General features: G+C 40.3%; 1 protein-coding gene across 1 annotated transcript; it reads left to right on the top strand.

Annotated features, from left to right (window-relative positions):
* Nucleotides 1-2370: 2370 nt before the first annotated feature.
* On the top strand, nucleotides 2371-104905 carry LOC147361929 (ATP-binding cassette sub-family C member 4-like). Its single transcript, XM_086328426.1, has 19 exons — nucleotides 2371-2507; nucleotides 3709-3805; nucleotides 6554-6610; nucleotides 7789-7986; nucleotides 9346-9486; nucleotides 10378-10415; nucleotides 11108-11202; nucleotides 17404-17483; nucleotides 30523-30673; nucleotides 36770-36889; nucleotides 38037-38147; nucleotides 48697-48797; nucleotides 50402-50593; nucleotides 64286-64441; nucleotides 72282-72371; nucleotides 83819-83991; nucleotides 84432-84537; nucleotides 94123-94257; nucleotides 102894-104905. The coding sequence occupies exons 1-19, from the start codon at nucleotides 2371-2373 to the stop codon at nucleotides 102912-102914; spliced, it is 2199 nt and encodes a 732-aa protein (XP_086184552.1). The 3' UTR covers nucleotides 102915-104905.
* Nucleotides 104906-121896: the final 16991 nt, after the last annotated feature.

Here is a 121896-nt window from a genome sequence, read left to right as displayed (position 1 = left end):
TATATGCCCAGGAGTGGGATTACTGGATTATAAGGTAATTCTGTTTTTAGTTTTCTGAGGAACCTCCATAGTGTTTTCCATAATGCCTGCGACAACTGATGTTCCCACCAGCAGTGTAGGAGGGTTCCTTTTATCCCACTCTCCCTCAGCCACTGTTATTTTAATAATGACCTTTCTGACTGGCAGGAGGTGATATCTCATTGCAGTTTTGATTTGCATTCTTCTAATAATTCAAAATGGTGAGCTTCTTTTCATGTGCCTATTCGCCATCTGTATGTGTCCTTTGGCGAAATGTCCATTTAGTTCCTTTGCCCATTTTTTGATTGGATTTTGTTGTTGTTGTTGCTGTTAAGTTGTATGAACTGTTTGTATATTTTAGAAATTAAGCTCCTGTTGGTCACATCATTTGTAGTATTTTCTCCCATTTTGTAAGTTGTCTCTTCATTGTGTTTATGGTTTCCTTTGCTGTGAAAAGCTTGTAAGTTTGATTACATCCCATTTGTTTACTTTTTTTAATTAAAAATAATTATTTGTTTATGGCTGTGCTGGCTCTTTGTTGGTGGTGGTTTCTCTCTGTTGTGATGAGCAGGGGTTTCTGTCTAGTTGCAGTGTGTGGGCTTCTCATTTCAGTGGCTCCTCTTGAGCAGAACACTGGCTCTAGGATGTGTGGGCTCAGTAGCTGAGGCTCCTGGGCCCCAGGCACAGGCCCAGTAGTTGTGGTGCATGGACTTAGTTGCTCCGTGGCATGTGGGACCCTCCTGGACCAGGGATCGAAACCATGCCCCCTGCATTGGCACACGGGTTCTTTACCAGTGTGCCACCAGGGAGGCCCCCATTTGTATATTTTTACTTTTATTTCTATTGCCTTAGGAGACTGACCTAAGAAAACATTGGTATAATTTTGTCAGAGAAAGTTTACCTCTAATCTCTTCTGGAGTTTTATAGTGTCACATCTTGTGATTAAGTCTTTAATCCATTTTGAGTTTATTTTTGTGCATGGTGAGAGGGATGTGTTCTAACTTCACTGATTTACATGCTTGTGTCCATGTCCTTATGTCTTAGTCTCCTCTTCATCTAAGCACACCAGTCAGATTAAATTAGGTCCAGTATAATTAAGGGTAATTGTTACCTTTTAAAAGTCTCTGTCACTGAATTCTACAGTACTGATGGTTAAAGTGTCAAGTGAATTTGAGGGGACTTATTTATAGCAGGTCCAGAATATCAAAGTGAAGAAACTTCAGCAGAGTCCAGTGTGTGAGAGGGAGATGTGTGAGGAGCTCTGAGCTCTGGATATGAGGAGCTGGGATTCCACGTCCATTAAGCAGGGGTCGCTAGTCTTTGGTGGGACCTGCCCGTATGTAAAATGTGCTAGTGTTGAGGTGATGAAAGACTCGTGGAGATGGATGGTGGTGATGGCTACACAACTATGTGAATGTACTTAATGCCACTATCTTAATGTCTCCCCATCTAAGACAGCAGCCCCCCTTGCTTTTTCTTTAGAGCACACATTACGGCCCAATAGTGCATTTTCAGTGCGTCCCCTGTGCATGGTGCAGAGTGTTGTCTTCTATCTTGACTTCAGCGTATCCTCAGCACCTGAGACAGTGCCTGGCTCCTTAACAAACCTCTGTTGATTGAATGAATGGGGATGGGGCCTCTGTCTGTTTCATTTGTGTCCCCTCCACCACGGGATGTGTCCTCTCTTAAAGTGAAAAGTGAAAGTTGCTCAGTCGTGTCCAACACTTTGTGACCCCATGGACTATAGGAATTCTTCAGGCCAGAATGCTGGCGTGGGTAGCCTTTCCCTTCTTCAAGGGATCTTCCCAACACAGGGATCAAACCAAGGTCTCCCTCATTGCAGGCAGATTTTTTATCAACTGAGCTATCAGGGGCCAGCCCTTATATATGATTATATGTGGGGTTATAGGATTAACACAGTCTTTATATCGGAATAACAGCTAAACAACTGGTTGCTTACTCAATAATTTCTATGTCATGACTTGGAAATTTTTAATCTAAAAACTTGGAAAATAGTGTATCTTCTTAATGATTTAGATAAAAGCATTTTTTTAGGAAAAAATATAAAGCCATCAATTGATCATTTCATTATAATTATGTTACCTCATCTGGATGGACTGTTTAGAAAACATTTTAAAACTTTTGTGTTGCTCCATCTTGGACAAAGCAGCCCATTGGATTTGATTAACAAGTCCAATCTTCTAACAATTAATAAATCATCTGAGACTGCTGGCAGGTAATTATGAATTAAGGAGAAAAATTCTATATAAATGCTTTAGTACAATATCTGAAAAAAGTGTTAGTCAAGAAACTTAGTATGAATGCTGAACTAACACATGTTAAAGAGTAAAAATGAATCCTTTTGGACTTAATGAAGCAATGGTTTGTGTGTCTGAGTCCTTGGGTCCTGATTCTGATCATAGACCCAGTGTCCAGAGTGTCCCCTTAGGACTCTTCTGTACTGAGTCCAAAGCACGGGGCCACTTTTGGTTAGGGAAGAGCAGAGAAGGGGGCTGACGTTTACTGAGTGTGTTGGTGGTTTGATTTCTCAGAACGTGTGGATGATGTTGTCATTGACGTTCTGAGATGAAGAAACTGAGGTTTAGTCTCTTGTCTGATGTCATCAGGCTCCTGAGAGGGACTGAGCTGCAGTCTGCTGCCTCCAGACTCTCCATCTGACTCATTCACAGGCTGATCTCTGGCCCAGGTTCCTGAGATTTTCTCTGTGAGGGGCTGGGGCACTCAGACCTGCCTGTGATCACATGGGCCTGGACCTGGGCACTTGCTTCCCTAAAGGGGTTGTTGTGGACACTTTGGGGTTAAACTGGGCTGAGTTCCTAGGGGTCTGCATTTAAAATGTAGGAGGAAGTTGTTGTTGTTGTTGTTGTTGTTGTTGTTTTCCCTGTGAAAAAAATTTAAGGTTGAGTAGTGAGGGGGATCTTGACTATAGAGAACTGGCACGTGCTCTGAGACCTTGGGTGATTTCCACTGTGATTCAGGACATTTGGATTCTGTTCTTTTATGTTCATGTTTGGAAAGTATTCAGTCCTAATGGAAGAAGACTTGCTTCCTGGATGGAATATTCCTCTGGAATATTGCAGAGACTAATGGAGGCCATGCTGGCATTCATTTTTTATCTAACAATATTTGGGAACAAGTGTCTAGCAAATGCACTGTAACAAAGATTACCTAGAATCTATTAGTTTTTTTTTTTTGTTGTTGTTGTTAATATTTACATCATTAATTATAATCACCTAGAAAGCTAAGAATGTACACATTTTTATATGACATAGATCCCTCTCCTCCCATTCCTACATAGCAATAGAATAGTGTTTTAGTTCAGTAGAATTCGGAATCTCAGTATTACTCATTTGTTTTTCTTTATGAAACATGTATATAATTGTTAAGCTGAGTTTTATTAAAAAACCGTAGCTGTTTGTGCCTCCTTCAGTGGACTGCTTTTTAGAATTTTTTAAGCAGAGTTAGGTTCAAATTTCCTGCTGATAAATTTAAGATCCTAGTCGGATTAATTGATTTATGTTTACTTAATATTTATTATCGATTAGGTATTTAAACTGCAGATCTTTGACTGCTGTGTGGTCTTTGTCTTATTCTTTTCAAAATATAAGTTTCCAGTTTGAAGCACCCCCATTAACGTGCCTTTGCATACTGTTCCTTTTACATTTGTAGGTGTATTCGTCAGGCCTTGAAGGAGAAGATCACAATCTTAGTGACTCATCAGCTGCCGTACCTAAAAGATACAAGTCAGATTCTGATAATGAGAGATGTAAGTAGTTTATAGAAGTCTGTGGAATTGCTAGCACTCAGGTGTGTCCAAGGACAGACATCCCCGCAACTCACTTTCCTCGCATTCATGGTAAACACCCTCTTCTCCCTGAGTTTTATGCCCTCTTCTTTTCACAGCTGCTGTTCATGCCTTGAAGGATGAATCCAAAGACCTGTAGCCCACCTGGCTCTTCTGTTCATGGGATTTCCCTGGCGCGAATACTGGAAGGGGTTGCCATGCCCTCCTCCAGGGGATTTTCCCGACCCAGGAACTGAAACTTAGTCTCTTATCATCGAACACTGTCTCACTGGCAGGCAGGTTCTTTACCACTAGCGCCACCTGGAAAGCCTGGAAATATCACTACTACGCTGTAAGCCTACACTCTAGGGCTTCCCTTGTGGCTCAGTTGGTAAGGAATCCTCCTGCAATGTAGGAGACCTGGGTTTGATCCCTGGGTTGGGAAGGTCCCCTGGAGAAGGGAAAGGCTACCCACTCTAGTACTTTGGCCTGGAGAATTTCACGGACTGTATAGTCCATGGGGTCGCAAAGAGTCAGACACGACTGAACGACTTTCACTTTCTTTCACACTCTAAGCCACATAAACCCTAGGTTACTGAATCATTACCCTTCTAATGAAATCTGTTAAGTGTAATATTTATTTAGAATTTTTTATTTTCTTCTTCCATGACTTAAGTCAAAGTGTATTACTTAGAAATTAGAGATACTAATACTTGTTTGTATCTAGGTGATTATTATACCTAGTTTGCTTCAAGAGCATCTACCATTAACACGAGAAGCGAGCTTGGGCCCAGATCAGAGACGCCCACTCTGCTGGTGTCTCCAGTTGCTGGTCTCCCTGCCCAGATCTCTATGTGTCCGATACGTGTGGGAGTCTGTGCAGCAGGAGGACAAGGCCCTACCTTCACAAGGCTTATGGGGAGGATGTGACAGAGAGAGAGGTGGGTGGGCTGACATCCTGGCTGCCTCCCTGAGGAGCTGATGCTTCATGGGGTCTGAGTAACATGAAGGTAGGGGGACCATGCAGTCACCTGGGGGAGGGGGTCTGAGGCAGGGGGTCCCCAGGAAGGAGCAACTTGGCAGGTTGGAGGAACAACAGGAAGACCAGTGTGTCTGATGAGAGTGAGCTGAGAAGCGAAAGGGAGCTGGTCTCCAGGCAGGGGGCCAGGACCAGAAGTAGGATGGAAGCTTTGCACGGTCCAGAGCAGAAGAGGGATATGGTCTGATGTGGGAGTTAAGAGATTCCTCCGATGGTCACTGGAGGGGCGACAGAAGAAGCAGTTAGTAATCTTAGTAAAGCTGAGAAGACAGAACTGTGGGCTCAGGCTAGAGTATCAGTTTTTAGAACTACTGTAACCTAGTACTGCAAACTGAGTGACTTTTAACAGCAGAAGTTTATCGTCTCCCTGTTCTGGAGGCTACAGATCCCAAATCCAGGTGCTGGCAGGGCCGTGCTCTCCCTGAAGGCTCCAGGGGACAATCCTTCCTTCCAGCCTCTGGTGTTCACGGGCCTTGCTTGGTGTTCCTTGTCTTCCAGCTGCAGCACTGTGGTCTCTGCCTCTGATGTCACATGGCCATTGTCCCTGTGTCAGTCTGGGTCTCTTCTCATAAGAACATCAGTCATATTGGATGTAAGGTCACTCTGCTCCAGTGTGACCTTATCTTAACTTGATTACATCTGCAGAGACCCTGCTTCCAAATAAGGTCACATTCACAGGTGTCATGTCTGAACATATCCTTTTAAGGAGGGAGCACCATCCAACCCACAGCTCCTAGCATGGTTGAGAGTGGGGTGGAGATTAGTGAGAAATGTTCAGACTTAGTGGTCGTTTGATGTTTCACTCCTTGGCTTTTTTACTTCTAGGTCTCAGCACCTTTGTTGTTAATCCCTGAGTGCTCCACAGGCCCTTGGTCAGATCCCTGACTTTTGAAATGAATCTCTGCTCCAAGAAAGATTATTAAAATACAGAACCCCTGCCTCTCTGGAAGCAGTTCCATGTGTCAACTCTTTTGCCACTCCTCTAGAAGGGGCTAAGGTTTGCAAGGTTGAGAGCAGTTGATTTCATGTGCAGAGGGGTCGATTCTAGTGTGTAAACCCAGTGTTGACAGTGTTATAAGCATAGGATCAATGGGAAGGAGTATAACCTATTTAGCCTGTCCCTAGATGTTTTGGGGCCCCCTTATTGCTTCCTTTGAGGACACTACCACCCAATTTTATTACTAATAAAACAACTATTTGTCCACTGGTGAGCACTCCTGGACTGCAAGGAGATCCAACCTGTCCATTCTGAAGGAGATCAGCCCTGGGATTTCTTTGGAAGGAATGATGCTAAAGCTGAAACTCCAGTACTTTGGCCACCTCATGCGAAGAGTTGACTCATTGGAAAAGACTCTGATGCTGGGAGGGATTGGGGGCAGGAGGAGAAGGGGACAACAGAGGATGAGATGGCTGGATGGCATCACTGACTCGACAGACGTGAGTCTGAGTGAACTCTGGGAGTTGGTGATGGACAGGGAGGCCTGGCGTGCTGTGATTCATGGGGTCGCAAAGAGTCGGACACAACTGAGCAACTGATCTGATCTGATCTGAGCACTCCTGGATGAGCTGGGGACCATCCTCACTGTTTGTCAGGTCCCTCTCTCACAGCAGAGAGGGGATGGCTGCCCTCCTGTCCCTTGGAATTGTCAGCGCTTGACTGCTGAGTGAAATTGCTGTCTTTGTACTACCAGTCATTTAATTGTGCGTATTACAGATTTGATGTGGTGAATGGTGGTTTCATTAAAGAGGTATGTGAATTTTGCGTCCCAAGTGGAACAAGACACAATACATTCTGCATCATTTTCTAGTTCTCCAGTATCAGATGGTACTCAGATGCTTCCCTGCATTTCTCCCAGGGGACCCCTTTGGGGAGAGGGTGAGAGGGGTCCCAGTGAGAGTTCTGGGCCAGCTCCCTCCACCTGAGCTGCCTCAACCAGAGCTCCTCTCATTGATGAGTTTTGCATCCTGACATTTTTGTCCTCTGATGTTTTATTTGCTACTGAGTGAATCAGCTGAGTTTGGTTTCATGGGGTCAGAAAATAGCAAAAAATCTTCACATTATTTTATATGACTTTGGAAGGGAGGGAAACTGTGCAAGGATGTTTCACTTGTGTTTAAAGAAAGTGATTTGATTGGCTGTAGCTTAAGCAGTTGCCTGATTTAGGGAAGCCTAGTTGGCTGCTTGTGGTTGGTCGTTCCTAAGTTTTTTCTCAGATCTGAGTGCATTGATTCTGGCTTAGGTTTTGATTTGTGGGCACAGACTGCCAAGGCTTTAGAGCCACTCCAGCCCCATAGCCTCCTTGTTTAATTACTTTATCAGGTGGAATATTGACTTTTCAGTTGGGAACTTGCTGAGTGTGTGGAGGCAGTTGTGGAGACCATGGAGAGGCCTTTCATGGATTTTCTGTCCAGGTCTGTTTCCTATTATCCCAGCTGGGCACATGATAGTGTGACAGTGACAGTGGTCAGTGAAGATTTAATGAGTGACTCTTACCCATATGCAGATGTGCTTGTGCCCACCTCTAGATTAAGTTTAAGTTTCTTTCCTGGAATTGTCACATGAGGCTTCTCTCAATTCCCATGTTGTCTAAAAAGACTGTGCTGATCCTCCCATCAACCTCTGTACTTCTTGCTTCCCTAAGTGCCCAGGGTAGTCGTGTCAGTGGCCTCCATTTTAACACATGAGCACACCTTACTTTCACATCCCCCAGCACCTGACATAGGGACAGGGTTTGGCAGAGAACACAATGCTCAGTTCAGTACTGAGTTGACTGAACTAGATTTCTCAACAAGAATTTTAGACCCAGGCATCATTTTTTTTTCTTCAAAAATCATAATTTAAGACCAGATAACTTTTTTGATTAGTATTTAGGTTGGTTTAATATTATCAAATATAAATTAATTTCTCTCAATTTTTTTTTTTTAGGGAAAAATGGTGGAAAGAGGAACTTACTTTGAGTTCCTGAAATCTGGGGTAGATATTTTTTCCCTTTTTGAGAAGGGGAATGAGCAGTCTGAACCATCTCCAGTTCCAGGAGCTCCCACTGTGATCTCTAAGTCTTTGGTTGAGTCTTTCCAGTCTCCCAGACCCTCATTGAAAGATGTGGCTCCAGAGGACCAAGATGTGAGTTTCTCACCCTGCAGTGTGCTTGGGTCTGTGTGCTCTTGGTGGCCTCATGGACCTTCAGTCTGCTTGTGACATCTTCATTTGTCCCAAAGTAGATCCTAAGTTCCCAAAGTCTTGTTCCATGGAATTAGTAGAGTTAGAAGAGCATGAGGGGAGCAAGCCTGCTTGGGGTTCCCCTTTGGGTGTAGGATGGAGAATCTTATGGAGAATAGTAGCGGGTGCCTTGCCATGAATTTCGGAGTGCATTTGGCTCACACTGACTGTGAGCCACTTCAGTTTACCTTAGTTACATCCTAGTCATGCTGATGGCCCCTGGCTTCTCTTATGCATCCAGAGTCTTAATGTGAAGACCCCTTTAGACTGAGTCCTGCTGTTGCCATGTTAAATCAGCTACATTTCCTATATGTTGGAATGTTCTGGCACTGCAGGTGACTGATGGTAGTATTTTGCCTCAGTGTCAGATGGTTTGTGATAGGTCAGAGGTAATGTGGGCAAAGGACCTGGCACATGGTAGACACTTTGGTGTTAGTTCCTGTCCTCCTTTCTTACCCTTCATGACCAAGAACCACATCTTATCAACCTTGAACCCCAGTGATCAGGGCAGAGCCAAGCTCCTGTGATGCTACAATGCATTCTAAGTCCTCCAGACAGAAATGAGGAAATGCACTAGATCTCCCTTAAAAACATACATAGATATTCCCTTGATAGCTAAACCCTCAATATCCAAACCCAGGAGCCTGGAATGGGTCTGATAAGTATTCAAATTAGCCGTTCACTTTCTAAACTCAGGAATCACTCTCTGAAACTTAGGAACCAAATAGATTCAGATCATATGCTTACAATGTGCTATCCAAACTCGTATTACTCCAGCTCTCTCTGTGAACTCAGTTTACTGTATTTGGCTAGTATTTTGAGCCCCAAGAATGTTTTATGTTTCTATCATTGAATGACACAAGTCATCTAGAGGGGTACATTAGCTCCATATCATTTTGTGTGTTATCTTAGATCAAACTTCTGCATTTATATGTTAATTGATTTTGTTGTGTGTTAGTTGAGAGTCATGATGTATTTTAAGCAAAACTACCCAACGCTGAATGAATGAACTCATGCGAATGACATTTCCTTATTTCTAACGGATTCCTAGAAGTAGGATGGCTGAGTCCAAGTGTAGACACATACGTGGTTTGGCCAGCTATCCCCCCACCTTTCTCTGTAGGAGGTGGACCATCCTGCACTCCTACCAGTGTATGAGATGTGTGTTTCCCACAGCTTTGCAGTGGAGGACATTGCTGAGCTCTTGAAATTTGGGATTCATTTTTTAAAATTTCATCTCTCACTGCCATTTTTCCATTCTAGACTGAGAATATACAGGTTACACTACCTCTGCAGGACCATTTGGAAGGAAAAGTTGGTTTTAAGACATATGTGAATTACTTCACAGCTGGTGCCGACTGGCCTGTCATCATCTTCCTTATACTAGTCAACATCACAGCTCAGGTACGTAAGGGCATTTATTTTGGTTTGTGCACTCAACTTGATATTTATATACTATTTATACAGTGTTTTATAATTATTTATTTACATATGATGGGGAACACGTATACACCCGTGGTGGATGCATGTTGATGTATGGCAAAAACCAATACAATATTGTAAAGTAAAACATAATAATAATAATAAAAAATTAAAAAATATATATAATTATTTTTAAATATATATATTAAGAAATTTATCTCAAAGACTTTGCTCATGCAGTTGTGGGCCTATCTGGGTGAATGTGAAATCTGAAAGGCAGGCCTGCAGACTGAAACCTTAGACAGGAGCTGACCCTGATGTCTAGAGACATAATTTTTTCCTCCTCTAGGAAGCCTCAGGGTTTGCTCTTCAAGCCTTCATCTGACTGGACGAGGCCACCACAGTGTTGAGGGTGGTCTCCTCTCCTGAAGTTCTGATGATGGATGTGAACCACATCCACAAAATACCTTCACAGCAACATCTAGATGGGTGTTTGGTTGAATCACTGGAGACTGACCTAGCCAAGCTGACACCCAGAACTGACCATCACTGTACCTGTCAAGCTTCTTCTTTGAAAAAAAATCCAAACATATGTACTGTTATTACTGCCTTTTGCAGTCCACTTGGATTTGCATTGATGTACATTATATTTGGGGAGCAAAGTCTTCTAGGGAAAAGGGGATTTCTTTTAAAGATATTAACATGTAAGATGCCCTCCCCTGACCTGTGGTCATCTAGGGTATGGGGTTTGGTGCAGACCTGAGGCAGAAGGACCGTCTCCATGTTCTGGAGCCTTTCCATCCCCCATCCTAGTGAGTGGGGTGTGAGGCTCAGTGATGTCAGTGTGTGAGTGACTGCTGTTTCCTGCTCCAGGTTGCCTACGTCCTGCAGGACTGGTGGCTTGCATTCTGGTGAGTGATTCCTGGTCTGACCCAAAGTGCTGTGAAATCTACACAAAGCCCCCTTTCCCACAGAGTCAGGGGGAGAGATGGGGCAAGTTCAGCCTCCTCTTCTGACCCTCATGTAGTTTCCCTGAAGAAAGATGAAAGTTCCTGTGGGTGGTATGTGATCCCCTCATGGTCTCTCCCCATGTCCCTCCCTTTAGCAGCTTCTTCACAGACAATTCTTTTTCTTTTTCTAAACTTTTAATATTGTATTGGGATATGGCCAATCAACAATGTTATGATAGGTTCATATGAACAGTCAAGGGATGCAGCCATACATATATATGTACCCATTTTCCCCCAAACTTCCCTCCCATACAGGCTGCCGCATAACACTGGGCAGAGTTCCATGTGCTATACAATAAGCCCTTGTTGGTTACCTGTTTAAAACAGCAGTGTGTGCATGAGCATCCAAACATTCTATCTATCCTTCCCCTCGGCAACCATAAGTTCATTTTCTAAGTCTGTCTTCACAGATAATTTTGAAAACTGAAAGTCATGATTCAGATTTTTAAAAGGGAGACACACAGAGGGCCTTGTGAGCTGGGAAACACTTTCCAGCATAAAATACATTTCTTGAATTGAGGTAATTTTTTGTGATATTTGTATAAATTCTATGTACATCTATAGTGTAATATTTTTTATTTCCTCTTCCATAGGGTGAATCTACAAAGTGAGCTGTATTCTAGGGCGTTAGTAAAAGAAGATGAAGATGTAGTGTTTTTTCTGAACTGGTACTTAGGAGTTTATTCAGGTAAAGTTGAGTCATCTGCTCTATAATACCAGAGTGTAAGGTGCTTACAATGAGTCTGTGTGAACGAGAGGGCTTCTAGAGTAATTCAGTAATGTCTTAATAGATTAAGTATATGAATCATGTTTACTCTGTGAATTAATTAGAATAGCTATTTTAAAGATCTACTAGAAGAAAAGAGGTTGAATGGAGACTCTTAAGTTGGTCCATACTGGATTGTGGTAGTTAAACCAGGATTGAATATTGAGAAAATCAGCTACTGGAAATATGTAGCTACTGTGTATTCTAGTAGGTGCTTTAACTAAATCTTATATTGCTGTATGGATGGGTAAGGGGATTAGAAATGGATCCCCATCCCGTTATGCTGATTCAGTCTGAATAAAGCTTGGCTTTTATTGATGTTGGATGAAATCCTCTGGCAGCATGGACCCCAAATAAAAGCATTATTCCCTCCCAGGTATGCAAAGCTCCCATTTCCACACTGCTCATCTCCTGGGCTTCACTAATAACTTGAAAAGCTAAGCAGGGGAAGTCCAGTGTCGGGAATTAGGATTCCTTCTCTTTCTTACCCTGAGATCACAGTGTTATCTCCTCCCCAACTGTGTGATTAATTCAAAATTTGGCTTGCCAGACTAATATTATCATGGCTGTCTCTATTCACAAGAGTATTTAGAATATATATAGCATAGCATTAAATTCAGTTCAGTTGCTCAGTCATGTCTGACTCTTTATGACTCCATGAATCTCAGCACGCCAGGCCTCCCTGTCCATCACCAACTCCCGGAGTTCACTCAGACTCACGTCCATTGAGTTAGTGATGCCATCCAGCCATCTCATCCTCTGTCATCCCCTTCTCCTCCTGCCCCCAATCCCTCCCAGCATCAGAGTCTTTTCCAATGAGTCAACTCTTCTCATGAGGTGGCCAAAGTACTGGAGTTTCAGCTTTAACATCATTCCTTCCAAAGGACACCCAGGGCTGATCTCCTTTAGAATGGACTGGTTGGAGCTCCTTGCAGTCCAAGGGACTCGCAAGAGTCTTCTCCAACACCACAGTTCAAAAGCATCAATTCTTCAGCGCTCAGCTTTCTTCACAGTCCAACTCTCACATCCATACATGACCAAAGGAAAAACCATAGCCTTGATTAGATGGACCTTTGTTGGCAAAGTAATCTCTATGCTTTTGAATATGCTGTCTAGATTGGTCATAACTTTTCTTCCAAGGAATAAGTATCTTTTAATTTCATGGCTGAAGTCACCATCTGCAGTGATTTTGGAGCCCCAAAAAATGCAGTTTGACACTGTTTCCACTGTTTCCCCATCTATTTCCCATGAAGTGATGGGACCAGATGCCATGATCTTCGTTTTCTGAATATTGAGCTTTAAGCCAACTTTTTCACTCTCCTCTTTTACTTTCATCAAGAGGCTTTTGAGTTCCTCTTCACTTTCTGCCATAAGGGTGGTGTCATCTGCATATCTGAGGTTATTGATATTTCTCCTGGCAATCTTGGTTCCAGCTTGTGCTTCTTCCAGCCCAGCATTTCTCGTGATGTACTCTGCATAGAAGTTAAATAAGCAGGGTGACAATATACAGCCTTGACGTACTCCTTTTCCTATTTGGAACCAGTCTGTTGTTCCATGTCCAGTTCTAACTGTTGCTTCCTGACCTGCATATAGGTTGCTCAAGAGGCAGGTCAGGTGGTCTGGTATTCCCATCTCTTTCAGAATTTTCCACAGTTTATTGTGATCCACACAGTCAAAGGCTTTGGCATAGTCAATAAACAGAAATAGATGTTTTTATGGAACTCTCTTGCTTTTTCCATGATCCAGCAGATGTTGGCAATTTGATCTCTGCTTCCTCTGCCTTTTCTACAACCAGCTTGAACATCTGGAGTTCATGGTTCACATATTGCTGAAGCCTGGCTTGGTGAATTTTGAGCATTACTTAAATTAGCTACTTGTATAATTATCTGTCATAAGTTTTATTAGAACTTGTAATTGAACTAGGCAAGCCTAGAATGAAACTGTAGTTTACACTTATTTTTTTTCCCCTGTGTTATTTCTATTTAATGAGAGGAAAACAGTGATTTTTACACTTTTCTTTAGAAATGTAGTTTTTGAAAGCATTAAACTCTTAGAGAATATACTTTATATATATATATATATATATATATATATATATATATATAAGTTTTCTATTCTGTATTTTATATATGTAACCCTCTATACAAATTTGATTTATAGAATAAAATACACAGTATCTTTTTAAACTGCCTGTCATGCTTTAGCATGGTTTGGGATCAGACAGAGATCTTGTGCTGAGTGATGTTTCTTTATTTCAGGGTTAATTGTTTCTACTGTCCTTTTTGGCATCACATGGTCTCTGTTGATATTCTACATCCTTGTTTATTCTTCACAAACTTTGCACAACAAAATTTTGGAGACCATTTTAAGATCTCCAGTATTGTTCTTCAATAGAAATCCAATAGGTAAGTCAGACACCATATTTTTTAGTGAATGTATCTTGTTAACACATTAAGTGCCTGGTTACATTTTCATATTTGAAAATGGAAGATATGCTTTCAAGAAAATCACTGTGTATGTTTATTCATTTTCTACAAAAAGCTTCACTGATAATTTTTTCTGCCAGAGAAAATCTGAATATAGGAGCATATAAGCTTTTATTCCAATTTATACATGTCTATAAAAATACATGACTGTTTACCTTGCAGGATGATTTAGGAGTCCATTTTTTATGTGGCATATGAAACACCTAACGGATGATGTAAATGTGTTGAAATGTTTTTGACTAGTTGTTGAAACATTGGCTGTGTTACATAGTGTTAAGCTAACTAGGAAGGACTTTCTTCCAGAAAAATCTCTACTGAAGATAGGCTGTGTGTTTCTTTCTTTCATTGTCCATCCATTCTGGGACCTCAGAACTCTGACATGTGCCCTTATTTTGAGTTTTACTTAAATGGTAATGTAAGATTAATTAAAATACAAGATCAGTGAAATATAAACATCCTCTTCAATAAAATCAACCCTCTAGTTTTACAATGGACTTTTGGTTACATTTAGGAGGTCTTGTGGTTTATAGCAGGTGGATCCTCAGTGTTGAGTGTCCCTGAAGGTTTCACAGTGATTGCTTCCTCCTCCCTGAGGCCTTCGACCTGTCTTGCTTCTGAAAGTAGTCTCGTGACCTAGGTTCCTATGAAGAGTTAGTTCACCAGCCTACATGCCCACTCTGTTCATTTGGTTAGACTTGTGCTGAGGCACAGAGTGGCTTTGTTTTTGCAGGTGATAATTGAAAGGACCTGTTGAGGCAGGGATGTGACTGGAGAGAGGACAGCAGTAGCCTTGGCCTGGCCATCAACTAGCTGTGTGATCAAGGCCAGAGTAGGTGGATACTACTGGGCAGGCAAATCTCCAGGCAGAATGTTGTCATGGTTATAAGTATGGACCCTGGAGCCAACTTCCTGGGTTCAATCCTAGTGCTAGTTATTAATAGTGGTAGCCAGTTATAGTTATATTAATACTTATATGCTAGTTATTTAATTTTTCTGTGTTTCAATTTTCTTACCTATAAAATGATGATACTGTTCACACACTTAGCAATATCTTGACGTTGTGGGCATTAAGCAGGTTAATACATTCACAGCACTTAGCACAGGGTCAGTGCCTAATGAACCTCAGTGAGGATGATGGCATGGTGTCTGGGAACTTCTCTCCTGTGAAATGGGAATAACCGGTGCCCTTCCTGTTTCACAAGACTGTTGTGAGGATTAAATAAGAGTGTTTAGTGCAGCATCTTGTGCAGATTTATTCAACACATGTTCTTTAGTCCAGGCACTGTGAGGAGCACAGGATGGTAAACTGAAGAGGCCCACAGAATCTCATCTTATAATGAAGCTGGAGTGAGGAAGTGATTGGAAGAGTCTTTGCTATTACAGCTGTGAGGTCACTCTACTTTGCCTGTTAATGTGAAAACTACAGTCATAAATTTGGGAGCATCAAGTGGGGCTGAATTTCTGTTATCACAGTTTCTGAGTGGTTGTGACCACTGTTAACCAGGCTCTTTATGACCTGTAGGCTTCTCCAGATGCTGATTTATTATTCAAGGATTTGGAACCAAGTTTAAATCTTTAAGATCACTAATCCTAGAGCAGCAGGCATAACAGTGTGTGTCTTGTTTCCCCCTCCCGTGTCTATTGTCAGAAATTCATTCCTTCAAGAAAATAGAAGCCCAAATAAGTACTGCAAAGATAGGACCAAAGGTTTAGGGGCATTAGTTATTTACTCTTTTAGCGGTGTATTAAATTGAACTCTTCTCTGTGTTTATTTTCAAAAGTAGAATTTTTAACAAATGATTTATGGTGGTCTTTGTTTCTGGTATGTGATGGCATGAAGAGAAAAACCACATATAGTGGTATTACTTGTTACCAAGTTCAAGCTCGCTCTGCTTGTCTCACAATGCCAGTAAGTCTTACAGACGACATGTTAAGGCAAAGAATAATGACTTTATTTGGAAACCTGGCAGACTGAGAAGATGACAGACTGATATCTCAAAATAACCATCTTAGTGGAGTCTGGATGCCTGGTTCTTTTACAGAACATAGGGGAGAGGAAGCAAGGAAGTGAAGTCAAAAGGCCAGTTATCTTGCACAATAAGAGGGCGTTTTTTCTGCAGCCATTCACAGGTGGTGAGAGTCAGATTGTCTCCCTGTGAGCTGATAAAAGCCACTTTAGTTTAACATTCAGGCAGGAGGGCAGGGTTCCCTGACAAAAACAATGTATAGCAATGGTCAAAGAAACAGATCCAGCATGGAGTCAAAATTGGCTCCTCCCTGCTACATTTCCTTTGGTGTGCACCTCCTCTGTCTGGGACCAGCATCCTGTTCTTTCTTATCCTGAGTCTCCTCAGGGTGCATCACCCTTGCAGGGGTGGCTGCAGAGTCCTGATGGCTGCAGCATCCTTTGTTTAATGATGTAACAGGTGACATTTTTAGTTCACACCAGATATTTACCAGAAATTCTCATATTCTATCCTGTAGCCTTAAGGATATACTATTATTGTGGATTCTGAGAAGGGAAGTAAAATCAATGATAAGTGATTCTTGGTCATTTAGTAATATTTCACTTTTCCTGCCTACATCCCTCTGGTCTTCTTAGAAGCTTATTCATAAGTCTGTGCTTGTCACATCTGGTATACCTCTGAAAATAACGGCTTATTACTCAAGTAGTAAACTTAAAACTTGGAAATGGCCACAAGCCATAATTTCCCAAAATGTGAGCTGCTGTGAGCCATCTGGAGGGAAAAAAAATTGCAGAGAGGTTATAATTATGTTTATTTAAAAATTATCACTTGGCAAAATTAATCTTGATAATTAAAGCAAAATTGGTGTAACAATTAGGATTAACTTAGGTATTTTGCAACTATTTATTTACCAATTTAGCACTTGGAGTAAGTCTTAGATGGGATGGATCTAAAGGGAGGGAATATTCTCAAATCCACCAACCCTTCCTGTTACTGCCACAAGATTCCCCCATTATTGTAGAAATCAGGACTCAATTTCAATTTCCCACCCACTGCCATTTGGTGGTATTTTTGTTTCTCTTTAGGTATCATACTATTTTGTCTTTCTTTTTACCATTGACATTGGCTTATTTCATATGAATTTGTAATATATTTAATTTGTTGTTGTGTTACAACTAAGTCATGTCTGACTCTTTTGTAGTCCCATGGACTGTAGCCTGCCAGGCTCCTCTGTCCATGGGATTTCCCAGGTAAGAATACTGGAGGGGGTTGCCATTTCCAACTCCAGGGGATCTTCCTGACCCAGAAATTGAACCCCTGTCTCTTATGTCTTCTGCACTGGCAGGTGGACTTTTAAAAAAATAATTATTTATTTGTTTTTAGTTGCATGGGTCTTTGTTGCTGCACACTGTGGTCGCTTTTTCTGTTGCAGAGCTCAGGCTCTAGGCACATGGACTTCAGTAGTTGTGGTGCACAGGCTTAGTTGCTCTGTAGCATGTGGAATCTTCCTGCACCAGGGGTCAAACCCATGTCCCCTGCACTGGGGACACTGTATTACCAGAAAAGTAAATACATATACTTCAAAAATATTGTTTTGATTTGTTCATGAATTATTTTTCTTAAAGCTCCTATCTGAGGAAATGAGTAATTTTTGTATCCTATTCTTGCAGGAAGAATTTTAAATCATTTCTTCAAAGACATTGGGTATATGGATGACTTGCTGCCCCTGATATTTCAAGATTTCATCCAGGTAGTGTACCAGTCCTGCCAGAGTTCTCATAGGGAAGAGCAGAGTGCCTGTTTCTCAAGGATTTTTCACAGGGACTGGAGGTGGGCCTTTCACCCTGGTGATGTATCCTGTTATCTTCTGTAAGAGGCTGTGTTTTTTGAGAGACGTGTGGCTGTGACATGAGTAACCCCTGGGGCAGGAGTGGCTACACAATCATGTCAATGTTCCTCTGAAGCAGTGACATGCTGGGTAAATGGTTCTCCCTCTGCCTTCCAGGTGTCTGGTGTGGATTCCCTTTACTGTGAGCACATTTCATAACAGAGAGACAGTCACCTCTCATGGAAAGATAACCTAGATTAACTAACTTATGCACTGTATTGGGCTTCCCAAGTAGCTCAGTGGTAAAGGATTTACCTGCAAATGCAGGAGATGCAAGAGACATGGGTTCAATTCCTGGGTTGGGAAGATGTCCTGGAGAATGGAATGGCAACCCACTTCAGTATTATTGCCCAGAAAATTCCACAGACAGAGGAGCCTGGCAGGCTATAGTCCATGGGGCTGCAAAGAGTTGGACACAATTGAGCACGAGCATGATGTGTTGTAGTCCCACAGGGGACAAATATCTGCTGCACCATTTTATTTGGATAAAGCCAAATAAAAGATTGGTTAAAAATAAGGTGAAAATAATACTTTAACAAGGACAATGTTGTTTAGTTGCTAAATTGTGTCCAACTCTTCTGTGACACCATGGACTGCAGCCCACCAGGCTTCTCCATCCATGGGATTACTCAGGGAAGAATCCTGGAGTGGGTTGCCATTTCCTTGTCCAGGGAATATTCCTGACCCAGAGATCAGACTTGTGTCTCCTGAAGTGTAGGCAGATTCTTACCACTGAGCCACCTGAGAAGTCCAACAAGTTTAATAGAGAGAAGCTTTGAATATATGAAGGCTTTTAAGCCAGTAATTCGATTATGGGATCAAAGTCATCTCAGAAAATGTCTTTTATTTTGTAGACAGTTTTTCTTATCACAGGCTGATTGCTCTGTCCTAAGGTGTCTTATTGCCAAATTCAGACTTAAATTGAAGAAAGTAGGGAAAACCACTAGACCATTCATGTATGACCTAAATCAAATCCCTTATGATTATACAGTAGAAGTGAGAAATAGATTTAAGGGACTAGATCTGATGGACAGAGTGCCTGATGAACTATGGATGGAGGTTCGTGACATTGTACAGGAGACAGGGATAAAACCATCCCCAAGAAAAAGAAATGCAAAAAAGCAAAATGACTGTCAGAGGAGGCCTTACAAATAGCTGTGAAAAGAAGAGAAGCAGAAAGCAAAGGAGAAAAGGAAAGACATACCCATTTGAATGCAGAGTTCCAAAGAATAGCAAGGAGACATAAGATAGCCTTTCTCAGTGATCAGTACAAAGAAATACAGGAAAACAATAGAATGGGAAAGACTAGAGATCACTTCAAGAAAATTAGAGCTCTCAAGGGAATATTTCATGCAAAGATGGGCTCAATAAAGGACAGAAATGTTATGGACCTAACAGAAGCAGAAGACATTAAGAAGAGATGGCAAGAATAAACATAACTATACAAAAAAGATCTTCATGACCCAGATAATTACGATGGTGTGATCATTCACCTAGAGCCAGACATCCTGGAATGTGAAGTCAAGTGGGCCTTAGAAAGCACCACTACGAACAAAACTAGTGGAGGTGATGGAATTCCAGGTGAACTGTTTCAAATCCTAAAAGATGATGCTGTGAAAGTGCTGCACTGAATATGCCAGCAGTGGCCACAGGACTAGAAAAGGTCAGTTTTTATTTTAATCCCTAAGAAAGGCAATTCCAAAGAATGCACAAACTACCACACAAATGCACTCATCTCACATGCTAGTAAAGTAATGCTCAAAATTTTCTAAGCTAGGCTTCAACAGTACGTGAACTGTGAACCTCCTGATGTTCAAGCTGGTTTTAGAAAAGGCAGAGGAACCAGAGATCAAATTGCCAACATCCGATGGATCACTGAAAAGGCAAAAGAGTTCCAGAAAAACATCTATTTCTGCTTTATTGACTATGTCAAAGCCTTTGACTTTGTGGATCACAATAAACCGTGGAAAGTTCTGAAAGAGATGGGAATACCAGACCACCTGACCTGCCTCTTGAGAAATCTGTATGCAGGTCAGGAATCAACAGTTGGAACTGGACATGGAACAACAGACTGGTTGCAAATATAAAAGGTACTACGTCCAGGCTGTATATTGTCACCCTGCTTATTTAACTTATATGCAGAGTACATCATGAAAAATGCTGGGCTGGATGAAGCACAAGCTGGAATCAAGATTGCCAGGAGAAATATCAATAACCTCAGATATGCAGATGGCACCACCCTTATGGCAGAAAGTGAAGAAGAACTAAAGAGCCTGTTGATGAAAGTGAAAGAGGAGAGTGAAAAAGTTGGCTTAAAGCTCAACATTCAGAAAACTAAGATCATGGCATCTGGTCCCATAACTTCATGGGAAATAGATGGGGAAACAGTGGAAATGGTGTCAGACTTTGTTTTTTGGAGCTCCAAAATCACTGCAGATGGCGATTGCAGCCATGAAATTAAAAGATACTTACTCCTTGGAAGGAAAGTTATGACCAACCTAGACATCATATTAAAAAGCAGAGACATTACTTTGCCAACAAAGGTCTGTCTAGTCAAGGCTATGGTTTTTCCAGTAGTCATGTGTAGATGTGAGAGTTGGAGTATAAAGAAAGCTGAGTGCCGAAGAATTGATGCTTTTGAACTGTGGTGTTGGATAAGACTCTTGAGAGTCCCTTGGACTGCAAGGAGATCCAACCAGTCCATCCTAAAGGAAATCAGTCCTGAATGTTCATTGGAGGGACTGGTGTTGATGCTGAAACTCCAATATTTTGGCCACCTGATGCAAAGAGCTGACTCCTGGTCCAGGAGGTAGGAGAAGCTTCTAGGAGGTGACCTTTGATCCCGGATGAGAGGGAAAGGCCACTGTGAATGGTGGGGCAAAAGGTGCTGGTGGAAGCCAAATTCCTGTGTGGGACCCAGTCTTTCTCTCTATCACCAACTGAGGGGAAGGGGCTGGAAGGTCCTTTTTCAGCAATGTTAGCATACCTGTGTTCAAACTCATTTTTGATGATTTTGTTTATCCCTGTTGTATTTGATAAACCTTAGAAGATTCTTGATCATTTTTATTTTTATGAGATGGCTTGATTGCATCACCGACTCGTTGGACGTAAGAGTGAACTCCGAGAATTGGGATGGACACGGAGGCCTGGTGTGCTGCAGTTTATGGGGTTGCAAAGAGTCGGACATGACTGAGTGACTGAACTGAACTGAACTGAAAGTGTTTATTCCATATACTTTCCCTCATCTAATTCCTTCTCATTCCCTTAGATGAAATTTCAGATAATTTATTTAATATTTTGTGATAGTGATGCCAAGTGTGGCTAAGGAAAACCCTGGACTCTGAGTAGTGGTCTACACTGCAGGACAGTCCACCCCCTCAGGTGATTTCACTCAGAGACCACATTCCAACAGAGAGACGATCATGAGTTTGTGCACCATCCTGTACACTGACTCTTACAGCTACCAGCCTGTTCAGTCACATTATATAAGCGGTTGGGCAAATTGGATCTGTCCACCATTTCAAAGGATGAAGGAGAGCAGCATAAAAAAGTCAATTTATGTGGTGTGATGCACCTGATAATTATTCATGATGTCAACAGCTGTAAAGTGTGGCAGTGCAGAGCCCCACAGTCTCCCTTTCCAAGCCTCCATCTGAGCTCTCCCTTTTACCATCTCTGCCCCACAAAGCCACACTCTCCTTTCTGTAAAATGGAAAAAATAACATCCACTTCCTAAGTTTGTTGGAAAGATAAAAATGAAATTCATTTTAATATTATTTTTTGCATAACATCTAAATGCATGTTTAGCACTAAGTACCTATTTTTAAAATACCACATGTGTGTTTTAGGAAACAGGAATAGTCTGATGACAGTGGTATTTGTTGTAGTTCAGTTGCTAAGTCATGTTCAACTCTTTGTGATCCCATGAACTGCAGCACACCAGGTCTTCCTGTCCCTCACTATCTCTTGGAGTTTGCCCAAGTTCAATGTCATTGAATCAGTGATGTTATCCAACCATCTCATTCTCTGCTACCCTCTTCTCCTTTTGCCTTTGGCAAAGTGGCATTATGTTGCATTAAAGTTATTATCAGAGACAGTTTCAAGGCCCATAAATATCATCTCATGAATTTGTATCACAGAGATTCCAGGTTTGTAATCCTTGAAGATTTTGATGACTACTTTCTTATATAGACTCACAAAATAAAAATAAGTTGTTTTCAAGATAGACCATTGAGCATTAACTATTTCAGAGTAATGTAATTTTCAAACAATTTGCCGAAGTCCCAAATGACACTGAGTAAGAAGTCTAAATTATCTACAATTCTTGTCATTGAAATCGTCATCTCCAAGGAGTCTTCCTACTGCTAAAACAAGTGAAAATGAAGGTGAGATGTGGAAGTTAGGTTTAGGCATTGTAATTTTCCCAAAAAAAAGGTTTAGGACTGCTCTGAGCATGTGAACTTGCACACAGCTGATCTCAGCAAAATACTATAATTTATTGAGGAAAACTAAGTTGCAAAATGCTTATTCCCCACACATCCCTCATTCAGGGGAAAAAAAAAAACCAGCAGCTTGGCAGAGCTGAACTAGTCTTCACGTCCTTTCATGGACACAAAGCGCTAATCCTGAGGGCACTTGGGTGACCAATGGCGACCATGGTGGGACCACCAGGAACCGTGTCATTCCCTCCTCAGCACACACAGAATGCACTGACTGCAGTTTTATAAAATGAAGATGCCCAAGAAAAAGAAAATGTGAAGGAGGTGTCCTCAGTCATTTCTTTCCAGAGAGGGGAGTTCAAAACAACAGGCCACTGCATCTGGATATTGAGAATGAAGCCTGAGACTCAGTGTAATAGGTTATTATGGGTCACTTGCTTTTGCAGCCTTTACTTGTCTCAGCACCACTGACCCTTGCATTTCATTGTGTGCAGATGTCAGGGAAAGTGTGTACAGAGTATTCCAGCCTCTCCCACTGAACAATGACTTTGTCATTTTGAGATCTCTGTGGGTGTTGATCCCTTTCCCAACCCCTCCCTCAAATTCCCCTTGGGGATGTTTATTTTTAATATATATTTAATGCTAGTCCTTTGTGGATATTTTCTTCCTGTCAGTGGCTTGCCATTTATATCCTTAGTGGAGATCAAGGTTTAATTTTGATGAAGTCTAATGTTTACCTTTTTTTTTTTCTTTCGTAGTTGATGTTTTTGTATCCTAAGAAATCTTTGCATATCCTTAGGATTGTGAAGATACTTTTCTGTGTTCTAACTTTTTAGATATTTATGCATCTTGCACTAATCTTTATATGTGAAAGAGTAATTAGTCGTTGAGTTTTATTTTTTCCAATTATTCTGGACATGTTTGCTAAAGACTTTTATGCATTGGATTAAGGAAATCTGCATCTGTATAATTTATTTTGTTCCTCAGTAGTTGCTGGTTATGCCAATATTTTGATCCTTATACCAATACTGCATTCTTAGTTACTGTACATTTTAACAAGAGATGAAACCCATAGTTTAAATTGTCTAACTTTGTGCTTCTTTGTCAAGTTTGCTTTGATCATTCTGGATTCTTTACTTTTATATGTCAGTTTTAGAAATCTTTCAATTTGTTTTTAAATAAAAGCCTGAAAATTTTATTAATGTTTCCTTTATAGAATAGAATATTCTGTAGAATATTCACGAAGTCTGAGTCTTAACAATGTTGGATCTGCAATTACTAATATTTGTTTCTCTCTGCTTATTTAGATCTTCTTTAATTTTAGAAATATTTTGTAATTTTTAGTATAGACATATTACACTTCTCTGGTTAAATTTATTCATGCATATTTGTTTTTCATAGTATTATTGGATTTTTAAAAATTATTTATTAATTTATTTTGGATGCACTGGGCCTTCTTTGCTATGCATGGGCTTTCTCTAGTTGTGGTGAGTGGGGGTGACTAGTTGCTGTGGGTGAGCTTCTCATTTAGCTTTTCCTATTGCAGAGTATGGGCTCTAGGGCTCATGGGTTTCAGTAACTGTGGCACATGGGCTCGGTAGGTGCAGCTGTCTGGTTCTAGAGCCTGGGCTCAGTGACTGTGGCACATGGGCTTAGCTGCTCTGCACATGTGGATTTTTCCCAAACCAGGGATCGATCCCATGTTCCCTGCATTGGCAGGTGGATTCTTAACCAATTGGACCACTAGGGAAGTCTTGTTTCTGATACCATTATTCACTTGCTTGTTGCTAGTCTATAGAAATATAGTTGATTTATTTGTGAATTAACTTTGCATTGCCTGGAGTCAATAGTGGTATGTTTTTTATTTTTTTTAATTCTATAGGATTTTGTCCATATGCAATCATGTCAGCTGTAAATAATGGCAGTTTTGTATCTTCATTTCCAATATCTGTGACCTTTATTTCCTTTTCTTGACTTGTTGTGGCTAGAGTTTCCAGTTAGCATTAAAAAGAATAGGTTAAATAAGATAATCTTGTATTCTTAGGGCAAAATCTTTCAGTAATTTTTCATTACAAATAATATTAATTGCAATCTTTTAGGTAGGTATCTGTTATCAGATTGAAAATGTTTCTTTTAATTTCTCAATTGTCAAGAATTTTACTTTTTTTAAAAAATGAAGAATAGGTATTGAATTTTAACAAATATTTCTTCTACATCTCTTCAGCTGGTCATACAATTATTTATCTTTACTCTTTTAATGTGAATTATAGTGATTGGTATTTGAAAGTTAAACTTAACATTCCTGGAAAAGAGTTTACTTAGTCATAATGTAGCATCTTTTTCTGTATTGCTGTATGTAGTTTGTCAAGAATTTCTGGACCTGTTGTTCATGAAGGATATTGGTCTATAATTTGCTTTACTTAAAATATTTTCTCAGCTTTTGTTATCAAAAGTGTCAGTCAGTTCAGTCACTCAGTCATGTCCGGCTCTTTATGACCCCATGTACTGCAGCATGCCAGACTTCCCTGCCCATCACCAACTCCCAGAGCTTACTCACACCCATGTCAATCGAGTCAGTGATGCTATCCAACCATCTCATCCTCTGTCATCCCCTTCTCCTCCTGCCTTCAATCTTTCCCAGTATCAGAGTCTTCTCTAATGAGTTAGCGCTTTGCATCAGGTGGCCAAAGTATTGGAGTTTCAGCTTCAACATCAGTCCTTCCAATGAATATTCAGGACTGATTTCCTTTAGGATGGACTGGTTGGATCTCCTTGCAGTCCAAGGGACTCTCAAGAGTCTTCTCGAACACCACAGTTCAAAAGCATCAATTCTTATGTATCTTCATGAAAATACATGGGAAATATTTCCATTTTTAATGGTAAGTTTAATGTCAGCTTGACCAGACTACATTCCTCAGTTATTCAGTCAAAAGGTGATCTGTGTATTGCTCTGTAGGTATTTTGTAGATGTGATTGAAGTCCATAATTAGTTGATTTTAAGTAGGGACAAAGCCTCCCTGAAATAAAAAGAAATTCTACTTGTAGAGAACAGTATCAGCCCTGCCCAAGGGTTCCAGCCTGTCCTTTGTAGCAGGCGACCCTGCGTATTTTGGACTTGCCCAGTCAAGTTAGATTGTGGAATATTACCTTTTTATATTGCTAGGTTCAGTTCATTGGTATGTCGTTTAATATTCCAAGACAGTTTGGTTTGCAATTTTTCTTTCTTTTAATGTCTTTATCTGGTTTTTATATCATGATAATGCTGGACCCTGGAAAAGTACCGGGAAAAGTTTGGTAAAACTTTTCTGCGCAGTGTTTTTGTGAAGCCCTCTGGACTTACAGTCTTTTCTTTGAGAAATTTAAAAATTATGTATTCAGGGAATTCCATGGTAGTCCAGTGGTCACGACTTGGTGCTTTCACTGCTGCGGGCCTGAGTTCGATTGCTGGTAGGAAAACTAAGATCCCACAAGCTGCATGGAATGGCCAAAACAATAAAATAACGTAAAATTTAAAAAAAGAATTCAAATTCTTAATCAATATGCATTTATTATGATTTTCTATATTGTTATGTTTTATATGTCATTTTTAAAGACATTTGTCCTTTACATTAAAATTTAAAAGTTTATCTGCACAGTGTTTATTATAGTCTCTTTGTAATGCTTATGGTATCTTTTGTATTAAAATGAAAGCTGAAGTGTTAGTTCCTCAGTCATGTCCGACTCTTTGTAACCCCATGGACTGTAACCTGTCAGGCTCCTCTGTCCATGGGATTCTCCAGGCAAGAATACTGCTATAGGTTGCTATTCCTTTTCCAGGAGATCTTCCCAACCCAGGGATCAAATGTGGATCTCCCCTATTGCAAGCAGATTCTTTACCATCTGAGCCACCAGGGAAGCCCAATCTTTGGTGTTATCCTCTTTTAATTCGTGTGAATTGTAAATTTTCTCTCTCTCTCTCTTTTTTTTTTTTTTTTCCTTTTGCATTTTGTGGTGATTTCAAAGAACCACGCTTTGTGTTTGTTGATTTTTCTGCTTAGAAGTTAGTTTTCTTTTTCATTCAGGTCTTTTGTCATTTAGTTGCTTAGTTGTGTCTGATTTTTTGTGACCTCATGGACTGCAGCACGCAAGGCTTGCCTGTCCTTCACTATCTCCCAGAGTTTGTTCAAACTCGTGTCCATTGAGTTGATGATGCCATCCAACCATCTCATCCTCAGTCGCTCCCTTCTCTTCCTGCCCTCAGTCTTTCCCAGCATCAGTGTCTTTTCCAGTGAGTCAGCGCTTCACATCAGGTGGCCAAAGTATTGGAGCTTCAGCATCCAGTCTTTCCAGTGAATAATCACCATTGATTTCCTTTGAGATTGACTGGTTTGATCTCTTTGCTGTACCAGGGACTCTCAAGAGTCTATTTTTTTTTTTTCTATTTTCATTCTTCTACATACTTTAATATGCTGTTTTTTTCTTTTATTTATAAGATGGATTTCAAAACCCTTGATTTTAGCTTTTTTTAAAGACTTTTTTCTTTTTTAAAAGTTATTTTAATTTTATTGGAATATGGTTGATTTACAATGTTGTATTTGTTTCAGATGTACAGCAAAGTGATTTAGTTATACATGTACCTATATTCATTCTTTTTTAGGTTCTTTTCTCATATAGGTTATCACAGAATGTTAAATAGATTTCCCTGTGATATACTTTTATAGTGCTCTTCTTTTTAAGGTGTACCATGATAAATTATAAAATAAGAGGACTCCAGTCTTAAACTTTGTAATATCGTTGAACTCTGAAAAAAGTGGAAAGGAAACTATTGATCAGTGAGATACACTAAAATGAGGGAAGAGATACACCATGTTTCCCTAAAGCTTCCTATCGTGCTGGTTAGCAAACTGTGAACCAAACCCCACTATTCACTCTTCAGTGGAGTTAGCTATGACTCTAAGTTGGGAGTGAATTGAAGGATATCCAGGTCCCAGAGCTTATGTGGTTGTGAAAAGACCCAAGGCAGTCAAATAAGGGATGAAGAATGTGATTAATATATCCCAAGCAAAGGCCACGTTTAGAAAGGCTTAGTCTTAGGGTTTGTATGTGGGTGTGTACGCTTGTTAGTCACTCAGTTGTGTCCGATTCTTTGCAGTCTCATGGACTAAACTGCCAGCCTCCTCTGTCCATGGAATTCTCCAGGCAAGAATAATGGAGTGGTGTGCCATTCTTTTTTCTAGGGGATCTTCCCAGCCCAGGGATTTTCTGTGAATTTTTCTGAATTATGAAAAATTACCATTTTCTCTCAAGTGAAAGATTTCATCTAAGAATTTTTTATTTGATTATGTGGATTCATAGACTTTGGATAGAATTTCCCAAATGGTGTAGTCCAAATGGGAAATATATAAAAATATTGATTCTCCTTATCTGGGGAATATCAGGACTTGGGTCACTTGCTTCTGGGTCAATATACTTCTTTCTATATACCCATCACTGTCTCTGTTCCATAGTCTGACAGAGGTGCAGAAGCACGGGCCGTGGTGATGTGGTCCATCAGATAGGCCTGGAATCCAACCAGGTGGGAGTAACTGTGTGTGTAGCTTGAATTGGGCTTTTTGGCATTTCTGAGAATGTAGGAGAAAGAAATGAGCTTGGCTACAAGGAAGGGATTTATTGTATGTTTATTGTACACTAGGATCTTTTGTTTCCTTCTTCAGATGTTAACTTCTTGCTTAGATACTATTTTCATCTTCTACAAACTTCTATAAAGGGTTTAAGATGGCTGGCAATAAAAGATTCACAAGTGTACATAAATATAAAAGTAAAAGTTCTCAGTGATGTCCAACTCTTTGGGACCCCATGGACTGTAGCCTGCCAGGCTCCTCGGTCCATGGGATTTTCCAGGCAGGAATACTGGAGTGGGTTGCCCATCCCTTCTCCAGGGGATCTTCCAAACCCAGGGATCAAACCTGGGTCTTCTGCATTACAGGCAGATTCTTTACCATCTGAGCCACTTGGGAAGCCAATATGTTGTGTGTGTGTGTGTGTATGTATAATAAAGCTGTTAGAGGTACCCTGTTTGAATTGCTTTAGAATTTAGGGCCATGAAATCTGAACCTAACTCCAGAGTTTCTGAGAGCATTAGTAATGGGTCTTCAGTGGGTACCTAAGGAAAAAGCATTGGCACAGCTTCCATGGAGCCCTTCATTTTGATCTCACCTCTGCTTCCCAGGCTATGTGCCAGGCTGGGTTAGTCATAAAAGGCCCTCACCTGGAGTGGTTTAGTCACTCAGTCTTGTCTGACTCTTTTTGACCTAATGGACTCTAGCATGTCAGGTTCCTCTGTCCATGGGATGTTCCAGGCAAGAATACTGGAGTCAGTTGCCATTTCCTTCTCCAGGGGAACTTCCTGACCCAGGGACCAAACCTGGGTCTCCTGCATAGCAGTCAGATTCTTTAATGACTGATCCACTAGGGAAGCCACCTGGGGAGAGCCAGCTTATTGAAACGGATGAATGTTGTTCATCAAATGATGCAAGTCGGCTAAAAACCAGTAATTTGGTTTTTTTTCTTTTAATAATTAACACTTTAGGTGTAGTTTTTTGTTTTTGACAAAAAACAATGGCAAGCCAAGTGACCTAAAGGCTAGACATAGAAGGAGCTGGAAGGACCCCTCCCTATGAACATGAAGGTTGTAGCCTGGTAGGATGCACAGTCAAGCCAGTGGCTGAAAGAAATTGTTCTCTGTAGGTCTAATAGGAGGGCGGTCAGACAGCCCTACTTTTCTCCACTTACGATTAGCATTTATTCCTTCAGAACTCCATGCTCTTCACTCTGAGTTTTCTTTTGATACCACAGCAGAGGTGGGGAGAAACAGGAAAAGCACGTGGGTCTCCATTCAGATCATGCAGTTTGGTTCCCAAGGGCTCCTGGCCACAGAGTCACAGTTCTGGTTGTTTGTTCCTCCTGCCTGCAGCTGTGGCTCTGGGATTCTCTGAGTACAAACCGTTTCTCTCTTTCTCCAGGATAAGCAATACCTTCTTGGGAAACTTTAGGACAGCCACTTACCCTCCCAACTTCATCATTTCTTATCTTAAAGAATAGCCAGTGTTAACTCAGACAAGCATCTCAGCCTTCTCATCCCAGCTCCTTTTTTGTCAAAATTTCCATCAACTGTGATTACTGCCTGCAAGTCATTCATGCCATTCTTTATATTTGTTAAACAAGCCTATAAAATCAGTCATGAGTCTTAGAATTGTCTAAAAATATTCAGGTATTCTTCCCTGTGTTTCCCCATCCCCCTGTGCAGATCACCATGGATTTGTATCCACCTGAGATCATAAACTTCAGAGGCCTTGGCCAAGACTGGATGAATCTGCTAGTCCCTAGTACCTCACCCGACTTTCATAGCAGGCAGGCACTAAGTGTTGATTGCATTCTTATTGCCTGATACTGTCCTCCAGAGTATCATCATACTTTTCCTGATAAAGATGGATGCTTAAATCAGCATCAACCAATGATTTCATTTTCTGTTCTACCTGCTGTCTTTCTTAGACCTAGATCATTTCCTAAGAGAAAATCATCTCAGGGGATAATGTGATGATTAAGAGAATGTTCATGGAACTCAGCACAGGGCCTTACACACAGTACACACACTGTAAATGGAATCTGGTGGTGTTATAATAGTTAACCTTTGGAATGGGCATTTTAAATACTTAGTATAATGATAGAAAGATGGCTGTATGTTGGGGGCAAGCTTAAATATGACATAATGGCTCATGACATGGGGTTCCCAGCTCCGTGACTTAGGCTTTGCAGTTTCCAGTAAGTTGCTTTTCCTCTCCCTGTGCCTCACTGTCTCCATTTGTAAAATTAGATAATACTGTTACTAGATATGTTACGCTGAATTTGTAATTGCTGCTGCTGCTGCTGCTAAGTCGCTTCAGTCGTGTCTGACTCTGTGCAACCCCATAGACGGCAGCCCACCAGGCTCCCCCGTCCCTGGGATTCTCCAGGCAAGAACACTGGAGTGGGTTGCCATTCCCTTCTCCAATGCATGAAAGTGAAAAGTGAAAGTGATTAACTCCTTCTTTTTCCCTACATGGATAGCTGAAGCATCTGGATCCCTCATCTGTAATGCTTGCTCACTCCTCTCTCTAGTAACACCTGCTGACTCCTGATAGTTTGAGATGCAGCTCCTACTCTCTGAGCCTCAAATAGTCTCATCTGTTAAAAATAATAATTCCTGCCTCAAAGGGCTACTGAGTGTATCACAAGAGCTGATACCTAGAAAGTTCTTATCAGAGTGTTTGGTGCATGCAATAAACATCATGAGGACCACCTATACTTCTATTTCTTTGGAAGGGAAAGCATTCCCTGCTGTTTCAACAAGTTTCAAGGAAAGGAGTTTAATCCTAACAAATCAATAAAATTTATCTTTGAAAAGTATCCTTGACATGAAGGCCTCTGTATTTTCGCTATTTCAGACATTTCTACTTGTGATTGGTGTGGTGGGCGTGATGGTGGCTGCAATTCCTTGGACTGCTATACCTGTGATTCCCCTTGGCATCATTTTCTTTTTTCTTCGGCGATATTTCTTAGAGACATCACGAGATGTGAAACGCCTGGAATGTACAAGTGAGTACCAGGGCTCTCAGGTTGGGATGGCAGTGCAGTCTATCTTCCATTTATGCCTCAATTAACCAGACCCCTGAAACTCTGCAGACTGTTCTATGGGATTTCTCACTGTTAACATTAGGTGATTGAAAGTTATGGCCCCTGAGAGTAGGTTTGGCCCTTAAGGCAAATGGAGCTGGCGGCGGGTCAGCTGCCCTTTGCATTTTATCCCAAGGAGGATGGATGTGAGCACCATGAAGACAAGAACCATTTCTGTCTTGTTCATGACCTATGTCCTAACACAGAGTATCCACTCTGTTAATACTATTCTTGAAAGTATTTCATCATTTTGGAACTAATGTAGAAGGAAAATAGAGAATTGTTCTTCAAAAGAAAGCTGAGCACTGAAGAATTGATGCTTTTGAACCATGGCGTTGGAGAGAAGACTCTTGAGAGTCCCTTGGACTGCAAAGAAATCTAACCAGGCCATCCTAAAGGAGATCAGTCCTGAGTGTTCATTGGAAGGACTGATGTTGAAGCTGAAACTCCAATACTTTGGCCACCTGATATGAATAGCTGACTCATTTGAAAAGACCCTGATGCTGGGAAAGATTGAAGGCGGGGGGAGAAAAGGACAATAGTGGATGAGATGGTTGGATGGCATCACTGACTCAATGGACATGAGTTTGGGTAAACTCTGGGAACTGGTGATGGGCAGGGAGGCCTGGCGTGCTGCGGTTCATGGAGTCACAAAGAGTTGGACACGACTGAGTGAATGAACTGAACTGAACTGAAAGTTACCAGAAATGACAAGGAAAGGAAAAGATTAGGGAAAGGAAAGGAGACCTCAGGAAATATATGTCAAAAGTGATATATTTGAAAAAAATATTCTTTCACATGTTCTAGTAAGTTGCAGTTGTTAAAAGTATTGGAAAGATGTGTGTTAGTCGCTTAATCATGTCTGACTCTTTGAGACTGCATGGTTTGTAGCCCACCAGGCTCTTCTGTCCATGGAATTCCCCAGGCAAGAATACTGGAGTGGATAGCCATTCCCTTCTCCAGAGGATCTTCCTGACCCAGGGGTTGAACCCAGCTCTCCTGCATTGCTGGTGGACTCTGATATCTAAGCCACCAGGGGAGCCCTATTGAAAAGATAAGCCCTTTTATTTTCAGGTCTGCTCTTTGCCATTTTCAGTATTTGGGGTGATAACCACACTGTTTGAAAGCTGAGTGGGGAAGAATTGATGCTTTTGAACTATGGTGTTGGAGAAGACTCTTGAGAGTCCCTTGGACTGCATGGAGATCCAACCAGTCCATCCTAAAGGAGATCAGTCCTGGGTGTTCACTGGTAGGACTGATTTTGAAGCGTTTGAAACTCCAATACTTTGGCCACCTGATGTGGAGAGCTGACTCATTTGAAAAGACCTTGATGCTGGGAAAGATTGAGGGCAGGAGGAGAAGGGGACAACAGAGGATGAGATGGTTGGATGGCATCACCGACTCAATGGACATGTGTTTGGGTGGACTCCGCGAGTTGGTGATGGACAGGGAGGGCTGGCGTGCTGCAGTTCATGGGGTCACAAAGAGTCTGACATAACTGAGCGACTGAACTGAATTGAACCACACTGTTTGTGTTCCCCTTTCTCAAAGCTATTCATATAAATGATGCTGAAAATAATCCCCTAGGAGAACACAGGAGGGGGATCGGCTCAGTATGTATTTAGTTGATAATTCCATTCACCTTCCTAGTTTTAGAATAGTGGGGAACAAAGGCATGCCTGGTGGTCCTGTGATTAAGGCTCTGTGCTTCCACTGTGGGGGCCACCACTTTAGTCCTGGTTGGGAAACCAGATCCTGCAAGATACAGCAAAAAAAAAAAAAAAAAAAAGAATAATGGGGAACACATTTTATGATTTATTAGTCTATTCTACAGGTAATCACAGATGATGAAATAATCAAATTTTTCTCTTATTATTGCACACATTTCATCAGTATTAAAACAAAAATAAGGAAAATAGATTGTTATATATTTTTAAAAGTTATAAAAATAACCAAAAAGTAAGGAGAGAATATGTTTGCATCAGAGACCTCAACCCTGAATAATTATTGGAGATTAATACCAACTTAACCTTCTAGAAACCAAGCCAAGAACAGACTCATGTTGAGTGTCATGCTTCTCTGTATCTACTAAGTGGAAAAAAATCTCAGTTCATCCAGTCAGAGGAGTTGTTTTATGGTGGCATTTGTATGTTTTGTTTTTAATAATAAACACTTGAGGTACTTACCTTTATTTGCAAAAAGAATAGTGATCATCAGTTTCATAAAATCTGTAGAAGACATTTTCATTCATCAAGAGAAGCAGCTAACCTCCTGTGAGGTCGAGTTTGGCGAGGTGTTTGGATGGATGGGGAGCAGTAGAGTCCAGGTGTGTGTGCAGTTCTACCTATATGACTCAGTGGGATGGTAACACCTGGGGAGGCAGAAGAGGAAGTGATGAGCTCCATCCAGTCTTCTGTGTAGGCAGGGTTCAGACGTTTTATGGTTTGAGACCACTCATGAAATGAAGTCATTCAATAGTCTTGTTGCAAAGCAGGTCTCTGGCACATTGAGAGAGAGGTTGTTCCAGAAAGAATATTTGACAGAATTTTTGCTTGGGGCAAGAGCTATTTCCCATTCACATGGAAGTGGAGAAATGGGCTCCTTCTGAGGCTTTTGTCAAGAAGCAGTACAGGATTTTCTCAGTATTTGATCTGAAGAGTCTGAGAACTTTGGCACCATCATTGTGGATTATTTGGATTTTTTGCACCGAGTAGGCTGAAACAGGTTAAGTTCAGTTCATTTCAGTGGCTCAGACGTGTCCGACTCTGCGACCCCATAAATTGCAGCATGACAGGTGTCCCTGTCCATCACCAACTCCCAGAGTTCACTCAAACTCACGTCCATCAAGTTGGTGATGCCATCCAGCCATCTCATCCTCTGTCGTCCCCTTCTCCTTCTGCCCCCAATCCCTCCCAGCATCAGAGTATTTTCCAATGAGTCAAATCTTCTCATGAGGTGGCCAAAGTACTGGAGTTTCAGCTTTAGCATCATTCCTTCCAAAGAACACCCAGGGCTGATCTCCTTTAGAATGGACTGGCTGGATTTCTTTGCAGTCCAAGGGACTCTCAAGAGTCTTCTCCACCACAACAGTTGAAACACATCAATTCTTCGGCGCTCAGCTTTCTTCACAGTCCAACTCTCACATCCATACATGACTACTGGAAAAACCATAGTCTTGACTAGCAGACCTTTGTTGGCAAAGTAATGTCTCTGCTTTTTAATATGCTATCTAAGTTGGTCATAGCTTTCCTTCCAGGGAGTAAGTGTCTTTTAATTTCATGGCTGCAATCACCATCTGCAGTGATTTTGGAGCCCAGAAAAATAAAGTCTGACACTGTTTCCCCATCTATTTCCCATGAAGTGATGGGATCAGATGCCATGATCTTCGTTTTCTGAATATTGAGCTTTAAGCCAACTTTTTCACTCTCCTCTTTCACTTTCATCAACAGGCTTTTTAGTTCCTCTTCACTTTCTGCCATAAGGGTGGTGTCATCTGCATATCTGAGGTTATTGATATTTCTCCCGGCAATCTTGTCCAGTTTGTGCTTCATCCAGCCCAGCGTTTCTCATGATGTACTCTGCACAGAAGTTAAATAAGCAGGGTGACAATATACAGCCTTGACGTACTCCTTTTCCTATTTGGAACCAGTCTTTTAGTCCATGTCCAGTTCTAACTGTTGATTCCTGACCTGCATACAGATTTCTCAAGAGGCAGGTCAGGTGGTCTGGTATTCCCATCTCTTTCAGAATTTTCCACAGTTTATTGTGATCCACACAGTCAAAGGCTTTGGAATATATAGTCAATAAAACAAGTTAGACAATACATTTAATCCAGGTACCCCATCTTGCACACCTCAGATAACCATATGCGGTAGCCAGTTGATTAGAATGTTTATGTTCTCTATCTAGGTGGTGGTGGTGGTTGTGTTCAGTCCCTCAGTCGTGTCTGACTCTTTGACCCCATGGACTACATGTAGCATCCCAGGCTGCCCTGTCCTTCACCATCTCCCAGAGTTTGCTCAAAGTCATGTCCATTGAGTTGGTGATGCCATCCAACCATCTCATCCTAGGGCTGAGTGGATGGTCACCTGGTCCGCAGCCCAAGCTGTCCTCCCCCAGCTGAGGGCTTCCCATTCTCTCTGAGCCCCAGTGTCTCACAGAAGGAAGCCTTCTCCTTCCTTCCTTATAGAATTGGGAACACTAAACACAAGAGGAGGTTCTGTGTCTTTATCTATTTGTACCTCAACTCCTTTAAATGTGCAGTGCCCAGATGCATGTTGGTACTGACTGAACTGTCATCAGACAGGAATTCAGATACTGGACTAAAAAGTGAGGACCTGAAAACAGTTTGGAGTTTCCCCCTTGATTATTTCCCCATCATTTTATAAAATCTCTGTAGCCTCCTGTAAGATGCATTACTAACTTCCCATAAACAACCTAATTGTACTAACAGGTCTTCTCTAGGAGACACACAGGTAACAAAGTGATGTCAGTATTTCCTGCTGATACAGCACAAGTTATCACTCACCTCAGACAGAGGTCACAGACTCACTATGTGCCCCTGACAACAGCAAATTACAACCTCATTCATGGGAGGAATGAAAACCCCACCAGAAGTGTCCTCCCTGCTTGGCAGCCTTCAGCCCACCTGTTCCCTGATAGGCAGGAGCCTGACCTTGGTGCTTGTGGTCAGTGTGCTCTTAGAGAAGAAGGCAGGAAATGAATGGCCAGTCATGTGACACCAAGCCCAAATCCACATGAAGTCACTCAAAAGAGAATGGCCACTAAGGCCACTGTCAGATTCTAAAAGATTGATGTGTCACATGCCACAGTGACCTCAGAACACCAGGACAGGTATCTAGCAGACAGCTAATAAAATGTCCATCAGGTTCCTGGAATGGAAGTCAAGACTGTTCAAAGGCTCCTCGTCTGTCGGGTCCTGTGGGCACAAGGGCGGGGCAGTGCCAGGTGCTCTGTGACCCACACAGAGGCTCCTGGCACAGGTGCAGAGAGAGGCCCACGACGGGGGAGGCAGCAGACTGTCCACTGCCCTTATTTATCTCACCCTGTCCTGTGTCTGGCTCTGGTGCAGGATGGGGGATGTACTGACTCTATCCCAGCCCTTAGGTTACTCATCTAAGAAGGCGACGGCCACAAAATTCAGTGTGGTGAGGACTCTAATTAGGAATTAAATTTTAAAAGGCTACTGATTCAAAAATTAGTGAATGGTAATTCACTACCATTATTCTTCACTTCACTACCCAATAGTGAAGGGTAATTACTCACCCATGAAAAAGAATGGAATATTAGCATTTGCAGCAGCATCGATGGACTTGGGAATATTATTATTAGTAAAGTCAGTCAGAGGAAGATAAATACGATACCACTTATATATGGAATCTAAAAACAATACAAATGAATCTGTACCCAAAATAGAAATAGACTCAGAGACATAGAAAACAAACTTACAGTTGGCAAAGGGGATTGGGAGAGAGGGAAGAACAAGTTAGAAGTATGGGATTAATAGACATACTGCTATTAATGTGTCAGATAGACAACAACAATGAATTACTGCAAAGCACAGGGAATTTTATTCAGTATCTTGTATTAACCTGTAATGAAATAAAATCTGAAAAAAATAACTGAATGACTATACTATATACCTTAAACTAGAACATTATTGTAAATCAACTGTACTTCAATATATTTTTAAAAAATTGTCAACAATTTCCACCTGATGAGATGCCAGAAGAATTTGGAGGGAGGCGTGTGTGAGAGGATCTTGATGAAAGAACAATAATTTCTTTATCTAAATCTAGCTGTGGTTTGAACTTGATCAAAGATAGTTTCAAGGAGAAGCTTTCATTCCCAGGTCATTAAAGTGAAGCTTGGTGTGAGCAGGACTTTGAGGGTCACATGGAGGATTCTCTTTGGCGGGATGTGTGACCACAGAGCCCGGGAGGCAGTGGGTTTCCTTGCATCCAGCCTTCTTGACCTTCTCTGTCTCTGCTTCCCCAGCATGGAGCCCTGTATTTTCCCACTTAGCATCTTCTCTCCGGGGACTCTGGACCATCCGGGCATATAAAGCTGAACAGAAGTTTCAGGAACTGTTTGATACACACCAGGATTTGTACTCAGGTCTGTAAGTTTCTGGAGATGATTTCAAAGGATGGCATGTGCTCCCTTCTGAGGCTGACCTCCCTCTCAGGTGGCCTAGTAGGCCAGCACCTCTCTCTGTGTCACTCCTCATCCCCCTCTACACACCTGCCTCCCCCACCCCTTCCTCTCAGCATCTCCTCAGTGCTCCCTTCTTCCCTGTCATCCCCTGCTTTTCTCCCCTGACTGGCTCTCATTGTCCTTGCATCACTGTGCCCTGTAGACTTCTGTCTCTTTAGGGTAAGAGTGTCAGCTAACTTCTTTTTTGTGAAGATCCAGATAGAAAATATTGTAGGCTTGTGTGCTGTACCATGTCTGTTGCAACTACTCACCTTTGCTGTTGTAGCACAAAGACAGGCAAAGATAATACATCAGAAAATGGTGGTTTCTGTGTTCCAATAAAAGTTTATTTACAAAACCAGGTGGTGGCTGTTCTCACCCTCCAGACTGCGGTTTGCTGACTTTCCAGAGCGTGGAGGGTGGCAGATGTGATTGAGGAAATAATTTCCTGATTTGCCACCCACTTGATTATGTTTTTAATCAGTGAAATTTTTTCCCTAGGTAGAAAATTCAGAATTTCTTCTAAGTCTATAAAATCCAAGCCAAACTTTCCGATAATTATTGTATTTTGAAGATAAAAATGGCATTTTGAAAGTCACATGCAGATCCTGTTAGCTGATGGTCATATAGACACTGGATCCTAAGAATAAACACTGCAGGGCCATATAGTGAGGGCAGAAGGTGCTGGAAACAGTGTGAGCTGTGCTCTCTGCTGTGTGAGAGCTGGGAGCAGTCGACCCTGTGAGAGGATAATCTTCACGCTGAGGCCCAGCACTGCAGGAAATGCACAGATGAGACGATTTTCCATCTTCCTTCTTCTGATCTTATTTCTGTTGATAACCTGTGGGTTGAAGTTTTCAATTCATGCTTCCTGGACTGATTTCTGTGTGTCTCATACATTGTCTTGTGTTAGAACCTAGTTTTCTAGAATCTTCAGGTTCCTTGGGTATGTAACTTTGCTGTCCTACCTGTGTAAAATCTTCTGTAGCTCAACTGAGAAAATATTCTCCCTCATGAGAAGCAGCTAACATGGTTTTTGTATTACACTTATTACGGTTCACAAATCCAGAGGCTTGGTTCCTGCTTTTGACGACGTCCCGATGGCTCGCTGTGTATCTAGATGTCATCTGTGCCATCTTTGTCACTGCTGTTGCTTTTGGGGCCCTGATTCTGGTAGAAAGTAAGTACAGATGTGAATATTTGTGGTATGTTTACACTTTTTAGCTTTTTTTTTGTAGTTATTAAACTCTAATCATCATGTCTAATATATACTCTTTGGTTCTAATGAATTGTATTTAAGTGTCTGCAGTATGTGACTCCACAGTGTGGTCCATGAGAAGTTGTTTGTGTCTTAATGAAAACTTTTATCTTTTTTTTAATTTACTTATTTATTTACAGTAGGTCTTTTTGAGGCCATTAAAAAAAATGATTGGCATATGGTTGATTTACAATGTGTTAGCTTCAGGTGTATGGCCAAGTGACTCTGTTATACATATATCCACTTTTTAAAGATTCTTTTTCCATACCCCATGAACATTGGGGTGAATGTATATTTTTTTTTAGTAATTTGCATTTTGATTAATACTTCAAATGAACTGTCTTTTAGAAAAGAATTTCTATTTTTCACTTTCAGAGTCCTTAGGAGCAAAGTCCAGGTATGATGTGCCTGCTCCAGCAGACCTTTGGTGCCTTGGGCCCCTGCTTTGGCTTGCTCAGGACATTCTTTCATTTTTATTTTCAGTTTTACTGGGGTATAGTTCATTTACACTGTTGTCTTAGTTTCCGATGTACAGCAAAGTCAATCTGCTATACATATACATATATCCACTCTTTTTTAGGTTCTTTCTTATGTAGGCCATTACCAAGTTCTCTGTACTGTACAGTAGTTTCTTATTAGTTATCTATTTTAATATTTTATATATAGTTGTATGTGTCAATCCCAGTCTTCCAATTTATCCCTCCCCTCACTTATCCCCTGTTAACCATAAGTTTATTTTCTACATCTGTTACACTACTTCTGTTTTGTATATAAGTTCATTTGTAGCCTTTTGTTATATTCCATATATAAGCAATATCATATCCTCTGTTTCTCTGTCTGACTTACTTCACTCAGTATGAAAATCTCTAGGTCCAGCCATGTTGCTGCAAATGGTATTATTTCACTCTTTTTTATGGCTGAGTAATATTACACTATATGTATAATAGCGCATCTTCCTTATCCATTACTCTGTTGATGGACATTTAGGTTGCTTCTATGTTCTGGCTATTGTAAATAGTGCTACAGTGATCATAAGAGTGGATGTATCTTTTAGAAGTATGGTTTTCTCTGGATATATGCCCAGGAGTGGGATTGCTGGATCATATGGTAGCTCTCTTTTTAGTTTTTAAAGGAAACTCCATATTGTTCTCCATAGTGGCTTTACCAGTTTACATTCCCACCAACAGTGATGGAGGGTTCCCTTTTCTCCACATCCTCTCCAGTATTTATTGTTTTGATGATGGTCATTCTGACTGTGGTAAATTGAAACCTCACTGTAGTTTTTTGCTTTTTTTTTTTCATTTTTTTTCACTGTAGTTTTGATATACATTTTTCTAACGATTAGAGATATTGACCATCTTTTCATGCTTTTTTTTTTTTTTTTTTTTGCCATCTGTGTTTCCTCTTTGGAGACCATCTCTTTTAATCTTCTGCCCATTTTTTGGATTTTTTGTTTATTTATTTATTTATTTTTATATTGAACTGCATAAGCAGTTTGTATATTTTGGAGAGTCATCCCTTGTAAGTCACTTTGTTTGCAAATATTTCTCCCCATTCTGAAGACTGTCTTTGGTATTTTTTTATGGTTTTCTTTGCTATGCAAAAGCTTTTAAGATTAATTGGGTCCCATTTGTTTATGTTTTATTTTATTTTCATTACTCTAGGAGGTGCTGCAATTTATGTCAGAGAGAGTTCTCCCTATGTTTTCATCTAAAAGTTTTGTAGTGTCTGGTCTTACATTTACATCTGTAATCCATTTTGAGTTTATTTTTGTGTATGATGTTAGGGAAAGTTCTAATTTTATTCTTTTACATGTAGCTGTCCAGTTTTCCCAGCACCAATTATTGAAGAAACAGTCTTTTCTCCATTGTATATTCTTGCTTACTTTGTCATAAGTGATCATATGTGCCTGGGAGTTATTTCTGGACTTTCTGTCCTGTTCTGTTGATCTGTATTTCTGATTTTGGTGCCACATAGCATTTGGTGCCACTTTCTGTTACTGTAGCTTTGTAATATAGTCTAAAGACAGGGGGCATGATTCTTCCTAGCTTCATTTTTCTTCTTTCTCAAGATTACATTGGCTATTTATGGTATTTTGTGTTTCCATTCAAAATGTAAACTTTTTTGTTCTAATTCTGTGAAAAATGCCATTGGTAATTGAATAGGGATTGCATTGAATCTGTAGATTGCTTAAGTAGGCTGTTTGTTTGTTTGTTTACAGTAGGTCATCGAGGAGATCTTTTTTCTTTTTATCTTTCTTTGAATGGGTTGAGGTCTACATAACTGTAGCAGGATGACCTTCTGAACATCCCAGGTAGTGTCCTGTAGTTGGATACAGAGAACCAAGTTTACTATTAAGCTTTCTGTACAGCTTAGAAAAGGCTGAGGAACCAGAGATCAAATTGCCAACATCCGCTGGATCATGGAAAAAGGAAGAGAGTTCCAGAAAAACATCTATTGCTGCTTTATTGACTATGCCAAAGCCTTTGACTATGTGGATCACAATAAACTGTGGAAAATTCTTCAAGAGATGGGAATACCAGGCCACCTGACCTGCCTCTTGAGAAACCTATATGCAGGTCAGGAAGCAACAATTAGAACTGGACATGGAACAACAGACTGGCTCCAAATAGGAAAAGGAATACATCAAGGCTGTATATTGTCACCCTGCTTATTTAACTTAAATGCAGAGTACATCATGAGAAACGCTGGGCTGGAAGAAGCAGAAGCTGGAATCAAGATTTCTGGGAGAAATATCAATAACCTCAGATATGCAGATGACCCCACCCTTATGGCAGAAAGTGGAGAGGAACTAAAAACCTCTTGATGAAAGTGAAAGTGGAGAGTGAAAAAGTTGACTTAAAGCTCAACAGTCAGAAAACAAAGATCATGGCATCTGGTCCCATCACTTCATGGGAAATAGATGGGGAAACAGTGGAAACAGTGTCAGACTTTATTTTTTGGGGGGTCCAAAATCACTGCAGATGGTGATTGCAGACATGAAATTAAAAGACGCTTAATCCATGGAAGGAAAGTTATGACCAACCTAGATAGCATATTGAAAAGCAGAGACATTACTTTGCCAACAAAGGTCTGCTAGTCAAGGCTATGGTTTTTCCAGTGGTCATGTATGGATGTGAAAGTTGGACTGTGAAGAAAGCTGAGCGCTGAAGAATTGATGCGTTTGAACTGTGGTGTTGGGGAAGACTCTTGAGAGTCCCTTGGACTGCAAGGAGATTCAACCAGTCCATTCTAAAGGAGATCAGCCCTGGGTGTTCTTTGGAAGGAGTGATGCTAAAGCTGAAACTCCAGTACTTTGGCCACCTCATGTGAAGAGTTGACTCATTGGAAAAGACTCTGATGCTGGGAGGGATTGGAGGCAGGAGGAGAAGGGGATGACAGAGGAGGAGATCGCTGGATTGCATCACTGACTCAATGGACATGAGTTTGAGTGAACTCTGGGAGTTTGTGATGGACAGAGAGGCCTAGCATGCTGCAATTCATGGGGTCACAAAGAGTCAGACAGGACTGAGCAACTGAACTGAACTGACAGTTTAGGTTATAGGTTTTAGCTTTAGGGCTACTTGGATCTCTTGGTTGTAGGGGTCCAGTGTAATGGTGTTAGAAAGAGTCTCTGTAGCAAAAACAATATCCTCACTGCTGTGTGGATCACAGATGAGGGGTTGTTGGAATGTGTGTCATGAATTCACCATCCCTCTCTATTCCATAGCAAGAACCCTGAATCACAGTCTTTAACGCAAAAATGAGAGTAATTTTTTAGATTTAAAAGCATTGCCTTGTTTTGCAAAACCCATTGCCTTGTTTTTGTGATTTCAATTGCAGCTACACTGGACATAGAAAGTGAAATTACATAATGATAATTGAAGCATAAGGATAAAAATCTGAGCAATGACATCCTCACCTATATTATTCTGTCAAGTGTATCTCAATCCAGGTGGGATTAATATGATAAATAATGAAAATGGTAAGGATCTAAGAGAAGCAGAAGAGATTAGGAAGAGATTGCATAAATACACAGAAGAACTGTACAGAAAATATCTTAATGACCTGGATAACCATGATGATGTGGTCACTCACCTAAGCCAGACATCCTGGACTGTGAAGTCAAGTGGATCTTAACTTCAAAGCATTACTACAAACAAAGCTAGTGAAGGTAATGGAATTCCAGCTGAGCAATTTAAACTCCTAAAAGATGATTCTGTTGAAGTGCGGCACTTAATATACCAGCAAATTTGGAAAATTCAACAGTGGCCACAGGATTGGAAAAGGTCAGTTTACATTCCAATCCCAAAGAAAGGCAATCCCAGAGAATGTTCAAACTATCATACAATTGCACTTATTTTTTTTTTTAATTTATTTTTTTTTCTCTAATTTTACTTTATTTTTAAACTTTACATAATTGTATTAGTTTTGCCAAATATCAAAATGAATCCGACACAGGTATACATGTGTTCCCCATCCGGAACCCTCCTCCCTCCTCCCTCCCCATACCATCCCTCTGGGCCGTCCCAGTGCACCAGCCCCAAGCATCCAGCATCATGCATCGAACCTGGACTGGCAACTCGTTTCCTACATGATATTTTACATGTTTCATTGCCAATCTCCCAAATCTTCCCACCCTCTCCCTCTCCCACAGAGTCCATAAGACTGTTCTATACATCAGTGTCTCTTTTGCTGTCTCGTACACCGGGTTATTGTTACCATCTTTCTAAATTCCATATATATGCGTTAGTATACTGTATTTATGTTTTTCCTTCTGGCTTACTTCACTCTGTATAATAGGCTCCAGTTTCATCCACCTCATTAGAACTGATTCAAATGTATTATTTTTAATGGCTGAGTAATACTCCATTGTGTATATGTACCACAGCTTCCTTATCCATTCATCTGCTGATGGACATCTAGGTTGCTTCCATGTCTTGGCTATTATAAACAGTGCTGCGATGAACATTGGGGTACACGTGTCTCTTTCCCTTCTGGTTTCCTCAGTGTGTATGCCCAGCAGTGGGGTTGCTGGATCATAAGGCAGTTCTATTTCCAGTTTTTTAAGGAATCTCCACACTGTTCTCCATAGTGGCTGTACTAGTTTGCATTCCCACCAACAGTATAAGAGGGTTCCCTTTTCTCCACACCCTCTCCAGCATTTATTATTTGTAGACTTTTGGATTGCAGCCATTCTGACTGGTGTGAAATGGTACCTCATAGTGCTTTTGATTTGCATTTCTCTGATAATGAGTGATGTTGAGCATCTTTTCATGTGTTTGTTAGCCATCTAAATGTCTTTTTTGGAGAAATGTCTATTTAGTTCTTTGGCCCATTTTTTGATTGGGTCGTTTATTTTTCTGGAGTTGAGCTGTAGGAGTTGCTTGTATATTTTTGAGATTAGTTGTTTGTCGGTTGCTTCATTTGCTATTATTTTCTCCCATTCTGAAGGCTGTCTTTTCACCTTGCTAATAGTTTCCTTTGATGTGCAGAAGCTTTTAAGGTTAATTAGGTCCCATTTGTTTATTTTTGCTTTTATTTCCAATATTCTGGGAGGTGGGTCATAGAGGATCCTGCTGTGATGTATGTCGGAGAGTGTTTTGCCTATGTTCTCCTCTAGGAGTTTTATAGTTTCTGGTCTTACGTTTAGATCTTTAATCCATTTTGAGTTTATTTTTGCAATTGCACTTATTTTGCATGCTAGTAAGGTTATCACTGACTCAGTGGACATGAGTCTCAGTGAACTCCAGGAGTTGGTATGGACAGGGAGGCCTGGCGTGCTGCGATTCATGGGGTCGCAAAGGGTTGCACATGACTGAGTGACTGAACTGAACTGAATTCAAGGATATATTAAAATCCCTTCAAACAAGACTTCAGCAGTACATGAATCCGGAACTTCCAGCTATACATGCTGGATTTACAAAAGGCAGAGGAACCAGAGATCAAATTGCCAGTATTTACTGGATCATAGAGAAAGCAAGGGAATTCCAGAAAAACATCGGCTTCATTGACTATGTGAAAGGCTTTGACTGTGTAGATCCCAACAAACTGTGAAAAATTCTGAAAGAGATAGGAATACCAGACCATCTTATATGTCTCCTGTATGAAAGTCAAGAAGAAACAGTTAGAACTGGACGAGGAACAATGGACTGCTTCAAAACTGGAGAAGGAGAATGACAAGGCTGTATATTGTCACTATGTTTATTTAACTTATATGCAGAATACATCATGCAAAATGCTGGGCTGGATGAAGCACAAGCTGGAATCAAGATTTCTGGGAGAAATATCAATAACCACAGATATGCAGATGATATCACTCTAATGACAGAAAGTGAGGAGCCTCTTGATGAAAGTAACAGAGCAGAGTGAAAAAACTGGCTTAAAACTCAGCATTCAAAAAACTAAGATCATGATATCCGGTCCCATCTGGGGAAAAATTAAAAACAGTGACATATTTTATTTTCTTGGATTCCAAAAATCTCTTCAAACTGTGACTGCAGCCATGAATGAAAAGATGTTTGCTTCTTGGAAGGAAAGCTATGACAAATCTAGACAGAATATTACAAAGCAGAGATGTCACTTTGAGAACAAAGATCCACATAGTGAAGGTATATTTTTTCCAGTAGTCATGTAAGAGTTGTCAACAGATGTAAGAGTTGGGCCTTAAAAAAGGCTGAGGGCCAAAAAATTGATGCTTTCAAGCTGTGGTTTTGGAGAAGACTCATGAGAGTCCTTTGGACTGTAAAGAGATCAAACCAGTCAATCCTAAAGGAAATCAACCCTGAATATTCACCGGAAGGACTGATGCTGAAGCTGAAGCTCTGATACTTTGACCCCCTGATGAGAAGCGCTGACTCATTAGAGAAGACCCTGATACTGGGAAAGATTGAAGGCAGGAGAAGAAGGGAGTGGCAGAGGATGAGATGGTTGGATGGCATCGCCAACTCGATGGACATGAGTTTGAGCAAACTCCAGGAGATAATGAAGGACAGGAAGCCTGGTGTGCTGCAGTCCATGGAGACACAGAATCAGACATGACTTAGTGACTGAACAACTTTGTTCAGTTCAATTGCTCAGTCGTGTGTGACTCTTTGTGACCCCATGGACTGCAGCACGCCAGGCCTCCCTGTCCATTGCCAACTCCCTGAGTTTTCTCAAACTCATGTCCATTGAGTTGGTGATGCCATCTAACTATTTCATCCTCTGTCATCTAACAACTTTGTTAGTTGAGAGTTTATTTTTTTTTTAGTGCATCAATTATACTTTATTTTTGATGATATTTATATGATCTTCCTTTTATTTGTGGGATTTTAAGGAACATTTTTTTAATTTTTTAATTTTATTTTATTTTTAAACTTTACAATATTGTATTAGTTTTGCCAAATATCAAAATGAATCCACCACAGGTATACATGTGTTCCCCATCCTAAACCCTCCTCCCTCCTCCCTCCCCATACCATCCTTCTGGGTCATCCCAGTGCACTAGCCCCAAGCATCCAGTATTGTGCATCGAACCTGGACTGGCAACTCGTTTCTTACATGATATTTTACATGTTTCAATGTCATTCTCCCAAATCTTCCCACCCTCTCCCTCTCCCACAGAGTCCATAAGACTGTTCTATACATCAGTGTCTCTTTTGCTGTCTCATACACAGGGTTATTGTTACCATCTTTCTAAATTCCATATATATGCGTTAGTATACTGTATTTATGTTTTTCCTTCTGGCTTACTTCACTCTGTATAATAGGCTCCAGTTTCATCCACCTCATTAGAACTGATTCAAATGTATTATTTTTAATGGCTGAGTAATACTCCATTGTGTATATGTACCACAGCTTTCTTATCCATTCATCTGCTGATGGACAACTAGGTTGCTTCCATGTCCTGGCTATTATAAACAGTGCTGCGATGAACATTGGGGTACACGTGTCTCTTTCCCTTCTGGTTTCCTCAGTGTGTATGCCCAGCAGTGGGAAAATCCTTAACAAAATTCTAGCAATCAGAATCCAACAACACATTAAAAAGATCATACACCATGATCAAGTGGGCTTTATCCCAGGGATGCAAGGATTCTTCAATATCCACAAAACAATCAATGTAATACACCACATTAACAAATTGAAAAATAAAAACCATTTGATTATCTCAATAGATGCAGAGAAAGCCTTTGACAAAATTCAACATCCATTTATGATAAAAACTCTCCAGAAAGCAGGAATAGAAGGAACATACCTCAACATAATAAAAGCTATATATGACAAACCCACAGCAAACATTATCCTCAATGGTGAAAAATTGAAAGCATTTCCTCTAAAGTCAGGAACAAGACAAGGGTGCCCACTTTCACCACTACTATTCAACATAGTTCTGGAAGTTTTGGCCACAGCAATCAGAGCAGAAAAAGAAATAAAAGGAATCCAAATTGGAAAAGAAGAAGTAAAACTCTCACTATTTGCAGATGACATGATCCTCTACATAGAAAACCCTAAAGATTCCACCAGAAAATTACTAGAAATAATCAATGACTATAGTAAAGTTGCAGGATATAAAACCAACACACAGAAATCCCTTGCATTCCTATACACTGATAATGAGAAAACAGAAAGAGAAATTAAGGAAACAATTCCATTCACCATTGCAACGGAAATAATAAAACACTTAGGAATATATTTACCTAAAGAAACTGAAGACCTATATATAGAAAACTATAAAACACTGGTGAAAGAAATCAAAGAGGACACTAATAGATGGAGAAATATACCATGTTCATGGATTGGAAGAATCAATATAGTGAAAATGAGTATACTACCCAAAGCAATTTATAGATTCAATGCAATCCCTATCAAGCTACCAACAGTATTCTTCACAGAGCTAGAACAAATAACTTCACAATTTGTATGGAAATACAAAAAACCTCGAATAGTCAAAGTGATCTTGAGAAAGAAGAATGGAACTGGAGGAATCAACCTACCTGACTTCAGGCTCTACTACAAAGCCACAGTTATCAAGACAGTATGGTACTGGCACAAAGACAGAAATATTGATCAATGGAATAAAATAGAAAGCCCAGAGATAAATCCACGCACATATGGACACCTTATCTTTGACAAAGGAGGCAAGAATATACAATGGATTAAAGACAATCTCTTTAACAAGTGGTGCTGGGAAATCTGGTCAACCACTTGTAAAAGAATGAAACTAGACCACTTTCTAACACCATACACAAAAATAAACTCAAAATGGATTCAAGATCTAAACGTAAGACCAGAAACTATAAAACTCCTAGAGGAGAACATAGGCAAAACACTCTCTGACATACATCACAGCAGGATCCTCTATGACCCACCTCCCAGAATATTGGAAATAAAAGCAAAAATAAACAAATGGGACCTAATTAACCTTAAAAGCTTCTGCACATCAAAGGAAACTATTAGCAAGGTGGAAAGACAGCCTTCAGAATGGGAGAAAATAATAGCAAATGAAGCAACCGACAAACAACTAATCTCAAAAATATACAAGCAACTCCTACAGCTCAACTCCAGAAAAATAAACGACCCAATCAAAAAATGGGCCAAAGAACTAAATAGACATTTCTCCAAAGAAGACATACAGATGGCTAACAAACACATGAAAAGATGCTCAACATCACTCATTATCAGAGAAATGCAAATCAAAAGCACTATGAGGTACCATTTCACACCAGTCAGAATGGCTGCGATCCAAAAGTCTACAAATAATAAATGCTGGAGAGGGTGTGGAGAAAAGGGAACCCTCTTACACTGTTGGTGGGAATGCAAACTAGTACAACCACTATGGAGAACAGTGTGGAGATTCCTTCTAAATTCATAATATTTTTTAAAAATTACTTATTTATTTGGCTGTACCGGGTCTTAGTTGGGGCATGCAGGATCTTCAGTCTTAGTTGTAATAGGCAGGACTTTAGTTGCAGCATGTGAATTCTTAGTTGTGGCATATGTAGTCCATCTAGTTCCCTGACCAGGGATCGAACCTGGACCCCCTGCATTGGGAGCTCGGAGTCTTAGCTATTGGACCACCAGGAAAGTCCCTCATAGTGGTTTTTTTTTTTTAAACTATTATTGTCTCATACAACAGAAGTAATATTATGAGTAATACTATCATTACATACAAATGATTTAAATATTATAAAGGAGTCTTCTCACTACTATTTATAAAATAGCTAACTAAAAAAGACCTACTGTATAGCACAGGGAACTCTATTTAATACTCTGTAATGATGTATGTGGAAAAATAATTTTAAAAGAGCAGATTACATATATGTCTGGCTAATTCACTTTACTGTACACCTGAAACTAACACAACTTTGTAAATCAACTATACTCCAATGAAAATCATAAAAATAAAGGAGTCTTCTTTGTAGAGTGACAGAAGGACCTGTGTGAAGGGTTGAGAAGGAGACTGACTTTCTTCTTCTTCTTCCTCATTTAGCTTTGGATGCTGGGCATGTTGGCCTCGTCCTGTCACTAACCATCACACTTATCAGTATCTTCCAGTGGTGCGTCAGGCAAAGTGCGGAAGTTGAGAACATGGTGATGTTTATTTTTCTGTTCTTAGCCTTTTCAGGTCTCCTTGCTGTTATATGACATAAAAGCAATTCTTATGTAAAATAATGAAACTGTTATTTTTACATCATTTTACAAAGTTTTTTACATTCTCCTCCATCTTCTTAAGGGCTTCCCTGGTGGCTCAGATGGTAAAGAATCCTCCTGCAATGCAGGAGACACAGGAGACTCAGGTTCGATCCCTCGGTTGGGAAGATCCCATGGTAAAGGGAATGGCTACTCCAGTATTCTTGTCTGGAGAATCCCCATGGACAGAGGAGCCTGGCAGGCTACAGTTCATGGGGTTGCAAAGAGTTGGGCATGACTGAACAAGTTTCACTTTCACTTTCCATGTGCTTAAAGTTAATGTAAAATAAAATATACACATATTTTTCTGTCATGTGTATGCCATGTTAGAAGGTTTTGTATTCATCACAAACTGTCTTCAAATACAATAAATGTCTCTGAAGGAGGGAGGTTCTGAAATTCTGGAGACAATGTAAGCTAATTTCTTAGCAGCTTGTTTGTATTTGTTTCTTAATGGGTAATTCCTCATTTTTGGTAAAAGAAAATATTCCAATATTTTGAGGTTTATTTAATTACTATGTTCCTCCACCCATCTCCAATTTTATCATTTGTTTTTGTGTGTGTTGAACACCGAATTTGCTGGTGGCCCTTCTTCCTGGTAGGATAGGCTCCCTCTCAGAATATGCTCTCTAAGGTGTGGAGTCATGGTTGTTTAGAAGAAACATTATACACTTTTGAATATTTGTACATTTTCCTAAAGGGATAAAAATAATAAAAATGAAATTTTTCCATATCTTTCTTCTAACAGAGTAGAAGTAGTGAAAGTCACTCAGTTGCGACCCCATGGACTATACAGTCCATGGAATTCTCCAGGCCAGAATATTGGAGTGGGTAGCCTTTCCCTTGTCTAGGGGATCTTCCCAACCCAGGGATCAAACCCAGGTCACCTGCATTGTAGGAGGATTCTTAACCAGCTGAGCCACAAGGCAAGGCCAAGAATACTGCAGTGGTTAGCTTATCCCTTCTTCAAGGGGAACTTCCCAACCCAGAAATTGAACCAGGGTCTCCTGTATTGCAGACAAATTCTTTATGAACTGAGCTATCAGGAAAGCTCATAACAGAGTAGAAAATGACTGATTATTAAAATGAGGTTTGATGATCATCCAGTTCTGTTCATCTGTAACACGTGGCCCTTCTGTGGCCACACATTACTAATTGGTGTCCAAAAGTATTCTTTTCTTTGAAAATATTCTTTTTTTTTTAATTCAGATGTGAAAGGAGGATCAATAAAATTTTACTATGCATTTCTTTAATTTTTTAACTTTAATATAAAATTGAAGGAAATAGTCATATGTAAAAGTGTTGAAGATGATGAATAAGTTTTAAATCATCCAAGGCCTTATCAGACTCCTACTTCTGTCCTTTGTGGATGCTGAGATCTAAATCTAGATCTTTGTGGTTGTTGTTCTGAACTGTATAAAAGCAGAAGGTTTCATTTACAATGTCTGGACATCTATAAACAAGACTCTCTGATACTAACTCATGAGATGTCATACGTGTTTCAGATGATTTCAGTAGAAAGGGTGATTGAATACACAGACCTTGTGAAAGAAGCATCCTGGGAACTTGAGTATCGTCCACCACCATCCTGGCCCAACAAAGGAATGATTTCCCTTCACAATGTGTACTTCAGGCATACATCGGACGGGCCTCTGGTATTGTGGAACATGTATCCAAAATTTAACCCAGGACAAAAGGTTAGTTTAAGCCATTTGCCTTTTTAAAATCTGAAGATTTTAAAGATTTTAAAATCTAAAGATTTAGCACCACATCGGCTCTTGACTTCTTTGTCAGTGTGTCAGGGGGACTCTGTTTCTAATGGATGCAGATTAGATCAGTGACATTGTAGGCTAATCTTTCTTGGAAGCTGACCATGGAATGGGGATACCAAGAAATTTCTTCCCTGTGTCATGAGTTCCCTCATGATGGTTGATGGGCTCTGGGATCCAGGGCTGATTATTCATACAAAGTCTGGGACATCAGCCTTGTCTTCCTGGCCCTAACTCTCCAATATTTCATTCCTTGCCATATTTACTTGTTTGTATTTCTGAAATCTTCTCTTCCTCCCATGGTGCCCTCTGGTTGCAGCCTCCCTCTCTGTCTCTTAGCCCTTCCTGTAGCCTTGTCTTCCACTCACCCACACTGAGCTGCCATCCCCCTGCCCTCCCACCACAGACTGCTGCTTTCTTTAGCACAGATCTGATCCTTACTGGCCTGGTGAGCTGCTGCTGGAACCATAGCATAGCTTCAAGTCCACTCCAGCAGGGGCCATGGGGTGAGCTGTGTCCACCAGAGAAGAGCCTCAATAATAACCCAGTCAGCAGTGAGGAATCATGGTATCAGATGGAGGCAAGGTCTAGAGACTGGCTCAAAGTCAAAAGCAAATTGATTGGATCAGAGAAGATCTGTGTGGGAGACGGCAGAGAGGCTTTGACCTGGACCTGTCAGCATCCATGTCTGCTTGTGATGTTCCTTCTGCACTCAGATTGAGGCCCTCAGCTGGCATCAGGACAGAATCCTGAAGAAGAGACTGAACTGGACAAGGTGTTAGGAGCTCTTCCCCACCTCCCTCTGCAGCCAGTTTGTTTGACACACACACACCCCTGAACTCGGATTGTGTGTAGTTTCTCCCAAAGCACCACATCCTCCCTGTTCCCAGTGCACATGCTGCCCCTCAGCCTCAGAGACCCAGGTCCTCTGTCATCTGGATGGTGAAAATCTCCTCATTTTCTGAGTCAATCCTAGTGCATCTTTGAGATCCTCAGTTCTTCCTTAGTGTCTTATATATTCTTTCAAGATAGCATTTATGGTACAGCTATATTTATAGCAGCCAAAATTTGGAAGGAACTAAATCCTTACGTGAAGCATTATTCAGCCTTAAAAAGGAAGAAAATTCTGACCTGTGGATAAACCTTCATGACATCTTACTAAATGAAATAAGCCAGACACAAAAGGAATGAATACTCCAATTCCATTTGTGTGAGATTCCTAGAGAGTAAAATCCAAGAAGACAGGAAGTAGGATGGTGGTCTCCAGGGACTGGGGGAGGGTAAATGGGGAGCTGTTTATTTAATGGGTATGAATTTCAGTTTTACAAGGCAGAAAAAAATTCTCAAGCTTGGTTGCACAGCAATGTGAACGTACTGAACACCAAACTAACCACTTAAAAATGGTAAAATAGTTAAATTTTATGTTATGTGAATTTTATCATAAATAAAAGAAAAGATAGCACCTGTGGCGTGCTTTGTAATTTGGTATCTGTATCTCATAGTACCTTGAGGCTTTGTAAAATCAGGGAGCATCTTGTTTTCATATTTGTTCCCAGAAAGTAGCATTCTTCAGGGCACAGAGAGAGTACTGAGGGACTGCTGGTTGTGAGGGTGAGTGAGTTACACAGGTGTGAGCAAGCAGAAACCAGCACACACACACACACACACACACACACGACAACTCTGTAAATAACTGAAAGAACTGCTCTTTAAAACTTCTACCACCCCACAGACCCATCTAGTGGAAAATAGCTATAATTTAATGCATTATTGATTAATGCAAAGCCTTTGACTGTATGGATCACAATAAACTGTGGAAAATTCTGAAGGAGATGGGAATACCAGACCACCTGACCTGCCTCTTGAGAAACCTATATGCAGGTCAGGAAGCAACAGTTAGAACTGGACATGGAACAACAGACTGGTTCCAAATAGGAAAAGGAGTACATCAAGGCTGTATATTGTCACCCTGCTTATTTAAGTTATATGCAGAGTACATCATGAGAAACACTGGGCTGGAAGAAGCACACACTGAAATCAAGATTGCCGGGAGAAATATCAATAACCTCAGATATGCAGATGACACCACTTTATGGCAGAAAGTGAAGAGGAACTAAACAGCCTCTTGATGAAAGTGAAAGAGGAGAGTGAAAAAGTTGGCTTAAAGCTCAACGTTTAGAAAACAAAGATCATGGCATCTGATCCCATCACTTCATGGCAAATAGATGGGGAAACAGCAGACACAATGTCAGACTTTATTTTTGGGGGCTCCAAAATCACTGCAGATGGTGATTGCAGCCATGAAATTAAAAGACAATTACTCCTTGGAAGGAAAGTTATGACCAACCTCAGTTCAGTTCAGTTCAGTTGCTCAGTTGTGTCCAACTCTTTGCGACCCCATGAATTGCAGCACGCCAGGCCTCCCTGTCTGACCAACCTAGACAGCACATTAAAAAGCAGAGACATTACTTTGTCAACAAAGGTCTGTCTAGTCAAGGCTATGAATTTTCCAGTGGTCATGTATGGGTGTGAGATTAGGACTGTGAATAAAGCTGAGTACTGAAGAATTGATGCTTTTGAACTGTGGTGTTGGAGAAGACTCTTGAGATTCCCTTAGACTGCAAGGAGATCCAACCAGTCCATTCTAAAGGAGATCAGTCCTGGGTGTTCATTGGAAGGACTGATGTTGAAGCTGAAACTCCAATACTTTGGCCACCTCATGTGAAGAGTTGACTCATTGGAAAAGACCCTGATTCTGGGAAGGATTGGGGGCAGGAGGAGAAGGGGATGACAGAGGATGAGATGGCTGGATGGACATGAGTTTGGGTAGACTCCAGGAGTTGGTGATGGACAGGGAGGCCTGAAGTGCTGTAATTCATTGGGTCGCAAGGTGTCGGACACAACTGAGTGACTGAACTGAACTGAACTGAATGAATGAAACCCTTGTAACATAAAAGAATATTCAATTTAATGCCTAAATGTTACCCAGGGAGCAGCTTCAGTTAGTCACAGGGCAAAAGCTGGTCCTAATTATTTCCAGTTCCATTGTAGGTCAGGAAAAAGGTGAACTACTGTGTCAGGAAAATATTAATCACAGCTCTTGATACAATCTTTCCCTTGGAGCACTGTGTGTGATGTTTACTTACACTCAGACAATGTGTCTGTTAGGTTTTCTGTTGTAAATGTAATTCTGTTAACCTGTACTTGTCTTAAATTTTCCCCAAAGCCATAAAATATGAATTATCTAAGAAACTCTGTAGTACAACTTAGAAACATAACAGATTCTTCTTCTTCCTTCTTAAAACCTGTAAATCATAGGATCATTGAGATTCTAAAATGTTTGAGGGAAATTTGAATTTGGAGACTGAATTAATAAATTCAGTAACTTGACTTTTGATCTGTGCCTTGGTCCACTCTCAGTATCACTGTTAGCTTCATTTCTGTGTTTGGAAATTATACCCTGGCAGTGTGTTCATGAATTGATTTCACTCTGCCTGTGTACATCCCAGGCTCCCTCTCCTGTTCACCTGTCCCAGCCCTAGTCACTCCAGGACACCCCTTTGGTGTTGGATTTGATTCAGAGAGGCTGTTGTCGGAGGGTGGGGAATGGGGACATGGGAGTGAGCCAGCCCAGCAGAAGGGGGGCTTTATTTTCTTTCCCTCATTTCTTCTTCTATCCCAATTCCTAGAAGTTACAGTCAGTAGGAGAGTATGTTAGGTACTATGCAGAATTTTAATTCACAGAACAAATAGCAAGTGAAAATAAAGAACTAGGACTTCCCTGGTGGTGCAGCAGATAAAAATTTGCCTGCCAAGGCAGGAGACACTGGTTTAATCCCTGGTCTGGGAAGATTCCACATGCCACTGAGCAACTAAGCCCTGCACCACAATTACTGAGCCTACATGCCACAACTACTGAAGTATTTGCTCAGCAACAACAGAAGCCCCCTCAGTGAGGAGCCTGTGCACTGCAGGAGTAGCCCTCACTTGTCACAACTAGAGACAGCTCGTGCAAAGCAATCAGGACCCAGCACAGCCAAACATAAAATAAATAAATAAACATGAGGTAAATAACACCCTAGACTTCTTGGTTAGAGTCTGAACATGGGCTTCATTTTTCATTTAGATGATTTTGTGGTTGATTTGATCATTTTAGAGAGTCCTGAACAATAAAGTATTGTCCAGTTCTTGAGGTAGATTGATTTTGTTTTGTTTTTGCTCACGGCTATTATTTGGATGATACAGTTTACAGATGCTTAGTAGACCATGCTATAATGTACAAAAATATTAGTTTACTACTTTTCCCCCTTTTTACATAATATTTTCTTAAAAACCGCTCCCTTCACTCCCAGATCATCCCCTTCCCTTGCTGGCTTCCTAATTCCCAGTGTCTCAGACTGTGGTGTCAGGGCCAGCAGCACCTGCCTCTCCTGGAGCTTCTTAGAAATGCAGAGTCTCAGGCTCACCCAGACCTCTTGACTCAGATTCGTATCTGAACATGACCTCTTCCTTTCTCTCCCATGGACAGTTTTTGATGAGTGATAACCTGTGATTCTCAAGAAATGTTCTTTGACAGTTTGAATTTGAACTCAAGAATTCCCAAATCTCTGTTGTGGCTGAGCAAGAGGCTCTAGAATGTTCTGTGGCCCTAGATTTACTTACTTTTAAGCTCTATAAATTGTACTTTTACATTATAATCTAATTCTGTGTGATTACATCACATTATTTGTGTCTTTCCAGTGGAGTCTGTCTTCATTACAGGCAGTTTTCATCCTGCTGTCTGTCGTTCCCCACATCAGTCTCCTGCAGGGACTGGAGGGATTTCCCACAGACTCAGCCCTGCCTGGACCTGGAGTCAGAGACAGCCCCATGTAGCAGTGTATATTCGGCTGTTTCACAACCTGATGGGATAAAAAATGAGTCTTTCTGCCCCAAGCAGGGCATGAAGTCTGTTTGGCCTATTCCCCAGGCACCATGTGTCCCACTTATGCAGATTTCTCTCTCAGTCCGGCTGTGGGTGCCGGTTCTTCCTGCTGATGGCTGGTCCACCTGCCCGCAGGTACCCTCTTCACTCTCACTCGCCACATATATGCCTGTGTCCACGTCATGCTTTAACTCTCTGACCATAAGATCTCTATGGTAGGCCTGTTCCTTTAACTACAACTACACCTCTCCCCACTTTCTCTGTTCTGTCTACACAGAAGGGCATGATAAGTTGTCAGGCCATCCAGGGGATAAGGAGGCCCATCAGCAGATGGAAAAGAAGCCAACATATGTGGATTTGAGTCGCATCTTGCTACTTATTAGCTCTGATATTCAGACAGACTAATTTATCTAAGCCTAAATATTTTCTTACGCAAAATGGAAGTCAAAGGATGTAACCTGTAGGCCTGATGTACAATTTAAGATAAGACATGTAAAGCACCAAGAGTAAATACTTGGACAAAAATTGTCATCATTTCATATGGTCATAAAATGACCATAACCACTTATGCTGTGGAAGGTGGTGTCTGTCCCATGAGAATGAGGTGTTGGCCATTTGAAGTTGTATTTATGGCTATAGGATCCGTCTGCTGTGTCTGTCTCTGTCTGATTTATCTTATACCTAAATAATATGGTAATAGATTTCCCATAAATTTCTCTGGCTTGAGTTAAAAATCTCAGCTCCCAGTGGAAGTTTCTTTGTCTCAGGGCACCACAGGTAATACAAATAAGAAAAAATCAAATCCAATACAGATCCTGATGTCAACATATACAGTCTAGTTAAAGAAACAAGAAAATGGCTGTATTAGCTTTGTAAGCTAGAACAAGGTCACGGTTTTTATAGATGTATATAAAAAATGACATAACATCTCTTAGAGTTGGAACAAACCCACATGAGGAGACACGGAGAGCATTTCCAAGGAATTAGACATGTGAGACAGACTTAGAGATGTGTCGTTAGGGTTTCAGCAGGTGGGAATGCATGTGAAAGGCATTCCAGGAGGTGGGACCAGCATAAGCAAAAGTATGATGTCCTGATACAGTGAATGAAGACATAGACACCTGCAAAGCACTCAGGAAAATGAACTACAGAGTGTGTAACACACATTTTTATATTCAACGCTCACCACTACCTAGTGATGCCAAGGAAGCTGACTCATGTACATGAAGAATAGAGAGGTTAGAAGGACAGTTTTGTAGAAGAGACATCCTGGGGTGGAGTGTTGAGTGCTGAGCTGGAATTCAGAAGTTTAATCTAAGAAGTGAGAGCACATGGACCAGAGTAGGCAGGTGCAGGGGACGGGGAGCCAGGAGCTGTTATGCCTCCAGCAAGACATCCTGGGAAAGTGATTCCACTTCTTTGAATCAAATTGATGTCGATTAAAACAAAGCTATATCACCTGGATTTGTGAACATGCAGGGAAATGGATGGGAGCAGAAAATGGAATTATACTTTTGGGGGTAGGTTAGCAGTTTAACAGCTTCCTCCTGAAAATGTTCATACCTTGTTGTCATTCAGTCACCTAGTCATGCCTGACTCTTCGTGACCCCATGGACTGATACACACCAGGCTTCTCTATCCCTCACCATCTCCTGCAGTTCGCCCAAGTTCATGTTCATTGTATCAGTGATGCCATCCAGCCATTTCATCCTTCTTTCCCTTCTCCTCCTGCTTTCAATCTTTCCCAGAATCAGGGTCTTTTCCAATGATTTGACTCTCTGTGTCAGGTGGCCAAAGTATTGGAGCTTCAGCATCAGGCCTTCCAATGAATATTCAGGATTGATTTCCTTTAGGATTGACTGGTTTGATCTCCTTGCTGTCCAGCGAATTCATACTTGCTGTTCAAGGGGTTCATATTTGACTCTCAGCAATTCCACATCTGAGAATTTATGTGAAGAAAATGATTCAGATTATTTGCAAAGATTTAGCTTCAGGGATATTTAAGACAGTTATTTATAATAGCTCACTGTTTGATGCTGCATAAATATCAAGCAGTAGCTGCTGCTGCTGCTGCTGCTAAGTAGCTTCAGTCGTGTCCGACTCTGTGTGATCCCATAGATGGCAGCCCACCAGGCTCCCCTGTCCCTGGGATTCTCCAGGCAAGAATACTGGAGTGGGTTGCCATTTCCTTCTCCAGTGCATGAAGGTGAAAAGTGAAAGTGAAGTCGCTCAGTCCTGTCCGGCTCTGAGTGACCCCATGGACTGCAGCCTACCGGGCTCCTCCGTCCATGGGATTTTCCAGGCAAGACTACTGGAATAGGGTGCCATTGCCTTCTCCAATCAAGCAGTAGAGGATTTGTTAAATAAATGATCACATGTACTATAATATTATGCAACAATTAATGTAAATTTTTATGAAATATGAAATGAAAGCACATATAACAGTATGTTCACATTAATCCCATTTTGTTTAAATATGTGAACTTGTAACTTTAAGAACACATCCAAAAAAATAACAACAGCAACAACAAAAAGAACACATATAGAAGCCTAGAAAGTAAAAACATCATTTTAAGAATGTTTTTTTCAGAGTGCTGGGGCATAGCTTGTATTTATTTACTTTTCAAATTCATTTGCACTGATTATGATTAAGGAAAGAGTTTATTTTGTTTTTTAAACACTGTGAGCCTGGGAAAGATGTAATGAGAGTAAGTGGGGGAGACAGATGAAGGGGTGGTTTTGTGTGGAGCATTGGGTGTTGATTATGTTGAGTTTGATGTGTGAAGACAGATCCAGGAGCAAGTGTCTAACAAGCTGTGTTATCATAAGAGAGCAACCTGGTTGGAAAAACAGAAAGGGGCCACTGCAAGCAAATAACAGAAGATTTTCTTTAAGAGTCTTTATAATTGTATCTATTTCTTTATTTTTGGCTGGGCTGGGTCTCTGTTGCTGCTCGGGCACCTCTCTAGTTACTGTGTGTGGGCTTCTCACTGTGGTGTCTTCTCTTGTTAAGAGCATGGGCTATAGGGTGAGAGGGCTTCAATAGTTGTGGCACATAGGCTCAATGGTTGTGGTTCATGGATTCTAGAGTGCAGGCTTAATAGTTGTGGCGCACGGGCTTAGTTGCTTTGCAGCATGTGGGATTCTCCTGGACTGGGGATTGAACCCACATCTCCTGCATTGGCAGGCAGTTTCTTTACCACTGAGCCATCAGGGAAGACCCCAAGTGTCTTTAGATTGAAGAATGTAACCTTACTGACACCGGTGACACTCTCCATGGGCAATTGGTAAAACGCTATGGTTACCCAGAAAAGACATTTGGACTATAGCTTTGATGACTGAACTCTAGGAATAATCAGAATCAGGTTTTCTTTGAGTTGCCTTTTTCTTTTTGGGGGGTCTGAGGCCATGCAGCATGTGGAATCTTAGTTCCCTGACCAGGGATCGAATCCATGCCTCCAGCAGTAGAAGCACAGACTCTTAACCCCTGGAATGTCAGGGAAGTCCCCTGGTTTTTTAGTTCTCTTCACTGGAGTTTGGAACTCACAGTCCTGTGGTAATGAACAGCCCTCGGTGCCCTACATATCTCAGTCCATTTACGCAAAGTTTACAGATGTTCCCATTTGCACAGATGGATCAGTTTTGGTGGAGCTGATAACATGAGAACATATACACATTCTCACAGATCAGTTCTCACCTGTGTCCTGATGTGTGTTGATTTATGTATAAGGACACTCAGAAATATAGGCCCACCTGTTTTACTGTGCTTCACAGATAATGCTTTAAAAAAAAAATGGACATTTATGGCAATGTTGTGTCAGGCAAGTACACTGGCACCATTTTTCCTATAGCATTTGCTCACTTCGTGTCTCTGTCAGATTTTGATAATTCTTGCAGTATTTCAAACCATTTTATTATTATTATATTTATTATCCTGATCTGTGATCAGTGGCTTTTAATGTTATTACCCTATAAATGCTTAGATGGTTAGCATTCTTTTAACAATAAAGTATTTGAAATTGAGGTATGCACATTTTTTATATATAATGCTATTGTACATCACTAGACTACAGTATAGTATAAACATGACTTTTATTTGCACAGAGAAACAAAACATTCATATAACTTGGTTTATTTTGATATTCAAAATATCTTTGAGGCCTGCCTGTACACAGAATGCACAAGCCACATAAATACATACTATGACCTGCCTATATGCAGAGAATGGCCCATATATATTATATGAATTAGGGTTTAACATAAGGTACAAAATGTCCTGAGAAGCCTGTATGCAGATCAAGAAGCAACAGTTAGAACCGGACATGGAGCAATGGACTGGTTCAAAATTGGGAAAGGAGTACCTCAAGGGTGTATATCATCACCCTGCTTATTCAACTTAATGCAGAGTACAGCATGCGAAATGCTGGGCTGGATGAAGCACAAGCTGGAATCAAGACTGCCAGGAGAAATATCGGTAACCTCAGATAAGCAGATGATACCACCTGAATGGCAGAAAGCAAAGAGGAACTAAAGAGCCTTTTGATGAAGGTGAAAGAGGAGGGTGAAAAATCTGGCTTAAAACAACATGCAAAAAACTAAGATCACAGCATCTGGTTCCATCACTTCATGTCAAATAGATGGAGAAACAATGAAAAGAGTGATAGACTTTATTTTCTTAGGCTCAGAAACTCACTGTGGATGGTGACTGTAGCCATGAAATTAGAAGACACTTGCTCCTTATAAGAAAAACTATGACAAACCTAGACAGAATATTAAAAAGCAGAGGCATTACTTTGCTGACAAACATGCATATAGTCAAAGCGATGGTATTTCCAGTAGTCATGTATGGATATAAGGGTTGGGTCATAAAGAAGGCTGGGCACTGAAGAATTGATGTTTTTGAACTGGGGTGCTGGAGAAGACTCTTGAGAGTCCTTTGAACAGCAAGGAGATCAAACCATTCAATCCTAAAGGCAATCAGTCCTGAATATTCATTGGAAGAACTGATGCTGAAGCTCCAATACTTTGGCCACCTGACACAAAGAGCCAACTCATTGGAAAAGACCCTGATGCTGGGAAAGACTGAAGGCAGGAGGATAAGGGGACAACAAAGGATGAAATGGTTGGGTGGCATCACGATTCAATGGACATGAGTTTGAGCAAATTCCATGAGATAGGGAAGGACAGGGAAACCTGGCATGCTGCAGTCCATGGGGTTGCAAAGAGTCAGACACTACTGAACAATATCAAAATATCTTATAGTCATTGCATTATCTTTATAAGATAATAAAATTAGCTGAACCCACTTTTCTTAAGTTTAATCTCTATAAAGGTAAATTCTTTTTTGAAGTGCCATGATTGATTTTACAGACTAAGATGTGAAACTTCAGAGGTTTTCAAATCAGGAAACATGAAAAGTTCTAAGCATTCTGATTATATTACTCAGAAAGATTTATTTCTTCTTTATTTAAAGCCAGGAGTTTTAAAACTTTACTGATTTACAAATGATTCAAGCATATCTTACACGCTCATCAATTCCAGATTTTACATAGAGATGACATCATCTCTTGGAAAGCTTCCTTCAGAAAATTTGCGGTTGGGCTTCCTGGGTAGACGGTAGAGAATCTGGCTGCAAAGTAGGAGACCCGGGTTCCATCCCTGGGTCAGAAAGATCCCATGGAGTAGGAAATGTCAACCCACTCTAGTATTCTTTCCTGGAGAATTCCATGGACAGAGGAGCCTGGCAGGCCATAGTCCATGGGGTTGCAAAGAATTGGACACGACTGATCGTCTAATGCTTTCTTTCACTTTAAAATTCATTGGTAAAAAAGGCCAGTTTCTGCATATATATTTAAATGTGGTTTTATCCCCCACCAGCATTTTACCTAGGAAAAGGAAATAGCAACCCACTCCAGTATTCTTGCTTGGAGAATCCCATGGACAGAGGAGTCTGGCAGGTGACAGTCCATGGGTCGAAAGAGTCAGACACGACTTAGCAACTAAACTACCAACCACCAGCATTTTACCTACATTGTATTGATTCTTTAAACTTACTGTTAGTGCATTTAGTTTCTCTCTGCTTTGCTTTTAATAAATAGACTGACGCTTGACATGTGTTTTTCCAAGGTTCAATTTTAAGTATTAATGTATTAATAAAATGTCTTTTGAACTGCTCCGATGAAAGGTCCAATGTAAATATCAAATACTGTCTGTGTTGTTCTTGGTCTCATTATGTACATTTTGTCTACTGGCCTCTGTCTTTCAAGACTGAGACCTGCATTTTATATGTGAAGATGTTTCCTTTCAAGATAAAATGTAATTAAGGTATTTAATATCAGGAAGTGATTTCATTTTTTTGCCGAACAATAATTCCTCTTAAATAAATAACATACCCCTGAGAAAGTGAATACTTGTTTGTGTATAATCCTTCTCACTTGTCTTGTTGATATCTCTGTAAAATTACCCATGTAATTCTCAAGGTCAAATTACACAGGGAGTAGGAATAAAACTAATTTAAGTTTTTTTCTTTTTAAATTTTATTTTATTTTTTAACTTTACAATATTGTATTGGTTTTGCCAAATATCGAAATGAATCTGCCACAGGTATACATGTGTTCCCCATCCTGAATCCTCTTCCCTCCTCCCTCCCCATACCATCCCTCTGGGTCGTCCCAGTGCACCAGCCCCAAGCATACAGTACCGTGCATCGAACCTGGACTAGCGACTTGTTTCATACATGATAGTATACATGTTTCATTGCCATTCTCCCAAATCTTCCCACCTTCTCCCTCTCCCACAGAGTCCATAAGACTGTTCTATACATCAGTGTCTCTTTTGCTGTCCGTATACAGAGTTATTGTTACCGTCTTTCTAAATTCCATATATATGTGTTAGTATACTGTATTGGTGTTTTTCTTTCTGGCTTACTTCACTCTGTATAATAGGCTCCAGTTTCATCCATCTCATTAGAACTGATTCAAATGAATTCTTTTTAATGGCTGAGTAATACTCCATTGTGTATATGTACCACAGCTTTCTTATCCATTCATCTGCTGATGGACATCTAGGTTGGTTCCATGTCCTGGCTATTATAAACAGTGCTGCGATGAACATTGGGGAACACGTGTCTCTTTCCCTTATGGTTTCCTCAGTGTGTATGCCCAGCAGTGGAATTGCTGGATCATAAGGCAGTTCTATTTCCAGTTTTTTAAGGAATCTCCACACTGTTCTCCATAGTGGCTGTACTAGTTTGCATTCCCACCAACAGTGTAAGAGGCTTCCCTTTTCTCCACACCCTCTCCAGCATTTATTGCTTGTAGACTTTTGGATAGCAGCCATTCTGACTGGCGTGAAATGTACCTCATACTGGTTTTGATTTGCATTTCTCTGATAATGAGTGATGTTGAGCATCTTTTCATGTGTTTGTTAGCCATCTGTATGTCTTCTTTGGAGAAATGTCTATTTAGTTCTTTGGCCAATTTTTTGATTGGGTCATTTATTTTTCTGGAATTGAGCTGTAGGAGTTGCTTGTATATTTTTGAGATTAGTTGTTTGTCAGTTGCTTAATTTGCTATTATTTTCTCCCATTCTGAAGGCTGTCTTTTCACCTTGCTAATAGTTTCCTTTGATGTGCAGAAGCTTTTAAGTTTAATTAGGTTCCATTTGTTCATTTTTGCTTTTATTTCCAATATTCTGGGAGGTGGGTCATAGAGGATCCTGCTATGTCGCAGAGTGTTTTGCCTATGTTCTCCTCTAGGAGTTTTATAGTTTCTGGTCTTACGTTTAGATCTTGAATCCATTTTGAGTTTATTTTTGTGTATGGTGTTAGAAAGTGTTCTAGTTTCATTCTTTTACAAGTGGTTGACCAGTTTTCCCAGCACCACTTGTTAAAGAGATTGTCTTTAATCCATTGTATATTCTTTCCTCCTTTGTCAAAGATAAGGTGTCCATGTGTCCGTGGATTTATCTCTGGGCTTTCTATTTTGTTCCATTGATCTATATTTCTGTCTTTGTGCCAGTACCATATTGTCTTGATGACTGTGGCTTTGTAGTAGAGCCTGAATTCAGGTAGGTTGATTCCTCCAGTTCCATAAAACTAATTTAAAATTGACTTCTTATGGACCACTTAGGAGACTGCTGGGTTTTCACTACAGTCAGGTTATTTAAGTCATCTTCTTCCTTTATTTATGGATGTTAGTTACATACATACACACAAACAAACACACATATATAACACATACACATACATGTCTCCCCCTCTAACATACCACATAATGGATACTATGTGATAATTGTAGAAAACAAACAGTTTTCTGCATATTAAGCATTTACTCAGGGAAATCTGAATAGAAGGCGTAAAAGTCATTATACTTTATATTGTGTATTCTAGAGATGATGGTGGTCTCATTTAGGGACATTTGTGAATTTCTGTCATTTTTGGTTGCCACAGTTTTGGGCGTTGCATCTGATTTCTAGTGGGTTCATGGCTACTGTCAATCATCCTAAAATATACAGGACAGGCCCCCAACCCTCAACAATGAATTAACTGGTCCAAAATGTCAACAGGGCCTTGCTTGAGAAACTTATAGACTATTCTTTACATATAATAGAACTTTTAAAATTCATCTTCAACAATCAGGTTTCTCCTAGGTTTTGTGCATCCTGTTAATTCTTCATCCCCCTGGGTCTCTTTACAGGTTGGCATTGTGGGAACAACAGGAGCTGGAAAAAGTTCCCTCATTGCTGCCCTTTTTAGATTGTCAGAACCTGGAGGTAGAATTTATATTGATGACATCTTGACAACCAGTATTGGACTGCACGATTTAAGGAAGAAAATGTCAGTTGCACTTCAGGTATGCCTAGCAGAGCACTCTCACATATTCTTTTCATAAGGTATCTAAAGTTTAAGTGCTTTTAATTTGATTAGTCTTTTCAAATTAAGGGAATGAGTTGATCCTTTTTTACCCAATAGAGCATATTTTTAGCAGGAGGTATTTTCAACAAACACTTTCATTGGATACCAGGTTTTGTTTTGTTTTGTTTTCATCTGTTAGTTTTGTGTGTATGTGATTTAATAACTTACTGAGATAGATTTCTGGACTCAGACTTCCTCAGTTTCCACAATGTTATCGACTGATAATCACATAAATCTGAGAACAGAAGGATAAATGGTTTGCTTAGCACCAGAGAGTTTCCTATAGGGAAACATGAATTTTATTAATAAGTGTCTTATAGATATAATTTTGCTGTGGGAAATGAGGACATCTTTTCAAAAGTGGTATCTCCTTGGAGAACTTTCTGTGAAATTGTGGGGCTTTGAGAATTATAGGATATATAGATGCTTTGGGGAGACTGACAATTTAGCCATTAATGAATAATTTTCACCAGGGAGGCAGTACAGAATAGTGAGGAAGAGCAGGGGACTCAGAATTCTGTCTCCGTGTATCTTGGTTTTCTCTGTCTTACAAGGCAGATAACAGGACCAACCCCTCAATCTGTTGTGAGGACAAAATAGGTCAGTGAGTGTGAAGTGCTTCATGTAGACCCATATGTGCCTGCTGTGATGGTGGAGTGTTGAGTTGGCCATCTCTTCCTAGGCTCTGATTCTGTTTTCTTTTCTTCTTCTTTGTAAAGTAGTATAACTTTCAGGGAGAGTTTTGGAGACTGGATTATATGGACGGGTAGACACTCCTGTCTTTCCTTGTGGTTCATTCACTGAACATAATTCCATGATATTTACTGAGAAATTACTATCCTCCAAATGTATAGCCAAGGGCAACCTAGTTCCTGTGTCCTCATCTATCATCCTGCCCACTGTTTTGACAGACTTGCTTGTTAAAAAAAAAAAAAAAATTGAGTTTTTTATTTGTATACTTAGTAATCATTTGCCCATCAAAGGAAGCTCAGAAAAATACCCTCTTGAGATGAGAAACAGAGAGGAGAGGAGAGAGAATGAGCCAGGCAAATGTGCTTCCTGGAATGTGGGTGCAATGTGTCCTGAAATACCTGTTTATCAGGAAGCATGTACAACATGGCTCCAAAAGGAAGGCAAATGTGGATTTGGGTACAAGTGTTGCTACCTACCCGTGACCTCAAAAATACCTGGAATTACTCTAAGTAATTTTAAAACCAAGATATTCTTTTCAGACACTAGTGAAATGCCACCTCACACCCCTTAAGATGTCTGTTATCAAAGAAAAGAGAAAAATGAAAATGATAAGCATTGGCAAGGATGTAGAGAAATTAGAATACTTGTTCATTGCTGATAGGAATGTAAAATAGTCCAGCTACTATGGAAATCAACTTGGTGGTTGCTCTGAAAAGTTAATGATGGAATTGTCATCAGTTCAGTTCAGTTCAGTTCAGTCTCTCAGTCATGTCCGACTCTTTGCGACCCCATGAATCGCAGCAGGCTAGGCCTCCCTGTCCATCACTGACTCCCAGAGTTTACTCGAACTCTTGTCCATCGAGTCGGTGATGCCATCCAGCCATCTCATCCTCTGTCATCCCCTTCTCCTCCTGCCCCCAATCCCTCCCAGCATCAGAGTCTTTTCCAATGAGTCAACTCTTCACATGAGGTGGCCAAAGTATTGGAGTTTCAGCTTCAGCATCAGTCCTTCCAATGAACACCCAGGGCTGATCTCCTTTAGAATGGACTGGTTGGATCTCCTTGCAGTCCAAGGGACTCTCAAGAGTCTTCTCCAACACCACAGTTCAAAAGTATCAATTTTTCAGTGCTCAGCTTTCTTCACAGTCCAACTCTCACATCCATACATGACCACTGGAAAAACCATAGTCTATTACCTACCTAGCAATTCTACTTTAGAGTATAAACCCAAAAGAATTGGAAGAAAGGTCTTGAAGAGATACTGGAACGTGTTTGTTATAGCAACATTATTCTCAACAGCAAAAAGGTGGAGGTACTCAAGCGTCCATTGACAGATGAGTCAACAAACAAAATGTGGTGCATACACATACAGTAGAATATTACTCAGCCTTAATAAAGAAGAAAATTCTGACACATGCTATAGCACAGATGAACCTTGAAAAAATTAAGCTAAGTGGAATAAGTCATTTACAAAGGGCAAATACTGTATGATTCTACTAATAGGAGTTACCTAGAATAGCAAATTCATGGATACAGGATGTAGAAAGGTAGGTGCCAGGAGTGGCCAGGAGAGGGGAGATGTTGTTTAATGGGTACAGAGTTTCAGTTCCTTAAGATGAAAGGAGATCTCTGGCTGGGTGGTGGTGATGGCTGTACAACAATATGAATGTATTTAGCGTCACTGGACTGTGCACTTAAAGTGGTTAATCCAGCAAATTTATTTTATCACAATTGAAAAAAAAATTTTTTTTCAAAGGTATCCCTTTCAGGAAAAATGGGAAGAATGTTTCAGCACATTCAGTCTCCAAATTTAAAGATTTCCTCTGGCTATTAGATTTATGACTTATGGTTACAGTAGAAAATAAATGAGCTTAGATTCCCAAGTTTTATGTTTTGATGGTACTCATTGCTAAAATGGTCATGTGAGATTAGTTAGTAGAAATAAAGGGCATGTCTGTAAATTCCTTTCATATCGTTGGAAGCAAAGCTTTAGAAACATGCCCTGCGTTATTTTTAATGCTTCTTAATAGGAAAAAGTTGTATGTTTGTATACATAAAATAACTCTGTAAATAAATAACATTGGATGATTCTTGGCTCTGCCAATAATATTTGGAAGCACATCTGAGCAAGGACTAAACATGCCTTGACCTCAGCATGTTTTGGTTCTGTTCTGTTGGGTTCCATCCTTCCTTGGAGAATGTTCTAGGTACATACTCTAGAGAGTGTGTTTACAGAATAGTGCCAAGCTTTGTATCCATGTAGATTCCACTTTTTATGCCTTTGTCTCCAAGGTGCAGTGTTGGTTGATTAAAGAAAAAGAATCTGAGGAGTACTTTCAGTGTAAAGATTCCCAGGAAGCCATTCAGGAGGCACACGGGGATAGAATGGTAGTGTAGACCCAGTGTCAGTGTGACCCACAGTTTATTCCTGCTCTGCCTCGTCGACTGTGAGGCCTTGATGATGTAACTTGGCTGCCAAGCATCAACATCCTCATCCTTAAACCCGCTCTGGAAATCATGGACCCACAGATTTGTGAAGATGTAACTTAGTGAGATAATGTTTGTGCCCATGTCTCATTCTTAGGAATGTTCAGTCATCAGGAACTGTTATTATTCTTAAGAATCAGGGCACTGGCCTTTTGTGTATTGTTTCTACTTAAGTAAAAAGAGTAACACCTACTGAAATGACTTTTCTCTTTAATTTCTGTTTATGTGTTCATGGTCTTTGGTGATTTTCTTTATATTTATTGCTTAATAATAAAAACTGAATTGTTACATAAATATTAATAGTAGGGCAAAGAAACAAAAACAAACACAAAAACACAATAGGAATTTTGGGGAAAAGCATAACAGAGAAATGTATCTAACATTTGCCACCAAGAGCAAGAACTCAGACTAAAATTTTTTGTATTTTGATTTCTGGCTTTCCTCCCACCAGCTTCTTTCCTGACTATCACCTTGTACATGATCTTACTTTCTAATCCCCCACCAAAACCTCCAGCCTTTTTCTCAGCCCTCTCCACACTCTTGACTATTTTCTTTCTCTCTTTGAGGACAGGGCCTATATCTCTCATTTCTGTTCCTCTAGTGCTTGTTACAGTCCCTGACAAGTTGCAAGAATATTAATAATAATTCCTAAAGTTTATGGAATTGTTAATACATTTTAGTTTCTTATCCCACCATTTCCTGCTTAATCCTCACAATTTGTTGTTATCTTTATCTGACAGATTTAAAAACTGAGTTACTGGGAGCTTATCCTATTTTTCAAGTAGGGGGCAGAACCAGGATTCAAATTTTATATATCTATTTTTTTAAATTGAAGTATAGTTGATTCACAGTGTTTCAGTTGTATAGTAAAGAGTTTCAGTTTTATCTCCAAAGACTCCCATTGCAGCAGAGTAAAATCCAAAGTACTAGTCATATAACAGAGACCTACGCTCTCCAGTCTCCACCTTGTCCACTTCTCAGTCATGTCGGACTCTTTGTGACCCCATGGACTGCAGCACACCAGGATTCCCTGTCCATCACCAACTCATGGAGCTTACTCGAACTCACGTCCATTGAGTCGGTGATGGCATCCAACCATCCCCCTCTCCTCCTGTCTTCAATATTTCCCAGCATCAGGATCTTTTCCAGTGAGTCAGCTCTTCACATCAGATGGCCGAAGTATTGAAGCTTCAGTATCAGTCCTTCCAGTGAATATTCAAGGTTGATTTCCTTTAGGAGTGACTGGTTTGATCTCCTTGCAGTCCAAGGGCCTCTCAAGAATCTTCTCCAACACCACAATTAAAAGCATCAATTCTTCAGCTGTGTTGTACTCATCAGATATTTTTGCCATTTTCTCTACCATCCCACTTGAAAGGACTCCCCAAACCATAGAAAGAATGAATAAGTATAGAACAAAGCCAGAAGATACTACTCCTATTGCTCTGTCCCTCATTTGGACAATATCAATTTAGAAATGGGTTTATGCACTTGTATGTTATGGGCTGATATGTGTCAGGAGAAGATACTCAAAATGTTATCCCTCCCCAACCAAGAGCCCTTTGTCTTTACAGCGTCTTGCTAGCTGCAGAGGTGGAGAAAGTCTGTTAGTTTGGTTGCCTGAATTTACTTGTATAAGTGCAAAATCTTACATTTGTCTTCCCCACAAATGAGTAGGAAGCAGTGATGCTTGTGTCTCAACACCCCAATGTAGGAAACTTAGGAAGATGAGAGCAGACTCTGCAGAGGGGGAGCCCAGTGCTCTTTCTTTGAGTTGCCTCTCTTGGCTGAGGCAGGCCCACACCATCTTCCCTGGATCCCAGGTCCTTGTGATCCAGGAAGCAGGGAGCTTCCATGGTGTTCTCTCTTCCTCCCAGGCTCATCCCTGTCACTGCTTACCCTGCATGAACAGGTCAGAACTGGGGAGATGTGATGGTAAAAAGGACCTGGGTAGGACCAGAGACAGGGGAGTGGGGACATAGACCATCAGTCCTGGGGTGAACTTTCAAAGATGAATTCTGTGTTTTTAGGAAGATACTCCTCAACTTCCGTTCAAAATTTTAGGAATACTCTAAAATGAAAGTTCTTCTTAACAAATTTCCAGAAACACAACAGGTAGCTGAAGTATGTGTGTTCTTTGTGCTCAGGATCTGAAGTAGTTAAATTGAGATTGAGATTATATGCAGGGAGTAGCCTGCTTACTTGAAAGAAACTGGAAAATTAAGGGAAGATGGAGAAGGGAAGGAGGAAGAATATTGGGGACCAGCCTCCCCTCGCCTGGCTATGTTGCTTGTGTAAAACTCATGGAGACAGCTGAAGGATGAGAAATCACCTGCATGTGGGAATCTTAAGGTTGATAATTACAAAGACTAACAAGTTTTTATAAAAATCTGAAGTAGAATTATGGTTATTCCCCTGAAAAGGAACATGTTTATTTCAAGCTCCAGGTTCTCTTTTATACTTTGACAAAAGTATTAGGTCAGAGGTTTGATATTTTCAGTTCCCCCTCACCCAGATTAATTGTCTCATTGTTGCCCTTCAAACAGAGTTCCTGCCTCAGTGATTCTCTCAGAATGTGTTTACTTGTGATTACATTGTAACTCATGCTTATGTCTGGGCTGCATACCACATTCCTCAGTTTATTTCTTATCTTTCTAAATCCTGCTTGCCCCTAATTTCCTAAACTCACTATCTCCTAAAAAGGCTTATAGCTATTAATTCTAAAATTCCTAATCCCTACAAGCTATAGTAAAATATGCTAACACTACAACATTCCTTAAACTTTTAGCTTCTAACTATTCTTAATTATTCCTAAACCCTAAACTCGGCAAACTTCCTTTGCCATAAACATTTCCCTCACAAACAGGTCTCAGATAACAATCCTTCCCATGGCCTCAAGCTGCGGCCTACATGCTCATCCTGGAATGCTCTTTGTAAAGATCCTTGAACAAATGTCAGTGGTTAACTTTATGGATTATTCTCTGGGCACAACTGCAGAAGGCTTTGTGCCTTCTCACGCTCCTCTCAAGAACAATAACCACCTTAACATTCTTTGCAGCCAATTCAACTGAAGAAAGGAAAAAATAAGTCAGAATCACAGGACCTAACTCCTTCATCCCAGGACCGTGCCTGCAGTATGAGGAGAGGGGGTTGGGGCCGTGCCTCCATTTTGTTAGCAATGCCTAATGTGGCTCCCGACAAGTACTCATTCTGAAATATTGTATGAGTAGTGATTTTCAGTGCTTTGGAAGCATATTGGCCACTTAATCAACTTTTGCAATTAAATCTCCCTTTATAATGTCCTTTTAATTGTGGATTTTGCTCAGGAATATGTCTTTTTTTGGTGGCACACCATGAGTTTTCTGTATTCATTTCTCTCTCACTAGACTTAAAACTGAGACCATATTGAAGGAAGGATTGGAAGGCTTCCTGAGTATCATTCTTCCTCATGATTAGGGAAAAGAAATGTCTGTCTTCTTCATCTTTCCTCTCAGGTTTTTGTGAAGTGAGGAGGAAAGTCCAACCCCAATGCCAGCCAGGATTTGAACTTGGGGATTCCAAGCAGTTCTGGGCACTTGTGGAGGAGTCATGTCTCCTCTTGTTCCCACACATGTGCCTCCACTTGTCCTGCCCCCTTCACTGAAAGGAGCCAATTGGGCTCTTCTCTTCTGCCCATATTCTTATGACCTGGCTTACTGAGCCTTCCAGAAGAAAATGTAAATGGCCTACATTAGCTTATGTACAAGATTCTCTCTTGAGGCCAAGAAGAGACATATATTCCCAGATTAATTTACTTGTGGCTCCTCCTGAAGCAGAGGACTAGGAAGAACTATTTAAATTAAAGTATCATGACACAGGTCACAGTGGGTTTCAGGTCCTCCTGTCCTTGCAGTTAATAATGTTCTGTGAGGCAGGCCATCCTAACACACATGTGAGAGAACGTGGGGGCCAGCTAATGCCAAAATCAGAGGTGATCTCTCCATGGACAGAGGTGCTGCATACCCCAGGAGCTGACGTTCCCCTTGCACATGTGGGGATGTTCATTTCACACATGTGAAGAGATTCCAGATCCTAGAAGACAGTCTGACCAATGGAGAAAATAGCCTAGTTTAGTCTTCAGTGCTAATGTGTAAATATTTAATGGTTTGCTTCGAGGCACAAACCTCTACTAATCATGCTGTTGGTATTTCCCAGTCACACCAGGATTGACAGTTAATTTATGTAGATCTTGATGTTAAGTTTCTCTTGTAATTATTTCCTCAGTTTGTGTGAGTGTTTAAACAGATATTTATTACCAGGGTGGTATTTTTTTTTTTTAAATAAAGTCTTCCTTTGTCTTCAGTTTTTTCCTTAAAATGAAAAAAACTTCTTCAACACTTTCTTCTGTTAGTGTTCAGTAGTTCAGAAGATATTTTGTAGCACACTTTGTACAATGGAAAATTATTTTAGAGATACTGTTTTGTAAACATACATTTGCAACTTTATTATTAATAATTAATGAATTTAGATGTTTTTTGTATTTTAATTTTGACAGTCTGTACACATTAGAATAAAATAAAAAGAGGTTAAGGTAATAACACTCACTGTTTTGGCATATTTAGGAACCTGTTTTATTCACTGGAACAATGAGGGAAAATCTGGATCCCTTTAATGAGCATACGGATAATGAATTGTGGAATGCCTTAGAAGAGGTAATTAACTTGTTAGCATCTGTATATGTGTGTTTATATTTAGAGCATTGCAGATAATTAAGGGGAGCATGTCAGTTTCACTGACTTCAGTAGTAGGAAAACACTGATGACATGGGTATGCTTAAAAATGTATGTATTGATGATGATGAAAATCAACAACATAATGTGACATGTTTTCATTTTAGCTGTTTTCCTAGAACCCTGAACAAATAGACACATTATCTTGTCCTTAGCAGAGTACTCAATTAGATGTTGAAACTGTGGGATCAAATTCTACTAGTGACCTAGTGAATTAATTACTCCATTACACTCCAATATTCATTTTATTCCTCTGGTCTTAGGAAACATCTCCTAAGTGGAGACAATAGTATTTTTTCCTTATTAACTAAAAGATATAAACAAGATCATACTAATAAAATATAGAAGTTTCATAGGAAAGTGTTTATAAAGGTAAATTATATAGTCAGAATTAATGATGATTATTTATTGGCAATTATGTCATTTTAATGCTGTAGCATGAATGCAGATAACAGAACCCTGGAACATCTGCTCAGCTTTTATATGGGTAGGTTCATTTCTAGAGAATTTTCTGTTATTTGTGTCATATTTTCCCTTGCTCCATTTCTTTGAATTTCTTCACCCTTGCATGAAAAGAAAATATGACTATTAAATTGCTGTCAGTTTGTATTTTAATACAGACTATTTTGTGATTTTGCAGTCCTTTTACAAATCAGTTCTACTGATGGCAGAAACCCTAGACTTCTTTTTTGTAATTTATTTATTTTAATTGAAAGCTAATTACTTTACAATATTGCAGTGGTTTTTCCATACGTAGTCTTTTGCTTTTAAAAAGTAAGAATGAGCATTCCTATACATTAACGATGAAAGATTAGAAAGAGGAATTAAGAAAACAATCTCATTTACCATTGCAACAAAAATAATAAAATACCTAGGAATAAACCTACCTAAGGAGACAAAAGACCTGTGCTCATAAAACTACAAGATACTGACAAAAGAAATCAAAGATGACACAAAACAGATGGAGGGATATACCATGTTCTTGGATTGGAAGAAACAATATTGTGAAAATGACTATACACCCAAAAAATCTACAGACTCAATACAATCCCTGTCAAACTACCAGTGGCATTTTTCATGGAATTAGAGCCAAAAATTTTACCATTTTAATGGAAACACAAAAGATCCCAAGTAGCCAAAGCAGCCTTAAGAAATAAAAATGAAGCTGGAGAAATTAGGTTCCCTGACTTCAGAATATATTATTGAGTTGACCAAAATGTTTGTTACATAAGATTTTATGGAAAAACTTAAATGAACTTTTTCACTAGTTTAATACAGAGCTAGAGTAATCAAGATGGTATGGCACTGGCACAAAATCAGAAATATAGATCAATGGAACAGGATGGAAAGCTCAGAGATGAACTTACATACCTGTGGTCACCTAACCTATGACAAAGGAAGCAAGAATATACAATGGAGAAAAGGCAGTCTCTTCAGTAAGTGGTGTAGTAAAACTGGACAGCTATGTGTAAAAGAATAAAATTAGAACACTCCCTGATACCATATACAAAACTAAACTCAAAGTAGATTGAAAATCTAAATGGAAGACCAGATACTGTAACACTCTTAGAGGACAACACAGGGAAAACACTCTACCTAAATAACTACTAAGTGTTTGATTGATCTTTTCATTTCAGAGAAGTGTGACATATATATGTTTTAATCTTTGTTGTTGTTGTTACACAAATCTGAGAGATTTATTGTTCATGTTGGTTTGAATTGGTGTGTTTGTCATTTAGTGTCACCCTTCCAGGGAAGCTCTGAAATCTGTAATATGCAGATGAGCCTTGACTGTAAGCAGGCAGATTTGGAAGCATGACCATTTCTAGCCAGTAATTCTGGTTTCTGAAGGATGTCACCACTGAGTCTTTATACACCCACCCTGCTTTTCAGCAGCATGTGGATTTTGTTTTCTTAAATTGGGTCGATTGCTTCACCTTCTCCTGCCTGAAAAACAGTGCACCTCTGATTTCATTTAAGTTTGTGAGTCTTTTATGCCGGAGTCCAGCTCCAGCAGCCAGGGATTCAACCTGAAGGGGTGAGCGGTGTCAGTGAGAAATGATGCAGCCTCTCAATTTTCTTGGACTGTGTATTTATTTCAAGCTTATGATTCTCTTTTATACTTTTACAAAAGCATTAGGTTGGCGATTTCACTTTCTATTTCCCCTCACCCAGATTTGTTATCTCCATAAATCATTGTTGCCCTTCAAACACAGTTCCTGCTTCAGCGATTCTCTCAAAATCAGCTTTACCATCTATTATCTACTTCATGTGTCCTATAGTTAACTTGTGATTACATTGTAACTCATGCTACGTTCCTCAGTTCATTTCTTATCTTTCTAAATCCTGTTTGCCCCTAACATCCTGAGCTCACTATCTCTTAAAAAGACTTCTATTAGTATCTCTAAAATTCCTAACCTCTATAAGCTATAATAAAATATGCTAACATTACAATATTTCTTAAATCTTTAACTTCTAGCTATTTTAATTATTCCTAAGCCCTAAATTCAGTAAACTCCTTTGCCATAAACATTTTCTTCACAAATAGGCTTCAGATAGCAGTTGCTCCCATGGCCTCAAGCTGTGGCCTATGTGCTCATCCTGGAATACTCTTTTGTAAAAGTCTTTGAACAAATGTCAGTGATTAACTTTATGAATTATTCTCTGAAAACAGTTGCAGAAGGCTTTGTGCCTTCTCATGGTCCTCTCAAGAACAATAAGAAGCTTAATATTCCTTTTCAGTCAACTCAGCCAAGGAGAGGAAAAAAACAAGTCAGAATCAAAAGGCCTAACTCATTCATCCCGGGTCTGTGCCTGCAGGACAAGGAGAGGGGATTTGAGCCATGCCTCCATTTTGTCAGTAATGCCTAACACGGCTAATGACACTTTTGCAGTAAAATTCTACAAGAGAAGAGGTGTGTAGAGTATTTAACCATTAAAAGCAAAGAATGATAGGATGATCCATTATTCTTGAATTCATAGGACAAATTTAATGGTGAAATTGGGACACATCTTAAAAAAGAAAAAACAGGAAGTACTGGTAAATTATTTTTCTATTTGTTTCCCAGATTGAGACCTTTTTTCACAGATTCACAGGTAGCATTACTCTAGAGACTGTTCGCATGAGGTAGCCAAAGTACTGGAGTTTCAGCTTTACATCATTCCTTCCAAAGAAAACCCAGGACTGATATTCTTTGGAATGGACTGGTTGGATCTCCTTGCAGTCCAAGGGACTCTCAAAAGTCTCCAACACCACAGTTCAAACACATCAATTCTTCAGTGTTCAGCTTTCTTTGCAGTCCAACTCTCACATCCATACATGACCACTGGAAAAACCATAGCCTTGACTAGAAGGACTTTTGTTAGAAAAGTAATGTCTCTGTTTTTGAATATGCTATCTAGGTTGGTCATAACTTTCCTTCCAAGGAGTAAGCGTCTTTTAACTTCATGGCTGCAGTCACCATCTGCAGTGATTTTGGAGCCTCAAAAAATAAAGTCTGACACTGTATCCACTGTTTACCCATCTATTTCCCATGAAGTGATGGCACGAGATGCCATGATCTTCATTTTCTGAATGTTGAGCTTTAAGCCAACTTTTTCACTCTCCTCTTTCACCTTCATCAAGAGGCTTTGTAGTTCCTCTTCACTTTCTGCCATAAGGGTGGTGTCATCTGCATATCTGAGGTTATTGATATTTCTCACAGCAATCTTGATTCTAGCTTGTGTTTCTTCCAGTCCAGCATTTCTCATGATGTACTCTGCATATAAGTTAATTAAGCAGGCTGACAATGTACATTCCTGATGTACTCCTTTCCCTATATGGAATCAGTCTGCTGCTCCACGTCCAGTTCTAACTGTTGCTTCCTGACCTGCATATAGGTTTCTCAAGAGGCAGGTCAGGTGGTCTGGTATTCCCATCTCTTTCAGAATTTTCCACAGTTTATTATTGTGATCCACACAGTCAAAGGCTTTGGCATAGTCAATAAACAGAAATAGATGTTTTTCTGGAACTCTCTTGCTTTTTCCATGATCCAGCAGATGTTCAGAATTTGATCTCTGGTTCCTCTGCCTTTTCTAAAACCAGCTTGAACATCTGGAATTTCGCAGTTCACGTACTGCTGAAGCCTGGCTTGGAGACTTTTGAGCATTACTTTACTAGCGTGTGAGATGAGTGCAATTGTGTGGTAGTTTGACCCTTCTTTGGCATTGCCTTTCTTTGGGATTGGAGTGAAAACTGATCTTTTCCAGTCCTGTGGCCACTGCTGAGTTTTCCACATTTGCTGGCATATTGAATGCAGCACTTTCACAGTATCATCTTTCAGGATTTGAAATAGCGCAACTGGAATTCCATCACCTCCACTAGCTTTGTTCATAGTGATGCTTTCTAAGGCCCATTTGACTTCACATTCCAGGATGTCTGACTCTAGGTGAGTGATCACACCATCGTGATTATCTGGGTCATGAAGATCTTCTTTGTTCAGTCCTTCTGTGTATTTTTGCCACCTCTTCTTAATATCTGCTGCTTCTGTAGGTCCATACCATTTCTGTCCTTTATCAAGCCCATCTTTGCATGAAATATTCCCTTGGTATCTCTAATTTTCTTGAAGAGATCTCTTATCTTTCCCATTATGTTGTTTTCCTCTATTTCTTTGCATTGATTGCTGAGGAAGGCTTTCTTATCTCTCCTTGTTATTCTTTGAAACTCTACATTCAGATGCGTATATCTTTCCTTTTCCCCTTTGTTTTTCACTTCTCTTCTTTTCACAGCTATTTGTAAGGCCTCCCCAGATAGCCATTTTTCTTTTTTTTCATTTCCTTTCCATGGGGATGGTCTTGATCCCTATTTCCTGTACAATGTCATGAACCTCCGTCCATATTTCATCAGGTACTCTATCAGATCTAGTCCCTTAAATCTATTTCTCACTTCCACTGTATACTCATAAGGAATTTGAATTAGGTCATACTTGAATGGTCTAGTGATTTTCCCCACTTTCTTCAATTTAATTCTGAATTTGCCATTAAGAAGTGCATGATCTGAGCCACAGTCAGCTCCTAATCTTGTTTTTTTCTGACTGTATAGAGCTTCTCCCTCTTTGACTGCAAAGAATATAATCAATCTGATTTCAGTGTTGACCATCTGGTGATATCCATGTATAGAGTCTTCTCTTGTGTTGTTGGAAGAGGGTGTTTGGTATGACCAATGTTTTCTCTTGGCAAAACTCTATTAGTCTTTGTCCTGCTTCATTCTGTATTCCAAGGCCAAATTTGCCTGTTACCTCATGTATTTCTTGACTTCCTACTTTTGCATTCCAGTCCCCTATAATGAAAAGGACATCTTTTTTGGGTGCTAGTTCTAAAAGGTCTTGTAGGTCTTCATAGAACCGTTTAACTTCAGCTTCTTCAGCGTTACTGGTTGGGGTATAGACTTGGATTTCTGTGATATTGAATGGTTTGCCTTGGAAACGAACAGAGATCATTCTGTCGTTTTTGAGATTGCATCCAATTACTCTAGATTGCACCCAAGGATATACAGTCCATAAAATTCTCCAGGCCTGAATACTGGAGTGGGTAGCCATCCCATTCTCCAGGGGATCTCCCCAACCCAGAGATGGAACAGTCCATAATCTAATTGATTCTTCAATGCTCTGTTATTGTCCAGCTCTCACATCTGTACATGACTATTGGAAAGACCATAGGTTTGATTATATGGACCTTTGTCAGCAAAGTGATATCTTTGCTTTTTAATACACTGTCTAGTTTTGTCATAGCTTTCCTGCCAAAAAGAATTCATCTTCTAATCTCAAGGCTACAGTTACCATCTGCACTGAATTTAGAGTCCAATAAAAGGAAATCTGTCGCTGCTTTTATCTTTTCCCCTTGTATTTGCCATGAAATGATGGGACTGAATGCCATGATCTTAGTTTTATTAATGTTGAATTTTAAGCCAACTTTTTCACTCTCCTTCTTCACCCTCATCAAGAGGTATCACTAAATCAATGAAGTCAGTTTTTAAGTGAACCAAAAATTAATTTGTGTATGATGCCTAACTGGATATGTGAACCCAAACTCACAGAGTTAACCTGAGAATGAGTAGGAGAGAACCACTATGTTTTCCTCTTTATAAACTTCAATTAAAAGGAAAATATGGCTTAAAAATTTTTCAAGGTCCTCTAGTTCTCTTTCCTCCTTCTTCCTTAGCAGAGATGGACATTCAGAAGGAAGACAGTCCAATGGATGCTGCCTGTCTCATTTTGTTTATTTTTCTAAATATGCTGAAAATACATTTTTCATGTACTGAAAACTTGCCAACTTACTGTAAACTGATAAAAGTTCATCAGAAATAAGTGCTATTGGGGTGCTAAAAAGCAAAGGCAGCTCTAAAAATATAACATGAGAAGTACTTGAAGATGAAGCACTTTATCACCCAGAGGTTAAAATGTCATAGTAGATAAAACTCTGGGAATGAATCATTGATGTGTTGCTTCTGTTAAAAAGCAAAAACAAAACACCTTAGATACCGGGATTTGGAATTAAGGGTAGAGTATGGGGGCTTCCCCAGTTTCTCAGTGATAAAGAGTCTGCCTGTAATGGGGGAGAAGTGGGATTGATCCCTGAGTTGGGAGAATTACCTAGAAGAGGAAATAGTAACCCGCTCCAATATTATTGCCTGGGAAATCCCATGGATAGAGGAACCTGGTGGGCTACAGTCCATAAGTTTCACAACTTAGCAACTAAACAATAACAAAAATGTCCTGTTTGGAACAAAACAGGGAAGAAATCGTGTGGTTAAATGTCTGACATTGATAGTGTCTCTGTTAGGACACAAGTGTGTCACATCACACAGGAAACCGAGATACAGAAATCTGGGCATCAGCAGCTGATGCATCAGGAACCACGTGGTTCAGTCCTTGTGGTGGCAACAGGTCACATGTCCATTTCCCCGGGGCCTTGTGTTCGGTGAAATTCCTTTACTGCTGGCCCTGCTCTAGTAAAAGCTCTTCCCCATCTGTTGATTGCATTTCAGTGTCTCCTTCTGGCCCACACCAGATTTTCTCTTTGAAAAGTAATAAAGTTCCACAAAATTTGGAAAGCACCTGACATCTGTGTTCACCTCATGTGAGGGGCATCAGCACCTACCACACAGAGTGCACATAGCAATGATGGAGACAGGGTGCCTTATGAGTCCAGTTTATTTTTTTCAGTTTTGCTATATTCTATTATTTTCCCAAGTTCAAAAATAATCTGAAGTATTCTATTCAGAGATGTATAGTTTGAATAGTTATTATTTGTTCTATTTTCCTTAAATTATAACTTTTTCAGTGCTTTCCTTTGTTTAAAGTGTGATATGATATCTTGGAGTCAGTTAATTGTTATAAGAATATATCCTTTTTACAATTACACTTACTAAGGAAACAGTGTTAGAATACTGGAGTGGATTGCGATTTCCTTAGCCAGGGGATCTCACCCAGAATAGAGCCCAAGTCTCCTGTTTGGCGGATTCTTTACCACTGAGCCACCAGGGAAGCCCACCTTCATCCAGCCAACAAATATCTACTAAGAGCTTGTTAGGCAATGCTGCAGATTCTGAGGCTGTCACAATCATCAAGAGATAAAATGTCTGTCCTTCTGGAGCTGAAATTCTCCTGGAGAAGTTGAAAATCAAGCCAATCATATGTAACAAAATGTACATATTTAACAAAATCTCAGTGCTGATACATGCAAAAGAGAAAAGTGAAGCAGAACTTGAGGAAGGGTGAGCTGATAGCATTATTAATAATGGGCAATATATATTGATCTGTTACAAATTCTACATGCACTGACACATTTAATATTCTTAACAATCTTAAGAGGTACACACCTTTATAATTATTATATTATAGTATTACTTAGAGTTTAGGAATATAAGTTAGAGTAGGTTCAGGAAACTTGCCCAGTTGGCACAGCCAGGCAAGACTTATGCCCAGGCTGCCTGGCTTCAAGTGTACAATTTATTTTTGTTTGGCTGGAAAAATAATATTCAACAAAAGTCTAAAATGTGGTATTTTGGTGCAATCGCAAAAATTACAGAGTGATCTCAGTTCATTTCCAAGGGAAACCATTCAGTATTGCAGTAATCCAAGTCTATGCCCCAACCACTAATGCTAAAAAAGCTGAAGTTGAACAGTTCGATGAAGAGCTAGAAGACTTTCTAGAACTAAAACCAAAAAAGATGTCTTCTTAATCATAGGGAACTGAAATGTGAAAGTAGGAAGTCAAGAGATACCTGGAGTAACAGGCAAGTTTGGCCTTGTAGTACAAAATGAAGCAGGACAAAGGCTAACAGAGTTTTGTCAAGAGAACGTTCTGGTCATAGCAAATACCCTCTTCCAAAAACACAAGAGACAACTCTACACATGGACATCACCAGATGGTCAATACTGAAATCAGATTGATTATATTCATTGCAGCCAAAGATGGAAAAGCTCTATACAGTCAGCAAAAACAAGATGGCAGCTGACTATGGCTCAGATCATGAACTCCTTGTTACAAAACTCAGGCATAAATTGAAGAAAGTAGGGGAAACCACAAGGCAATTCTGACATGACCTAAAACAAATCCCTTACAAATTATACAGTGGAAGTGACAAGTAGATTCAAGGGATTTAATATTCTTAACAATCTTAAGAGGTACACACCTTTATAATTATTATATTATAGTCTTACTTAGAGTTTAGGAATATAAGATCTATGGACAGAGGTTTGTAACACTCTACAGGAGGTGGTGAACAAAACCATCCCCAAGAAAAAGAAATGCAACAAGGCAAAATGGTTGTCTGAGAAGGCCTTACAAATAGCTGAGAAAAGAAGAGAAGCTAAAGGCAAAGGAGAAAAGGAAAGATATACCCATCTCAATATTGAGTTCCAAAGAATAGCACAGAGAGATAACACAGCCTTTCTAAGTGATCAATGCAAAAAAATAGAGGAAAACAATAGAAAAGGAAAGACCAGAGATTCCTTCAATAAAATTAGCAATACCAAGAGAACATTTCCTGCAAGGATGGGCACAATAAAGGACAGAAACAGTATGGACCTAACAGAAGCAGAAGAGATTAAGAAGTGGTGGCAAGAATACAGGGAAGAACTATTTCTAAAAAAGGTCTTAATGACCCAAATAGCTACAATGATGTGATCACTCACTTAAAGACAGACATCCTGGAACACAAAGTCAAGTGGGCTTTAGAAAGCATCATAATGAAGAAAGCTAGTGGTGACAGAATTCTAGCTGATCTATTTCAAATCCTAAAAGATGATGCCGTGAAAGTGTTGCACTCAATATGCCAGCAAATTTGGAAGACTCAGCAGTGTCCACAGGACTGGAAAAACGTCAGTCTTCATTTCCATCCTAAAGAAGGGCAGTACTAAAGAATGTTTAAATTACCACACAATTGCACTCATTTCACATGCTAGCAAAGCAATACTGAAAATCCTTCACGCTAGGCTTCAATAGTACATGAAGCAAGAACTTCCAAATGTACAAACTGTATTTAGAAAAGCCAGAGGAACCAGAGATCAAATTGCCAACATCCATTGTGTCATCAAAAAAGCAACAGAATTCCATAAAAAAAAAAATCTACTTCATTGACTACACTAAAGCCTTTCACTGTGTGGATCACAACAAATTGTGGAAAATTCTTTAAGAGATAGGAATACCAGACCACCTTACCTGCATCCTGTGAAACCTATATGCTGGCCAAGATGCAACAGTTAGAACCGGACATGGAACAGCTGTTCCAAAGCAACAATTTGGACTGGTTCCAAATTGGGAAAGGAGTACGTCAAGGCTATATGTTGTCACCTTGCTTATTTGACTTATATGCAGAGTACATCATGCAAAATGCCAGGCTGGATGAAGCACAAGCTGGCATCAAGATTTCTGGGAGAAATATCAATAACCTCAGATATGCATCTGATACCACCCAAATCATAGAAAGTGAAGAGGACTAAAGAGCCTCTTGATAAAAGTGAAAGAAGAGTGTGAAAAACCTGGCTTAAAACTCAACATTCAAGAAACTAAGATCATGCCACCCTGTCTCATCACTACATTGCAGTAGATGGGGAAACAGTGGAAACAATGACAGACTTTATTTCCAAAATCACTGCAGATGGTGACTGCAGCCATGAAATTAAAAGATGCTTGCTCCTGGGAAGAGGAGTTGCAAGAAACCTAGACAGAATATTAAAAAGTAGAGACATCACTTTACTGACAAAGTCCATCTAGTCAAACCTATGGTTTTCCCAGTAGTCATGTACCAATGTGAGGGTTGGACCATAAAGAAGGCTGAGTATTGAAGAACTGATGCTTTTGAACTGTGGTTCTAGAGAAAATTGTTGAGTCCCTTGGACAGCAAGGAGATCAAACCAGTCAATCCTAAAGGAAATCAACCCTGAATTTTCCTTGGATGGACTGATGATGAAGCTGAAGCTCCAATACTTTGGCCACCTGATGTGAAGAGCCAACTCATTGAAAAAGACCTTGATGCTGGGAAAGATGGAAGGCAGGTGGATAAGGGTACAAAAGAAGACAAGATGGGTGGATGGCATCACCAACTTAATGGACCTGAGTTTGAGCAAACTCCAAGCAATAGTGAAGGACTGGGAACACTGGTGTGCTGCTGTCCATGGGGTTGCAAAGTGTTGGGCATGACTCAGCGACTGGATGACAATAACCTGTATCCATATGCTTTGGGAAATAAGATGTTGTGTTTTATTTTTCATGTGTTTTCATTCACTACAATGCATTTATGACACTGAAGAAAATGCACTTGATTGGTCCACTATTTATAGGATTAAACTTGGGAAAGAACCATCATCAGAATGGGTTCCAGGATTACTAATGTATAAGGGGCAGTTTGTCATTGCTTGAACTTGCATATATTAAACTTTAGAAGATAATAAAGGGCCAATTAGCTTATATCTTCAGAGAACCAGTTTTTCTGTAAAATTTTTGAAAGTTTTTCTTTAGTATACCAACTCCTATGCAAAATGTACATTGGGAAAATTGACTCAACCATAAAGATTCTTTTAACTTTTCTGTTTAAGTCACATTGGGAGAAATAGCTTCACTTTTTGTGAGACTTCCATAATTAACCCCTAGGTGAGGTTTCTGGTGGATGTCCTGTGATGGGAAAGGGGGACACTGAGATCTTTCTGTCCTGAGTTGACTCCACCATCTTTCTCAGTGAACATTCACTGGAAGGAGCTCTCCCTATCACCTGGCTGTACATGTAAGACACATAAGAAGTCCTGAGGATGTCAAAGTTAATGTCTAAGAGGCTTGTCTACTTCAGGAACAGTTTGCTTAGAAAAATGTCATTCTTTCTGTATCCATAGGTACAACTTAAAGAATCCATCGAAGGTCTTCCTGCTAAAATGAATACCAAATTAGCAGAATCTGGGTTGAACTTGAGTGTTGGTCAGAAACAACTGGTGTGCCTTGCCAGGGCTCTTCTCAGGAAGAATCAGATATTGATTATTGACAAAGCCACATCAAACGTGGATCCAAGGTATGGAGCTGAGCCCCAGTAAATCTTGAACTGACTTGTAAATGTGGTAAATGGAAAACATTTCATGAATCTTCGAAATGTTTCTAAGTGCTCTTTTGGCCTCATGGATATCTGTTGATAATATTAACTCCAGAAAACAAAGGAAAAAACCAAGACATGTTATATGGTGTTAATGTTGTTTTGAGGCACAATAAGAGAGCTGAATTCCTAAATCCAGCTCCTGATAGTTTCAAGCAATTTTGAGGAAAGACTAATTTTCCATCATTTTATAAAAAATATTAAATTTCTAAGTAGACTTTTTATACTTAGTTTTTTAGGAACAAGACTATATGTTAAAGTATTGATTTTTAAAAACATTGTAAAAATATCATAGAATATTTTTAAGTCTTAAGTCTGCTTTTCCTGTCTTTACTGAACTAAATCAACTTCTTTGTTTCTAGAACTGATGAGTTAATACAAAAAAGAATTCGTGAGAGATTTGCCCAGTGCACTGTGCTGACCATTGCACACAGGTTGAGCACTGTTATTGACTGTGAACGGATAATGGTAAGACCCTCTCCATTTTAGCTGTTTCCATTTATGTTCAATTTTCAATATATCCTTCCATGTAAAATTTGATAGGGACGTCCATTAATTTTTCTCTTAGTTTTTTCTCTCATTCCTGAAAATTACTCAAGTACTTAACTATACTTTTAGAATGCACTATTAAATAATATATCCAATGATCTTATATTTTCATATTAAAAGTTTATTTGAATTGTCATTTTTTTATGATCACCAACCATTAAAATATTTCAAACCTAAGTTATAGCTCCATATTTTATTGGGGCAGAACACCATCATTTTCACTGTATCATAGAAATTTCAGCATTTTTGGATTCTCTTATCAAAAAATTTGGCTCTAATTTAGACTGCCAGGAGGTTGATGGCTAAAGTTGTAGAATTTCTCAGAAGATGAGAAAAGCCTAGTGAGAAAAACAGTACTTTAACTGAAAGGATTTCATATAAGAAATGTATTACATATGGATTAGAGGGCTAGAAAAATGAAACACTTGGGTAATGATCTTAGAAAGCAGCTACCATATACTCGGACAGATCTCCAGACCTGAGAATTCAGAAGAGAGGCCCTAAAATATTGATGCTCAGACCTCCAAGGAGAGGTCACTGCCCAGTTGCTGGTCATATTTGTGAGGGGGCAGGATGGGGCTGGTTCTCCAGGTGCTAATAGCTGGGAGCTGGAGTCAGGTACCAGTGCTGAGGTGATGCTAGTAGCAGAATCAGGTAGCACATTAGCTGTTTCCACCTTCAGTCTTCTTCTAGGGCCCCCTACTTGCAGGACCTAACAAAGGCCACCTGGCAAAAGAGTCTGAACTCTTGCAGTGACTTGCAGAGACCCAGCTTCTGCATCACAGATGAGAGTTTGGAAAGAAAGGCAAATCAGGGATGAGAGACTAACTAAACAACCAGCAAGTCTCTTACACAATATCTCTGTTCTGCACACATGGCAAGTTCCAGGCTTTGGTCTCTGGTTATCTGTCTAGTATATTCTTTCCAGGTTTGGTTGGCTCTTTCTTCCTTAGTAATTTAATATTTCCTTCCTTAGCTTTATTTCCTTCCTCTAACTATTACTTGTCTCTCTCTTTTTCATTTTATCTCTTTCCTTGTCCTTTCCCTCTGTTGTTTTCTCAGTTTCAATAAATGTTAGGATGTGACTTTATAAAACAAGAAAAGCATTCCTCAAAGGAAAAACTTTGGCAGCAAATAATCTCAGGGAATGCAAGATACTTTAAGATATTTTGATGGTTCATACAAAACAAGTAATAATCACTAATGAGTGGTCAGTAATACCCACAGTTCCTTATGTCTAAGGATAATAGTACCATCACTTTTGACTTCTTGGGCAGCTTCTGGAATATCACCTCCTATCCTACTTCACATGCACTGTCAGATGGGATCATCAGTGGGACACTGAGAAGATACCAGGCTGTCAGCATTGAGGCAGTACCTGTAGCCTCACACCCCAAGCTGGATGTGCTCAGGAGTGAGCTCTGGGGAGGCAGATGAAAGGAGTGGGACATCCTGTCGTCTAGGCTCCAAGCAGTGTGTCTGGTCATGTGGACTAGATATCACAGTAGGAAGCAGGCTGTACCTGTAGACTTTCATGAAAGATGGGGTGACATTCAAGATTGCCCAACAGTGACTCTTAATTTCTAGAAATGTTTTGTGTTAGTCCTTCATTTTGTGTTCTTGAATGCTAATTGGAAAAGTAACCTTTTATTTCTAGTTTTTACCTGTCACTTTGTTGTTCTTACCTCTCAACACTGTATTTCAAAGACTGTCCCCCAAAGCACCATTTTTCCATAATAAATAAATGATGCTGTGAAATGTACCTGTTTCAAGCCCTTTGTCAGGCTTTAGACATAGCAGCAGAAAGATGGCTTGATCGCCAGCTCAGTTAAGGGTCTGTTCAATTAAATTCTTTGTTCCTAAATGTACCCTAAACATTTATTTTTGGTTTTTCGGTATTATAGCATTAATGACATTCATGGTAACAGATTCTTTTTATTATCTAATTCTTAGAAATACTGTCACCTTGGAATGTGTGGTTGGTTAGGGAAACTGAAGAAGCACAGAAATGGAGGACATGTCTCCTGATCAGTCCTAAACTGTTATCACTCAGCACCTGATCTGCAGATGTGAACATCTATATCCTCTGAACCAGTCAGCTTTGTTGCTATTACCAAAAAAATGCTCATTTTTTTAATGCTTTACTTATCAGTTTGTTGTTCAGTCATTCAGTTCTGTCTGACTCTTTGTGACCCTATGGACTGCAGCATGCCAGGCTTCCCTGTCCTTCACTATCTCCCAGAGCCTACTCAAACCCATGTCCATTGAGTCGGTGATGCCATCCAACCATCTCATCCTCTGTCATCCCCTTCTCCTCCTGCCCTCCATCTTTCCCATCATCAGGGTCTTTTCCAGTGAGTTGGCTCTTCACATCAGGTGGCCAAAGTATTGGGGCTTCAGCTTCACCATCAGTCCTTCCAGTGAATATACAGGGTTGATTTCCTTTGGGATTGACTGTTTGATCTCCTTGCTGTCCAGGGAACTCTCAAAAGTCTTCTCTATCACCATAATTCAAAAGCATCAATTCATTGGCTGGCACTCAGCCTTCTTTATGGTCCAAATCTCATATCGATACATGACTTCTGGAAAAATCATAGCTTTGACTATATGGGCCTTTGTCAGCAAAGCAATGTCTCTCCTTTTTAATACATTCTCTAGGTTTGTCATAACTTTTTTTTCCAAGGAATAAGCATCTTGGAATATCTTATCAATATCTCCTGGTAAATTTCTATAACCTCAATTTTTTCTCTCTTGGTCAATGTCTGTGAACAAATCTTTAAAGGACTTTTATGAAGCAATGTACAGCCAGTCCCTCCCCAACTTTCTAGTTTTGTCTCACTCTCTTCTGCCTCCTTCCTTTACAGCTAAAACCACACTGATGGTCTTTCAGTTCTCCAAATTCAATGTTCACTCTCTTACAATGTGCTCTCTGTAGACTGTTGGCTTAGTCTAAGGTGCCTGCAGTGGATAATGGTGGGATGGTGGGACTTGGGGTAGATATGGAAGTGGAGCCAAGTGGACTGTGTGATGGATTGAACATGGGATCTGAGGGCAGAGAGAGAAGTTGATGCTGGTTTCTGGGTGCCAAGACTGAGCATCGGGGTGAATGGGGAAGATGGAGGGAGAAGGGAAAGGCAAGGGTTCTGTTTGGAGTCTGTCATCATTGTGATGAATGACCTTGTTTCCAGAAAGGATCTTACCCTTCACTGTGGAGCTGCTCTTCCCACTCCTGTGTTGGGAAACCTTCAGTTTAAGGTTTCGTGGTTGAGGTCATCAGTGATGTCATGGGGAGGTCCCACTAGGAGATGTAAGCTTGGCCCTGTGTTTACATCTCAGTCTGAGCTGGTTGTAGTTGCTGACTCCTCTGGTAGGAATAACAGGATTAGACCTCAGGGCACCAAGAGACAGGCATCCCCCAGCTTCAGGGTTGGGGATTGTCCTCTGTGCTCCATTCACCCCAGGTGTAAAGCCTGTATGTTATTCTAGAGCTTCTAATTACCAGTTGGCTTTCAATGTAGTGAAAACATCACAAATAATGTTCTCTCTCAAACCTTCAATTTTTGAGGCAATCTCATTTTTATTGCTTGCTTTAGAACTGTAGACATACTTTGTTTTATTGTGCTTCCCAGATACTGCATTTTTTACAAATTGAGAGCTTGTCATAAACCTGCATTGAGCAAGTCTATAGGCACTGTTTTTCCATCAGTATCTGCTTATTCCATGTCTCTATGTCACCTTTTGGTAATTCTCACAATATATCAGACATTTTCACTATCAGTGCAGTTGCTTTGGTGATCTGTAACATCAACAATCTTTGATATTACTACTGTGACTTACTGAAGTCTCTGATGATGGTTAATATTTTTAGCAATGCCTTATTTTTAAGTTAAGTTCTGTACTTTTTTTTTTTTCAGACATAATGCTGTTGCACACATGCTTGGGTATAGTATAGTGTAAACATAACTTCTATATGCCCTGGAAAACCAGAAAATTCACATGACTCACTTACTGCAGTATTCAGTGTATTCTGGTGTTCTGAAACTGAACCTGCAAGAGCTCAGAGGGATGCCTATACGAGTTCCTTTCTGGAAAGCAAGTGATTGTTTGTTCTTAAAGCTTTAAGGATATAAAGACAAGTCAGAGTCAATCTGCTACAAAGCCTGATGCTTCACAGGCAGGGCTGCTAGCCTGGGGGAGGGGCTTGGGGACGTGACAGATTCTGATGAAGGGCATAACCAACAGTGCTGTCACCATAAAGTCCTGTCACTGCAAGTGTTAAGGTGTAATAATTACATATTGTTGTACTGATGAACACTTCGGCACAAAAATAGATGGATATTTTCTTTTATTCTGTTTTTTAAAATGAAGAGCCTAACTCATAAAAACATATATTTTGTTACAAAAAGGCAATAAATGTGCAAGGTACAAATAAGAAAATTTTTTAAAATCTCATAAAGGGAAGATTACAAAATACACACCACCAGAAAGTAACAGTTGTATAGTGCTATAATATTATTTGGATAAAATTAGAACTATTAATAGTTTGATAATTAGTCTTATGCAAAACAGAGTATTTCATCAGCAGAATTTTTATAGCAACAATATATTCTTAAAATCCCCCATGTCAGTAATTAATTTTCTATAGCACAGTTTTAATAGCTGCCTAAAATTTCATCTTAGAGATCGAGTATAATTAATCTGAAACTTTGACATAATATGGGCTTCCCTGGAGGTTCAGACTGTTAAGAATCTGCCTGCAATGCAGGAGACCCAGGTTTGATCCCTGGATCAGGAAGATCCCCTGCAGAAGGGAAGGCTACCCACTCCAGTATTCTTGCCTGGAAAATTCCATGGACAGAGGAACCTAGCAGGCTACAGTCCATGGGGTCACAAAGAGTCGGACATGACTGAGCAACTAACACTTTCACTTTAGAGATTATATATTTTTTAAATTGTCACTTTTATTCAAAAATCTTGAAATGATTAGATGGATATGGTTTTGCTTAGTGTAAGTGAACAAGAGAAAAGGCTTGTTGGGAAACAACTGTGACCCAGTTAATAGCTTTGTGTATGTGTTGGCTCTCTGAAGGGATTTACCTAGTTTTGGTTCGTTAAACCATTTCAGAATTTTATTTTCCAAAGAAATTTTATGAATTTTAAGTATTTTAAAGATGTCATAACAGCATCTAAGTTATGATTAAGCATAAAAGTCATAACAGCAACTAAATTAATCATCCTCATTTGCTCCAAAATAGTGGAGTGAGACAGATAAATTAGAAATCCTTTTTCTCCTTATACTCACTACTGTCTATATTAGAGGGTTCTTCCTATAGATTTTAGGATTAGCTGGGTGCTTGTGACCTGCTTTCTCTGCAGCTAATAGCACAGCTGTTGCCTCTAATTCCTGAACATTTCAGTCTTCATGTCACCTGAATCCTCCCTAGAACCATGAACAGAGAAGCATGTGACAATCTGCACTTGCATTAACAGTATTGTTGTCTGTGGTCAACATTTTCACTGTCTGCAGTTAGAGAATTCTTTGGAAATGAATGATGAAGAACCAAAACCAGGGACAGGAAACTCAGATTCCACCTCTTTTGTTTACAGTCAATCTTATGATTTTGTTTTCTGTTTCTTCCTCAACACGAACCTCTTCTCAGTAGAATTTTCCCCAGGGAAATCAAAACCAGAAACTGTTGTAACATCCCCACCTAGAAAGCACAAAACAGCTCATGTCTAACTAGACTTTTACTTAAATTATGTTTTTCACCTTCATGGAACATTTCTTTCAGAAGCCTACATGGCTGTAATTAGAATATTTCAGAAGAGAAAACTCCTTCAAAAACTCCAAAAGATTTCACTCAAGTTTTCAAAGGAAAATAACTAATATGGATGTAGAAAGCACAGTTGGGAAGAAGAGATACTTTAAGAGGGGAGTGCTTATAAGCAAAGGCAGCAGATTTGGGAAAGTGACTATGGAAGTGACTATAACCCAGCCTTCATCACCTCCCTGGTGAGAGACTAATTTATTATTTAAAGGTCTAGGAAAGGATTTTGAATTAATACTTGCCATGTTGCCCAGTCACTGAGAAAATCACGGGCACCCATTTTACCAATGAGGGACCCACTATGCAAGTTTGGACAACTGTCCCTTTGTCATCACCTGGCGACCAGAAACAGAGATATGACACAGACCTTCCCCTTGCAACTCTACTTGTCGATAAGTGGAGGTCTATCTCTATTGTTGTCATCATTTCTTATCGGGCTTTAACTCCATCCTCTCCTGCCCCCCACCTCTCCATGCACTCACCCACCTCTCCTTGCATTCCTCTTTTTCACTGATGGCATCTTGCCAATGAATGGATCAAGTTATCTTGCAGTGGGTCCATTTAATTTTTATGTCTAGACAGCTACCAGGAATATCTGCACATAAACAGGTTTGATAAACACATCTTCATTGAGCTTATGTAACTCACTTACTTGTCCAACATAATGTTTTTTTACTTAACCTACTAGAGCTTGATAAGTAATTCAAGGTTGGGGGTTCCTGGAGAGATCCTGGGGTTCTGGGATTATTATCACGCCAATTTGAATGTGTGATTTAGTATATAGTTTAACTAGTGTTACAGCAAGGGTGGGGACACAGTGGAAAATGATACAACGTTATTTTTATAAGGGATGTTAAAAACCTAAAACTATACCTATTTTTCTGAACACAAAGAGAATTTAGATTTGCTTTATGTTTATTTATTCTGAAATATCTAAAATCTTTGATCAAGCCAGTAAATGTAAAGGCTAAGTTGGTAAAATTCTGTTTCCGGCCATTTTTCAGTCTATGTCCCATCTTAGGTCTTGAATCCCCTAATGTGAGTCTTGCCTTTTAATTTTAATTAGATCCAGTTTATTTTTGCTTTTATTTCTTTGCTTTGGGAGACTGATATAAGAAAATATTGCGGCATTTTATGTCAAAAAGTTTTTTGCCTGTGTTTTCCTTTTTGTTTATAATGCCCAGTCTTATCTTAGGTCTTTAAACTATTTTGAGTTTATTTTTATGTGTGGTATGAGGGAGTTTTCTAATTTCATTTATTTCCAGGTATGAAGCTTTCCCAGTACTACCTAGCAAAGAGACTGTCTTTTGTTCAATATATACTCTTACCTAATCTTCCATAGATTAATTGAACATAGATATTTTGAGACCTGTGTTTTAAAACTGCAGTTTTTCTTCTTCAACTTCAGGAGGAGCAGTTATGTTCTATTATGCTATGCTTAAGTAAAATTGCACATTCAGGGCATCTAAATTGGCATGCTCAATTGGCATACAGAAAATTAATTATGTAGATGAGACATTCAATTATTCTTGGACTCTTTTGAGAAAGCTGCTCTTAACAATGATTCACAGTATAAACAAAAGATTAATAGAAATATGCCCTTTGTGAGACTTAAAAAAATGTTTCCAATTAAATAAAAAGGATGAAGTTAACTGCAATACCTACATGTGGAAAAAATAACTTGTGTCTTGTTTAGAGTTCCAGCATATTCTCTTCTTTTTAAAAAAATAATTTTATTAACTTATTTTTGGCTGTGCTGGGTCTTCGTTGCTGTGTGAGCTTTTCTCTAGTTGCGACAAAAGTGCAGACTTCTCCTTGCAGAGGCTTCTGTTGTTGTGGAGCACAGGCTCTAGGCGCTCAGGCTTCAGTAGTTGTGACATGTGGGCTCAGTAGTTGTGGTGCATGAACTTATTTGCTCCACAGCATGTGGGGTCTTCCTGGATTAGGGATCAAACCTATGACTCCTGCATTGGCAGGCGACTCTTTTACCATTGAGCCACCAGGTAAGCCCATAACACATATTCTCTTTAGATGCATTTACTTTAAATATGACCTAAATGAATAATTAAATTCCACTTAACATCAGAACCGGAGAAGGCAATGGCACCCCACTCCAGTACTCTTGCCTGGAAAATCCCATGGATGGAGGAGGCTGGTTGGCTGCAGTCCATGGGGTTGTGAAGAGTTGGACACGCCTGAGTGACTTCACTTTCACTTTTCACTTTCATGGATTGGAGAAGGAAATGGAACACCCACTCCAGTGTTCTTGCCTGGAAAATCCCAGGAATGGCGGAGCCTGGTGGGCTGCCGTCTATGGGGTAGCACAGAGTCGGACAGGGCTGAAGCGACTTAGCAGCAGCAGCAGTAATATCAGAACTGTTTTTGTAGTTCTATTATTTGGATCAATTATTTCAGGTACTTTTTCCTCCTCCATAACCATTAACCAAGGCATAAGTAGAAAGGCAAACTTAAGAGCCCCTTCCTCTCCCTTTCAATTTCCAATTAGCAGGTTTATTAATGAGCAATAAAAGGGGTGAAAGACAGGCAGCTTAACAAAGAAAGAGAAAAAAGCAAATAAAAGTAATTTGTGAAAACAGATTCAGATCCTAGGCAGTTCAGGTTGGGCTGCCCTATGTGCTGTGCAGGCTGTGACTGCTTCAGTTTGGAGCTCAATTTCTTATTTGGTTTTATAGTCTTACCCAAAAGAAAACTGCATTTCTAGAAATGCCTTCTGTGCAGAGCAATTCTGCAAAAGCTGCTTATATAACAGCTCTTTTTGCCAGCCTTCCACTCTCATAATAATAAACTACAACCACAGCCAACGTCAAGAAGCATCTTAACCTCTTGGACAAGGGGTTCTGCCCCTCGTGTTGTTCAGTCGCTCAGTCTGTCAGTTTCCGACTGTTTGCACCCCCATGGACTGCAGCATTCCAGACTTCCCTGTCCTTCACTACTTACTGGAATTTGCTCAAACTCATGTCCCTTGAATTGCTGATGCCATCCAACCATCTCATCCTCTGTTGTCCCCTTGTCCTCCTGCCTTCAGTCTTTCCCAGCATCAGGGTCTTTTGCAGTGAGTCAGCTCTTCCCATTAGGTGGCCAAAGTAATGGAGTTTCAGCCTCACATTTAGTCCATCCAGTAGGGGCTGACGTTATCCAGGACACTAAAGAAATTCTGGAAGCATTTACTTTTTCCCCCCAAAATATTGCTCAAATTGTCAAATCAACTTGAGATTAACTTGTTGTTAGGACATTGCCATGTGATTTGTATGATGTCAACCTACTTTTTAGATAAATGCAGTCTGCTTTTCTTGAATCAAGACGTTTCTCAACTCTGTATATCTGTATAAATAGCCCTCAAAGCTCAGAGTCTGAGAGCTAAAAGCACTAACTAATGATAACAACCCCAAATTCCCTGGGCAGAATATAAATTACTACAGACTGTTCAGTTCCAGTAATCATATTCTAAAATGTTCATTTTCTTCCTTTCCTATAACCATATAATAATGAAAGGTCGGGCTGGGCCTTTGCTACCTAGTAAAACAGAGTAATCAAATCATTTAAATATCAGTCCTACCACCCAAATTCTCCCTGACCTGCCCCCTTTTGAAATATTGTCTGAGTTATGTTACTGGGGTATACTGTGTGCTAATGGGTTTCTTTCTGCTGTTAACAGGTTTTGGATTCAGGGACACAGAAAGAATATAGTCAGCCATATAATTTGCTGCAAAAAAGAAACAGCCTATTTTACAAGATGGTGCAACAAATGGGCAAGGCAGAGGCTGCTGTCCTCTCCAAAAGGGCAAAAGAGGTGAGTCTGCTGCAGGAAGATGTAATTAAAATTCGCCTCCAGGGTGCACTCTTCACAAGATCTCCACCAAGGGTCTGGGAACAAGCACTCTGTGCTCTTTTCAATTAGAAGCCTCCCGAGAGGAAGTTTCATGACTGGGTCTTAACAACATGTGGCAGGTGGAAGGCAGGTCTGCTGAGAATCTGCAGCAGTGCTGGGGGTGGGGTCGGAACGTGTGAACCCTTCTGTGTGCACACACCTGTGCCTGAGACAGAGATTTGGGATTCGACTTTCCACATGTTCGGACTCTGAGTTGAGATTCTCATGGAGCACTGAACATCCTGATACTGAAGACCCTTTACATTCATTCTGATTGGTGTTCAGCACATTTGTGATACAAGTTCTGTTGAGGAATATCCAGGAAATTTGAGAGTTTAAGGGGAAAAATCTTGAAATATTTTGATTCTAGGAAGATCTTCCAGAGAAAGGTGTAGGTCTCTTCTGTTTTGTAATCTGTAAAGAAAACTCTTACCTGAAATTATCACTTTCTCCCTAATTCTTTGTTGTTTAGAATTAGGTTCATTTGCCCCCCATGCTTCCTCTGTATTCTAGAAGATGAAATTGTCATCAGGACAAATCAAGAACTCACAACACCTTCACACTGTAGTCTGAATGGTGCCTGAAGGTTTACAGCACTTTCTCAGAGATGAGGTGTGTGAGGCATTAAGCACTGTATGTAGTGTGAGGAAGGGGCTCAGTGAGTAACATTCAGGTCATGTGGTATCTTCATAACAGAGGTGTACTGGTAACCAAGGTCTGGTTTAAGAGGCTTAGCTATTGTCATGCAGCCGTCTGTAATTCTTTCTGGGACAAGGTGGGAGTGAGATTGTGGTCGATGGGAAGACAGAGGGAGGGAAGGAAGGTCTGGTGTTCTTGTCCCTTAACATGCATGGCTCAGGGTGGGATGTGACTTCCCCATCGAAAATTTATCTCTGGGTGATAAATTATCTTTGTATGTCCCCTTCTTCATACTTTTATGCCTTTCCCAGATTTTCACTTATAAACAGAATAAGATTATTTGTTATTTGTGTAATATTTAAAATATCTTAAAGAAAACATGCCCCAGTATCTTAAGTACTTGTATATGAAAGATTTATCTAAAATGTGGCCTGAGTTCATCACTGTCTCCTCTCAATCCTCTGTAGAAATGAGAAAATTGCAAAGCAGGACCTTCCACTGCTCATCGGGTAGACTTCCTGGGTCCCAGAGCTGGCTGAAGGGTTGGCAGAGCTAGAGTTCATGCTTAGGTTTAGGGAAAAGGAAGTCTGTATTCTCAACTTTTCATAAGTACTTACATTGTGTGCAAATGTTGAGAAGCTGAACAAGGAACTCTGTATTTTTTTTTTTTTTTTTATGCCTGAAATTCACAGAGTGCTTTTATCCACTAGAGTGTCTCCCAGTCAGACCATCCCTCCTGAGGCCTAGAGAGCCAGGAATCCCCCAAACTCTTTTGCTCTTTTGACCTTAGGCATCTCACATCAAAAAGAGGTGTTCCCACCTGTATGTCAAAGTCTTCATTTTAAAACTATATTATCATGACATTGAGTAATGAGAAATAGAACACAATTTTAGATTGGTTCAGATAATAAGATAATAGGACTCAACCCTCTCTTTGTTCAGGTGAGGAAACTAAGGTGCTTTAGAAGGAAGGTGGCCCTATGTATATAACTGGTGTTAAGCTAGTGCAGCAGACACAGAATTATAAATTTGTTCTTTCAGTAAATATTTTAAATCAAGTGTAACATACACACTGAAGCAGACATAGGTCATAGACTTAGAAATCTTGTGATTCCTGGCCTAGTAATCCTGCACCTACTCTAACAATATTAATGGCAAGTTACATTTGTGTAGTTCTTCATAATTTATTTTATACAGTTCTCACATGTATGATTTCATTTACTCTCCTGATGGTCCATTTTATCCCATGTCATGGATAAAGAGAGTGCGTTCAGAGATCACTGAAGGTCACTGAGCTGGTCCAGGGAGCACAGAGCAGGAATTGCTGGGAGGCTGGGTGCTGTCCTAGGTACTGGGTTCTGTGTTGAGCCTGAGAACACTTCTCCTGTCACATGGTAGCCAAGGTCGGGCCAGTCACGGAAGTTCACAAGGTGACAGAACCTCACTCTTGGATTTCAGTCCTGCTACTGGCTCAGGTCACCTCTATAGAAAGAAATACATTTCTTAATTCTCATCCCATCTTGACATTACTTCTGCATACTCTGCATCATCTTAGGAGTATAAACTGTCAGATTATCAGTTTTTTGAATGTGCAAGCATCAGATATCAATGCATTGTTCAGAGCTATAACATGGGGAGCATTAGCCTAAGTTATAAGGTTTTCACTAATACAATAGAATTCATTCATCTAAAAAGAAAACCCAATATCTGGGAGAAGATGCTTCCACATCACAGTTTGTTGAACTTGTAGCTCAGGTGAGCTTATCACTGTCTGATTGACCCTTTTGGATGATCCATGAAATAGAGAAAGTCCCTTTTAGATACATAAAGCTAAAGGGGGCAGTAGTTTGCTAGGGCTGTCATACAAAGACCAAAGAGTAGGTGACTTAAAGAGCAGAAACTTATATCCTCACAGCCCTGGAGGTTGGAAGTCAGAGGTCAAGGTGTCAGCAGGGTTGATTTCCTCTGGGGTCTCGCTTCTTGCCTTGTAGACACCATCTTCTATCTGTGACCTCACATGCTCTTCCCTCTCTGTGAGCCTGTGTCCTGGTCTCTTCTTATGAAAACTCCAGTCTGTTAGATTAGGACCCACTTGTATGATTTCATTTTAACTTTATTGCCTCTTTAAAGATGCTGTCTCCAAATACAGTCACATTCTATGGTACTGGGGGGTTTAGGACTTCAACATGTAAAATTGGAAGTGAGAGGGTAACAGGCAAGAAGACCAGGGGGCTCCAAATGGAGGGAGTAGGTTGCAAGTGTCAGACATTTTTTTATCTCTCTCTTAAGCTGCAGGAGGAAACAAACTACTAGTGATATATTTTTCCCCTTCTATATACAAATTTATATCCACAGAAAAAGAAATGCAAAAAGGTAAAATGGGTGTCTGAGGAGGCCTTACAAATAGCTGAGAAAAGAGAAGCTAAAGGCAAAGGGAAAAAGGCAAGATATACCCATTTGAATGCAGAGTTCCAAAGAATAGAAAGGAAAGATAAGAAAGCCTTCCTCAGTGATCAGTGCAAAGAAATAGAGGAAAACAATAGAATGGGAAAGACTAGAGATCTCTTCAAGAAAATTAGAGATACCAAGGGAATATTTCATGCAAAGATGGGCTCAATAAAGGACAGAAATGGTATGGACCTAACAGAAGCAGAGATATTAAGAAGAGGTGACAAGAATACACAGAAGAACTATACAAAAAAGATATTCAACACCAAGATAATCACGATGGTGTGATCACTCACCTAAAGCCAGATATCCTAGAATGTAAAGTCAAGTGGGCCTTAGGAAACATCACTATGAACAAAGCTAGTTGAGGTGATAGAATTCCAGTTGAGCTAATTCAAATCCTAAAAGATGATGCTGTGAAAGTGCTGCACGCAATATGCCAGCAAATTTGGAAAACTCAGCAGTGGCCACAGGACTGTAAAAGGTCAGTTTTCATTCCAATCTCAAAGAAAGGCAATGCCAAAGAATGGTCTAACTACCGCACAATAGCACTCATCTCACAGGCTAGCAAAGTAATGCTCAGAATTCTCCAAGCTGGGCTTCAACAGTATGTGAACCGTGAACTCCCAGATGTTTAAGCAGCTGGATTTAGAAAAGGCATAGGAACCAGAGATCAAATTGCCAACATCCGCTGGATCATCAAAAAAGCAAGAAAGTTCCAGAAAAACATCTACTTCTGCTTTTATTGACTATGCCAAAGCCTTAGACTCTGTGGATTACAACAAACTTTGGAAAATCCTTCAAGTGATGGGAATACCAGACCACCTTATCTGCCTTCTGAGAAATCTATATTTAGGTCAGGAAGCAGCAGTAAAAACTGGACATGAAACAACAGGCTGGTTCCAAATCGGGAAAGGAGTACATCAAAGCTTTATATTGCCACCCTGCTTATTTAAGTTATATGCAGAATACGTCGTGAAAAACGCTGGGCTGGATAAAGCACAAGCTGGGATCAAGATTGCTGGAAGAAATATCAATAACTTCAGATATGCAGATAACACCAGCCTTATGGCAGAAAGTGAAGAACTAAAGAGCCTCTTGATGAAAGTGAAAGAGGAGAGCTAAAAAGTTGGCTTAAAGCTCAACATTCAGAAAACTAAGATCATGGCATCTTGTCCCATCACTTCATGGCAAATAGATGGGGAAACAGTGGAAACAATGATAGGCTTTATTTTTGGGGGCTCCAAAATCACTGTAGATGGTCACTGCAGCCATGAAATTAAAAGACACTTGCTCCTTGGAAGAAAAGTTTTGACCAACCTAGACAGCACATTAAAAAGCAAAGACATTGCTTTGACAACAAAGGTCCATCTAGTCAAAGCTATGGTTTTTCCAGTAATCATTTATGGATGTGAGAGATGGAAAATAAAGAAAGCTGAGCACTGAAGAATTGATGCTTTTGAACTGTGGTGTTGGAGAAGACTCTCGATAGTCTCTTGGACAGCAAGGAGAACAAACCAGTCAATCCTAAAGGAAATCAGTCCTGAATATTCATTGGAAGGACTGATGCTGAAGGTGAAACTCCAATATTTTGGCCTCCTGATGCGAAGAACTGACCCATTTGAAAAGGCCCTGATGCTGGGAATTATTGAAGGCAGGAGGAGAAGGGGATGGCAGAGGATAAGATGGTTGGATGACATCAGTGACTCAATGGGCATGAGTTTGAATAAGCTTTGGGAGTTGGTGGTTGACAGGGAACCCTGGCATACTGTAGTCCATGGGGACGCAAAGAGTAGGATAGGACTGAGGGACTGAACTGAACTGATACAAATTTAAAAAGAGGTTTCTTTTAAAATTCTGTGTTGCCATAAGGATACCTGGTTCCACCTGAACTTAACTTTCTCAAACCTTGAGCTAACCAAAGCATTTTTCTTATGGAAATGTTTGTCTTAAACTATGCAAATGAACTGTGTATTTACCCTAGACTCTGTCTTCAAGTGGGTTCCCCCTAAGACTCAGAATTGACATGACAAACCAGTACGTTTTACTCATGCAAATGTTCTCATAAGCTATGTCAATGAGACTGTATTTGCTTAGAAACCTGCCTTTCTTCAAGATTCATGTCAATCATTTTATGGCCAGGGACAACTCACCTTGTGCCAATGTTACCTCAAAATGCACGTTGTTTGTGAGGGGCCTGGTGCAAGTCTCTGAGTTCTGAGACATTTCCTTTCTCTAATTAGCAGACTGCTAGTAGCTATATGGATCTTCCCTGTAGCTCAGATGGTAAAGAATCTGCCTGCAATTCCTTAAAAAACTGGAAATACGAGACAGCAAGGGAGACACTGATGTATAGAACGGTCTTATGGAGTCTGTGGGAGAGGGAGAGGGTAGGAAGATTTGGGAGAATGGCAATGAAACATGTAAAATATCATGTAGGAAACGAGTTGCCAGTCCAGGTTCGATGCACAATGCTGGATGCTTGGGGCTGGTGCACTGGGACGGCCCAGAGGGATGGTATGGGGAGGGGGGAGGGAGGAGGGTTCGGGATGGGGAACACATGTATACCTGTGGTGGATTCATTTTGATATTTGGCAAAACTAATACAATTATGTAAAGTTTAAAAATAAAATAAAATTAGAAAAAAAAAAAAAAAGAATCTGCCTGCAATGCAGGAGACCTGGGTTAGATCCCTGGGTTGGAAAGATCCTCTGAAAAGGGAATGGCAATCCAGTCCAGTATTCTTGCCTGGAGAATCCCATGGACAGAGGAGCCTGGCAAGCCATAGTCCATGTGGTCGCAATTAGTCAGACACAACTGACTGACTAACACTGCTACTACTAGTAGCTATATAACATCCACCTAAAGACTAGCAGGGTGCACTCTTTCTGCCCCCTTCTGATGTCTATATCAGAAGCTTTCTCTATCTCTTTTATTTTTTTATACTTTAATAAAACTTTATTACACAAAAGCTCTGAATGATTAAGCCTTGTCACTAGCCCCAGATTGAATTCTTCTCCTCTGGATGCCAAGAATCGCAGTGTCTTTCATGATTCAGCAACAGTCTTTCAGAAGGGACACAGTTCAGCTCCAAGAATAAATACCTATCATCCATTCTGTTCTGTGATGAAGCAGATCTGGTTGAGGTTTTTTGAAGTTTCTTTCTTCCCAGGGTGTAACAGAGGTGTCATTTTGTCTATTCATGACATCACCTAATACAGCCCAGCAGTTATAAAATTATCATATCCTAGCTCCAGGAGCCTGGACCCATTTGAATAGATGGAAGAGGCACTCAGCATCCATGTAGCCTTGTGTCCCCCAAGGTCTCTGAGCCTCAGGTTCTCACCTGTGTGTAGAGCAAGATTACAGCCCTGCTGGCTTCTTCACACTTATCACAGGGATCAGATGAGACAGTATATGCTTAAGTGCTTGAAGAATATAGAGCACTTTACGGTATAAAACTGAGGTCATTTTGTAAAAGGCTGTAGGTAGAAACCTTGCCTCCCAATAATAAAACAAAAAACCCATAGTTCTTCTAGGTTGCTTTAGAGACTGTAAATCAGGGGTCCCCAACTGCTGAAGATCCTTTGCAGTATTCAGTTAAGGTATTTCAGACCATGAACCAAAGTCCTTTTCAGTTAAAAGTTGCTAAAAATAATATTTTCTTTATAAAAAAAAAATTGTATTGAGAAGGCTTATGGAGAAAGGAACCAGATGATTTTAGAAAGAATATTAAGCAGTAGAAAATGAAATTAATTTTCCTTTGTTCCTTTAACTGTTTTTAGTTTCACCAAAAGAGTACATAAATCTATAATTACAAAATATGTCTAGCTTAATAAAATGGAGGAGGGTGATGATATGCAATTAACCAACACCCCCCCACGCCCAACTCCCACAAAAGGCTTTATTTTTAAATTCCATTACAACGGAAATAGCCTCAGATTTCAGCCAGTGGGCCCAAGCGTTCTTGGAGGGTTTATTTTTCTCCTTAAGTGACATTTAAATATATAGCATTTCATGTGCAGAGCAGATTATGTTAACAACAAGAGAGTAAGAAAGTGCACTTACTATGAAGGTGGGTGTCCTAGTGCTTTTTTGTTTCATGTGTGAAGTTCATTCCATCTCATGATAACTTTGTTTACAGCACCCCAAAATGCACTTGCGGTCAGGATTTATAAAAGAGATCTGGGATCATATGAGTCGGACATGACTGAGCAACTAAACTGAACTGAACTGAAGCAACCCAGTTTGTGAAACGAGTCAGCCTCTGATAGACGATACATATTCTGTTTTAAAGACTCAAATGAAACTTTCACATTCTTCTTTGAAGATAAAGAGTTACACTTGAAGTAGTTTTTTTGGCCAAACATGTTTAGAGATAAGGCTTCACAAGCCCTGACATTATTTTATTTTGTTACGTGCATCTGTAAAGAACTGAGATACAATATAGCTGCTAAAATCTGATTGTGGAACTTGACAGCACTTCATTTCCTCTGTGTTCTGAGTATACACTGAGAAGACCTGTATCTCTTCCAGTTCAGCTAGAATTTGGTAGAATTCAAGAGCTCAAAGGTCTGGCACCGCTAAGTCATTTCAGTCCTGTCAGACTCTGTGCGACCGCATAGACGGCAGCCCACCAGGCTCCCCCGTCCCTGGGATCCTCCAGGCAAGAACACTGGAGTGGGTTGCCATTTCCTTCTCCAATGCGTGAAAGTGAAGAGTAAAAGTGAAGTCGCTCAGTCGTGTCTGACTCTTAGCGACCCCATGGACTGCAGCCTACCAGGCCCTCCATCCATGGGATTTTCCAGGCAACAGTACTGGAGTTGGGTGCCATTGCCAAAGGTCTGGCACAGATCTGTCCTATTATTGGGTATCATCTTACATTTTAGAGAAGTCTCTTGGTTGAGTCTTTGTTAGCACTTTTGATTCTCTTTTCAGTCTTGGCACCCACTGTCCACAGATCACATCTCTAGAGGTCCTATAACTGCTTTGCCGCACAAACTAAACACCAGGATATTTCATACATAGATGCCAGTGTTTTAGTGCCTGTCAATCAGAGTTTATAAAATATAAAGACAACAACCTGATACTAACATCCAAATTTGTTGTGCTCCTTTTATGTGTGAAAATGACAAACCCTGTTCAGATGCTAGATTTCCTACCTCTTTGTTACCCTGTTTTTAATTTATTTCAGGGAATAAAATGATTTTGCTAATCAAAATCATATCTGTGAATCAGAATGATCAGAAATCTAGGAGATCTACAGGTTATTTGGCATTACGTCCAGACCCACTGGGGGTTTTAATGGGACTGCTTCCTCCATAGAATTAATACAGCCCTGGTTTTCTAAAACTGTGTCTCCAATAGTAATATGATTGCTTCACATTTAGAAGGAAACCTAGAAATGTGTTGCCTTAGGAGGAGGACTTTAAAACTTTTAAACATGTTGTTTTTGTCTTTTTCTCCCTCAGGTGTACTTCAAAAGGAGATAGCAAAATATTACTCAAAGTGACCATGTGGTTATACATGTTTCCAGTGGACAGCCCTCAGCCTTCATAATATTTGAGTCAACACTGTGATTCTACCATGAGTTCATGTCTATTCCAAAGGCTTTTTTCCAAAAGTTTTGCACTACATAAACTATATTCTACTTGTTTTACACCAGCAACAAATATTTACACATTATAAAATGTGAGTTCTCCAACTTCACTCAACGATTTCAAGCTCTTAAAAAAGGATTTATTATGTTTACTTAAATGTTATATTACTTTCTTTCTTATCCAAATCAGAGGTGCAGGCCACCAGTAATAGCCGTTTCCCAGGTTTTGTGTCTTGAGAGACTCCAGAGCCAAACTCATTTTCTAAGATTTGAGACAAAGTTGTCACAGGTGTTTTTTTTTTTTTTTTTTTTTTTTAACTGTTTCCAGAATTACATATTACTTTCCAGTTATATCAGGGATTCTGTTTACTTGAAGACTGTGAAGTTGCTGTTTTGTGTCACCACTTCCTTTAACATGACTAGGATCCATTTTTTCACCAAAAGACCTCTGGTTAAAATACTATAGAGAAAACTGATAAGAAAACATACAATATACTATAGTTTAAGTGAAAGAAAGAAAGTGAAAGTGAAGTCCTCAGTCGTGTCTGACTCTTTGCGACCCCGTGAACTGTAGCCCACCAGGCTCCTCTGTCCATGGGATTCTCCAGGCAAGAATACTGGAGTGGGTTGCCATGCCCGCCTCCAGGGAATCTTCCCGACCCAAGGATCGACCCCAGGTCTTCTGCATTGCAGGTAGACCTTTACCCTCTGAGCCACCAGGGAAGACCTGGTTTAAGCCTAGTTTAAGTAACAACAACAACAAAAAAAAAGATATAGGGTTAAATATGTTATATGTTCTAAAAGAGAAGGAAGAGAAAATATGCTTTCTCAAAATAGGAGCCCTTCTAAGGGATTTGCTAATGAAGGACAGAATGTACTAGACTGTCTTCTAGATAGAGGATTTTAGGTTTTTGTTTTTGTTTTTGTTTTTTTAACATTACAAATGGTGGTAAAGTATATATAACATAAAATTTACCATATAACCATTTTTAGTCACATAATCCAGTGGCATTAATCACATTCACAGTGTTGTGTAACCACATTGTCTGGGTAACTTTTGGTAATTATGTTTTTTCCTATTCAGTGTGTTATTTCACAGAGTCATTTTGATAAGTTATTTCCTGTGAGTTTTTCTTGACTGGCATAAATTTATTCACAATATCGTATATGTTTCATATCTGCAGCACCTCTAACTGTGTTCTTTTGGCTTTCTAATTTTCTTTTAACCTTCTTTTTATAAATAATCTTGCATAACTTTTTCCTGTTTTCAAAGAATCAACTTTCTGCTTGATTGATGTTCTCTTTTTTCCCCAGTTCATCATATCATTCTTTCCTTCAACTTTTCCTTAGCTTTGAGGTTTTCCCTCTAAATTCTTAAATTGAAAAGATTATTAACATCATTATTTTTCTAATATAAATATATAAAGCTGACTTTTCCCCTAAGATCCACTTTAGGGGCTACCTGCAAGTTTTGGTACTCAACACCGCTGATAGCCATAGTATTATGTATTTTCTAATTCCTAATTTAATTCATTAACTATATCTTTTACCCATGAGTTATTCATAAATATACTGGTCTCTAAATTTCAAATTCGAATGGATATTTTTAATTAGATTCAGCCATGTGGAACTGCTAACATTCAGTCTTTTTTATAAGTGATAAAGTGGCAGTTTCATATGGTTCAACATATAGTTTTCTTTTGTTATTAACATATAACTTAATTTCATTTGGTCAGACAACATTAGATTGTGAATTTTAAACCATAGGTAACCACATTAACACAAAAGGTCCTTATTTCTACCATTTTGTGTTTTATTGGTTTTTTTTTTAAATGTTATAAATACATGTGTAACCAGTAATTTTCAATAAAAATCCTCCCCAAATACTGGAATGTTTTCTGATACGTGTTGCAGGCTGGTTCTCTGGGATGCACACTCGGATGGAGTTTAGTGCTGGGATGTGTATCAGGGGTGCCCTTGGGGTCAAAACTGTGGAATCAGGAGGGAAGAAACAGGGTAAGGCAGAGGGAAGGATCAAGCTGAATCACTGTCCAGATGACCTGAGCTGAGCCCATGGGGGTCTGGAATGAAGATGGCCCCTCAGGGTTGTCCTGACACATCCAATGACCAGGCCTCTATACCTCTACCCGGATGGATCATTGCATGTAGGCTGCCCCCAGAGGGGTTGGTGGTTTAAAATTGCCCACTGGCAGCACTTACAGCTGCTGGACAATGAGTCCCTGAAGGGAGGTCCGGACAGCACATCTCCATGTCTCCCCTGGGCATGTATCACAGCTCCAGAGGTAGGTGATGAGGGTGTACGGTGGGGGAGACTCTTGATGACTGATGTTTAAGTCAAAATGATGACTCAGTGATTCTCCTGAATACCCTCTGGTCTAAAAAATAGAGGAGAAGGTCCATGTAGGGGAGATATCCTCATTCTCCTGGGTCAGCCCAGTTGTCACCTCTTCTAGGAAGTCACATTAACATCAGTCACCATCCTAGGTAACTCGGATTTGTGTGTTACCCTGAGCACCTCTCGTGTTAAACTGAACCATACTAGGTTAGTGTCCTGTGTCACCATCTTGAGAGACCTTATTTTTAAACAAGGGTCTGTTCTTTCTGTTGTGCATGTAGCCTGCTCTGAGTGTGAGTGTTCACACGTGGTCTTTTTCTCACTAAACTAAGTGAGAAAAAGACTTGAAACTGTGCCCTGTTCACTGATTATGGCTTTCAGCAGAGTGTCTGTGCACAGAGGGTGCTCAGTAAATGTTTGTGGAATGAACAAATGATGACTGAGAGCAAACCTTCCTTCTCAACTTTATAACTTTGAGATACTAAGAGGTAGCCTGGGATAACAGAAAGCCCTGGTTTTGGAGTCAGTCACACTGATCTGTCCTTTACTACTCACTGACGGAGAGCCTGGTGGGCTGCCGTCTATGGGGTCGCACAGAGTCAGATATGACTGAAGCGACTTAGCAGCAGCAGCAACAGTGTGGGTGTGGGAAAGCAGTAACCAGCCAAAGTGCCAGGATATTAGAATGGCACCATCCTTGACAAAATAGGCTGTGGACATCCTACAGCCACGCAGTCTTAGTTACATGCTTGGGTAAGCATCTCAACCTCTGAATCTCAGCTTCTTTGTCTGGAAAATGAATACAGTTCCTGCTGTTGAACCATTGCTTTGGTTGGGATGATGGATGGACTAAGAGCATCCAAAGACACAGGGTGTAATCACTGACCTTGGAGATTCTTATCACCAGGAGAGGAGAACAGGATGGGTGTGGATGAAGGAGGTTTGTGGAATGTAGAGGGTGTACTTGAGTAGGTCCTCATCTGATGGCCTAAACCAAACTGTTCTTCCTCCACCTGTGGTTAAAATGGCACAAGCACACAGGGAGGAGCACAAGCTCTGGAGTCAGGGGCAAATACTGGCTCCTCTGGGCACTGACTGGGTTTGGATACAAGTTCTGCTACCTGGTGAATGTGGGCTGTTAAGGTTCGGAAGCCCACTGTGCTTCAGGGTCTTTGTCTGAAAGGTAAGGTGGGGATAGCCTTCTTGATTCTCAGAAGGCTGCTGCAAAGATTAACTATGACAGTGATACTCATAGTGAGGACTGTGCACTACTACCAGTCCATGACCTGTTTGTAGCCTGATTAGAAGTAAGTACAGGAATTTCAAGAAAGCTAGAAACTCAAAACCATCTGTATTGCTGTGACATCCACCCTCAGAATGGGTGGGATCCTGAACACCCTGGGGACCAGTGTGAGGGTTGCACTATGGGGTGGAGGGGCACATGGCTGAGCTGCACACTAGCCATGCACAGTGGGTCATTGATTAGGTCTCAATGTGCTGAAAATGTAAAAGAGATAAAATTGATATTTAATACCAGACAGGTAAGAAACAATGCTAGATATGTTCAGTGCTTTTGAACAATGCTGTATATATGATGAGCTGTCAATCATTACTACCCTCTCTAGCACTATACTCTTTATTAATTCTTACCATCATATTTAACTTAAAATTAGAGCACACAGGCTTTCAAAAGGTGCTACAATACATTATCAATATTTTCATTTCAGTTCAGTTCAGTCAGAGTTGTGTCCATTTCTTTGCAACCCCATGATCTGCAGCACGTCAGGCTTCCCAGTCCATCACCAACTCCTGGAATTTACTCAAACACATATCCATTGAGTTGATGATGCCATCCAACCATCTCATCCTCTGTCGTCCCCTCCTTCTCCTGCCTTCAATCTTTTCCAGCATCAGGGTCTTTGCAAATGAATCATCTCTTTGCATCAAGTGGCCAACACATTGGAGTTTCAGCTTCATCATCAATCCTTCCAGTGAACACCCCGGACTGATCTTCTTTAGGATGGACTGGTTGGATCTCTTTGCAGTCCAAGGGACTCTCAAGAGTGTTCTCCAACACCACAGTTCAAAAGCATCAATTCTTCGGTGCTCAGCCTTCTTTATAGTCTAACTCTCACATCCATACATGACTACTGGAAAAACCATAGACTTGACTAGATGGACCTTTGTTGACAAAGTAATGGCTCTGCTTTTTAATATGCTGTCTAGCTTGGTCATAATTTTCCTTCCAAGGAGTAAGCGTCTTTTAATTTCATGGCTGCAATCACCATCTGCAGTGATTTTGGAGCCCCCCAAAATAAAGTCAGCCACTGTTTGCACTGTTTCCCCATCTATTTGCCATGAAGTGATAGGACTGGATGCCATGATCTTAGCTTTCTGAATGTTGAGTTTTAAGCCAAATTTTTCACTCTCCTCTTTCACTTTCATCAAGAGGCTCTTTAGTTCTTCTTCACTTTCTGCCATAAGGATGGTGTCATCTGTCTATGTGAGGTTATTGATATTTCTCCCAGCAATCTTGATTCCAGCTTGTGCTTCCTCCAGCCCAGCGTTTCTCATGATGTACTCTGCATATAAGTTAAATAAGCAGGGTGACAATATACAGCCTTGACGCACTCCTTTTCTTATTTGGAACCAATCTGTTGTTCCATGTCCAGTTCTAACTGTTGCTTCCTGACCTAAATACAGGTTTCTCAAAAGGCAGGTCATGTGGTCTGGTATTCCCATCTCCTTTAGAATTTTCCACAGTTTATTGTGATCCACACAGTCAAAGGCTTTGGCATAGTCAATAAAGCAGAAATAGATTTTTTGTTTGTTTGTTTGTTTGTATTTCTGGAACTCTCTTGCTTTTTCGATGATCCAGAGGATGTAGGCAATTTTATTTCTGGTTCCTCTGCCTTTTCTAAAACCAGCTTGAACATCTGGAAGTTCACGGTTCACATATTGCTGAAGCCTGGCTTGGAGAATTTTGAGCATTACTTTCCTAGCTTGTGAGATGAGTGCAAGTGTGTGGTAGTTTGAGCATTCTTTGGCATTGCCTTTCTTTGGGATTGGAATGAAAACTGACCTTTTCCAGTCCTGTGGCCACTGCTGAGTTTTCCAAATTTGCTGACACAACAGCATTGTCTTTTAGGATTTGAAATAGCTCAGCTGGAATTCCATCATGTCCACTAGTTTTGTTCATAGTGATGCTTCCTAAGGCTCACTTGACTTTACATTCCAGGATATCTGGCTCTAGGTGACTGTTAGTGATTACACCATTGTGATTATCTGGGTCGTGAAGATCTATTTTGTATAGTTCTTCTGTGTATTCTTGCCACCTCTTTTTAATATCTTCTGTTTTTGTTAGTTCCATACGTTTCTATTCTTTATTGCAGCCATCTTTGCATGAAATGTTCCCTTGGTATCTCTAATTTTCTTGAAGAGATCTCTAGTCTTTCCCATTCTATTGTTTTCCTCTATTTCTTTGCATTGATCGCTGAAGAAGGCTTTCTTATCTCTCCTTGCTATTCTTTGGAATTTGACATTCAAATGGGTATATCTTTCCTTTTATCCTTTGCTTTTCACTTCTCTTCTCTTCATAGCTATTTGTAAGGCCTCCTGAGACATCCATTTTGCTTTTTTGCATTTCTTTTTCTTTGGGTTGGTTTTGATTCCTATCTCCTGTACAATGTCACAAACCTGCATCCATAGTTCATCAGGCACTCTATCAGTTCTAGTCCCTTAAATCTATTTCTCACTTCCACTCTATAGTCATAAGGGATTTGATTTAAGTCATACCTGAATGATCTAGTGGTTCTCCCCACTTTCTTCAATTTAAGTCTGAATTTGGCAATAAGGAGTTCGCGATCTGAGCCACAGTCCGCTCCTGGTCTTGTTTTTGCTGACTGTATAGAGCTCCTCCATCTTTGGCTGCAAAGAATATAATCAATCTGATTTCCATGTTGACCATCTGCTGATGTCCATGTGTAGAGTCTTCTCTTGTGTTGTTGGAAGAGGGTGTTTGCTATGAACAATGCAGTCTCTTGGCAAAACTCTATTACACTTTGCCCTGCTTCATTCTTCCACTCCAAGGCCAAATCTGCCTGTTACTTATTCCAGGTGTTTCTTGACTTCCTACTTTTGCATTCCAGTCCCCTATAATGAAAAGGACATCTTTTTTGGGTGTTAGTTCTAAAAGGTCTTACAGGTCTTCATAAAACCGTTCAACTTCAGCTTCTTCAGTGTTACTGGTTGGGGCATAGACTTAGATTACTGTGATATTGAATGTTTGCCTTGGAAATGAACAGAGATCATTCTGTTGTTTTTGCGATTGCATCCAAGTACTGCATTTTGGACTCTTTTGTTGACTATGAGGGCTACTCCATTTCTTCTAAGGGATTCCTGCCCGCAGTAGTAGATATAATGGTCATCTGAGTTAAATTCACCCGTTCTAGTCCATCTTAGCTCACTGATTCCTACAATGTTGATGTTCACTCTTGCTGTCTCCTTTTTGACCACTTCCAATTTGCCTTAATTCATGGGCCTAACATTCCAGGTTCCTATGCAATATTGCTCTTTACAGCATTGGACCTTGCTTCTATCACCAGTCCATCTACAACTGGGTGTTGTTTTTGCTTTAACTCCATCCCTTCATTCTTTCTGGAGTTATTTCTCCACTAATTTCCAGTAGCATATTGGGCACCTACCGACCTGGGGAGTTGCTCTTTCAGTATCCTGTCATTTTGCCTTTTCATACTGTTCATGGGGTTCTCAAGGCAAGAATACTGAAGTGGTTTGCCATTCCCTTCTCCAGTGGATCACATTCTGTCAGACCTCTCCACCATGACCCATCCGTCTTGAGTGGCCCCACATGGCATGGCTTCATTTCATTGAGTTAGACAAGGCTGTAGACTGCATGATCACATTTTTAATAGCATTAAAAAGTTAGAAATAAGTAAATTTCTGTTTAAGTGTAAAGTGTTTGTTTCAAGTCTAAAAACAATACTGTTCATGTATTTTTACCAATTCTATTCTTGAATCAACAGCATGGTCCTAAGGTTGAAGAAGGTCCCTGGAAGCAGAACAGAACACTTTTAAACTTTCGGAGATTTATAAAATACAAGGTTTTAAGTGTAAGCTATTAATTTTCCTTTAAAAGCAGAAAGAATATGGATTAACTGAGTTTTTGTTTTTTAAATCTAATGTTCTAAGTAAAGTGTTTCTTTTTTTAAAAAACTAAAACAGCAATGAGGGTTGAAAACAGGGAGAAATATATATTTATTTGAATTTAGAAAAAAATGTTATTTAAAAAATAACATTACTAGTATAAATTGCATGCCCCAGCCCTGTGAGACCTCCATCTGTACTCCATGCCCATCTGACTTGTCTTAGGAGTCAAACTAGGATTATGTGAATTTTTGTGTGCGTGTGTGTGTTTTAAGAAGAAACAAGGTTAAGACTTAAACACACTAGGAATATTCTACAAGAAGTTCACATTGTATGGTTCTGACTAATTTCACTCTTTCACTCAGCAGCCATGCTCACAAGTATCCATCCCAGTAGGTGGAAGCCTTGGGTATTCCAAAACACTGTTTGATCCAAAAGCTTATCGTATTTAATTCTGGAGGACATTACATGAAAAACATTTTTAAAATTAAATTTTGCAGACTACCCAGATGCAAAATGAGTCTCTGAGATGGAGTTTATCTCATATTAGAAATGTCATAAGTAAATAATGGTAAACAGAGAACAGACGGCTTTTAAACCCTACATTTTACAACACTAAAAATTTTAAAAATCCATGAGTTTATACTAATTTCTATAAGACAGAAAATAGTAGGAAGGGAAAGCCCTTTTTTGAAGTAGAAGGTCAATTCACAAATGTAGACAAATTGATGGAAAAGTAGCAGCCATCCTTGTCATAAATAATTCAGACAAAATTCATCGTTATCTGAATGTACAGTGAAATGTCGGGGGTTGGAGGAGACACCATTTTCATGGACTCCAATTATCTTCTCAGATTAATTCTTTAGGAAAGAATTATATTTCCAAGTAGAAATATCTGGCAAACACCTGGCTAAGCAAGTAACCAGAGTAAATATTATTAATAGTGAACCTACTGACACCCTTGGCTTTTTTTCTTGTTTCTTTAAAAATTTAAGTATCATTGATTTATAATGTTATGTTAATTTCTGCTCTACAACAGTGATTCAGTTATACATATACATACATTCTTTTTCATATAAGTTAAATAAGCAGGGTGACAATATGCAGGTCATACTCCATTCCCAATTTTGACCCAGCCAGTTGTTCCATGTCCAGTTCTAACTGCTGCTTCTCCACCTGCGTACAGGTTTCTCAGGAGACAGGTAAAGTGGTCTGGGATTCCTGTCTCTTTAAATTTTCCAGTTTGTTGTGATCTGCAGAGTCAAAGGCTTTAGCATAATCAATGAAGCAGAAGTAGATGTTTTTCTGAGCAGAAACCATAAGGCCGTCAAAGCCTGGGAATGTACTTCCTGGTCCTTTACAGGAAAACTCTGTCCACCCTGGCCCAGAGTTCTGCTATTCTAAGTGTGACCTGTGGAACAACAGCATCAGCTGGCCTGGGGAGCCGTTAGAACATGGAATCTTGTCTCCACCCCAGATCCACTGAATCAGAATCTCCAGATCCCAGGTGAGTCCTCCTCACAGTACAGTTTGAGAAGTGCTGGTTTAAAGGCCCTGCTCACGTCATCCTGTGGTTGCACCCTCCCCCAGGTGCAGGCAGCCAGAGAGGACCAGGGGGTGTGGCCATCTGGAGCCCCTCCCCCTCTAGGCGGTGCTCTGAGCACCTGGACCCTAGCATCCCTCCTCCCAACCCCAGTGCCTCCTTCCTGGTGTCCATGTTCCAGCCCAATAGGTGGTCAAGATACAGCTGTTTATGCGTGGAAAGAGGTGGCCTAAGCTTGGACTTGAAGGCTGGGGACACTCTTGCTTGAGCAGCAGATTCCTAAGGGCACAAAGAGGGTCAGAGCCAGAGGTGGGAAGAGCAGGGGGAGGGCTGGGGGCTGGGGCGGCCCCTCCTTCTGCTGTCCTGCCTTCTGGCTTGGAGCTCAGTGTCCAAAATCCCAGTTCACCAGGTTTTAATAGTTATGTGGGTGTACTTGACAGTTTTGTTTGATTGATTTATAACTTTTAAATATTTAAACATATAGTATGGACTTCATTTGCACTCTTGACCAAGGGCTCACAGATGTGAGTGGCAGGTCTGTTAAATGTTTCTCAGCATGTGTTCAGAGGACCCCTTACATCAAAACTGACTGGGTTGTTGGTTAAAAATTCAAATTCCCAGGCCCCACTTGTGTAACCCCCTGAATTAGATCTTTGGGGCTGGAGCCTAGTAACCTGCATTCTGACCCCTCCCCTGGTGACTCTGATCCACAGCAGAGCTATAGGAGCACGTGTAATGGGGGAGAGAGAGGGAAGGGAGCTGCTACAAGTGATGGAGGTCCCAGATCAGAGGAAGGCGCTGACCACCAGGTCACACCTTCCCGCTTCTCTCATGATTCTCCTCACAACCTGGCCTGACTCCACCCACAGGAGTTGGCTGCAGGGAGAAGCTGCCAGAACGGGATAAGGGTGTCCTTCTGCTGACCATGGGGCTCTCGGTGTGTGGGTAGGTGGGTGGGGTTGCCCTGCAGAAGGAGGGATCCAAATCAGGGGCAATAGGAGCAAAGGGGCTGTGGGCACCTGGAAGGACCACCTGAACCCACCCAGGGAGTCAGGCTGAAGGGCTGGGCAGATCTTTGGACAGGAGAGAACTCAGGGTCCTGCCAGGACACTGGAGGAGTGGGGACAGACTGTGTGGTCCCACCTGCCTGGGCTCAGAGGATGCATCTGTCAGTTAGGAGTTGTATGATCTTGAGCAGTTTCCTTAAGCTCTGTAGGCTTGTTTCCTTGTCTGTGAGATGGGGATCCTAACACCCTCTAGGCTTGTGTTACAGGTAAACATGGTCATTAAGTAAAAAAAAAAAAATCTTTGCTATACAGGGCAGAATATACAGCAGGGTGGTTGCTGTTTACTGTGAAGCTTGTCACCTTACACCTCTAAACTTCCTGATGCTTGATATCATAGGCACTTGTCACTGGCTGATAAGAACAATTTCCTCAAACCACAGGCACAGGAAGGCTCCAGTCACAGGCATGTGCCAGACCCATGCTTAGCCAGTGACCTAGAGCTCCCTGAGCTTCCGTGTTCAGGAGCGACTCCTGAAGTTACTGCCAAGCTGCTCCTTGTGTACAGTTCCCAGGATTTCCCTCCTGGCAAACCACATCTTGGGATACCTGCTCATAGGTTTGTGATGAACCAAGGCTGGGCTTGTATGAAACCTCCAGGGGCAACAGTACCATACTGAAAATCACCACCAGGGAGTAGCAGAATCCACGAGTCCAGGTGAGGAGCGTGGAAAGGCCAGGGAATAAGGGGCCAAGAAGGCCTCACAGCAGGCATGGGGCTTCTAGCATTGCCTCACCCTCATTCACCCCACTTTCCACACACAGAAACGCACACTCCTGCTCCTGCAGAATCACCTGATCCATGTATATTCAGTTATCTCCTCCAGGTACAGTCCTTTATATCCTCATTATGGCAAAGTCTGGTGGACACAGGGGAGGGGGGTGGTGGTCACTTTTTTTTAAGCTCACTTGTTCAGTCATGCTGTGGGGATGGAGGAACACTGCAAACAAATACTGTTGGCATGTGCTCACAGTGATTCAGCCACACTGGGTTTGCCCCCACTCCCGGCGTGTGTGCTTTCCCAGTCTACAATGCTCAGGCTCTAGGTTGCACTGCCAGGAATTGTGTGATGTGGGCCCTGGGTTGCATGAACTCCTCAGGTCTAAGCCACTAAGATTCAGGTTTTTGGGTATTCCACAAAGGCGCAGACTTGGTTGGGCCTGCATTTTGTGCCCATCCTGGGTCCGAGCAGCTCAGGTGACCAGGTGCTTGGCGAGCGCAGTCGCCCCCAGTTGAAGGCTGTGACTTATCACCTCCCCCATCCCAGCTGCTTGGTTTTCTGGGTGTATAACGGACTGCCTTCTCAGGTGTGCCATGTATCTCTTCTGGGGAGCTGATCTCTGGCTGCAACCCTCCCAGCAGATGTTGACCATTCAGAATCCCAAGAAGTCTTGGCTGACAATAAACTCTGCTTGCAGTTTGGTATAGGATGCCTCTCTGGGGCCGTGATTGCCCGCTTCTGGCTCTGGCTGCCCTTGCCTGCCTGTCTCTGTCAGGGGATGGGCTGGTCCACTGTGGCTAGCTCTGCTCAGTCCTTTGTTCTGTGAGTAGGCCTGGTGGAGTCTTAGGTTAGGGTTTTTCGTGGGATAGCTGTCCCACAGTCTGGGTTGCTATCTCAAGCTAGTTCCCTCAGATTGCCCTTGGGGCATTCAGGCCCAGTCCTTACCCTAGGCAATGCAGCCTGCGCCTCACTGTCTAAGCTCTTGCTTGCTAGTGGGGGATGCGAACGTCTGGGCTGCTGCTCCACTGAGAGTTGTTGTTAGGCACATAATCTGTGGGTTTTAACTATTTATTTATGTTTCCTCCCAGTTATTTTGCCCTCTGAGACTTCAAGGCTTACCATAGACCCACCGGAGAGAGTGTTTCCTGGTGTTTGGAAACTTCTCTTTTTTAAGACTCCCATCCCAAGATGGATCTCCATTCTTACCTCTTTGGTCTCTCTTTTTATCTTTTATATCTTGTCCTACCTCCTTTCTGCAATAATGGGCTGCCTTTCTGGATGCCTGATGTCCTCTGCCAGCATTCAGAAGTTGTTTTGTGGAATTTGCTCGGCATTCATATGTTCTTTCTATGAATTTGTGGGGGAGGGAGTGGTCTTCCCATTCTATTCCTCTGCCATCTTAGGACCGCCTTGTCTCCATCTTGTAATTTCATGGCTGCAGTCATCATCTGCAGTGATGTTGGTGTCCAAGAAAATAAAGTCTCTCACTGTTTCCATTGTTTCCCCATCTATTTGCCATGAAGTGATGGGACCAGATGCCATGATCTTCGTTTTCTGAATATTGAGCTTTAAGCCAACTTGTTCACTCTCCTCTTTCACTTTCATCAAGAGGCTCTTTAGTTCTTCTTCACTTTCTGCCATAAGGGTGGTGTCATCTGTGTATCTGAGGTTATTGACATTTCTTCCGGCAATCTTAATTCCAGCTTGTGCTTCATCCAACCCACCACTTTGCATGATGTACTCTGCATTTAAGTTAAATAAGCAGGGTGACAATATACAGCCTTCACATACTCCTTTCCTGATTTGGAACAAGTCCGTTGTTCTATGTCCAGTTTTAACCGTTATTTCTTGACCTGCATACAGATTTATCAGGAGGCAGGTAAGGTGGTCTGGTTTTCCCATCTCTTTAAGAATTTTCCACAGTCTGTTGTGATCCACATAGTCTAAGGCTTTGGCATAGACAATAAAGCAGAAGTAGACGTCTTTCTGGAATTCTATTGCTTTTTCGATGATCCAATGGATGTTGGCAATTTGATCTCTGGTTCCTCTGCCTTTTCTAAATCCAGCTTGAACATCTGAAAGTTCACAGTTCATGTACTGTTGAATCCTGGCTTGAAGAATTTTGAGCATTACTTTGCTAGCATGTGAGATGCTAGCATGTGTGTTAGTTTGAACATTCTTTGGCATTGCCTTTCTTTGGGATTGCAATGAAAACTGACCTTTTTCAGTCCTATGGCCACTGCTGAGTTATCCAAATTTGCTGGCATATTGAGTACAGCACTTTCACAGCATCATCTTTAAGGATTTGAAATAGCTCAACTGGAATTCTATCACCTCCACTAGCTTTGTTCATAGTGATGCTTCCTAAGGCCTACTTAGCTTCACATTCCAGGATGTCTGGCTCTAGGTGAGTGATCACACCATCGTGGTTATCTGGGTTATGAATATCTTTTATTAATATAGTTCTTCTGTGTATTCTTGCCACCTCATCTTAATATCTTCTGCTTCTGTTAGATCCATACCATTTCTGTCCTTTATTGAGCCCATTGTTGCATGAAATGTTCCCTTGGTATCTCCAATTTTCTAGAAGAGATCTCTAGATCAAAATCATCTCAGAAAATATCTTTTGTTTTTGTAGGCAGATTTTCTTTTCACAAATTGATTGCTCTATCTTAAGTTGTCTTACCAAAAAAAAGAGAGAGAGAGAGAAAGACCTATAGAAATACATTCTATTCAGCCTCTGTCTGTGAACTTGAGGTTCTAAGGAATGAATTTAGGTCATCTCAGCTCTCATCCCCACATTCAGTATTGTTGCTCATATGGAGTGTTTTTTTGTTATTTTATTCTGTCTGCTTTATGGTGATTAAGCGTTGGGGTATTTACTTTATTCTTTCCAGGTGTTAATTTTGAAAATGAAAAGGATGTGTCAAAAACTTCACATAGAAATGCAGCAATGAACATTTGCCTGCAGACAGCACAGCTTGTGGGCAAGGATTCCACAGTTACCCATGAGAACTAAGCTGAGACTCAGAAGCAGAGAACTTACAGAAAAGATGTTTATTTTTCTTTCTTTTCTGAAAACTTATTTTATAAATGTGCCTTGTTGGATTAGCTACATAATTTATCCCCAGAAACAATTTTTCTTTCAAAACAGCATCGTGTTTTAACAGTGATTGTGAATTACTTTGAAAGGGTCTTGTGAAAGGTTCTGTTTTTTTTGCTACAGCAAGCTAGGCCAAGGTTGGTTTCCCCCATGTGTTTAGCATCTGTTTAGTTAGTCATCATAATCAGAATTCATCACATAGTTTTGGATGTCATATAGAGGGATAGGGATAGATGCTACCTGATTTCAGCAAGAAATATTAAAGAGGGGAGAAATTTCTAGTCTAGCTGATTTCCAGTACCTGCTATACCACTTGAAGTTCAATTATCTTGAAGTTTGGTGGAGGTGTCGTGTAGTTCATTAGAAGTAAGAGTCTGTTCCTTTAGAAAGACCTGAGATGAACATGGAGCCTGTGTATTTTTCACTAATCAAGTAGCCAAATCTCTGAAGATGGGTAATACTGCCAAGAGAGAGGGAAGTATTTTAGGAGCCAAGATCAGAAGCTTAGGGAAGCCTTGATATTCAGAGACAAAGTAGAGAGAGAAGGGAAGTACAGAAGACACATAATAAACAGCAAGGAAGAGAAGAGGTGATATGGTGGAGACCCGAGGAAGGGCAGGTCTGTTCAGTGCAAATAAGATGGTGAGTCCACAGAAACTTGTTTGTTGATTTGGAATTGGGAGGTGCCTGGTGACCTGAGGAGCAGGTTTCAGATGGGAGGAGTTAGAAAGCAAAGGGCTGCAAACCCAGGAGGCATGGAGGGAGTTGAGGTAAAGACAGGCTGGAAGGAGTTTGAATGAATCAGGAGAAAGACCCATCTGGAATGTAGGGTCTGAGGAGGTAGTGTTGGTTGTTTGAGATTTTAGTTTCTGTGAGGGGAGGATCGTTGGTCGTTTTTCCCTCTCTTCCATCCTTCCCTTCAACAAACAAACATTGAGGCCATGAGGTACAGGGGTGAATCAGGCATGACGCCCTCTCCTCATGGGTCTCCTCCAGTCCCCCAGGGAGGGAAGACATCCAGAGATTCATCCCTTGATGGCTTTGGAATCCTAATTGTGGGAGCTCTGTGGAGGAAGTTCTGGAAGGCAAACTGGATGTGGACGGAGGACGTTAGGGAGCCTGGTCCAGGAGGTGGGCAGAGCTTCTAGGAGGTGACCTTTGATCCTGGATGAGAAGAAAAGGCTGCTGCTGTGGATGGTGGGGATGGAGGTGCTGCTGGTTCTTGCGTGGAAACCAGTCTTTCTCTTTATCCCCAGCTAAGAGGGGGAAGGAAAGGGGCTGGAAGGGGGTTGTTCAGTTTTGTTTTAAAGGACGTATTTCATGCCAAGTGTTTCAAACTCATTTTTGATGATTCTGCTTATCCTTGGTGTATTTGATAAGCCTTGGAAGATTCTTGATCATTTTTATTACTTCCAAAGAGTCTATTTCATATATGTCCCCTCATTTAATTCCTTCTCATTCCCTTAAATGATAGCTTAGATAATTTATTTAATATTTTGTAATAGTGACACCAAGTGTGCCTAATGAAAACCCTGGGTTCTGAGTAGTGGGTCTACACTTCAGGACAGAACATCTACTCAGACGATATCACTCAGAGACCTCATCTTAACAGAGAGCGATCATGAGTTTGAGTACCATCCTGTGCACTGACTTTTACAGCAACCAGATATGTTGCCTATTCAGTCACATTATAGTTGTTGGGCAAATTGGAGCTGTTTACTATTTCTAAAAGGATGAAGGAAAGCAGCATAAAAAAACAATTTATGTAGTGTGATTCCATCTGATAATTATTTATGATGTCAACAACTTTGAAGTACAGTGGCATGGGAAGCCCTGCAGTCTCTCTTTCCAAGCTTGAATCTCAGCTCTCCCTCTTCCTGTCTCTGCCACACAAAGCCAGTCTCCTCTCAGTAAAATAGAGAAAACAATACCAATTCCATAAATGTTGGGAAGATAAAGTGAAGTTGTTTTAATATTATTCTTTTATAACATCTAAATACATGTTAAGCACTAAGTAATATGTAGTTATTTTTAAAACACCATATATGTTTTTAAGTGAGAAAAATTGTCTGATGACACTGGCATTATGCAGCATTAAGGTGATTGTCAGACAGTTTCCAGGCCCATAAATATTATCTCATGAGTTTATAATATTATAGAGTTTCTAGGTTTGTAATTCTTGAAAATTTTAATGGACACTTTCTTTTGTAGACTCACAGAATAAGAATCAGTTGTTTTCAAAACTGACCATTGGGCACTAAATATTTCAAATTAATGTAGTTTTCATACAGTTTTCCAAATAACATTGAGTAAGGAGTCTCAATTATGTACATTTTTTGTCATTGAAATCATCACCTCCTAGAAGTTTTCCTGTGAGTAAAACAAGTGAAAATGAAAGTAAGACGTGGAAGTTATATTTAGGCATTTTAATTATCCTTCAATGAAAAATAAATATATTAAAAAATAGCCAAAAATAACTTATTAAATTAAAAAAAAAAAAAAAACAATTGGGACTGCTTTGAGTAGAACACAGCTGCCCTCAGAAAAATGCTGTAATTTATTGAGGAAAACTGAATTGAAAAACCTTGCTTTCTCACACACCCCTCATTCTTGAAGAGAAAACAACAACAGCAACAACAACAAAAAAGAATCAACAATTTGGCTGAGCTTAAATAACTGGCTGTTCATACCCTTTCCCCCTTCATGGATCACAGCCTCATTGTGGTGAAGGGCTTGTGTAACTCAATGAAGCTGTGTGCCGTGTCATGCAGGGCCAACTAAGATGGACAGGTCATAGTGGAGAGTTCTGACAAAACGTGGTCCACTGGTGGAGGAAATGACAAACCACTCCAGTATTCTTGCCATGAGAACCCTATGAATAGTATGAAAAGGTAAAAAGTTATGATACCAGAAGATGAGCCCTCCAGGTTGGAAGATGTCCAGTATGCTACTGGGGAAGAGTAGAAGGCAATTATTAATATCTCCAGAAAGAATGAAGCACATGGGCTGAATAAGAAATGACACTCAGTTGTGGAAGTATCTGTTGGTAAAAGCAAAGTCCAATGCTATAAAGAACTATGTTGCATAGGAACCTGGAATGTTAGGTCCATGAATCAAGGTAAATTGGGTGTGGTCAAGCAGGATGGCAAGAATGAACATCAACATCTTAGGAATCAGTGAACTAAAATGGAAGGGAATGGGTGAATTTAAATCAGATAACCATTGTATCTATTTCTGTGGGCAAGAATCCCTTAGAAGGAATGCAAGTAGCTCTCATAGTCAACAAGAGAGTCTGAAATGCAGTACTTGGGTGCAAACTCAAAAATGACAGAACGATCTTGGTTCACTTCCAAGGCAAACCATTGAACATCATAGTAATCCTAGTCTATGCCCCAATTACTGATGCCAAAGAAGCTGAAGCTGACTGATTCTATGAAGACCTACAACACCTACTAGAACTAATACCAAAAAAAAGATGTCCTTTTCATCATAAGGAATTTGAATGCAAAAGTAGGAAATCAAGAGATACATGGGGTAACAGGCAAGTTTGGCCTTTAGAGTACAAAATGAAGCAGGGCAAAGGCTAACAAAGTTTTGTCAAGAGAACACACTGGTCATAGCAAACACTCTCTTCCAGCAACACAAGGGATGATTCTACACATGGATATCACTGCTGGGAGCCAGCATGGGAGTCCCCACCCATGACAAGGCCATGTGGGAGAGTTCTGGTGGGCAAGGCGAGGCAGAACTCTAGGGGTGCCCCTCTGGGCCTGCCTGAGCGTTTGCCCCAAAACCAAAATCTGTCTGTTTTACTATTTCACGACTTTCACTAACTCCTCTGACATTAACGGGGGGCTAACCCCGACCACCTTTCTTTGAAGAAAATCAACTTAAAACTCTAGTTAATAAGTCTCCTGGGCATAATAAGAGTGTTTCAATTCAAACCCCTCTGATGACTTTCTAGCTTGCCTGACAGGTTTGTTCAGATTCACAGCCTCCCAACCACGAGAGGCACGGGAAGCTTAAGATAGTCTAACAATTCAGAGCTTCTCAGAGAGTTAAAATTATTAAATAGAACTAGTAGACGATTTCTTTGTTGAGCTAATGCTTGCTGCCAAGTTTCCATATCCCTTACCTACTGTGTCTCTGGGAGTGTATTGATTAATATAGTTGGTGTATAGAAATGTAAGTAGTAGCTTTAATGTTTGTAACCTTGGACCCTTGAGTTAATACTTTTCTTGTTATAGCCCAACACTTTTGCCCTATAGGAATGCAACTTTATCTAATGCTTTTGGAGGGTGGTGCCTGACTTTAGAATAATCAGCTTTAGAGAAAAATAAGTTTTCTGAGGAAAGGGTCATAAAATGTTAACAGGCTTCCTGGCCAGAAGATGATGTAAATCACCTAAAACTTTGGCATATGATAAGTTTGCAGAAAGAAAGCCTGGCTTCGATAAGGATCAAGGACTGCTGACCTTACATGACTCTACCCCTTCCCCTATTATCCTCTATGCACAACTTAAGGTATAAAAACTACTTTGGAAAATAAAGTGTGGGTCTTGCTCACTGAAGCCCGGTCTCCCTGTGTCATTCTTTCTTGTTTCCTTTTCCTCCTTTTCTCTTCTGATATTCCTTCAGGACATTTAGTTAGAGTGTGGGGGTCCTCTGGGACTACTTATTTGCCTGGGCTTCTAAGACCCACTCAAGAAAGCACCCAAGGTGGGGCACCTTCCACTATTCTAGAGAGTGCCTGCGGCCTCTGTAGTCAGAGCAAGTTCAGTGCAACGAACTTTATTGGTTTCCTGCGTAAACCAGTTATAATGAGCCTCTAATAAATCTCTCAGCCTTTGCTATTCTAATCGCCAATGCCGCCTTCCTGAGGGAATCCCTGGATCCAACCGGGGCTGGACTCTGGTATATCATGA

The sequence above is a fragment of the Bos grunniens genome, chromosome 12 (genome assembly GCF_055505025.1).
Source record: "Bos grunniens cultivar Pamir isolate PY7600 chromosome 12, Bosgru_T2T1.0, whole genome shotgun sequence".
Lineage (NCBI taxonomy): Eukaryota > Metazoa > Chordata > Mammalia > Artiodactyla > Bovidae > Bos > Bos grunniens.
The sequence above is the reverse complement of the archived record's forward strand: the minus strand, read 5'-3'. Positions and strand labels throughout refer to the sequence as shown.

Coding starts and splice junctions, on each gene's coding strand:
- LOC147361929 (XM_086328426.1), top strand. CDS start 2,371: ATGAATCCTTTTGGACTTAATGAAGCAATGGTTTGTGTGTCTGAGTCC. Junction 64,442..72,281: donor AAATGTCAGTTGCACTTCAG/GTATGCCTAGCA, acceptor TGGCATATTTAG/GAACCTGTTTTATTCACTGG. Junction 84,538..94,122: donor TTGACTGTGAACGGATAATG/GTAAGACCCTCT, acceptor TGCTGTTAACAG/GTTTTGGATTCAGGGACACA.